At 30.5% G+C, this 112572-nt stretch overlaps 20 protein-coding genes and 1 long non-coding RNA gene across 41 annotated transcripts; 6 read left to right on the top strand and 15 right to left on the bottom strand.

Annotated features, from left to right (window-relative positions):
• Nucleotides 1–1516: 1516 nt before the first annotated feature.
• Nucleotides 1517–8020, bottom strand: LOC139090828 (retinaldehyde-binding protein 1-like). 2 transcript variants are annotated; one of them, XM_070640662.1, is made up of 4 exons: nt 7789–8020; nt 3768–3918; nt 3446–3710; nt 1517–2733 (listed from the first exon to the last, which is right to left on the bottom strand). In XM_070640662.1, exons 2-4 carry the CDS (start codon nt 3892–3894, stop codon nt 2232–2234), a joined length of 894 nt encoding a protein of 297 aa, XP_070496763.1. In that variant the 5' UTR covers nt 3895–3918; nt 7789–8020; the 3' UTR covers nt 1517–2231. The 2 variants fall into 2 exon arrangements, with proteins under 2 accessions (XP_070496763.1, XP_070496762.1); XM_070640661.1 differs by lacking the exon at nt 7789–8020 and adding an exon at nt 5653–5743.
• Nucleotides 8021–10876: 2856 nt separating this feature from the next.
• On the bottom strand, nt 10877–29781 carry Slob (Slowpoke binding protein). The gene is made up of 13 exons (XM_070640613.1): nt 29156–29781; nt 25689–25766; nt 25512–25588; nt 21640–21899; nt 20742–20846; nt 19535–19690; nt 16464–16674; nt 16165–16401; nt 15873–16054; nt 14745–14946; nt 14556–14678; nt 14224–14357; nt 10877–12945 (listed from the first exon to the last, which is right to left on the bottom strand). The coding sequence occupies exons 3-13, from the start codon at nt 25515–25517 to the stop codon at nt 11250–11252; spliced, it is 3312 nt and encodes a 1103-aa protein (XP_070496714.1). The 5' UTR covers nt 25518–25588; nt 25689–25766; nt 29156–29781; the 3' UTR covers nt 10877–11249.
• On the top strand, nt 13205–13943 carry LOC139090791 (uncharacterized). Its single transcript, XR_011544452.1, has 2 exons — nt 13205–13642; nt 13752–13943. It is a non-coding gene; the product is annotated as an uncharacterized lncRNA (long non-coding RNA).
• Nucleotides 29782–30558: 777 nt separating the features above from the next.
• LOC139090696 (synaptic vesicle glycoprotein 2B-like) lies at nt 30559–33088 on the bottom strand. Its single transcript, XM_070640496.1, has 8 exons — nt 32769–33088; nt 32474–32636; nt 32302–32423; nt 31944–32244; nt 31396–31651; nt 31211–31334; nt 30992–31151; nt 30559–30721 (listed from the first exon to the last, which is right to left on the bottom strand). Exons 1-8 carry the CDS (start codon nt 33052–33054, stop codon nt 30559–30561), a joined length of 1575 nt encoding a protein of 524 aa, XP_070496597.1. The 5' UTR covers nt 33055–33088.
• Nucleotides 33089–34780: 1692 nt separating this feature from the next.
• Nucleotides 34781–41588, bottom strand: LOC139090695 (uncharacterized). Its single transcript, XM_070640495.1, has 17 exons — nt 41537–41588; nt 41419–41469; nt 41187–41348; nt 40947–41109; nt 40693–40814; nt 40246–40537; nt 39928–40186; nt 39738–39861; nt 39403–39562; nt 38814–38964; nt 37064–37253; nt 36362–36524; nt 36177–36298; nt 35552–36114; nt 35373–35496; nt 35147–35306; nt 34781–35079 (listed from the first exon to the last, which is right to left on the bottom strand). The coding sequence occupies exons 1-17, from the start codon at nt 41586–41588 to the stop codon at nt 34908–34910; spliced, it is 3030 nt and encodes a 1009-aa protein (XP_070496596.1). The 3' UTR covers nt 34781–34907.
• A 1873-nt stretch (nt 41589–43461) lies between these two features.
• TpnC25D (Troponin C at 25D) lies at nt 43462–45917 on the bottom strand. The gene is made up of 4 exons (XM_070640602.1): nt 45759–45917; nt 44063–44313; nt 43803–43993; nt 43462–43737 (listed from the first exon to the last, which is right to left on the bottom strand). The coding sequence occupies exons 1-4, from the start codon at nt 45759–45761 to the stop codon at nt 43730–43732; spliced, it is 453 nt and encodes a 150-aa protein (XP_070496703.1). The 5' UTR covers nt 45762–45917; the 3' UTR covers nt 43462–43729.
• A 6264-nt stretch (nt 45918–52181) lies between these two features.
• jet (F-box and leucine rich repeat protein jetlag) lies at nt 52182–53322 on the bottom strand. Its single transcript, XM_070640283.1, has 2 exons — nt 53166–53322; nt 52182–53084 (listed from the first exon to the last, which is right to left on the bottom strand). Exons 1-2 carry the CDS (start codon nt 53223–53225, stop codon nt 52287–52289), a joined length of 858 nt encoding a protein of 285 aa, XP_070496384.1. The 5' UTR covers nt 53226–53322; the 3' UTR covers nt 52182–52286.
• Nucleotides 53323–53334: 12 nt separating this feature from the next.
• On the bottom strand, nt 53335–56481 carry LOC139090543 (uncharacterized). Of its 2 annotated transcripts, none has more exons than XM_070640279.1 (4): nt 56111–56481; nt 55364–56056; nt 55052–55303; nt 53335–54989 (listed from the first exon to the last, which is right to left on the bottom strand). In XM_070640279.1, the coding sequence occupies exons 1-4, from the start codon at nt 56433–56435 to the stop codon at nt 53437–53439; spliced, it is 2823 nt and encodes a 940-aa protein (XP_070496380.1). In that variant the 5' UTR covers nt 56436–56481; the 3' UTR covers nt 53335–53436. The 2 variants fall into 2 exon arrangements, with proteins under 2 accessions (XP_070496380.1, XP_070496381.1); XM_070640280.1 differs by having other exon boundaries at nt 55364–56043; nt 56111–56204.
• Nucleotides 56482–56806: 325 nt separating this feature from the next.
• VhaPPA1-1 (Vacuolar H[+] ATPase PPA1 subunit 1) lies at nt 56807–57727 on the top strand. The gene has a single exon (XM_070640284.1). The coding sequence runs from the start codon at nt 56941–56943 to the stop codon at nt 57565–57567; it is 627 nt and encodes a 208-aa protein (XP_070496385.1). The 5' UTR covers nt 56807–56940; the 3' UTR covers nt 57568–57727.
• Nucleotides 57728–58041: 314 nt separating this feature from the next.
• Mon1 (vacuolar fusion protein MON1 homolog) lies at nt 58042–59846 on the bottom strand. Its single transcript, XM_070640282.1, has 3 exons — nt 59291–59846; nt 58501–59231; nt 58042–58441 (listed from the first exon to the last, which is right to left on the bottom strand). Exons 1-3 carry the CDS (start codon nt 59779–59781, stop codon nt 58182–58184), a joined length of 1482 nt encoding a protein of 493 aa, XP_070496383.1. The 5' UTR covers nt 59782–59846; the 3' UTR covers nt 58042–58181.
• A 223-nt stretch (nt 59847–60069) lies between these two features.
• Nucleotides 60070–61661, bottom strand: LOC139090627 (nuclear receptor coactivator 5-like). Its single transcript, XM_070640412.1, has 5 exons — nt 61351–61661; nt 61121–61266; nt 60946–61054; nt 60713–60890; nt 60070–60653 (listed from the first exon to the last, which is right to left on the bottom strand). The coding sequence occupies exons 1-5, from the start codon at nt 61533–61535 to the stop codon at nt 60108–60110; spliced, it is 1164 nt and encodes a 387-aa protein (XP_070496513.1). The 5' UTR covers nt 61536–61661; the 3' UTR covers nt 60070–60107.
• Nucleotides 61662–61909: 248 nt separating this feature from the next.
• On the top strand, nt 61910–64057 carry Ttc30 (tetratricopeptide repeat domain 30). Its single transcript, XM_070640401.1, has one exon. It carries the CDS (start codon nt 61922–61924, stop codon nt 63866–63868), a length of 1947 nt encoding a protein of 648 aa, XP_070496502.1. The 5' UTR covers nt 61910–61921; the 3' UTR covers nt 63869–64057.
• On the bottom strand, nt 63871–66330 carry LOC139090620 (longitudinals lacking protein-like). The gene is made up of 4 exons (XM_070640403.1): nt 66213–66330; nt 65408–65548; nt 65171–65334; nt 63871–65114 (listed from the first exon to the last, which is right to left on the bottom strand). The coding sequence occupies exons 2-4, from the start codon at nt 65501–65503 to the stop codon at nt 64991–64993; spliced, it is 384 nt and encodes a 127-aa protein (XP_070496504.1). The 5' UTR covers nt 65504–65548; nt 66213–66330; the 3' UTR covers nt 63871–64990.
• A 139-nt stretch (nt 66331–66469) lies between these two features.
• On the top strand, nt 66470–73293 carry Fak (protein tyrosine kinase 2 Fak). Of its 3 annotated transcripts, none has more exons than XM_070640369.1 (12): nt 66470–66563; nt 66923–67254; nt 67322–68722; nt 68795–68927; nt 68991–69089; nt 69157–69274; nt 69343–69400; nt 69459–69667; nt 69725–71188; nt 71503–72005; nt 72066–72176; nt 72241–73293. In XM_070640369.1, exons 2-12 carry the CDS (start codon nt 66972–66974, stop codon nt 72620–72622), a joined length of 4761 nt encoding a protein of 1586 aa, XP_070496470.1. In that variant the 5' UTR covers nt 66470–66563; nt 66923–66971; the 3' UTR covers nt 72623–73293. The 3 variants fall into 3 exon arrangements, with proteins under 3 accessions (XP_070496470.1, XP_070496469.1, XP_070496471.1); XM_070640368.1 differs by having other exon boundaries at nt 69459–69663; nt 69721–71188; nt 72241–73291; XM_070640370.1 differs by having other exon boundaries at nt 69459–69663; nt 69721–70018; nt 72241–73284.
• A 690-nt stretch (nt 73294–73983) lies between these two features.
• LOC139090594 (alpha-amylase-like) lies at nt 73984–75982 on the top strand. Its single transcript, XM_070640358.1, has 4 exons — nt 73984–74344; nt 74408–74462; nt 74523–74806; nt 74868–75982. The coding sequence occupies exons 1-4, from the start codon at nt 74026–74028 to the stop codon at nt 75776–75778; spliced, it is 1569 nt and encodes a 522-aa protein (XP_070496459.1). The 5' UTR covers nt 73984–74025; the 3' UTR covers nt 75779–75982.
• A 689-nt stretch (nt 75983–76671) lies between these two features.
• On the bottom strand, nt 76672–80191 carry LOC139090724 (probable serine/threonine-protein kinase kinX). Of its 2 annotated transcripts, XM_070640526.1 has the most exons (9): nt 80037–80191; nt 79081–79887; nt 78896–79021; nt 78643–78750; nt 78549–78585; nt 78417–78487; nt 78241–78312; nt 78149–78168; nt 76672–78086 (listed from the first exon to the last, which is right to left on the bottom strand). In XM_070640526.1, exons 2-9 carry the CDS (start codon nt 79771–79773, stop codon nt 76826–76828), a joined length of 2388 nt encoding a protein of 795 aa, XP_070496627.1. In that variant the 5' UTR covers nt 79774–79887; nt 80037–80191; the 3' UTR covers nt 76672–76825. The 2 variants fall into 2 exon arrangements, with proteins under 2 accessions (XP_070496627.1, XP_070496626.1); XM_070640525.1 differs by having other exon boundaries at nt 79081–80191.
• Nucleotides 80192–81232: 1041 nt separating this feature from the next.
• LOC139090606 (uncharacterized) lies at nt 81233–86543 on the bottom strand. Of its 4 annotated transcripts, none has more exons than XM_070640377.1 (8): nt 86133–86543; nt 84228–84577; nt 84050–84149; nt 83905–83992; nt 83606–83840; nt 83208–83542; nt 82825–83152; nt 81233–82683 (listed from the first exon to the last, which is right to left on the bottom strand). In XM_070640377.1, exons 2-8 carry the CDS (start codon nt 84450–84452, stop codon nt 82459–82461), a joined length of 1536 nt encoding a protein of 511 aa, XP_070496478.1. In that variant the 5' UTR covers nt 84453–84577; nt 86133–86543; the 3' UTR covers nt 81233–82458. The 4 variants fall into 4 exon arrangements, with proteins under 4 accessions (XP_070496478.1, XP_070496480.1, XP_070496479.1 ...); XM_070640379.1 differs by having other exon boundaries at nt 83905–83944; XM_070640378.1 differs by having other exon boundaries at nt 84050–84131.
• A 796-nt stretch (nt 86544–87339) lies between these two features.
• On the top strand, nt 87340–90841 carry LOC139090741 (cytochrome P450 CYP12A2-like). The gene is made up of 7 exons (XM_070640546.1): nt 87340–87616; nt 88559–88595; nt 88661–88873; nt 89276–89537; nt 89595–89710; nt 89773–89923; nt 89991–90841. Exons 1-7 carry the CDS (start codon nt 87439–87441, stop codon nt 90552–90554), a joined length of 1521 nt encoding a protein of 506 aa, XP_070496647.1. The 5' UTR covers nt 87340–87438; the 3' UTR covers nt 90555–90841.
• A 107-nt stretch (nt 90842–90948) lies between these two features.
• Nucleotides 90949–95643, bottom strand: LOC139090740 (uncharacterized). Of its 2 annotated transcripts, none has more exons than XM_070640544.1 (7): nt 95435–95643; nt 93748–94131; nt 92722–93043; nt 92496–92662; nt 92209–92430; nt 91910–92147; nt 90949–91851 (listed from the first exon to the last, which is right to left on the bottom strand). In XM_070640544.1, exons 2-7 carry the CDS (start codon nt 93971–93973, stop codon nt 91164–91166), a joined length of 1863 nt encoding a protein of 620 aa, XP_070496645.1. In that variant the 5' UTR covers nt 93974–94131; nt 95435–95643; the 3' UTR covers nt 90949–91163. The 2 variants fall into 2 exon arrangements, with proteins under 2 accessions (XP_070496645.1, XP_070496646.1); XM_070640545.1 differs by having other exon boundaries at nt 93748–94122.
• Nucleotides 95644–96535: 892 nt separating this feature from the next.
• On the bottom strand, nt 96536–101375 carry Axs (Abnormal X segregation). Of its 12 annotated transcripts, none has more exons than XM_070640572.1 (11): nt 100834–101374; nt 100503–100630; nt 100182–100324; nt 99690–100007; nt 98702–99354; nt 98458–98646; nt 98142–98303; nt 97841–97974; nt 97418–97592; nt 97287–97328; nt 96536–96665 (listed from the first exon to the last, which is right to left on the bottom strand). In XM_070640572.1, the coding sequence occupies exons 1-10, from the start codon at nt 101041–101043 to the stop codon at nt 97308–97310; spliced, it is 2133 nt and encodes a 710-aa protein (XP_070496673.1). In that variant the 5' UTR covers nt 101044–101374; the 3' UTR covers nt 96536–96665; nt 97287–97307. The 12 variants fall into 12 exon arrangements, with proteins under 12 accessions (XP_070496673.1, XP_070496667.1, XP_070496668.1 ...); XM_070640566.1 differs by having other exon boundaries at nt 97287–97323; XM_070640564.1 differs by lacking the exon at nt 96536–96665 and adding an exon at nt 96795–97204 and having other exon boundaries at nt 97287–97323; nt 100834–101375.
• Nucleotides 101376–104064: 2689 nt separating this feature from the next.
• Nucleotides 104065–105504, bottom strand: LOC139090749 (chromo domain-containing protein cec-1-like). Its single transcript, XM_070640554.1, has 3 exons — nt 105347–105504; nt 105188–105280; nt 104065–105129 (listed from the first exon to the last, which is right to left on the bottom strand). Exons 1-3 carry the CDS (start codon nt 105429–105431, stop codon nt 104183–104185), a joined length of 1125 nt encoding a protein of 374 aa, XP_070496655.1. The 5' UTR covers nt 105432–105504; the 3' UTR covers nt 104065–104182.
• Between the last annotated feature and the right edge of the window lie 7068 nt (nt 105505–112572).

Below are 112572 nucleotides of genomic sequence, written 5' to 3'. Positions count from 1 at the left end.
TATGGTTGTAATAAACATATGATAAAATGAATGTTACTCACTAAGATATATAGTTCCGAAATTATTTATATCTCATTTAAATATGTGACAGGTTTTTTTAAAAACACTATTTTTGTACAATAACAATGCATTAATATATTTTAAGAGTTCAAGCAGCAGCTTTTCTCACATATTAATAACGTTTTGCTTTCTTCCAACTCTGCACAGTTTCATGGTCCAGGGTATACCAATGCAATGTTCCTAGCCACGATTTGTGTGTCGCGAATACACAAACCGAGTTCATGTGTCTAGAAACAGCGAAAAAGCACTTGATTCCGATTAGAATTTCCGTGATATCAAAACCGGGTCGTTAGAGTGTTTTGCCGACACTCAAACCACTGCTGCTTTTTTGCTGCCTGTGAAAATGACACGGCCTAATACTGAAAAATAAAATTGAGTGACACTTTTTATGAATGTTCCTCCCTTTATTTGATATTACTAATTTTTGGCATGCTTTAATGATTAAGTGGTTTTTTCTCCTTTGTATGATTACTGTAAAAATATTTCAAGTGCCTGATCTTACATTTTTATTCAATAATTAGTGGGAATTTTAATTTAAAATTGGAGTTTTGAATTTAGATTCGATATTGCTTTAATTTAATTTTTACGGTAAAATTAATCGTGTCCAGAATAAATTACAGTAAATTGGACGATAAATATTGTGAACCATGTCCTGACTTAGATTATGCCTGAAGCTAATTATCTCTTTCCTTGTGCATTACTGTCTCTATCAATAGTCTCTTTACAATACTTCCTATGTACTTCATTTGTGTCACTCGGGTTAACTATAGAATGGGACAGAACATTATTTGTAAATATGCAAATTTACTGATTGCATTATAAAGCTTCATGCTTGATAATATTATTTGTGCTCATTATAATGTATTTTGTGTTCATTTAGAAAACGGTCAATGAGATTTATTTTAATAATTTCATTTACGGACGAATCCATATTTCAATTTACATCATACAATTCAACTGTGGGTGATGCACATATGAAATTAAAAGATCCTTCAGTTACATTATTTAATTCTATTCTAAAGGAGAGCTATTTAGAGAATATATAAATTATATTCAATGTTCCTCATTAAGATTTTACTGTCTAGAATTTAAGCACGCAACATGTTGCTGAAGAACATTTAATTGAATTTGATTTTACCCCTTTTAACAAGTCAAACTGATTTTTAAGTGCAAGGCTTGCAGACATTGAAAACTTGTTGTGTTATCATTGATTGCTTCCATTAAGACAAAGATAGGAAAAATACATCGTGATGTTAATTGATAAGCCCAAGCTGCATAAATGAAGAATGATGAAGGAAGCCTTAAAAGCTTCGTGGCGGAACCTTCTTTATTTGTGTCGCTCGGAAAGACATTTGCAGTTGCTGTGAATTACTTGAAGGACACAAAAAATGGTAAACGAAAGGAAAAAAAAAGCTTACGGAATAACATGCAATAATCAATTAAGGCACAGATTAAATTAAATTTTAAGCGCTTTTTTTGCGCCTTTTATTTATTCTAAATATACAGAACATTTTTAATGCAGAAAAGTTTTAGATTCCAAAGACGTTTGGACAATTAGGATATATACAATTTTAATTGCTTCTTTGAGTAATTGATAGAAAAATTAAATTAGCTAAATAATTACAGATTAGTATAAAAAATGAAGCTTAGTTTCTTTTAAAGCATATAAAATTCACAAACGGATTAAAAATTAAAAATTGATCAAAAATTAAAATCATAGAAATGTTAAACAAGTTTGGGGTCGTTCACATAATACGTAAAGTGAAAAATCTATTTTTTAACACCCCTTAGCAACCAAATCTTCGAACGACCCCTTAAAAATTCTTTTTAAAGACTTAATAGCAAAAAAATTAAAAAAAAATCTTGGAAACTGATTTCATCACAACCAAAAATTCTGCCTACTTTACTAATAAAAACTTGAAATAATAACTTAAATAATCATGAGTGTCATAAATGAAGAGGACTCCGCAACGCTTTTAAGACTCCGCTAAACCTCATGTATTAACACCAAATAGAAGCCGTTTCTGTTTGGCGTTCATATGGATGCCAAAAACCAGACGGCTCCATTTGTTATTAATAAAAGAGGCTTAGCTGATCCATAGAAGCTCCGTGACTTAACCTTCTTTATTTGTGTCGCTCGGGAATCCAAATTCATTTCCTCAAAATCATAATTAATCAATTTCTAATTTTCTAAAACTTCCAACATTTTCTGATGAGTTCTTAAAACCAGGCACTTTGTTCCAATCAATTACGCGAGCTTTAATTTCTTCTAATTTTGGACGTACATTTTTGAAATATTTTTCAAAATATTCCTTATGTTCTGCTTCGGAATGTACTCCTCCATACTCTTTTGGTAATAATGTTGGATCAAAATAGTTTTTCAAATCGTCCATGTCTCTAGCAATTGTAATGCGTTTCTTTAGCTTATCATTTAATCTTGAGCGTGCTGCTTCCAATAAAAATAATGCAAATGGTGGTAGATTGACAACGTAAAGTTTCTTATGTCGTCCAACAGAACTTTTTTTAATGCAATCAGCAAAGTCAATAATATCAGTGACTGAGAACATGCTGGTTTGTTTCATTGTCATTCCTTCGTGATCAATAATCGTTGCTGTACCAGCAATTTGTGTTTCTTCTTGTTCCAATAATGCTGTTGATACTACAGCTGATAGTCTGAAGACAAAAAGTAAAAAGACAATTAATAACTAAATAACAAATAACATGACATGCCAATTTTCAAAATCATTTTCAGTCATATGCTTGACGCATGAATTGATGTTATTAAATGTTTGCAAAATGCATGCGTATTGCCAATAACAATCAACATATTTATGAAATTATTCATCAGTCATTGTTTATTCTTTACATAAAAATATCCAATGCATAATGATGACCATCACTTTTGTTTATTCCACGAAAGATGAATCCATTCAATAAAAACATTATGATTCAGCAGTTAGCAAAAATGCTAAGTAATAATGACAAAAAGTATTTGTAACGTATGTTAATTAAGTTGTAAAATCTTTTTATAATACAGATGGAATATTTAATATTTTCAAAAATCTATTAGAGCACATTGCGTAAATTTTTGACAGCAAAATAAAGGCTGATTCTCAAATGATAGAAAACTGAATTTTTAGACTGGAATCCTTGGGGGTCGTTCACTTATTACGTCACAGAATATGTAATATGGTAAGGCATGATTCGGTATGGTATGGTATAGTTTCGCGACTGGTATAGTACAGTGGTAGACCTTGTATGGAAAAGTGGTATGCCTGAACCGTACCAATGGCGAGAAATTGGCATCACATTCACATCCTTCGCCCACCCTTGAACGTAATTAGTGAACGGCTCCCTTTCAAAATTGCAATTTAATTTTTCTCACCTGATTGCATCAGCAGATGTAAATCGATCTGGATCAAGTCTACTTAACTGGATGAAAATTATTTTTCTACCTTCCTCATCACGGTCTCGCAATGGATAGATGTATCCATTTTGGTATAAGTCCATCATTTTATCAAAATCTTTATCTTGTATGTCGAACCATTTTGCATATTTTTTCTGAGCAAGGTTGTAGTTTTCAAATGACTGAAAAGCCAAATCCATCGAGTATTTTTTTGTGCGTAAAAATTGAAGAAGGAAAGTGTCATCTGGAAGTTACAAAATATAAGGTTTAAAACATTTTAAAAGCTCAAGAACTTGCTTACCTTGTCTTATTTCTTTAATATATGGATGCTTTCTAATCCATTCGCGAAAGTGTTCTAAAGCCTGTTTCTTTCTACTTTCGTCTTCTCGTAATTCCTTTCTAGCTTTTAATATGAATTTTTCATCCATGCTGGTTAAATATTTTAATCCACGCTAATCAATAAAATATGAAGGCAAAAAAACGTGATCAATTAGTAAGGAACAGACCTGAGATATCTACGCATTTTAAATTTTATCAATGTTGATGCTCATAAATGTTTTAAACTTGTTTATTAAATTGCGTTGCTTATTTAGTTTGGACTTCCGGTTGTATTCTTTATGCTTATTAAAATTAAATAATCCAAATTAAGTAATCGAAGGAAGCCCACAGATACCTAATTGAATGTATCTTTAATTGAAGGAACTAATTATCTATTAAGTGTATAATTGAAATAAATTATGAAGAACCTTCTTAAAACCGTAAGTCACATGAAGGATGTTAAAGTTGTCGAAAATCCGGCTTTATGCAAGCTAAATCTTAAATTCCAAACAGACTGCTTTTAGATACCGTAGTGATATTTCTGTGTCATAAAAGCATGTTCTTTGCCTGCTAATGAAATCTATCCTCAAGTCAGAGTCAAGTCTGACTGGCGCCAGGTGCTTTCCGGGAAGTGCTTGACCTAAGTCAATTATTATTTCTTTTTCTTTACTAATTCATACGTCACTTTCTGGAATCGGGAGTTCCAGTTGAATAAATTTTAAATATTTTATTCCATATCCATTCTATTCGCTTAATATATGCATCTTTGAATTGAAGGTCAACATCTTCGTAATAAAAACAAAGTGATTCAAAAAGCACACGCTGATTAAGGATTCCGATTTTTAGAGATGATTAAAAAAACATAAATTTAATATAAATTTGCATATTTAAAAACAATAATGTGTATAGCACAAAAATATGCTGTTATGTAAAATTCAGACAATTTTTTGGACTAATAAGACTGGAAAAATTTAATTTTTTAAATGAAAATCTTCTGATCTCGAGCGAGCTAATAGTATTTGGGAGCTTTATGGCCGGCAAACGATGGTAGCCTAGATTTTGCAAAGCCTTTAAAACTCCATTGCGAAGTCTTCTTCATTTGTGTCGTTGAAAATTTAACTTCAACCTTAAGCTCCCTAAACATAATTTCAACATTTTCTGAATAAAATTTCACGAGAAAGTTTTACGTCACCAAATATATTTCCGCATCATTTCTAAAATGTAAATTTTTTCTCGATTAATGCAAATTTCCTCTACATATTTGCTGATCGTCTTGCATTTTTGTCTGTTTTTTGCTCTGTTAGCTTATCTAATGTGATTTCTTTTTGTTTTTTGAGTATTTCATAATCTAAATTTTTTAACCAAAAGTTATAATTTTTAGCATTTTGCTAATTATTATTCAGTCTTAATACGCATTTGTCGATTTGATAGACAATAGTAATAAATATGACAATGAATCATCTTCACAATATGAATCATACAAGGAAATTACTTTCGATTTTCCTAAATTTCAATTAATTTTTAAGCACTATTTGATGAATATTTGTCCAGTGGTGGATAACCTTTTATTTTTACGGCACACCTTGGTGGAAATCCTCGACAGAAGCCGTATATCGCAAACGTTTCATGATATTATTAAAAATATTTGGTGATACACTAATGAGCCGTGACCCACAGGTTGCCCACGTCTGATCTTTTGAATTACTGCAGATTTAAGAGACTGCAAAAAGATCATTAAACTTGTATTTTTCCTTTATTTAATTCACCACAGTACTTTAGTAAATAAGATAATATTTCCGCAATTGAAGCACTAATGATCAACAGTTTATTAAGTCTCAAGTTTCTGTAAATGATGCTTGTGGACTTACATTTTGAATTATCAATATAAGTATGAACGGGTTATAAAAAACTATAAAATATTCCGATTACAATTTTTGCGACTTGTCTTTTACACAGCTGATCACAGACTAGCTATGAAATATAAAATGATTAGAAGAGGTATGGTTTTTGAAGAAGAGCAACAAACGGTAAGCTCACGTGGGAACACTAAAAGCAGACGTTCCAAAAACTTGTTTTGCTTGAAGGCTTTTTGCACTGTAGCCATAGCGTGCCGATAATGAATTCTTTACATTTTACATCTATTTTACATTTGTTCTAACAGAACTAGATTTCCGTTCAAACATCGAAAGTGTTTGACATAATGTGATAATGGTGAAATACCAGACTTCTTCGGTTTCGTGACTTAAATATATTTTTAATCCATGAGATGATGGCGCATGCACAAAAAATGACATTTTAAGATTTGTAATAACAAAAAAGCTATTAGATGATGCAAAATAGTCGCCTAACTTTCTCTTTCCGAACAGGATTGAAAACAGTTTTAAAATAGATTTTTGCTTTTTCATTTTAAAATCACGACTGCATTTATAGATGGTGTTGTTCTTGACTTGCTATCGTTTTAGTGCTCAAGAAACTGATCATGTCATTTGAAAAATATAAAATATTTTTGTGATCTTGAGCATGCTCACCTGGTGCTCACCTCAAAACGCGTTATGCAAAATGGCATTTTAAATATTATCATGTATGTAATTCCTACATATTTGAGCATTTGGTTTGATGAGCACATTTGAATTCAAGTTTCTGAAATGATGTAAACATTTAATTTTAACAATCTGGGTTGAAGGTTGATTTTATTTTGCGACCTGAGCACAACTCTCTAATGTGGTTTAAACCTTAACATTGAATCTCAAGTTTCAGCGTGCTCATTGCTCTTTGCTCAAGAGCACATCTGAGCACAACGAGGAAATGATTTATATTATACCTGAGTGATGCGCAAACTTTTTTCACAGCACATCCTTGGTGAGTGGAAATGTAGAAAATTATCCACCTGGTTGTAAAAAACACAACATTTAAGGATACATTAATGGTTAAGGCTTGTATAGCAACGAAGAACTAACTTTGAGACAAACAGGATTTATTACAAATACATTTTCTAATACTACTAATATTATAGAACATCCTCTCTACTTCCTAAGGAAATTAATTAATTTTTTTTAAATTTTGTATTCCTGGGGCCATGGAGTCTTGAACTCAGTCTTTGCACTGGGAATCCTTAATGGTAAGCCTCGACGGATGCCGTATGTATTTTACATATTTGATTTGGTATAATCTTGAATTAATTTCCATGAAAATTCAAGGGTTAAGGTTGATTTTATTTTGGAAGCAAATGATTCATGCTCTTTAAAATTTCCAATGCGCAAAAAGCACACCTTGGTGGTAAGCAGGGTTGTGCCGCAGCACATAGGTTAATGGTAAGCGCGCCACTGTACTAAACTCTTTCCATAAAAATTTAATTATTTTTCGTATTTGAAATTTGACCTAACAACAGTAAGATAAATATGAAGAAGCATGCATATATGGTTCAGTTATCCATAAATTTCATTGTAAACAGTTTTCGCGAAATCTCTATTTTAAGTTATATCCACACGGATTTTTCCACTTTTTATTATAAATTTGCATTTCCAAAAATCGAGTTTCTCAAAACTGACCTTGGCTATAAGAAGTAATCAAGAAGATCTTCAGTTTTTAAACTCTTAACGGAATATGTTAATCATTTAAAATAATATTGACTAAAAATGCAGATCCACGCGAACGTGCAAAACCAGAAATATAATAATATACTCATTGCAAGACTAAGCTTCGTTAGACAATTTAATATTCCAAATTATTGTTAAGTACTTTGGCATTCAAGTCACATCTTAGTTCTCTTTTCAGTATGTTTGTCAAATTATTGTAAATAGAAAAAGTCAAACAATAGCTGTTGTATATTGTTAAAAAACATAATGTGCTAAATCCTTTCTTGTTTAATTGATTTTAATGGTGATAATTAGCTTTTATCATCATCCATTCCAACATAACTATGATGACAATATTACATGTGAATCTCATTACATTTTAAAGGAAAAAAAAATTATATCACTAATGACTACATACTTCATACTCACAAATTAATATGCTACAATCAAATTGCTGTTGATGTACTGTAATAGCCGATCGTTATGTAAAGCTTATTAAATACAGTCACTCAAAATTCCCGCTTACGTTTTGTGTCGAAATGTTTTGTACTTTTTTATTCAACACGTGATGTTTATTCCTTTCTTAATTTTTTAATCGTCAACCACGTGAAGAGAAGATCAAGAGTAAATGTAACTCCACCTATGCTGGATCAACACTTACGTGCAACTGCAATGAAAGCGTTGGATTGAAGGAACGGAACTATAGAAAAAAAAACTGAAGAAAGTTTCAAGGTTGCGACATACAAAATGATTCGATCGGTAAATGAGCACGAATATGTGCAATAAACCTATAAAAAAGTTAGTGCTCCAAGAAAACATGAGATTCTCTCTTAAAAATTTAATCTTATCTCAGGACGGAATAAAGAGAGAACAATATTATCGAGAGAGAAATTATCTCATTTAGTAAATGCACATTCAAGACACATATTCGAAAAAATATGCACCGTTATGGATTTTAGTGAAATTAATTATACACTTAAACAGCGATTTCCTTTTGATGGTCGTTCACTTGTTCATAAGGGACCGTTCACTTATTACGTAACGCAAAAAAATCGTCGAACTGATTCGATTTTTGCAGGGCAGAGAGTCCTTACACTCTAAAGACCCGGGCTCGATCCCAAAGAGAATCAAATCGGATTCGGATGCTTTTTCATTCTAGTCATGCCAACTCGATTTGTGTATTTCCAACACGCTAGGTCTCAATACATTGGCATACCCTTGATCATGCAACTGTGGAGAGTTGGAGATTTTTGTTGTATACTGTTGCTTTATTTGTTTTTTGCTTGATATGTTTCTTTCCATTATTTTTAGAATAGGGAGAATACCACGAGAAGATGTGCACTTGACATTCGGTCAGCTATGTAGTCAGACATCGGTTGCTCCAATTCCCAATATGTATTTTGGTCATTAAGTCTAGTTTAAATTGCTGCAAAACATCAAAGAAATCTCATGAGCTTGAATTTTGTAACAAAATCTCGAAAACTGTCAGTAATAAAAATCGAATTAGTAAATTTCATTAAAATATTTATTCAACATCATATCAATATGATGATTGAAATACAGAAAAAAAATCTGCGTGTGTATAAAAAAGTTAATTATTTTTTAAACAATAAAAATGATGATTTTTCGCAACCATCTGAAAAGAAAATAAATGAAATTAAAATTGAATTAAAACAATGGAAAATTTATTTTTAAAGTCTTTTGTTTATTTAAATGTCTCATGCTTTATTTTTCAAGAAGTAAGCATCACTGGTAGAAGTCTTTAACGAAATACTAGCTAAGTTTTTGATTGAACTTGGTAATAGTTTTTTAATTTATTTTTTTGTATGATTTAAATTTGCGAAAAAACATTTTTTTTATATTTTCAACAAAACTTTATTGGATTTGAACATTTTCATATAATTCATCAATAAAAACATGTCAATTGGACCCGAAATAAATTATTCTGCTTAATTAAATCTTAGTCTGTACAGTATTGATCGCAAGTGTTGTCATTCTTCATTTATACAATGCAAAACTCAACACCTTACAAATGAAATATGGGGAGAAAATTTCATTAAATTAATTCCAGCATTGCATTCTCCTTTTATTTTTATTTCTGTGTTATATAGGACGGTTTAATGGATGAAAACATATGCTCAAAATTAGATTACCCTGTGTTTATCAATATCATTTATTTTTTATAGTTTGCGGTCATAAATATTTTTTTATTGTAGATCAGTGGTGGAAAACTTGTGTTCCGTGGCACATCTTGGTAAGCCTCGACCGAAACCTAATACGGAATAGGGTTCATGACAGTTCTAATGTGCCGCGGCACACAGGTTGCCCACCACTATCATAGATCAACCGTAAGATGAATCGACAATGAAGCGTTATTGGAAAATGGAAAACTGAACAATTGTGAAGTTTGAAGTTATTACATCATTCTTAGACTTATGCTTAGTATTTTTCATTAATGATTCTCACTTACCAGTTATTTGCATTGTAAAGAACCTTATTTTTATTTTATTACATATTAAAATTCTAATTTTTTATAAGTTAAAGCGAGAAAATATATCATTTTTAAATCTAAAGCTTTAAACTTTATTTATGGTATTTCAAATAGGGAAAATTTACGTTTTTACACTATCACAAAATTAAATCACAAAGCTAAATTTTTGCTCTTCGTTTTCTTATTTGAAGGAAAAAATTATGATAGAAATTTTATATTCAATTATTATAAAGGTCTACTTCTAATTGGTTTTATGGAACATTAAAATCTAATTCAATTTTTTTTACATCTCGCAGATGAATTTTTATATTATTTAGGATACATTTGATTGAATAATTTATCACAAATTTAGTGAAATGAATTTTAAATAAATAAAAATTTGAAAGACCATTTGATCAACTCAATTGAACGAATTAACACTCACGAAAAAGACTTTTAAATCTTTAAAAGAAATTAAATTTAAAAAATTCAATTTACAAAATTTTAAAGTTCAAAATTCGAATTTTAAAATTTCAAATTCGATTTTCAAAATTTCAAAAATATTAAAATTCGAAATTAAAAATTTCAAAATTCAATCTTCAAATTTAAAAATTCAATCTTTAAAATTTAAAAACTCAATTTTTAAAATTCAAAAATTCTATCTTAAAAAGTTAAAAGTTCGATCTTTGAAAAATGAATCTTCGATTTTCAAAGTTTGAAAGTTCAATTTTTACAATTTCATGAGTGTATATTTCAAAACTTAATATGAATGAACATCTAAAATCAATGCAATAGGGATTTAAACACAAACAAAAGTTGTAAATTTATATTAACTTTATGAAAAAGTCAAAAATTTTCAACAAAACAAAAAAAAATTACTTTATAAAAAAAAAAGTTTTCTTATCGTTAAGCTTTCTAAAATGTCAGAACAATTAAAAAGCTTTTAGCAATGTATTATTTCATCTTTAATAGAATCATTCTCGGATGTTGTTATTATTATTGCTACTTTAAAAGGTAATAAAGCAATCTTTTTTATTTTCATCCATCTATTATTAAAAAGTTTTACGAATTTTCTTTTATTTATGATTTTATCGATCTTTAAGATTTTTAGCTTTGACTTTCTGTTTTTATTATCATTCTAAATTATTATTATTATTATTATAGTTTTTTAATTTACTTATTTGAAGGCGATTGGGGATTAGATTGTTTAAGGATATAGAGCTTTTAGTAATGTAAAGACACTATCTAGGAAGGTTCTCTAATTTCTTACAACATTATGACTAGTATGTTTTATGAATGTATCTAAGAACTTTAATTTTATTAGGACAAAGGATAATTTTTAAAGCAATTAAAAAAAGGTAAATTTTTCAGAATTATCACAATAATAATTATTATCTCTAATGTATATATCAAAAGAATATTACTCAGGATCAGTAGATGAAGTCATCGAGAGGAGTTCTATGCCATCTAGCAGCGGTGTTTTCTCCTCACCATTGCATGTAGAATTCGAATTATCTTCAGAGTCAAAGCTTTTAACGAATCTCTTAAAGTCTTCTTCATGTGATGATGTTTTGAGCAATGATTCGGTCAAGCTACTACATTCCTCATCACTATTACACTCGTCATTTGTTGTAGATGTAATCGTTGTGTTATCAATATTTGATTCATCATCATTTGACGAGCATGACTGTGATAATTGTTTAGCAGAACTCTTACCAATATCGGACAGAGTGTCTAGCTCGATGATTGCATTTTGCTTGAATTTTGCTAATGAGAAAAATAATCGATCAGAACGCATTCGTCTCGATGACTGAGTAGTTGTTGCTGGTGATGAAACGTCAAGTGATAAACTAAGACTTGATTCTTCATTAAGTTGAGAACTATTCATGGTATCATTATTATCATCTTCTTCATATTCATCGTCATTCTTCTGGTTTTCTATCATTTCGTAAATTGACTCGTTTGACTTTATCGTAAGATTATTTTTATTGCATTTTAAAAAGCTATCTTTCCAAAGTGTACTCCTTTCTTTTCCTGTCATTGTTGATGTAAAATGCTGTGATTTTATTGGTGATGTATTTGCACTTTTTATAACTTTGTATTTTTCACTATCACATGATAAAGATGTTGTTGCTATTATAGGCGTAAATGCTGATTCAATTCGTTGCTCTTCTTCAAATGATCTAAATTGTTTTTTATTGACTTGGTTCTTTAAATGATGATGCGATGCTGTCATATCCTCAAATGACGATACTCGATATTTTTGAGAGAATACCTCTTGAGTCGTTGCACATTTACGTATTGGCGATGAAGTGTAAATATAATTTCCAGTCGAATGATCATTAACGATTAATTTCGGTGGATCTAAATAGATACATGTCTCTTTAATATTAGTCCCATGTAATGGATTCATATGATGATGGGATATTGATGATGGTCCAGGAACATTGAGATCATTAAGTGATTGTGTAAAATTATCAAAAGGATGGCACGGAGAAGAACATGCTGAGCTATTCGAATCAATAAATTTAAAACTACTACTACCGCATACTGTACACAAACTATTTCCATCATGAAGATGATGATGGTGCATCTTAGCATCATCTTCAACCCCTTCATCTATTGGTGATGATACGGACTGAAAACTACTCAATTTAAAGCTAGATGCTCGTGATAATTCACCATCTGTCATGCTACCGAATGCAGAATCTTGTGATGGATTACTGCAACCAATCTTGATGCCACGCATTGAATATTCAGTTCGACGAGTCTTTGTGGTCTTATATGCAGATGATGGATCTAATGATGAAGAAGATTGATTACATTGCGTTTGGCTTGATTGTTTTTGCAATACATTCTGCTGTTGCTGCGATGAAATAGATGATACTGATGACGATGTTATTCCTTCCTCAAAGCTACTTATCCTTATAACAGTACCCTTTTCATCAATCGACAACTGATGCTTGTGAGAGGTACTTGTGATGTTAGATGATGACGATATCGATGGTTCACCATTATCACAATAATGAATAGGAGATATTTGAGTGCTTAATGTTGTTACAACAATCTCATCGAGATTATGATCTGATTCACTCATAGTTAAGTCTTCATCTCTTCTGTGTCGATGTATTTTTTTTGTTCATTAATATTCACAATTGATAATGACAGGAAGAACGAGAGAATAAAAAGAACGAGAAAAAAGAGAACGTTAGAAGCTCATAAGAACAGATCTTTATCAGAATTATAGCATAAGGGGGAATGAGAGGCTTTAGAAACTAAGTACAAGGTTATTCAAAGCACAATTCTTTTACTGTGCATATATTTTGGTAATACTTTTTTAAAAGTTAAATAAAATGCAGGGTTCGTCCAAAAACCGCAGGCTTTATGACATAAAATGTAGGCCTGCAACCTTGAGCGACCCATCAGGTACAGCCGAAAACTGCAGGCCAGTGCATCTAAATTGCAGAAAATGCAGGACTGCAGTTTTTGATCGAACCCTTATTAAAAGTTAGGAATTAAAATATGTAGCATAGAATGCGCTCTCATTAAAAATACAATGGTGAATATTCAATTACATCTAAGTTTCAAGCAATGTCAGTAGCAATATTCGTTAAAGCTATAAATCTGAGATAATAAAGGCTTTATAAGCTTCATTATCTTACCTCAACTTTAAAGCGACATTGAGAGTGACAGAAAAAAGAGAGGTAGGAATGAAAAGAGTCGAAAAAAAACTAACAATTCACACTCCTGTGCTCGTATTCATGATATATGTATAAAAGAATATATTAAATTCTCAGTAAGACACTCATGCAGGTAGGTAGTCCCAGTTGATGTTAACATAAATCATAAATGAGTTAGTGAATATGCCAAATTAAACATATATAATATTTTTTCAAACATGTTTTCTTTATATATCTTATAGAAAAATAAGGAACTGCGATTATATAATAAAATACATTGATTCATCATGCAAAACGGAAGCTGTGTCCATAGTGATCATACGAGTCTGCAAAACGTGAAGGTGAGGAATGGAAGTTATGTAAACTATAAAATAAATAAAATTTATAATAATTTAATTAATTATGAATAAAAAAGTTCATGCTATTGACTTTAATTTTAAGGTTATGTCCTTATATTAGGAATAGTCAAAAATCTCTATTTTAAGACACAATTAAAGATTTGTCTCAATTTGAACTGTTAATCATGATCTGATTAATGTTAAATGAAAACGGAAATTATATTAGTAACTGCCACATGGAACATAAGCAAAAAATCACTTAAGGAACAAAAGAAGCATTATTTGCATACGGCAAACTTTGCAAAAAAAGAACTTTATTCTCATTCATAAAACTTTTTATGCAAATAAAAGTTGGCTTAATTGCCATTACTCTTACCCATGACGATGTGGTGTAGATGGGGGCGTGCATGGACTACTGCCTTCAGAAAATGAACCTTGCATAGTTGAATGACGTTTTCTAACTGCATTAAGCAGACTCATAGTAGAATTGCTCATGCTGTGTTTAAATGACTGTAAAAGTAGTAAAATATAAACATGAATAATTTTTGTGAAATTAATAAAAACATGTAGAGCATTAAATATTTGTGATAACTTCCCGGGCGACAACTTGAACTCTGTTGACTGCCAAGTGTCGCTCGATCATTTATCATCAGTTCTCCTCAAGAACTATTTTGAAAGCCAACAATAAAAGAAATTTCTAAAACTTACAGGCACAAATATTCCTCGCATTTCACGTAAATCTATATTGCGGAACAAGTCGCAAAGCACTAACTCCTCCAGAGATGGATAGTTACCAGATGAATCAAATATCATTTGCATAATTTCAACCACCTTTAAGGAATTGAACATTTTTAATTTATTAATACTAAGGACTTCTGAAAATCCAAGTCAATATACCTGTGGATATCGCTCAAGATCAATCTGTAGATGTGAACGTGTTGGTGATGATTCCGGCAATTCATAACCAGCACACATTTCAAATAACAAATGTCCAAAGCAGATTACGTCAATGCTTTCAATTTCGGTGGACGAACGAGACCAAAGCACGGAATTTACGCGTGAACTCAATCCTAATAAATTATTTTCCAAGCCTGATAATCTAAAGTGATTGAATGGATGAAGAAAACAAGAAAAATTTTGTGATTTAGAAACTAGTAGATTAATGTTGATTCCATTGAGGATAAAAAGTTACAGACCGCATATTTTTCATTTTTGATAAACTCATAAAATCTCTGAATTAAGTTTCAAATTACTGTCATTTGGACGAATTATGGAAAGGATATGGCACGATTTTTCAAAAAAGATAGACATCCTACTTGTGTTTTGTTTTCGTAAATGGATATGCTTGTGTATGTAAAACTGACGAGTAAGGAAAATTTAGGTATTTATATACAAAAAAGTATATCGCGTGATTTTCATCAATTACAAACAGAAAAAACAGCTCCGTCATTTTTATTTAGATTTTTATACTAGGGGCTGTTTACTTATTACGGAACGTGGAAAAATTGGTTATTTGATACCTCACCACCTCAGTCCCTTAGACGCATTAAAATTTTAGACTCTTTTAACGCGTCCTTAACTAAATCTTAGCCTTAAGAGCGTTACGTAATTTATGAATGGCCCCATACAATGAAAATAAATTCAACTGTTCGTCTGTTGTAAATGAAATCAAATAGGAGTATTTGAAAGCTCATCCAATTCCTCTTCCACTCCCATATCCGCTAAATACATTATTTTATAATAAAAGAGAGAGTGAGATAGAGACAAGATTTTCATTTGCCTTTTGTAGACTTTTACATAATGGTAATTGAGACGTCTAATAAATTGAGTATTGATTGATGATGAAATTTTATTCAGTATTGATATTTTTTTCTCAGGGATCAATAGCTCTTGTATTGTTGTCGAGAGAATGTTTTTGAAGCTTCTTCAATCTTTCATTTATTCATTCACTCATTCATTATTCATTTTTTTATCAATCATCAGCAATTTGCATGGACTTTGTTGATGAAAGCTCTCATTAATTACCTTGCAACACCATTTTGTAGTATAACGTTTCCACTATGTAAATGTCCATGTGATGGTATGCCACGATCTCGAAGAAAGAGTAATGCCTCCAATATTTGACGACCTAATCTTTGTACTTGTGATATCGGCAAGCCGCCTGATTTTTTCGTATATTTTCTATTATATGGCTCGTTCCATTGACTCTATACGTAAACATTGTAAAGAAGAAAAACAGTAATAACCATAAATATTGTATCATAAAAATATCTGATGGAAAAATCTCACATAAGGGATATGTGAAATGTGAACTTACTTTGTAAATGAGATCCTTGAGACTACCACGTGGATTAAATGGCGTAACTAAACATGCATAATGATGTAATTTGGTATCATAAAATCCTAAATCTAATATTGGATATATGTATGGATGTTGAAGTGATCCAAGAAGCTCCATGAGAACACCTTGTGGACATTCTGATGTTGGCAGTTCCTCTAAGGCAACACAATTGGAAGGTAAGGGAAGTAATGTCATTAACCGATCTGTCTTAATCTGAAATAAAAATTTCATCAAAATTTTGATCAAAAATGTCATTTGAATTTTGCAATCCGTACCGTACTATCGTTGAGCAAAAACCAATGCTTGTTAGAACGTGAGCCAATATCATCCAAATGGGCAATAGCTTCGTAACGACCACCTGAGCTTATTAACCATTCTGTACATGCTGTAAATGCTCTGTCTCGTGCTGCACGCTCTCTTGGACTTCGATCTGTCGCTCCGATTCCACTATCCAGTATCGCGGAATATTGATACTTTATATTGCTCCTATAAATGTCATACCGTAAAATAAAATAACATTTTAAATGAATTCTGCATCAACAAATTGCTGAAAGGGTTAAAGAGCGACAAATGCAATAATATAGAGCAAGCAAATAATTCATGCAATTATTTACTAAGCATGCACATGTAAATGTAAATGAATGTAATAATTTGAGGGTGATTAATTTTCCAAGGTTTCCCCTAAAATTTCTTTCCTTTAAATTGCTTAAAAATTATCTTGACTAAACCTAAGCATTAAATTAAAACATGCACAGGCTATAACACTAAAGCATTCATTAATGTGCATCATAAGCATACCTTTTATGTTTACAAATGTACAATAGCAACCAAATTTTCAAGCAACTAGTCCCAAACAATCAGAAAAACCAAACATACATTCTACATTAGTATTATGAGAAGCATGCATCATAAAAGCGGTAAAGAGTTTACGTAAAGCATAAAAAATGAATAAGAAAAGAATATGTGAACGTAACAAAAGGTTATGAAAATAGAACGAAAAATGTTCATAAAGCAACTTTTCATTTGTGGCATGCAAAAGCAAAAGAAAGAAAAGAGATTGAAAAATTTATAAAAAAAAAAATTCAACAGTTTTGTATTTTTATTCCCAAAACTTTTTATATCGATTTTTTTTTGTTTAGGCCTTAAAAATGCCTTTCAATTTATTTTTCAACACATCGTATAATAAATGAATGTTTATATCTATATATTTTTAGATAAAAGAGAAAAAAATCCATGAAATAGTAGTTTCCATTTCATTCCCCGTCTTGTCTCAAAAAACTTCTTCTTTTGGATGCCATACAGTTTACGATCTACGACCCATAATAAAGAAAAGAAGCTTTTCAAGTGCTTTCTTCTGTAAGTTTTACTATTCGTCGAATACTTTTATTTCTTCTTTTAAATGTAGAATTGTTGTGAAAGACATAAAAATTGCTATAAATTACCAAGGGGTCGTTCATTTTTTACGTAACGCTCTTAAGGGGAGGAGTTGGTCAAGATTTTATTACACTTCAAGCAATCAAAACTTTTATCCATGGATATTCTATTACGGAGTGAGAAAGAAGAGTCCAAAAGTTAATTTTTCACGTTACGTAATATGTGAACGGTCCCCAAGTAATATAGTGGCTATTGAACTTCATTTTTGCTTTTACTTGATTTTGGCATTGTTATTGAACTTTGAAGTGAATAGTAAACTTATTCAGTATTAACAAGCATAGCTGTTAATTTTAATAAATTAGAGATACATATTGTGAATATATTCAGTGCTTGATATGACTCTATCAGCCTTAACGAAAATAAAAATAAATTTGTTTTATCATTGACATAATTTTGTAGATTTATATTTTTTATGAATAACTAGTTCCATAATTCTATTCTATACATATTTTTAGTTTCAAGTTTAAAATGTCAGACGAGAGGCACGCATAGCAACAAACAAATATTTTTAGAGTTTCACCCTTTAATAAACAAAACAAAATGGTTTTCAAAATGTCATGTTTTCTATTTTTGAGTCACAATATTTTACTCGTTATGTAATAGATCACAACCTTCATTATTGAAATTTATATGAAATGTCATACGTTCATTAGTCTAAATGTGGAGTGGTGTATCCAACTCAGATTAAAATGAAGGAAGTCAATTTTTTGAATCTAAATTACAGAAACTAAAACTACAATTTAAAGAAAACTATTAAAAATGGAAGTTGAAGAATGTAGAATCCGAGCGACACAAATGAAGAAAGCTCCGCAGCAGAGCTTTTAAGGCTCCGCTAAACCTCTTTTACTCAAATACCAGATGGCAGCCATATAGAGGCAGCTTCCTTTATAAGTTTATAAAAGAGGTTTAGGTGATCCGGAGAAGCTCCCTGGAAGAGCCTTCTTCATTTGTGTCGCTCGGGGAAGAAAAATAAAGTTGCATTTTATTTTTAATTAATTCAGACAGTCTCAGAAAAAATTAATATTCAAAGGAACTAAAATCATGCAACATAATGTTTCTGAAGTATTTATGCGTGAAAAAAATTATAATCTGGATCACGTCTAGCTAGTTGTAGAAAACTGTTCAAATAATTAATTTTATGAATTTTTCATTTTTACAGATCGTTAACCTGATTACAGAATTATCAATAAAGCTTTATTAAAAAAATGACAACATGTACATATTTATAAGATGCTTGTCATGATGACAATTTATATATATAACGATGACTGATGATATTCGTCATTTTAGATAGCTTTGTTGATGAAAAATATGTAAAGAAAATAAAAATTTTAAATAAAGAGTAACAAAAATGATATGAGGCGGAATAGTAGATAGAAATATGCTACATAAGTAAAGAACAGGTCGTTAACACTCAGAATTAATACTGAAAATTTTAAGGATCAAAAATATTATAAATACAGGAAGGAATATCTTACAAAAATCATCATGAGTCCCAACATTATTGTGTAAATTGTTTGGGGATTTATGAGGATTTCTGAGAAAATTTACTTCCTTTCTAAGAATATTCTTTAAATTTTAAAATTTACAATAAACATCCTGAATGTAAACGCCTTTGGTAAACATTTTATAAGATGGATAAGTAATAGAAGACGAAGAATAAGTTATGTTTCTAGCATTCATTATTGATAGAAATATTATATCTAAATGTTAGTAATGTCACTATAGATGACTCTTATTTTTATCTAGGTTTATAGCAATAGTTCAAAATAATATTATAGATGAAAGGTTTCTTTGTATTATTTCAATGAAACATTACAACAAGATGCATATACAGTAAATAAACTATACATTAATAACAATTAATGCAATGAGAAGGAGGAAAAAAATTAATGAAATGCTTTTTCACAACCTCGTTGGTGAATCACTATCCCTATTCAATCCATTGTCTTGTGTACTCAAGCTTCTATTGAATAAAAGTTTTGCCAACGATTTAGTGCTAACAAGTGGTGATTTTTCTGAATGTTCCGATTCTGAATTATCTTGTTCAGAACTTACAGAACGACCTCTGCAATTAATTTAAAATTTCAATAATCAGAATCAATTTCATTGGATATAAACTTTTGAGTTGTTCACTTAAGAATGAATCAATGAATTCGTTTCAAGATTACAAAAGAGTACATAGCGTGAAACATCATCACGAAACTTGATGTGTATTCATAAGATAAAAATATAAGACGACCTAATGGCTGACGACATCCAATTGTGTTTCTTTGCAAATGTAATCACTGTTGTTTGTTAATTCAATAATATGCAGAACAACAGAGATAAAAGCAATAAGAAAGAAGGTTTGGGTAGACAGTATTCTATATAAAAATGCTGAAAATTCCTATGTATTAAAGTTATGGCGAATAAAGAAAAGAGAATTTAGTTTCATTAGCTGGAAAAACTGTGCTTTTTCAAGCTTTTTCTACAAATCTTGCATAAAAATTCAATATATCCCTAACAGACAATGAGCATATTCATGAGGATGCTCATTGTCTGATCGGGTATGTAACACTAATAATGATGAATCATTAGCAGGCAAAGAGCATCCTTTCAAGAGTAGATTAAGCTGAGAGCACGCTCACGAGCATGCTTAACTAGTAGAGCTACCTCTTGAAAGAATGCTCATTGCCTGTTATGCTGATGAATTTAGTTATATTTCTATAATATTGCAGAACGTATGTGATGTTATGTACATAGATTTTCTTTCAATATTGTTGAGTTAGTTTCCAACAATTCTCATCTATATCGAGCTCAACTTGAGCCCAACTGATGTTACATTGTAAAACACTAAGGAAAATCAATCTGAACGATGGGTAGCTCATCAGGAGGTTTTTCGAAGTAATTTATTTTGTGTAAAAAAAAATTATGTCCGATTTATGAAAATATATCTTAAATGAACAACATCTTATGTAAACTTTTGTAATCTTCCATCACCAAACGACTCCAATTTCATTCAATCAATGAACGAAGATAAAATGAATGAGAGTATGATTAAAAATATTGAAAGAGAAGAATATATTCTTCGGAAAGTATCTAGGTATATGGACAAGTAGATGGAAAAAATTATTTACCTAAATAAATGCCTTTTATTAGCTGCTGTAGCCGTACGTGTTTCGAACTCAGTTTGTGATTGTGTACGTCGTACGTTCTTTCGTTTCTTCTTGCGATACGAAGATCTGAGGTTCATATGAAAGGAGCAAAAAAGTATATTTTTGGCACCCACACAAAACATCAACAATTTCATAACGCGCGCGTGTATAATGGCATGTAATAGCCCATCATGTTCAATGGTATATCATAAATAAATACAAGAATATTTTTCATGAAAATTTATTAGTATTGTTGTAAGAAAATAGAGAGATTATTATATAATGGAATGGAAAGGCTGTATAAAGCCCATGAAGAAATTGAGAGGAAGAAGAAAAGTTGGGAAAACTTCTGTTAATTTCCACTTATGATTTTCTTTGCACAACATGTGGAAACACAAATCAAAACAACAACATGAAGAACATTATAGCATAAGAATATATGTTAGATGCATGAGATTTCCTTCCGTTTTTCCTTTTTTTCATACGTTACTATACTTCCTTGATTCAGACTAAATATTTACCAGAGGAAATTCATTCACATACAAAGTGAGAAACGTTAATATTCTAGCACATTATATCGTTATCATGCTACCAAGAAAAATGCTATACATCCGAACCTTAACATTTGACATTGTAATTTGTGTGTGCGCGATGGTTGTACACATATATAAATGATTATTATATAAGACATCGAGACATGGGGGAAATTAAAGAAATGTAAGGTCGGAAATGTTAAGCAAAATTGAAAAGTAATCATCGCACGTATTATGTTGTTGCGTATCTAAATCACTTCATTTAACTTTTCAGAAATATCCCTAAGCTTTATCCACCAATTCCTTCAGTTGAGATAAAAATAGATGATAAAAATTGACAGTCATACCTCGTTCTTTCCTGATAAAATCGATCATGACCCGTAGTTTCTGGTTCTTTTTTCTCATCAATATCATTATGACGACGTTGCATATGAGAATACATTTGAAACATTTTAAATTGCTTCTTTACATTTGCAACTTCGCAAACTCGAACGATAATTTTTCGACTGCTTTTCAGTACAGAATTAATGGTTTTATTAACAAATACAGAGACCACACGTTGTGGTACTGATTGTGATTGTTGTTGATGTGGTTGATTTTTCGTTTCCTGATTATTTTGCATTCGATTTCCAAAATTTTAAGAAAGTAAAAAATAAAAGCAATTTTTGAATACTTCAATGACTAAATTAGACATGATAAGACATAGAAATAATAATTTTGCTCAAATTCTATGAAATCCTTGTTAAGTAAATACATACCCGAATAGAACAAACTTTGATAAGTCGACCTTTTGTCTAGTAATTAACTTGACATTTTGTAGCAACTTTTACAAATGTCAAGTTTATTACTAGACATAGAGTCGACAAATCGCACCTTGTTTCACTCGGGATAATACGTTTTGTAAAATCTATCGATTTTCAACCATTTCGCAACTTTCCGACAATGGAAATTTTATTACAGAAACCTTAAAAATAGTCACGTGGTATTCATGTTAAATAATTTGAGCTTAGCATAAACCTAATTTGTTGAATCAAAATAATTAAAACTTATAGAGTTCTTTCATAATCAATGAACTACATATTATTCGGATTATTAAATGACTTTATATTTTATTAGTTTTGTCATAAATAAAACTTGTACATCCTGCCATTCTTGAATGATATTTGATATACGATAAAATTCATATAAAGACAAGACATCAAAAATTGATAGATGTAGAACGGATTGTTCTTTCAAAAAATGACTAGTTCAAATGAAGTTTCGGAAATTGATTCACGAAATCGTCAAATGTCTTTACTTTGTTTGATTAGTTTGTGACTCATCATAAAGATTAAAACATCAATTTCAGTACAAAATAATCGATATGGATTTTCTATTTCATTATGTTCCTTTCTTTATAAGAAATTTTCGATTTCATTGATTTTTATTAGCACATTGCTCAGCACTCATTGTATGTACATAAAACCTCAAAACATTTCCTTTATTTCACTCAACTCAATCAATTTTTCAACCTTCACAAATTGATCGGCTGTTGTTCTCTTTTCAATTTTCCTACAGATTTTACTTATTTTTCCATGCCAAACTCAGCATATGATTAAGAACTTGCAACATTGTTTGCAATATTACGTGGAAATTTGCTTCTTAATTAAATTAAAAAGTATATTTTTTCGTCATAATTCAAGTGAAATTTCAAGTTGGTTTTTTGTCCAAATTTGAAAGGATTGACTGTCCAAAATGTAAATTGTAATCCACGAAACTTGATTAACGTTATTTACTCACTCCTAAAACACCAATTTTGTAATCCTTAATTATTCAATTTATATTCAAAAAATTAGATCTTTTCACTTCAAATGCACAAACTAAACTGAATGGAAAATATGAAAATATGCTAGAACTTGACAAGCAGTATAATTAAAATTGAACAGTAAAAATGAAACGTGAACCTGTCGAAGGGAAAGCAATGAATGTGAAAATTATTGTATCGATGACTTTCTTTTTTGAATTCCTGATTACGTTACAATTTGAAGGTATTGGATGTGCGTGTTCTTAAACTTCACTAAAATCATAACTATTTGATGAGTTACGTAAGAATTAAAAATTAGAAAATAAAACACAATATCAGCTACCATTTTGTAATTTAAAACTTCTATTTCTGAACTTTAGAAGTATTAGGTAAAATTGTATACGTGCGTAGGATTACATCAGTAAGAAGAATTTTTAAAACAGCAATGGTAGGCTTATTTTTGTGGCAGAAATAAATCTTTTGTTATTCATGTATCTGATTTAAAAAATAATCCTTCATAAAGAGTTAAAATTAAATGTTAAAGGTAATTTATTAACGCTAAAAGCGAAACGTAAGCATTAAAAATTACTGTGAAGTTTTTCATATTCTACTTATAATATTCTAGAATAGTTGCCTACCAAGCAGGGTGGGAAGATTTTAATTTAATATCTATGGAGGTTTATATGTGTTTATTAAATTTCAGGAAATCCTTAAGTGAATCATAATTCTTCTAAATACATTTCCCTAATGCACACCTAACTGTATTGTCTAGTCAATAACTGGACTCATGGTCGACCTATGACAAATTCTACGAGACGTTCCTCAGAAAATGTCATCAGTCTTGTTCATCATGGCACAACTGCATATTGTAAACTTTTTTGTTTTCTACTCGAAAAGGAAACGTAAAGTCAGCATAGATAGAAAAGGATTTTTCACATAAATCTTTTGGTGTTCATATTTACATAAGGAATATGTTAGTCAACATGTTTGCAGTAAAATTATTTGCTATCGAAGTCTAGATTCTGGTTTAAAAACAATCAGTTTTCGAGTCTTTTTTATTAATACATTTTCTATTATTTGAAAACACATAAATTTTATTTCCATCATGAGTCTATTCAACTAGAATAGCATTGGCATTTAATGAAAATAACAGAAACGGCAACGCAAACTTATTGTACTTTTTGTTTGTAAAGAGAAACGAAAAACAAACTCACTTTCTATCTCAAGTAAATAATATTAAGCATGTGTATATGCAAATATATACCAGATGTTCATATAGTAAATTTTGATAAATAAAAGTCAAAATATCCATAGGGGTTGTTCACTGATTACGTAGCGCTCTTAAAGGGGTGGTTTTTGCTTCAATCAAAAAAAAAAGTTTTTCGCGTTACGTAATAAGTGAACCGTCCCATATTAAGAATGCAAAAAGCTCTCATTTCAAAAGCTCAAAATGTTATTAATACGTAAAAAAATTTGAATATTATCAAATTATAGTGAAAAAAGGAGTGCACTTCTGATTTTCAAGGAATTATTTCTAAATAAGTCTATCCTCAAAAAAATTTCTGGCTACGCCCCTCGAATTTATTTAGTCATATACTCATTTTATACCAGTGGTGGACAACCAGTGCTCTGCTTGAATGAATAGTTCGGTTTTACTACCATTTGAACGTTTATTTGAATATTGACAGTTAAAGAATACAAAATTATCCACATTTAGATTTAAATCATCATTCTAGTTACTAATCCTTACTAAAGAATAATTTTTCAGAAATGAATACAAATTCCCACGGAGGTTCTTGATATCTAAACCAGTTTTATGTAAAATTCACTAGGTGTCTTAAGTCTTATATTTAATGTCTATTTGTTAGCAAAAAAATTATCAAAATTAACAAAAAATGTTTCAATAAATTTCTAGTTCAACCAAAACATACATTTAGGCATATCATGTAAGTAAGATTTTTTTGAAGTTTGAAATTTTTTGATCAAAATTTTTAATTTCTTCGAGGATTTCAACTAGTTGCCACATTGAAATGTAACTAGATCATTACTCATAAACCAGCGACCCGATACGTATTTCAATTCCCATTTTTAAGCAAAAGCTTTTGTTTGAGTTTGTAACGAATAATTTTGAAATAAAGTTAAAAAATTGACAATCAAAAATAATTTTAAGCATCAAATATAAATCTTTCTTTACGAATTTTTACTCCACTCTGTGCAATCACATCAAAAATTGAGTATAATTGAGAACTATAATTCATAAAAAATTCAAATTAAAATGTTTTATTTCAATAATTAATTTTAGGAAATTAAAAGGAAAGACCGATATGTGTAATCAAAAATAACTTTTTTCATTTGCAGCGAAGCTATAAATTGAAATTTGCGGGGAGTGAGCAAAAAAATAGGTTAATAAAAATACAAATGAATTTTCAACCCTACCTGCATTTTCGTATCCAGTATGTTATGACTGCCAAACCGCCCAAAGCAATCAATCCGAGAGAGCACCAAAAAGTAGTCTGTTGAGAATGAAAAAAGCATGAATTTTTAATCGAAATTAAACGTAACAAAAAAATTATTCAAATGGAAATTAAATTTTTTTTGGAATTTTATACTCACAAGCCAAAAATGATGTGTTGTACTTTTAGGATCAACTTTCATTTCATTAAGTTCATGGATTTTTTCAATGCATTATTTCTGAAAAAAGTAAAATAATTAATTTAGAACAATTATGGAGGCAACAGAGGGAGGAGATCATCTTTGTTCTCTGGAAAATATGGACTAACAATAGCGACACAAATGAAAAAGGCTGCACCACGGAGTTTTAAAGGCTTTATTGACACCAAAAAGAAGTCGCTTATTTTAGCTACGGACATTTGTGAGGCCATTCTCTATTTGTGTAGCTCACACTAATTAGAATTTTTCAATTTTTCAGCCCTCATCCCTTCCAAAAGTTCTGTCTGTCACTATCTCAGATACAAAGTTTTAAATTATTCATTATTGAAGATATTTAGATCATCTAGAAGGCAACTCTAATTTTTGTATGATAAATTGACATCTATACAATATAAATCAAGATAACGGAAAGCATTTATAATTAAATGCCGGAACTGTCATAATTTTGACACAATTAGCAACATAATAAATTCATAAATCATTTTTTAACTGCATTCATCATTCATATAGAGCTTACTTGCCCGAGCAACACAAATGAAGAAGTCTCCATTACAGGAGCTATTAGGACTAAGTTAAAGCTTCATATGACTGCCAAATTAAGGCGGCCTTCTTTATTTGTGTCTCTCGGGTAATTATTACCAAATTAAATCATCCTACATGTAGATGCCATATGGCAGTTCGGGTTGTAAATTTCTACCCTAGTTTTAATACGTAATTAAAGAATAAGTCAAGACATTCAGATTGTTTTCCCGAAAATCTACCCCCATTGTGAAAGTTTCTTGTTCACGTTTTTGTGTTCGTTTCTAACAGTTTCAGATAATGGAAAAATTGTTAAATCAATATTGGAATAGAAATAAATTGACATAAATAAGGTCATTGAACATTAAATAAAGTGGAAGAAAATTGTTTTCTTCATGTTAACACTTTAATTATCGTAAAATCACAATTTGCACATACGTATAAGCATACAAAGGCAAATAAATGTTTGTGTATGTTTTATGATTTTATATTTCACATTTTGTCCATACATATGGAACTAATTAGATTCTTCCGTAAATGAAAAGCAATCATAATGTCTGAAACAAAAGCTTGGGTGGACGAAGAGTTAATGAGGAACTGGAAAAGGTCCAACAAATAAAACCGCAGCTAAAATATAGAATCAAAAGGAAAAAATTCATTTTGATAATAAAGTTATGAGGCGATGACATAAAGCAAGCAGATAATGCGGATGTTTCAGAACAAAAAAAGTGTGGGAAAATGAAAGTTTAATTTATGGATGGGAGCATCATAATGAGCACACATGTGTGAACTTGAGATTTTTGCAGTTTTTGTGAAACTTCATTCAGCAACTTAGCTGCTGCTATTCTGTTTGCTTTGTAAAACTTTATTGTTTTAGTACTTTTCCACGAATAAGAAGAAATATACTCAGCGAATCAGTAGAGTAGGAGTGGAGTTTAAGTTCATTATTTGTGTAACATGCTTGTTTTATTGAAATTTAAAGAGTACCTGCTTGGATTTTTGATTGTTTTATTAGGATCTTTATGCTTAGTCCTGGCAATGGGAAATGAGCGGCACAAGGCGTTGATCCACATTTTTCACGATTCCCAACACGTTGTGCTTTTCGGGTTTTTAAAAGAAATTTGTAACAGATCTAAGAAAGATCCTAAAATAGCATTTAAATGCTCTCAATATTTGATTATCTTCCGAGAAAATTCTAAGTCTAACTCTGACGTCATATACATATTTTAAGGACATGTGCATATTATATTGTTTTGTATGTATATAGATGTCGTGAGATTGTGTTTTCACATAACTGGAAGGAGTTAAAAAAATCATTTACATAATATTATATGTAGATGTTTCAAGCTTTAGAAATTTCACCCTTCGCAATTCCAAAATAACTTTCTCTTTAAAAAAAGAATTAAATTGTTCACATACACGAAAACATAAACTCACATAAGAGCAACAAAGCCATTTATGAGTAGTCGATTAATGTGAAAACAGGAAAGAATAAATTTTTGCTTTGAATAAGTCGTAACCTGCCCACGGTTGTTGTATGTTAGCATTCTAGAATTTTTAATTAAGCAAAGCTAAAGGCGTAGGTTTTACGAAGGATATGAAAATCTGAATTCAATCGATGCCTTACATGCTCAAGGTAGATTAAACATACTAATCTGATAAAGAAAATTTATGATAAAATGATGCAGTATAATTGCAGATTTATTTATTGTTTTAAGTCAACAATTGGGCTTTTGTTTGAACATCCAGAGGTAACATTTCTACCGCATGTCATAATTTAACGATCTCAAAACTAATGTTTTCGTGAAAACATGCAGATCATAATCTAGAAAAGACTCAAGACAATTTTATGAGAATGCCAAACAAATTGTTATATTAAAAGCAGAATTGTTCACACTTTTTTGTCTTGCCATTAACACATTTTACAAGGGTTTGGTCAAAAACCTCAGGTTTTCATTTCCTGCATTTTAGATGGGAATGCCTGCAATTTTTGGCTGCAACTTATAATTCACTCAAAGATGCAGAATGTAGGATTCGCATTTCACATAATAAAATCTACAAATCCTATTCCGAGCGACACAAATAAAAAAGGTTCTGCCACGAATTAATACTAACTTTATTAATTTAACTTTTATTAATCCTAAATGTTAGCCGCCTCTATCAGTTACATTAGATTTTGATAAAAAAGCTTTACAAAACTTTAAAAGTTCAGTGGTGGAGATATCTTCATTTGTGGGGTCGTTCATTTATTACGATCAATTTTTGGGGGCATGTAGAAGTCTACGATTTTGTAACAGCTCAAACAAAAGACGTAAAGTAATAAATGAACAGCCAAAGTCGTCCGGAGCAATTTTTAATAAGTTTTTAAACCTTTGCCAAAAAATATCCAAAATAAAATTTTTATGACTTTTGAGTTTTTATGATGATTTGAAATATTCGCAAGCTTAAAAATGCAAGCCCAGAGCTAAACATTGAGAGCACTCCAGAGATGCTATCGCTAAAAATGTCTGCATAAAGAAATAGTCTGTCGTGATAAAGGGATAGACACTTTACTGACAGCTAATTTGAGCATTAATGACTGCCTTGTAAGTTTATGGAAACAGCATTAAATATGCTAGACAAATATAATTAAAACTGAAAAAGGATATAAATTTTCCATACAAAAACTTACAAAATTAATTAAAAAGAGATTTGAAAATTATGGTTAAAGTGCCTGAAGAGAATATTCTCAAAGTTTCCATTACAACAAATGCGTGCTTTTAACCGAGTTCCACATAAATTTTGTATTTTCTTCTTCCACTCCCTCTATGACCTATTTTTACTTTCAATATTACATTTATTTTCCCAAAGAAAAGTTTTATTATATTTTTAACAAATTTTGGAGACCATACCTAGTCATTTTTTGAATCCAGTAAACTTTTTATATATAATATCCTTGTTTTGTTATTGTGAATCTTTTATTGTTGGTCTTAAATCTTGTTGAAGGCAAAAAAATATTCCTTTTGTGTCAATCGGCTTTATTTATATTATCTGTAGAAGCGCACTGTTCATTTTTCTTTAATACTTTATAGTATTATATATTTTTATGCTTTAAATCCACATGGATGTATACTTTTTTAATATACACACTATTATGAGCACAGAATTATGGAAAACAGGAAGCGAAAAATTCCTTTTTCTCACAAATTACACTTTTTTTTCTTTATTTCCTCTTCTTTTTTTCCTTTATACTTTTTTTCAGGAGACGATTATTCCCATATACATAGACTTTTTTTCATTTACAGCTAAAATAATTGAGGAAATGTGGAAAATTTGCAAAAAGCAACACACTTGACATTCACAACGAGCACCTCATTAACACAATAATATCAATTATCCGTAATTTTCCGTCTATTAATTCTCGAATATATCTTATATGAATCCTATAATTCCTTATTTTTTCACTAATTAAAGACAAATCTTAATTTTTTTCATCCTTTGTACACTAAAAATGAAAAAAACTTAAGGCAAATAATATTTTTGCGTCTGATTCAAACGATAGCTTTCCATTGAGTGTATTAAAATTTCCCAAAAATGTACATCTAATGTGAAAATTTTCTTCTCACAGCATGAAAAACTTTTCCAATCTCTCTCGATTTCTCTCAATAATTTTTTTGTGATATCAAACTGTTCTCTTCTCTTCGTTCCAAAATTGAGTATAAAAATGCTTGCTTTTTGATGTTATTTTTTGTGATAAGCGAGTAAACTACAAACTTTATTTTTTATTCAGGAATTGAATGAAAGTTGTGCTTATTACTCATTCTTTCATTCATGACATACATTCCAGTGAAATGTATATATTTTATGTACGTAGTGGATGACGTTTACATGCACGACTAATGGAGAAGAAAATAACAGAGATGAGATGAATCCGAGAATTATTCGTTTAATAAACGAAATCGAAACGTTTATGCGTAGCTTAAAATTTTCAAAGGTAAAAATAACATTTAATACTTTAGAAATGCCGATAGAATGGAAGTAGGAGTTCTCGCATGAGATGAAAAATTTAGAGCAATGGAAACTGTAAAGCTAGTCTCTCAAAATTTATTCCAAAATCACACAAAACATTTTCATCTATTCCTCAATTCACAGCTTGTCTGCATATTATTTACAGATTCAAAAGTGCAGTAAACAAGTAGCAAAGTAGGTCATACTTGTTAGAAGTAGTACTAATAATTTTTGATACTTTTTTCTTAAATTTTCTTTATTTTACATCAAATTTAAAATTAAACTTAGGTATATAAAGCTTAGGTATTTATGTTGGTAACATTAAAGATAGAATAAAACAAAATAGAGTAATGACAGGTAATGCATGATATGCTAGTTCGCAATCATGATCCAATAGATATCCAATAAAACTTGATGATGTCGCTGTTCCGACTCGACTGAATATCATCATGATGCATATGACAGTTGATCTGAGGATTTTAATAGATTTTCAATTAAATTTAATATGTTAAGACAGTGGTGGACAACTTGTGTGCCACGGCACACTTTTGCAAATGCCATGAAACGTATGTCATGTATGCTTTCAGTTAAGGCTTACATATCATACTTTATGTGTCGTGTAAAACAGAATGTTGTCCACCACTGCTTTGAGAGGTTGTTAACATTTGAGATGGAAATGATCTCAAAGTAAATTTTGTGCATAACCTTTTGTCATTAATGCTTGATGATAATTTACTTACATTTGTTTGGTGGGAAAAATGTCACAAGCAACACCACTAATTATGGCGCTATTTATTCCGGAAAGCATTACAAATGAACAAATTAATACTATCATAAAATATTGTGATTCTGAAAAATTGAGAAGAGCTCCAGAAAGGCATGATGTGAAAAGTGTAATGCCTGTTTAAATGAAAATTAAATTAGACACACTGCATCTTTAAGAACTAATGTTTTCTTACCGATTATATATTTCCTTCTTTTTGGTTTCATAAATAATGATGTAGCTATGTATGCAATTGTAAAAGCCAGTCCGAGAAACATTGAATCAATGAATACACTGGGATTTATGGTTTCATCACAGCTCTGTTAAATTTGATAAAAAATTATATATATGCATACATCACTTAATATATTAAATACTTACACGATCAGCAAATTTAGTAACATTTAAGTTAATACTACTGTCACTGTTGAAAATATCACAAATTTTAAAGCTGTCCATTGGATTGACTTCATAAGTGTTTGCAATTTTGTTGAGTATATCGGGAAGAAATAAAGCTAATCCACCGGCAATACAAAAAATTCCATACTGAAGACAACAGCAAATCACGAAATACAGCAAGTATGGTGGTTTAAGTAATGGCAATGTTTGTTCCTTCATTGACAATAATATTTTCTTACTGTAAAAATAATGAAAATTGGGAATATAATTATCTTATGATCCCAACCATGACATATTTATATACTTTTTTCAAATTAATTTACATCAGTGGTGGGCAACCTTTATTTTTCGCGGCACATCATAGTGATAAGCCTCGATCAAAACCGCACGCGACATCAAGTTCATGACATTTCCATGAAGACATAGATGTGCCGCGGCACACAAGTTGCCCACCACTGATTTATATGTTGAATTTGCAAAATCATTATTCCATGACGTCAATAAATCATTTTAATAGGCATGATACTTACATTCCTGTATACTTTTTAAACTCAATGTCATCATCACTTTCTTCGCTTTGTAAATCATCTATGTCAAATTTTTTAGATTCTCCTAAATTTTTTATGTGAATCCATTTCACAATTTCTAAAGCCTCTTCCTTACGATTATGAAGCAGTAAAAATTTTGGACTTTCGGGCAATCGAAAGAGCCATAAAATGCCAATGATTCCAGGCAGTGTAAAAATTACAAGCAAAATTCTCCATGGTGCAAAATCTACAAAATCTATTAAATCTAATTTCCAGTTGTATGATAGAATCACAGAAGCAGTAACTAGAGGAAAAAAGCACAATTAAAATGTATTTTCGTAATTGTTAATTAAGCACTTACAAGGCATTATTATCAGTGAAAGACCAACGGAAACACTAGCCCAACTGATAAGTATTGCTCGATGTTTCATGATACAAAATTCACCAATATAAGTGTAAATAACTCCTGAATATCCTGCAACGCTATAAACAAAACTATTAGACTTAATTCACGAGTACATCGAGTCACTTACAATAATCCAGAAAAGAATCGGCACAGTAAAAATAATTTAAAGTCACTGACGAAGGCACCAAGACAGGTAAAAATACTTGATCCAAGGACTGACCAAAAAATAATTGTACGTCGACCCATTAATCCTGCCATAATTCCCCAGCCATAGCTTGGAATGATCATCGCTATCAGAAAAATATTTTTTTGTAATGAACGGCACAAAACAGCAGGCCTAGCCTACTAAATTAATCTTAGAAAACTTAGGCTTGCAGCTTTTTGCCGAACCTTTAGTTTTCTTAATTCTTTTCATCACTTACCAACAAATATTATTCCCGACAGTAATCCTTTATCACTTTGACTAAGATTCATATCACATTGTGCCACTGGAATAATGAATGAGATTCCCATTGTTTCATTCATAACATTCAATAAAATTAAGAATGATGCAAGCAAAAGTTCAATTTGAACCCTGCCAAAGCCAATAGATTTAAGTGCATCTTCATATGCTATAATTTTTTTCTCTTTAAATTTTTCACATTTCACTTCAATTGTACTTATTTTGTCAATACTCATTGCAATATGTTTATCACAGTTTGGTGGCATTTTAACATTAATTTCACTCAGCACTTTATCAACAGAACCTTCATTCTAAACTGCTTTACTACATCGACTGATTTTTGTTAATGATTATTTTCTCTATATATAACATACGTAAAAATAATAATACATCATTCCATTATATTATTATCTTTCACTGTCTAACTATTGATATTATAAACGTAAAGTGTTCCAGATTTTTTCAAAAGCTTTATACCGCTTTATACTATGTGGAAGTAATAAAAATGGATTTTCAGACCATTCATCCGGAAATGAGAAAGAAAAACTCAATTAGTTGGTCATTAAGAGCCATTGCTCCTAGTATTCAGGGCTGTAAACGTGTTTTTTCTCTAATAATGAAATTTGATTCGAACTGAATCTCGGGTAATTATTATTTTTGTGCACGTGTAGTGTTTGTGACAGATTTATCTGAGATTTGTCTCTAATTTTGACTAAACAATGTCTATAATAGATTTGTTCGTAGTCCCCTGCTTGTATCGTCATTATTGATAAAGTGTTGCATGTGTTTTTTTAATTTTCAAATATTTTACTCCCGAATGTCATACTGTCCAAAACGTTTACGGTCGCTAGTTACTATCCGAGCGACACAAATAAAGAAGGTTCTACCACGGAACTTTAAAGGCTCCGCTAAAGCTCTTTAACACCAAATGAACGTAACCCACCCACCCAGGTGTTAATAAAATCGGTTTTGTGGAACTTGTCTCTTAGCTTATATTTAAGGATGAAGTCTCGATAGGCTAACGCACACTGTATTATCCCTTGCCTCGTTTGACTCTGCTCCACCATGTGATCGCAATCAATCTGTACGGCCAGCAAAGTAAGTAAGTAGCAGAGCTTTTAAACTTCCATGGCAAACCATTTTACTTGTGCCGCTCGGGTTATTCCCTTGCCCAGTTATAGAAAAATACTCCCAAATAACATAATACATTTAAAGCAAAATCAAACATGTAATTTTACTGGGAAACAATTATGGGATGATAAAATTTTTAACATTTGTTCGGACGTCAACTCGTAAACGTCACATTCATAAATGATAATTGTTACCTTCAGTTTTCATTAATTGTTGTACTTATTTGATAAGATTTATCTTATGATTTTCTTTAATTTAAATGCATGTACTGCAATGTGAAAATCTTTCAATTCGATATAGTCACAATCTAAAGATTGACACTTAAAAATTGTATATCAACAGATGATATTCAGCATTTCACACCTCATTAAAGTTTTCGCAATTCGGGGAAGTACCTTGAAAATTTTTGAGAGCTGTGAAGTTTTCATAAACAAAACAAAAATGAGAGAGTAAGGGGTCGTTCACTTATAACGATATAAGGGGAAAGGGGTTACCCTATTTATGAATACGCCCCTTGATAAGACAGAAAATATTTCTGTAACAAGTGAGGTCGGGGGCAAGTCGAGGGTTGGGAGGGGTGTCTTAATATTTGCGTACTGTAACAAGTGAGTGAAAACATTTCAAATGATTAATTTTCTTTAAGAATGTCTGAAACAGTTGTTCTTGATATAAAAGTCAAAGGTAAGATTAATTACCTAAGAAGAGACAATACCTTGATACAATAAAAAGATCAAAACTTTTGTAGTTTTAGTCGTTCTAGTCTTGAAATCTGACATTTTTCATTTTTAGCATTAAGTAAAAGCACATGCTATAAATTGACTCAAAAAAATCATCCTGAAAGCTATGCAATAAATAACACAGTTTATTTTAGAAATTATCTTACTGTTATTCAATATTTATTTAAAATTATCACCCAATTTAAGAACCTTAATTTACTACCGATATAATATTTACATGCTTAATTTTTTGTAAAAAAATCTAAAGCTAATCATTTCTTTGGTCTTGGTAATACAAATGCAACAATGCAACATAAAACACAAATACCCGAAAATGAATAAAATGTGCCATTACAACTCTTCTCTAGAGCCACTCCAAGAATATTTGTTGATACTGTTGTTCCTAACCGTCCAAACATCATTGCGCAACATATTGCCATTGATCTGTTCCATAAAAAATAATATCAGTAAATCTTATTTCATATTATTCACGTATTATAAAATAAAGTACCTTAAAAATGTTGGAAAAATGTCAACAGCAGCACTATTCACTACAGGCACATTAACACCAGTAAAAAATACAAAGATGGTAAAGCATGCAACAATTGCAGTAGTGGATGTAAGAAAAGTAAGAACTATTCCGGAAATTGCTGCTACTGTATAGTTGAATACTAATTTAAAATAAAATTAAAAATTAAGCAATTAATCTTCAGATTATTTAATTTAAAAATAATTACCCAGAATGTGAGTTCTGTTGTAAGGTTTGATGATGATTGAAAGTACAATGAATCCTATCAGATATCCAATTCCGACAAAAATTGATTGAACGTAAATACTCAAATCGACATTGTCGATGCAAACCTATTAAATATTATGATTACAATATAATCAGAATTTATACATAAATCATACTCACGGATTCCTCTAGTGTGGTATTATTTGAATTGTAAAATATTTCTTTTGGAATATCATAGATGTCACATACACGAATGTTGTTATTTCCAAGTGCATTTCGCGCAATAGCTAATTTATTTAAAATATCTGGCATGAAAAGTGCAATTCCACCGGAAACAGCAAATATTCCCATGTGCAAGCAACAGCACGTAAGAAAGTATTTTGCATGCGGTGGTTTGAATAATGTCCACGTTTGATCATAAACTGACATGAAAAATGCTTTTAATCCCGTTTCATTTCTTTGTGCAATTTCACTAGCTTCTGATTCCAATTTGTAAACATCAAAGTCATGATCATCACTCATTCCTTTATTTGTTCGATAGATCCACTTGATAATGTCAAGTGCTTCCTCATCTTTTCTAACTGATAGTAAATATTTAGGGCTTTCCTTCAAAAACAAGAGTAGTACTCCACCCGCAATGCCAAAAATAGAGTACAATAAAATTAACAATCTCCATGGACGGAATAGATATCCTTCATAAAGTTCGTATTTCCATTCATACGATAATATCCAATATGCGAGCACTAGAAATATTATAAAATCTTATAAACTATATTCTTATTGTCACAATTAATAGATTTTTTACATGGCATAACCGTTGATGAGAATCCTACAGCCGTTGTTACCCATGATAATATAGATGCTCTGTATCTGCTGATAGTGAATTCTCCTAAATATGCATACATTATTGCCGAGTACCCTGCCACACTAAATTTAAAATTTTATATTCTATACTTTATTATATTAAGTTATAAATTCAAGATTATTTACCAGAAGCCGGAAAGAAATCTTAAAGTTAGAAATATTGTAAAATCTTTCATAAAAACTGATAAGAATGTTGATGTCGTCGATCCTAATAATGTCCATAAAACAACAGCTCTTCGTCCCTTTGTATCTGCTAAGTATCCGAATAGATGACTTGATGACATTACACCTATAAAAATTTCAAACCATATTTTATCATATTTAATTAAGTTGTTTGTTGATTTTTTTGTGCAAATATGAAATAAAAGTGTGCAAAAAGACAAGTCATGCAAATAAATAAGACAATAATATTGTGATAAAATATTAGATGCAGTGGCTCGGTAGCGTAGATGTTTATGCTTCAGTTACTATATACTGCAATATTGGGTTTCGGGATTTAACACAGGAAACAATTTAATCATCGCCTTTTTAAAGGTTAAGTTTGAGTATGGAGATGTGGCGAACTGACATAAAACTGACATTAGCTTAATCATGCATATATCGTGCAGCTTTTAATCAATAAAACCAAGATAGAGGAATTTTTTTAAAGGGGTTTGGGCAGGTCTCGTAAATATTTTGGAAGGTATTGGAATTTCTTTCTCCGAAAAACACTAGCAAATTGAGTCTCTGATTTCACCTCTGATTTCATTAATTAAAAAATGGATATAGCCATCAAGTATTTAATAATATTATTTGCATAACACGATTAAGTAAATAAATAAGACTAACCTAAAAATGTCATTCCTGATAAGAGTCCTTTATCGCTTGTTGTTAAATTTAAATCGCAAACTGCTGCTGGTATTACAAATGATATTCCCATGGTTTCAGCAAGTGTGTTTGCAAGAATCAGGAATGTAGCAAATAATACAAGTATTTGCACTTTTCCAAATCCTAAATTACGTTTGGAAATTAAAAGAGCCTTAAAAAATTATAAATTCCTCAAAATAGCACATTAACACACCAATTTCTTCAATAGCATCTTCACATGAAACAATCCTTTTAGGTTTCTTTTGAGGATCGAAGGAGATTTCTGTGAAATTAATCTCATATATATTTGGCACCATATTTATGATCCACAAGTGGTCTGTCTACGTAGAAGTGAAAATCAAAACTGAAATAATTTTTAACATAGATTTTAAATTTCTTTCCACTGAACTATATTCTACGAGATGAATAATATGAATCACGAAGAGACAATTTTTGAGAGTAGTTAATCTGACAATGCCTTCACAGGTTATACACAATCAAATGTCTTATCAAAAGTTTTTAATTGTTTTCTTATCATACAGACTAATTTTTGCAGTTGTAATTGATGCAAACAACAATATTAGTGACTTGGTGGTTTTACCTGAAGTACTTATAAAGGTTTATTATTAAACACTCCGCTTTAATCGTTTATAGCACAGTTATAATTTCAAGTAATTGAAATTGCATTAAAATGCCAAATTTCGTTACTCGAAAAAAATTAGTGAAAGAAATTTTGGATAAATTATATCACATACTTTTTTAATTATGTATATCTGATTTAATCTTACAATTTTACTTATAACATATTCTTATAACATAAGTTCGACATTATCTTATCATTTTTATATAAATATAAATTCTTAATCTATTAATAATAATTCTAAATGTATGATTCATCAAGAGTCAGACACTCCAAAAGTATTGTGCAATACGTATGAAATATTGTACAATACTTACCCGAATGATACGATGTGAAAAATTTACTTTTTTGAATATAAAATAGGTCGAAAATTGCCATCACAGTGTTGTCAAGACATTTCGCGTATTGCCGTTGTAGCGTCAACTCATAGAGTGGGCTCGAGAAGTTATCTCAAGGACGAGTAGCACTCTTCATGATATACATTATAAAAGTAAACCGCGCAAGCGCCAGACAGCACAGTTTTTAGTTAAGTTTAGCATTTGTCAACAAAACCACGTTACTACTCACTTTACACAGCAATAAAGTTTAATTTTCTCTTGTTTATCAAAAAACTATACAGTTTTATAGTTTTACATTATTTGCAGAGCCCTTAAATTCCCGGTGACGTAGTAGTCTCATTGTGTGTCTTAGCAACCTCATTGTGATGTACGGGTTATTTTATTCAAATTTAAGGAAATCAACGTAAAAAATCGAATTTTCCAAGATTTTTCACCAAATTTTAAGATAATTTAGGTGAAAAATTGCGACTTCTTATAAAATATTAATGTAATTCAGTGGTTAACAACCTGCATGGCACGAACATTTTATGAAACTATATGTCACGTGTGTATTCGGTCGATGCTTACCATCAAAATGTGCCGCGAAAAATAAATGTTTATCCACCACTGATAAAAGTATTGCACAATACATTGAATTATCTGACTTTTCTGATTCATACAGAATGCAAATAGACGTCTATAGACATAACATGAACTCTAGTGCTAAGATCATCTTGTCAAGGAGCTAAAGTTTTTTTTCTTATCGATTTGTCACAATAAAAGAAATTACGCAACTTATCAGCACCACAGTTGCACAGCCATAATAAGTTTCATAACAATATGAATTAATTGTATGTCCAATAATGTTTGATGATATAGTGCTTCCAAGTCGTCCAAATAGCAATGAGACACTTACAGCCATTGATCTGAAAATATGAATCATGATGAATTACTCATTACAAAGGTTTTTTAAAAGATTAAATTAACGCAAATTCGATGATCCGTATTTAGAAAAAAATAAGAATTCGTGACAATGATAAGGAATACTTCCTAAGAAAGAAATAGTGCTCGCAGATGTTTCTTCTAAACAAAAAATTTCTATTATTAGAGTTTGTAGTTATCAGTTTTCTTATAATCATTCTCGAAAAATGAAAATTACTAGAACAAAACCCCATCAAGCAAGGTGAGAGATAATAAATTAACTACTCGTGCTTCTGTTTGGGATTTATATAGTAACTGTAGATTTAATAATTAGATGATAAGAAAGACAGATAGACAAATGAGCAAAATTATATAATAATAATTGAAGTAAATAAAGAAGCATAATTTAAAAACAATTAATAAGTCTTTTCATGATTAATTACCGTAAATATGTTGGAAATATATCACAAGCGACACCATTAATTAATGATACGTTTACGCAAGACAACATCAAAAACATGCAAAAGCAGCCAATAATGAGGTAATGGGAAGTGAGAAAAGGTAGAATAAATCCCGCAATACTTGATAAGAATAATGTTGAAGCTGTTAAACAAGCAGAGATTTAATTAATGGCAAATACATGACATAACCAAATTTCCCAGGCTGAGAAAGCAGGCAGTCTCGACGTATTTGTATGGATACCGCAGGATTATCGCCAAGTTTCTCAGTCTGGCAAATTTCATTATCAGTATGACATCTTTCCATATTTTAAGCATACCTATTATGTATCTTCGTGTGTTTGGTTTGATAAATATAGCTACTACCAAAAATCCTATAAAGTAAGTTCCTCCCAAAATCAAAATATCTGTATAGACACTTGGATTAACGTTATCATCACATAACTACAATTAATAGAAATAGACATTTGCATATTTGAATATATAATCAGTATAAAAGTAATTAAGTACCTCATTTATAGCTGTTGTGTTTCTGGAAACTTCTAAATGATTTGAGTTATAATGCACAGCATCACAAACATAGTAGTCGAGAGGTGTTTCATTCCTTAATCTTTTCAGTTTGTTGAGAATATCTGGCAAAAATAATGCTAATCCACCACATACACAAAAAATACCGAACTGGATGAAGCAACATGCGACGAAATAAATTAGGTATGGTGGCTTCAGCAAAGGAACTGTTTGATTTTTTAATGATGTTAATATAGATTCTCTGGAATAATATCAATTTTAATTACACGTGTACCTTGATAATTTAGTGATATCACTTACATTCCCTTTAGGCAATTTCCATTTCCTTGAGTTTCAGGTTTAAGTTTCAATATGTCAAAATCCACCTTAGTTCCATGATTCATTCTATATATCCATTTGACTATATTAAGAGCCTCCTCATTTCGATTAACAGAAAGAAGAAACTTTGGACTTTCAGGTAAGTGATAAATCCACAATCCAGCAATTATACCAGGAACTGAATAGATGAACAATACTAATCTCCATGGTCGAAACTCATATCCCTGGTATATTATAAAATGCCACTTGTACGGTAGAATTAGTAACGCTATGACTAAAATAGATTTTTTTTAGAAATATTATTCAATTCCAGAGCTTGACGTCGACTCGAATTTTGTTTAGAAAAATTGACTTGTGTAGACTCGACTCCATACAAATTTCAAGTCGATTTCGAGCTCTGTTCTATTGTTTTAACGTTTGAACACTTACGAGGCATTAGCATCGTTGACAGCCCCACTGCAATACCAATCCAACTTATTACAGCTGCTCTATACTTATTAACGTTAAACTCTCCAACGTAAGCATACATCACACCTGAATATCCACCAGCACTAACAATTATTACACAACAAATTAATACAAATTACGCGCAATATTTAGTCTATAAAATTATTCAAGATCTAATAATTAAGATACTTAATATTTTAATTAAGTCTAGTAATAAAATAGACGAGGAAACTCACAAAATTCCAGTTAGAAATCGCATGAACAAAAAAATCCAAAAATTCTTCACAAAAACTGTGAAGGCAGTTGATAAAGTAGAGAACAAAAGTGTCCACATAATCACAAATCTTCGTCCTTTTGTGTCTCCTAAATATCCCCAAACATAACTTGATAACATCATGCCTGTAACAAAACGAAAGCAGTGTATATTGGCGTCGAAGCATTAAAAATAATTTATGGACAAAAAGTTCAAATTTTACCGAAGAAAGGCATCGATGATAAAAGTCCTTTAGTACTTTCGTTCAATTGTAAATCACATTCTGCAGCTGGGATTAAGTTGGATATGCCCATAGTTTCGCTAAAAACGTTTATCAGCACAAACATAACTGCTACTATGGCTTCAATTTGAACACGACCAAATCCTTTATACATTGATTAATTATCATTAACTTCTTTATATTTCAGGAACACAAAAATGATTCTTATGCCTACCAATTTCTTCTAAAGCATCTTCATATGATATTGTTCGATTTTTTTCACCATCTATTAATCCAAGAATACAACACTTAGTTAAATTATTTTCAAATTAAACTTTTTGTATACTTTCCACTGTTTTCTTTCGGTTTACCAGATTCTGTATCAAAATTGCACACTTTACTCATTTTGTTGATCTTACTTCATTAAGCTTCAGAAACTAACTGATGCGGCAAAAAGTAAAGCAATACTCAATTTACTCTCCTGAGAATATAGTTAAGTTATTCTAAGCTGTTTGGCTCTATTGTATGTTGATAAGTCAATAAATACATGCACTACATCCGAGGTACTTCCATATGTTTTAATTTTATTTCCTGAGTAAAGATTTTTACACATTTTTAATTATTTTATGCTCATTAAATTTTGACCTAGAGATAGAAATTCCATATTAAATGGCCCGAAAGTTGTACGCTCATTTTAGAGTTGAGTAGTAAATTTGCAGCAATTTACAAAGTATCTAGTTCAAGTTTTGTTCAGGGTTCTGTTCTAAAACATCAAAAAATATTGAAAATTAATTCTAATATCGATACCGAGTAAGACAGACTTTTAGTAATGACATACATATCATGGCAATGGTTCCACAAATGTCAAGTTAGTAATTATATTTAAGGTCGACTAATCGAAGTCTGTCCTTTTCGAATTATGCTCGGTCTGGTGCCAGATTCAACAAAATTTGAGCTCAAGAAAGATCCACGCCGACTTGTGTCGAGTTTGCCATTTTGTCTATGCAATGTGCTTTCCGGGTAATTACTGTCTGCTTTGCGTGTTAAAAGTGTTAAAAATGCTTTAAATTATCATTTCATTATCATTTCATCTAATGTAGTTCGTATAGGTCGTTCACTTATTATGCAACGTATTTAAGGGGGGAGTCTTAAATGTTGTGATAATTTACATTTAGAAAAAGTAACAAGTGGGGAAGGAAGAAGATCTAAAAAGTCGTTTACCGCTTGACGTAAAAAGGGTTTAAAAAATGCGCAAAAAATTTCGCCACCTTAAAAATCAAATACCTACTTAAATACAGATAGTAATGTGAGTTCACTACATCAACTATGTGTTCATAAAATTTTGCTGACTCAATAGCGACATAAATCATCTATCAGCATTTGGAAAACGTCCAAAAATGAAATTGTCTAAGATATGATTTGTAATGAACCATAAAAAAATCATTTTCGCTTTGGATTATGCTTAATATCCAAAAGTAAGTTCATTTTAGTCACTACCATAATTAACTTCTAATGAAAATTTACAGCTGAATTAACAATTGGAATGAAAATGAAATATAATGATGTTGAACTTCCTCTGCAACGATGGTGGATAATTGACGTTATGTTTATGTAATAATACGACAGTTGCCAGAATTTTGTCATTTACATAAAATATTAGGAATGTCTGCATAAGAAATTTCTAGGCTTTGAAACAATTTCATTCCGAGTTGACAGCTTGACATGACGTCTAGATTAGTGGCGGATAACCTTTTATTTTTCACGACTTACCTTGGTGATTAGCCTCAACTGAAATGGCATACGGTTTAAGCTAGTGTGCCGCGGCATACATGTTGCTCACTACTAGTCTAGATTATAACTAGATCTACGGTCAACTAATGACATTTTCTCCGGAATGTTCCATAAAATATGTCATTAGTCAATCGTAGGTCTAGTTATTAACCAGACATTATGTCAAGTTGTCCATTAAGGAAATATATCAATTATAATTAGGAAGGATTGTCAAAAAAATTAAAAAAAGAAGAGGATTTGCAATTAAGTTATGTCACAATAAATTAAATGCTGGTTCAATTTATCAAAAAATAATTTAATTAATTTTATTTATTACATATTTGTTATCTCATATAAATTAATCCTATTGTAACACAGCTTATCGAGCAAATCCATCAATATGTTATTTTTCCTTATCTCTTTATCAAAATTAAAATTATCAGATCATTAAAACTTAACTTTTATCACTTAGAAATTATAACATTTTAAAAACAATAATTGAAACATATTTACAGTAATTAAGGCATTAAACTTTATTGACTTGAATTCACAAATGAAAGCCCTTATTCTTATGCTTTTACAGATCAGATATACAAGTGACCTCGGCAAAAATATAAAAGAATCCAATGAAAATTAACGTTTTCTTAGCTTACATTCCCAAAAATTATATATTGAGAAGCATGCGTTCAACTGGCAGTTAAACGATTTGATAAAAATAAAAGTAATAAAGAGTTGTGTACTGATTTAACAGGCAGGCATAAGTTAGAAATGTTGATTTAATCACCTGAAATTAAAGAAAGAAATAAAAATTAAAATTAAGGAACAAATATTAGTTTTCCTAAAACTCACCAGTCATCATCTCCATAAATTCATCGAAATCAACTGTACCAGATCCATCAGTATCAATTTCAGCAATGATACCATCTAAATCAGTCGATGTGAGCTTATCATCAAGAGCACCAAGAATTTCCTTAAGTGTGGATGTTGTAATATAACCGTTACCCTCACGATCATAAAGACGGAAAGCTTCTTTTAATTCTCTGATTAATAGGAAAAATTAAGGAATAGAATTATAGATTCTAACTCTGAAATAAATCAAGTAAACTTACTGTTGCATAGCTTCATCATCTTCTTCTTCAAGGAAATGGGAGGCAATATTACAGAATCCATCAAAGTTAACTTTTCCAACATTCTCTGGATCTTCCTCATCGATCAGTGCCTGAAGTTCACCTTCATCAAACAATTGACCCATAGTATTTAAAATTGTACTAATTTTAATTGTTTCGATGAAGCCTGACTTTGTTGTATCGAACATTTGGAAAGCTTTACGCATAATTTGCATCTTTTGATCATCGTCATCCTGTTTGAAAATAAATTAATTAATTTAGGTTCCTTGTTTTTTTTTTTGGAAAAATTGTGCTTAATTCTTTCTCGAGCTATTAAGGTTTTCATGTCTTAATTACTCCTCACATTTATATTTTCTTTGAACTCCAAAAATATTACTTTTCTTAAATTTATTTTCGACTGAATTATCAGATTAATTAATCATCACTAACCTAGTAGTAATGGATATCCGACAATTAAAAAAGAAGATTAATAAACAAATAATTAAATCCTACACAGATCTTGATCTCCTACTTGATTATAAAATATTGTAGCAGATATTTTTTTATGTTAATATCTTAATCCAGTTGTGGACAACCTGTTAGCCGCGGTATACTAGTGTGCCGCCAAACATTTTTGGAAATGCCATAAACCATATCCCGTGTGTGGTTTTAGTCGAGGCTTTCTATTAAGATATGCCACGTATAATAAAAGGTTGCCCACCGCTGTTTTAATCCAACAAATCATCATGCTTGATTCGAAAGGGTTGAAATTTATGGCTTGCGGCATCATTTCCTCACTTATTCAATTTAAGATCTTTTTTACGCTACACTTAATTTAATCGTTTAATGGAAAAATGAAGATAAACATTCTTGATGAGAAATCAATATAATCGAATGATTTACTATGGAAATTTTTTTAATAACTTTTAATTTTGTTTTACGTTAAAAAATGTGAGCTAAAGAGTTAAATAAGGTATTTTTAGACGGCAAAAGAATAAATGGAAAGAAACTGATGATAGAGATAGCAATGCACTTGATATTGGAAATTGGCAAATGGAAACCAGCGAAAGAGTCAAGTTCAGGCGCCATCTGAAGTAGGTCATAGATCGAAATTGATCGTTACTGCCACCAAAGTAAATAAGTGAGTCTAAAACTATTAAATTATTTTTCAAAATCAGTGGTGGACAACCTGTGTGTCACCAATTTTAAAAATGCTATTAACCGTATGCCGCGAGCTGTTTCAGTCGTGCCCTAGTATCAAATGGGCCGGGAAAAATAAAAGGTTGACCACAACTGCTTTAAATTATTAATAAATTCCATAATCTCTGCGTTTTTAAATTATTCCAAAATTCTAGTCCATTATGTAATGATAGAAAATGATTTGAATTTTTCTCACTTATTTATTAAAACTAATTTAAATAAATTTGAATAAATTAGAATATATTCTAGTTTATATGCACTATTTCAATATTTAGAATAATTTCATCATTCACATTTTGTATTAAAATATTCAATAATTATTTTAAAAAATTCAAAAATCATTTTAAATTTTAAGTCACAAATTTAAGTTGAATTGATAGACTAGATTTCAATCTACACATCTTCACAATTTAATATTTTCATAAATTTTTGGAGTCCAAAAATAATTTTTTAAAGCACAATTTTCCATAATTTTAACAAAATTAATTTATTTTTTTACCATTTTGGCTTATTTTTTTGCAAATATTCTATTAACAATTAAAAAGAATTAATACTAGCGCACTGCTTTCAGTTCTTTCTTGAACTCCGAATGTCACCGACAATGATTAGACACTAAAAGGACGGATCTCTTAATATAACATTTTATAGACAAGAAAATCTTTTAGCTCTTGCTTTCCATGTATAAAAAAACCATCGTCGGATTGTATCGTATTGATATTCTCACACAAAAGCATATTTTTTTCAAGAATTAAACAGTAGTAAAATGTAAGCGAACGAGAGAAAAATAAGCTAAAAGAAGAACATTTTCTTTATAAATTTTTCTCGTTTTTAAGAGCAATTATAAAAATTCAGAAATTTGCTGTGTTTTGATGCTTTAAATAAAAAATATTCTCATTCTTTGTGGTTGTAACGTACGCGTTCGGAGAAGAAAGAAAGAAAATGTGGAGATGTGGTATACATAGACACACTGTCAAGATCGAAAGGCACTTAATTTTCCATAAAATTGGCGATTAATTAAAAACAGAGAGATTCACTCGATTACATCATGCAATTTTTACTCTCATAAATCTGAAGAGGCTGTGATGATGATTTAATTTTCAATAGGACTGCTAATTAACATGCTATTGTATCTAATATCATCAATTGGATGAAAATTGGCAGATCAGTTCAAGCAAAAAATTTTGATTTTTTCCGATTTTTCCCATGAAAATTCCTCATTGAATTTTTCTTTTTTCACTTCTTGTTAGGAAACAGAAATAGCTGAAAATATGAAAAAATATTGTCGAAGATTATTACATTAAAAATAGATACTAGAAATACATCTATCATAACTCAATGAACTATATAGAGTCGAAACGAAAATATCGTGGGTTTTAAAAAAATAATCTACAGGTTTTCTCAACATGTTGCATTAAGCGCATTCTTGTGTTTATACTATTCTTGCTACACATTTGCGTGTTAATCAACATTTGCTTTCAATTTCATGACATTGGGTTACTTCAAGATTGACGCATATTCTACTACTCGATTGTTTGTCGCTGCGAAGACATCTTGGTATACTGTCTAGTTATTAAATAAACCTAAAGTCGACTATTCACAAATTTTACGGGACGTTCCAATTTAGTCTAGTTGTCATGTCATAATTTCAAGTCCACTGAGGGTCGATTTTCATCCTAGTTTTAGGCAGATCATTTACAAAATGAATACTTAGCGCTTAATAGAAACTAGGTGTGAACCTAGAAACTTTATTAATTCATGAAACCAGAGTGGGCATAGCTAGTTAATGTCCATCAGTAATCAAACATCAACAATTCCAAGTCATTTCATTTGTCAAGCTTTAATTGACAGTGGAACTAGTTTTTGACAGAACAGAATAAATATTTAGTTACATGGAATAGAATGGCAGTAACTAGCTTCAAACAGGCGAGTAAATGACAAACCTTGACTGAATTTCCACGCAAGAAAAATGATGAAAATGTATAAATTTCCCCGAGGAAAACCTGAAAAATTTTCTTAACTTGTCTCAATTTTTATTTTGATGTGATGATCATTAAAAGATACATATCTCAAAAAATAATCATATTCTGACACCCATAGAGCATTTTGGCTTGTTATTATTTAACACCTCTCTTTTTCTGTTTTTAAAAAAATGTCTCAGTGTAAAAGTGCCTGTTGGGAAATGTTTATAGTCAATTATATTTCTCGTAGCAAAATATCGGTGGAAAATTACTTTCTGAAAATTTACACAAAATATGACATCAGCTCCGTTGTATGCTTCATTTATCGAAAATATATTTTGCTTGAATTTATACTTTTATTTTGCATTGGAATTTAAATAAGAAGAATAGAGTTCCTTTTGAAGAGTTGTGAGGAGTAAAGTAATGTAATCAAAACATTATGGATTCACGATCGAATTTACACATGCTTTATATTACTCAGCGTATAGTATGGTTTTAATTTTTGATTAGCATTTTTATACATGTAGGTAAATCTTAATGAAACTTATTTAAAGATTTATAGTGAGTGGGTTTGATAAGTTACTAGAAAATTCTTCCTAGTTGCCATTTGAATTTGAACCTGATTATGGCCGATGGAAACAAGATTTTTAACACAACCCGATGACAGCAAGATTACATCCAAGTGAAAATTTTTATGGCAATTAACTTAAAAATGAATCTTTGGACCCCACACAGCAGCCTATTGACTGCCATGAATAATTTGTGTCGATTGGGATGTTATGAATTTCTAGGGCTCTGGCAAGAACTGCAGGTCTGCATTTCCTGTCATTTAGATGGCCTGTAGCATTCAGCTGTACCTTTTTGATCGTCCGAAGCTGCTAGCTTGCGATTTTTGTCTACAGTTCTGTAGTTTTGGACGAACCTTATAAATTTGACTTTGAAACATTAAGTTTTAATTTGATTAAGTATTTTTCAGACTTTTTTGTGTCATAGCACACCTTGGTGGTATACCTCAACAGAAACCGCAAATTAGTATACCGCGGCACTAAGTTTAGACAACACTGATTTAATTAATTGATGGTGAAAATTAGATTTTTGAAAAGTTCACTCATCTGAGCTGTCATTTAATCTTTATTATATTTTATTAAAGTAATTAAAGCTACAGAAATTTTGAATTAATTAATGCCCTGATTAATGCAAATAGTCAACCTAATTATTCTTTTTATTCAATAAAAATAAATAAATTAGTGTTATATATTTTTCCGATGTCGAAATACTTTTCTTCCAGTTAATTTCGAATCATCTACTGCTTTTATATTTAAACCATATTTTTTCTGATTTTTAAGCAGCTAGAAAGAAAAGTGTGCTCTCCGTAGAGAGAAGATATTATTGAGATTTTCACGTGTGAAATTTGCTTTTTAATAAAAATCGTGACGCTTAATCGACTATGAATATGTTGAGATGTATGGAGTGAGATAAAAATGGACCGTGAGGAGTTAATCAAATTTTTTATAGTCTTATGAAATGAATTTATATTTATTGCTATACATTTATACACCTTTTGAATGGTTTGTATTCTTGGAAATGTTGTCCTGAGAAAAATAGTTACGCCTGAGTATTAATGTTTACAATTTTATTAAAAACATATGACTTAGACAATCCGTATAAAAATGGGACTTGGTAAATTTGATAAATTTGATGGCTTCCCGTCGGCCCATCACAGCCTGTTCATGTTAAATCGTTTTACGATGTCATCAATCCTAAAGAGTTATTATATTTTAGAAATGCTGTATTAACCAGAACCTTATTCGACTCCATCATCTCACTATATGGTTTAGATTGACGACCTCCATCGCGATAAGGTGTGGGTACTTTATGATGGAGAAAAGCTCAGTAGCTTTCAAAATATTGTCAATTATATCTCTAAATTGCCTTGAATATAATTATTGATATCAAATAAACTAATTTAAGTAATAAAATAAGCCTCAAAAAAGCAAATTTTACGTAGGTACTTTAATTGCTTAAAAAAGCATACAGTCACTCTTTTAAATAATTATTTTTATTGCATTAAAATTTTTTTATTTCTTAATAAATTTCGCAGTCAATTTAATTTCCCCAACAGATGTAGAGTTTGCACACATTTTTCATACTATTCATTTTACAGATTTACGATTCCAATGTTTTTATTTTTATTTGACGCCACGCGTTAGCGGTAATTAATTCTTAAGCTTTTTATTTTGATTTAGATTTTCTATCGAGAAGAAAAGTTTGTTCAAAATGCGATAATTTATTGTTGTAAATCCCAAAAGATCATGTAGTTATTTTCGCAAAATATGTATCATAGTCATCATTTACGGTGACGATTATTTGCGTACGAGCGGAAATCGTTACATCATTCATCTAGAAACTAATTTATCTTTGAGCTTTCATGCATACCCGAACGACACATGTTTTGCCACATGGCGGTGTGGAACGTCAAAGGCAAAAGGAGTGCTGGCGGAAAGAAAATCACTTGGCGTACAACCGTAGGGAAGGAGGCAGAGCAACAACACAAGAAAATAGCTGAAGTAGTTGTTTTAGTCAAGTTTAGCACAGTGGATCAACAGAATGACCAAATGGCCACATGACATCCAAGTGGCAATTCTTTTAACAGTTTAGAAGAAAACTGCCTCTTGGATGCCATATTACAACCAATTGGCTGTCATAATTAGGGTGATCAGAGGATTTTTGCAAAATATCGGACCATTTTGAGACTTTGAGGTCGGAACACAAAAGTGCAGCAGTGTCTCGGCAAAAATTCAACAGATGGTCTTCTCAGTCATGAATAATTTGTTCCGATCGGGATGAGAAAGTCCGGACATTAGAATAAAGAAACTAGATCACAAGAAGTCTGTTGATGAAAATATGCCCCTTTTGTGTGGGATTGCAATAATAACAAGATCAAAAGTAGGTAGTATGGAAGGTTGCTCTTAGATGTAGCACATCATAGGACATTATCCACTCAAAATTCACGAAAGAAAATTGTGAAAATTTTTACTTTTTAATTTGTTTTAATGTCATAACACACGCATTTATTTATTAATACATACAGTCTACCAAATTAATTGGAAAATGTCGTATGAGAGAATAAGAGCGAAATCGACTATAAACAGTGGAATTATGTATAGCAAGGAATTTAATTTTGTTCACACTTATTTTGCAATGTCATAAAATTTGTATCGTAATTGAAGAAAAAAGATAATTAAAAATTGAAATGTATGCTTCATAATTCACTTTATATATAGTGCCTTGAATTGTAGAGGAATATTTTAAATTTCATCTCATTTTGCCTCTTTATTAAAACTAATTAATTTCAATTTTGCTCAGTTTTTCTTTCCTCTTTACAAATTTTAATGAATGATCATATTGAATATAAGCAATATCATTTATTAATTCATGCTACATTTCCCTAGCATTTTTGTAAAGAGGCTTGCTATATGCTTGGATTTTTAGAAGATTGTAACAAGTTCTCTCAAGATGTATAGATGCGCTCATACAAAGTGGGCAACCTTTTTTTGTGTCACACTTTGGTGGTAAGTCTCGATTGAAACCACGCACGACATACAGTTCATGACATTTCAAAATATTTTTGCGGTACACTTTTGCGTACTAGGTGTGAACTAGGTTGTTCACTCTCAACATTAGACTCAAAAATTTCGAAGAATACCTGGTCAGCATAGATTAAAATTTTCAATTAATAATGACTCTAATTTTAGTTCAAGCAAATGAAGGTATATCGTATTCAGGAAATGGGATTGGGGCTTTGGTTTGTCCACTTTTGGAAAAATTCTTCAATTTGCTTGGATTTTTCATCCCTGCTATCTAAAGAATGCGAAATGCTATTGGTGCTATTGGGCCATTAAAATGCACTTAACAATTATCTGTTGAATTTATTAGTTGTCAAATTTGCATATAAAATGATGAGAGCAATAAGTATAAAGAGAATCCTACAAGATTTAAAAATACTTAAAACCACCTCACTTGGCTTAATGTTTTCTCAAAGATAATTTTTAGCTCATCACAAACTGTTATAAAAAAATATTTCCATGTCATACTCTGCATGACGTCTCTGAAAAACCACGAGACAGTAGATTACTCTCTCTATTTTGTATTTTCTTAAAATTAGCTACTTTGTGAAAAAAAAAATATTTTTAAGATTAATGACCAATCGATTATATACTCACTTGACATGTTAAAATTCCATTTTTCAATGCCAGAAATTTTTTGTTATTTTTTGACAAAATGTCTAAAAATATCTAAAGAATTTTGAGTTATGAAATAGTCGGGAAATGAATTTCTTTTGTTGACTGCCGAAAATAAATTAAATGTGATAAAAAATAATTTTTCTTCGTATTTTACTACCTAATTTTAAATTAATTGCTCATTTCAAACTTCTACGACTTCAGATACACTTAACGAAGCTCTAAGATGCATGGAAAATTTTCATTTTTATTCACGAAGAAAAACAAAAGTTGGATGTAATAACATGGGGAAACATGTGACTTTACAAGATTCATAAAATTTTACAAAAGCACCAACAAAACAAAATAAAAATAATGAAACTGACACGTGACTTTCATTTCTAACAACGATGAGACCAGATGTGTACTTAGGCCGCATATATCTTCCATAATTTCAGCTATGGAGAGGGGTTTATTTACTTTACTTACTTCGCTGGTCGTACAGATCAGCTGTGATCCATGGCCTCTCTCAGTTGGCGTCTAAAACTGGCTCTACCGATAGCTGCCCTTTGCCCATTTCCAATACCAAATTGCAAGAATTTTTCCGTCAAAAAATCCCAAAATGTCCATAAATTTTCCCGCTACACCCCTGTTGTACATAGGCACACCTCTTAACTTAACATCCACTAATATATACATAAATTAGTTTGTGATGAAATAAATACTGTTTATTAACATATAATATTGCAATGATCCAATATAAAATATCTTATAACTTTATTACCAAAAATTTAACATAAATAAATTAATTCACATTCTATAAAACCTTTCAGTCAGACATCGATAAAACTACACTTGCAAATAAAAAACATTTAATCTTCTCCTTGCATAATCAAAATTATTAATAAATGCATTTGTAGCATTTCTTGGAACATCCACATGGATGTTGCGATTTCTCAATAAGTCCAAACTTCTGTCTGTTACTTTTAGACATCCACGGACGGAAAGAGTCTCTAATTTCTTGCAATTTAATGAAAGGGCACCAACACCTCTATCTGTGATTTCTGGGCATCTAAATAGATTTAAATGAATGATTTCTGTCTGGTACTTTGATATTGTAAACAGGATATTGTCATTAACACTATTGATGGATGCTAAGGACAGAATTTTAAGTTTAAAGAACTTTTGAAGAAGTAGCAATAAACACCGTTCACTTATCATAGTACATCCACTAAGATCCAATTCTTCAATATCTGAATGATGAAATATTAATGTCTCAAAAGATCCAATTGTAAGCCAGTAGCAATTTGACAAAATTAATTTCTTCAACTTTTTACAATGAATAATAATTGGATGAAGAGAGAGCTCTGTAATATGTTCGCAATAGCTTAAATTGATGCTCTCAAGTGTTTCTGAATTATTTTGTAAAATCGGAACTAGAAGGTCATTTGTCATCCATTGGCATTTGCTGATATTAAGAATTTGAAGGTGTTTACATCGTTCTTTAAGAACTTTAAAAGCATCAACAGCTCTTTCATCTTGTCCAGCAAAATTGATCTGTTTAATTACAGCTAATTCATGGTCGATATAGTCATGCAAAGTTACATTTACACATCGTAAGTTGAAATAATCTTCAAGACTGAGAAACTGTAAAAATAAAGAAAATGTTAATTATTAGTATTTTAATTAGTATTTACAGACTTTCAAGCTAAAGAATTGACAACTTACTTTTTGAATTTCACAAAATGTATCCGAATACACTAAATCTAATAAATTTAATTGAGCCATTATTTCTCATAGCTTGAGAAAATATTTTGATAATGCTAATCTTTACGAATTTACAAAATCATCTGGAATTTATAAACAACGTAAATAACACAAAGCTTTTACTTCTACACGTCAATAATACCCAGTAGGTATTAACATTTATTGGGGGATATTCTAAGTGCACTTTTTTAAAAATCTTAAAAAATAATATAACTGATTAATAATTTAACTTTTAATTCCATAAATCTAGTTCATCATCCAAAGCCTTTAAATATTCTTCTCTCGACATCGGAGTCGAAGTTGTCTTTTGATCAGACATCTTCTGGGTTGAAGTTCCCGCTAGTTGATTGTTCAATGCTAACAAGTTTTCACTTATAGCAGACAATGGATTTTCATCAGCCTTTTCTTTCTCTTTCTGGGATTCATTCTTCTGAGATTTTTGTGATGTATATTCAAAATTCTTCAATCGACCGAGAAATCCTAATGATGTTGATTTCTTTTGTGTTTCTGTGCCAATTTTCGGTGGTATGCTTTTTGATGAATGTGGCAAGTCCTTTAGCATTTCATCCATTAAAAAGTCTTCATCTTCGTCGAGCTTCTTTGCTTCATCCTTTTCTTGCTTTGAATGCACATTTTCTTTTGATTCCGATTTTTCGATTGGAATTGTAGGCTTTTGAAAAACATTTGATGGATCTTTGTTGTTATCAATTGCAGAGCTAGAACCAGCCATGTGACCATTTTGAGTGCTCATGTTGTCTTGGATAACTTTAAAATTATCAAGGCTTTCATTCGATTCTTCATTTAGTAGAAAATCTTCCATGTGTTGAATTGAAAGTGTATCTGATGATAACTGTTGCATCTTTGGACTGTCCGGGAAAGCAGTTTTCAATTTTTTGGCACTTTCTTCTAACTCATCATCACTGTTGGTAAATAAATCTTCAATACTAGTTAATCCAAAAGATTTTCTCAAAATCTCTGGGATATCTTCATCGACATTTTCTGTTAGATTTTCACTGTATTTAGTGTCATTGGATCGTCTTTTAAGTGCACCAGTCTTATTGAAAAGTTTCTTCTTATCTTGTGCATCCTCTCTAATCGTTGAATTTAGTTGCACTGGATATCCTGTATCATTTGAAGTTTCACTCTGTTCTTGATCAAAAACTTCTTTAAGATGGCTTAGCTGTAGTGTATCAAAAATATGTTCAATACATTGTGGTGATGGACCCATTGGAAGCTCAGACAGAATTAAATTTTGTTGCTCAACTAAATCTCCAAAAGACCAAGAATTTTCCGTTAGCCAAATAATAGTGAGTGCATCAATCAATTTTGTCTTGTTTCGAAGCATTAATTTTGCATGTCCCACTGTAAGCCTTTCTAAACTTTTAAGCAATCTCATCGTCTTTCTTGATTCATCTACTTCTTGACAAGCATTACAAAATCGATAGTAATTAACAAGTAATTTGTATACATCAGCAGTAAGTTCACATGATACATTCTTAGCTACAAGAACATGTGACTGGATTCTCTCTAAACTCCATTCAGTAATAATTTCTTTATATGCTGTCTTGGATTCATTAATAATACTGTCGATTATGTTGTTATCGAATTCTTGATCTTCTGGTTTTTCAAGAAAAAATACAAAATCAAACCTCGATATAAGCGAAGGTTCAATATTAAATGCTGAATTTTTAAGATTTCTATTTTTTGCTTCTGCCATTTGTTCGGATTTATGATTCATGCTTCCTATAATACTGCATCTCGTGTTCACTTCGACCTTTAAACTCGCTGAAAGTTTAAAATAACATTAATGTAGTGCTTATTTAAAACATTTCGTATTAATAAGTTACCTTGCATAAATGAAAATTTCTGATGCTCCATGACATCGTGAAGTGCACCTCGATTTCTAGTTGACAGTAAATTAAACTCATCTATACAACAAATTCCTTGATTGGCTAAAACTAAAGCACCAGCTTCAACATGCGTTTCCTTGTCTTCTTTATAACTTGATGCTGTCAAACCAGCTAAAGTACAAGCCGATCCTACACATTTTATTGCTCGATAACTGATTTTCGATGCGGCTTTGATTAATTGGGATTTTCCTGTTTTGAAAATAAAATAATTTAAACTAAACGTAAGCTACAATAAGTTTTAAAGCTTACCCAATCCTGGAAGTCCAATGAAAAGGATATGACTGATATCCCTATTTGTTAAACGTTCTAATCTTTGTGCTTTACGATGCTTAGATCTTCCTCCAGTACACAAGACAATTAAAAGGGCTAATTTTAGAATGAAGCAGTTATTGAGTTCAGGAGCAACACCTTTCAACATTTCATCTCGTGCTTCCAACTCATTGTCGTTATTTCGTTTTTTATCCGCTATCCATGCAATATAAGCAGATTCTTTTTCATTAGAAATCAACGACTGCTTCCATTCGAAAGCCTTTGAAATTTTAATTGCCCGTATAACATATTTCTTAATTTCTTTTGTATTGGGATCAGTTCTTGTCTCAAAAGTTCCCAAAACATACACTGTGTCACCAATTTTACACGAATCCACGAGTTTTCCTTCCACTTCTACTGCATAATACCGATATTTTGGAGTGAATTTATCAAGTTCCTGAACTTTAAACACTTGAAAATCAATTGTATTTTCTAATGGTGGCACTTCTTCTTGTTTTTTTGTGTATACCAACTTTCCATCACAATCTTCTTTAATTATACACTTTCTAGAGCACAAAAATGTATAATCGTACAAACGATCAGCTTTTATCATAGTTGTTTGTCGACATTTTATGCACCTTACTTCTCGCAAAAGCTCTAATTTCCTGGGCGTCGATGATCTAAAAACATATCCTTTAAAATAGTTATAGTTCAGTTGATAATAAATAAGTCAATTATTTTGTTTACCTTTAAATTCAACAAGTTGGAACAGCTCGGAAGTAAGTTTTGGCCATTCAACTCTTTCAGGATGATTAAAAAAATCATATTCTATTTCTATATTTTGATTGGTAAGTTGAATTTTTTCAGCTTGAACCAATTTTGAAATCTGATTAAGGGCAACTTTCTTCCACTTTATAATCTCGTCATCAAAGTTGTGTTTAATTTGATTGTATAGTTTTTCATTCACTTTCATTAAGTTTGTCAAGTCAAAAGTTATAGAAATTAAGAACTTTTTGGCATTAAGAGCATCTAATATCTCTTGTTTGTGGAATTTTGTAAGATATTCTTCCATGTTAACACTGTAACACTTTATATTTTAATTAAATTTCATTCACTAAAATGCTTTGTTTACTTTTGAAAATTTCCCGGCAATTTTCAAATGTTTTCAAAAAATTCAAAATTAAAATTCGCTTAGTAGGCGATTTTTCAGGAAATGTCTTATAAAAACATTAACTATGATTCTTAACTGATGTAACGATCTACGTTAATATCATCAAGCATTTTACCTGTATATTAAATGATGCTTAATTTGTGAAAAACTGAAAAGAAAAATCAGTAAATGAGTAACGTATAAAATAAATTTGAATAGAGTTTTCCCCACAAAAGTACAGTAGGAACTCGAAATAACGGACACTTTTTCATACATTTTCAAAATTTATACAGTAAGAAGCTCTTACTGTACTGTCATGTGATTATTGACAAATTGTGAAAATCTTGTCAAAAAAAACTAAAGTAGTGAAAAATTAAATTTTCCTCTTTTATTAAGTGCTAGGAGAATCCACATTCCAGAAATCACGATGCGCTACACATTAGCATATACTTTTACGGGAACACTTTCATCGTTAATTTCACTTTGGATCCTTTATCACGTATTAACTGGACAAGGTGAAAGAATATCTGTTGGATGGTTCCTTGAAGAAACTAGCCCATATATGTGGGCATGCTTAGGAATTGGATTCTCTGTTGCATTGTCAGTTGTTGGAGCTGCTATGGGAATTCATACAACTGGAGTTTCAATCATTGGCGGTGGAGTTAAAGCACCCAGAATTAAGACGAAAAATTTAATTTCTGTCATCTTCTGTGAAGCTGTTGCCATCTATGGACTCATTACTGCCATTGTTTTGTCCGGAGGACTTGAACCATTCACGGCTAATATTGCAGCAGTCAATGAATCAGTTAGAGGAACAAACTGGATGGCTGGATATGTCATGTTTGGAGCAGGTCTCGCAGTTGGTTTAGTCAATTTATTCTGTGGATTGGCTGTCGGTATTGTCGGATCAGGTGCTGCTTTAGCTGACGCTGCAAATTCAAATCTTTTCGTCAAGATTCTTATCGTCGAAATCTTTGGATCCGCTATTGGTCTCTTTGGACTCATCGTCGGAATTTATATGACGAGCAAAGTCAAGATGGGAGACAAGGAATAAGAAGGGAAAGTGAGAAGTTTAAGAGAAGCTGTATAAATTATAGTAATTATCGATGACTTAATTCATCAAATCAATGTGTTGTTGTGAAGAATATGCATAACTTTTGTGTAAAATTAAAAAAGAATTAAATCATATGGTGAGACGAAAAAAATATCTGAAATCACAAGACCTTTTAAATATCAGTATGTACGTTATTCTACACGTTTATTCCAAAGGATAGATAATGATGAATGAAATTCCTTCAACATTTGTAAATTTTATAATTTTCGTTTGATTTATTATAATTTCTTTAGATAATTCTTCATCATTCAATGCTAGTTTATCACATCATTCATTTATTATGTAATAAATAAATTAATCAGAGAAAGGATAAAAACAATTGATTGTTCTATATGCGATCCATTAATATTAAAATAAACAATTATACATACTTATTATGCTTTAGTGAAAACATGTAATGATACAAAAATAAAATCAAGATTACGAACAAGTTAATAAGTTTTTATTCCTGTTAATTAAAGTATTTTTTTTTATCTCAACGACTCGTCATCTGTGTTAAAATTCAACGAGTTATCGCGACTCGAGAGGAGCCTAAAATAACTCGTTACCCGCTCCTAGAAAATATGTGTGCCTGTCATAAACAACTTGTCTTCTTCCTTTCGAATCCATTTGAGTAGCTTATTGACCTGTGCTATTATTACTGATTTTTTATCAACAAGAGGCTCAAATGTGGCATATAATTCGTAATTTGCTGTCACCCACGCTAGTTGAATTTCATGTTGATGCATTTCATAAATTAATTTTAGTGGTCGTGATGTTCGATGAATTCTATTATGTAGATCATAGTACATTGCTTCCAGTCTCTCAAATTGATCTGAAATAATTCGAATTATAAGCACCAAATCTTGATAAATTTTGTGACTTAAATATTACCTAAATTATTACTGTATGGTGCCGTAATCTCAGAACACAATAGTTGGGTATTCTTTTTGTTCTTGTAGAAAAAGTGTCGAATTTCAGGCACTGCAACATCAGTTTTAAGCTTGATTCCTTTATCTCTTATTCCAGCATTTATTGCTTCCATACAATTTCCTCGTCTAAGTTTTTCTGTAATGTTCTTTTTGGCATTTGAGAGAATAGGAAAAGATTCTGGATCAACGGTCATAAGAAGTAGACATGCTTCACAATCATCAGAAATGTATGATATATGAGCATAAAGTGCACCATTAGAATCAAATTTAGGTAAGCAAATTGGCAACCAGTTTTCAGCAGACTTGAAACTTTCTGAGCAATCGATTACGTTAAATATAAGCCTCAAATCGTCTGTATGCATGTAATAATTTTTCATTCTAACTAAAGTGATGAGCTTATTATTGGCGAGGAGGACAGCAAATACAAGATTTTTAATTTTAGTGCAATTTGACTGAATGGTTGCTGTGATTGAATCGCGAATACTTGATTCCATTGGTAATATTCGTACAGAATGTGTAAGTGACACAAAGGAACTATTACATATCCGTGTACGCTTCTCATTTCTAAGTAAATGATCAACCCATCTCTCAGATCCTGCGACTAATTTCCTCAAATCGTAATTATTTCGTTTCTCATAAACGCTTTTCATATGACTCAGAGTAACAATAAAAATTATTTGATTATATACGTCCCTAAAAAAGAGAGAAGTCATTTAGCAATATTGATAAGAGAGATAAAAGCTATGTATTACATTAGTTGATTATAAATTTGCTGTTCACTCCTATTGGATTTGTTGACTCCAACTAATATCAAAGGACTTTTAACTAGGAATACAAATTTAGTATTTTTTGCTGTTATCGATCGTATGCAGTCATCGTCCGTCTGAACGACACTAACTAAAGCTTGCAGAAGCCCAAAAAGTGTGTTCAATTTTTCTTCATCTCCATTCAAATTATAGATTGGTTTTCCTGCCGTGCTCAATATAAAGACATGACATTTTTGATTTATCCATTCCGAGTCATGTAAATAGTCATATTCATCAACATCAACAAAGTTCAGAGAATTAGAACTAGCTGGATCACTATGAATTTCATGTTTTTGTTCCTGATTTTCTTCTAATTTGTTTTGTCTGATACTCTCAATATTATTTTCATTGAAATTAATCTCACTGAGTGCATCAACTAATGCACAGTCATCTTGTCTAGAATCTTCTTCATCCGAAAAATTGCTTATGTCACTCATTACGTTCTAAAAATTTAATTAAATTTGATTTTCTTCTAAAATATTTTTTTTTATTTTTTTGTAATCTCAATTATGTCGAGAGAAAAAAAACAACACTTGACAGAATACGATAGTACCTGACTATTAATCGAAAATGAGAAATTCCAATATAGCTCATGTGCTTTTCATTCGACTTTGAACTCTGGATGTTATTGCCTTTTAAAATAGAACTCAAAAAGTAAATATTACACCATCCCATTTAATTGTTATCTGGAATATACTATTAAGTCATGAATAAAATACTTTAAATCTGGTTAAAAATACAAAAATCTCTTTATTTTTTAATCTTATTTTCTTCCCAATAGTGCACTCAATGCTGACTTTACTTTTTCATCTTTTAAAACTTTTTGCTTCAAATCATCTTTGTCTGATTGTGTCAATTTTGTCTTCTTTTCAACATTCTGTGCAATCTTTTCGGTTATTGTTTTATTCTTGAGCATTCCAAGAATCTTTTTCTGTAATTCGCTTGCTCTATCTTGAGCAAAGCTCGTGAATGTGGTGGATGAAGATGCTGCTGAAGTCGTTGCTGTGTTTGTAGTATTTGCTGCAGGCGTTGTATCCATATTATTACTTTCATGTGCATCTTCTCCGATTTCGGCAATGACTTGTGCTTCTTTTCTCTGTGACAAATATTTAATAATGTGTTCATACTGAAGGACTGTTAATGACCGATTCTCAAACAAATTTTTTAAAAGTGTAGAAATAGCTTCTGGGTGTTGATAACTTCTATTTGGAGAGATTCCCTTTGTCTTATTAACAAAATCTTTGTATATGAAGCGAATTGCGTCGTCAGTTGGCATGTTTCTGTGTTCTGTGGCATCACCGTATAAGATCTAAAAGAATTTACAAAAATTAAGAAATCACCAACATTAAGTGCTATCGGTATGCTTACAGTAAGTGTTAAACTTTTACGTTCAGCATTAATTGGAGTTATCAGAATTCCATACAAGCATCCACGAGATTGAATGTTACCCAAAACTTTGTTCATCGGAATCTGATCATTCGGAAACATTAGGTCAACATGCATTCCAAGCATTTTTAACTGTTTTTCAACTTCCTCAGCATACGGCCTAATATAATTAAATTATGAACAAATTATTTAAAAATTATGTGATGAAATCATACCTTAAAGACCTAGAAAGAACTATAATCTCACAATGATTAATGTCAGAATCCATAGTGGGTGCCATTATAGAGTTGTTGCCATAATATTCATTAGCATCGGAGAAGTATTCTATAAATAAAACATAGTTTTAGTAACATCGATAACAAAAAGTATAACAATATATAACATATGTACTTTTATTCATTGGCTCATCGTCAGGAATGTCTTTTATATCATTCATCGGAAGTTTATGTTTTTGGCTCTTCATTTCAGCGGCTTTGACCATAATCTTTTGATTTCCCATAAAACTACCATTCTCATTCTCAATCGCGGCTTGTGCACTAAAGTATAACATCCAGATAAATGTGTATTAGTTTAATGATTCATCAAATTAGTAACATACGAAATTAATGCTATTTATTTACCTGCTTGATTGATCAAACTGAATAAATGCAAATGTTGGAGATGTTCTTAAAATACCAACTATTTTTCCGTAAACAGCAAATTTGATATCCAATAGTTCTGATGTTATTCCTTCATTGATATGTCCAACATAAATTCTATTTGCTATTTTGGTCGGATCTCTTAAATTCACAGATTCCATGATCATTAATTATTTGGAAATAATCCACAAGATTATTAACACTCGAATGCTTTGTATATCGTGACTTAATTAGTGTCCAAATAAAGTAAAATTAAAGTTTTACACACATTTACGATTAAGATAACAACAGAACTCCTAATACATTTTTAAAATTTAAAATTCCGTTACGATTTTAAGCATTATGAATCATAAATAACTAAGTTATAACGTTGTTATATCCCAATGAATCAAAATTAAAAATACCGTTCTATAATTCTTTCTCGGCAAAGACTACTTTTTCTTCAAATGAATGAAATTTACATGGAAACATACATGTTGGTAACTAATAGCAACCTGTGAAGTAAACTAATGAAAAATTTTACAGTCGCAGTTTAATTGAAAATCGGCAAAATATGATGCTTAATAAAGGACCAATTCGTGATTCTGAGTATACAAAGACAATTTATTTGATGATAAAAGAAGGCCAGTACAATGGAGTCATAAATATTCTCAATTCTATCCACGAAGCATCAACTACTCGTGGCGGCTTATCGTTGTTAGGCCATTGCTACTATCAGTCTCAAGATTTCATCGAGGCATCTAATGCATACGAAATGCTCTGTGACATGTGTCCAGAAGTGCCTGAATATAAACTTTATTACGCTCAATCTCTTTATCAGTCAGGACTATTTGAAGAAGCTTTAAAAGTTTCAAATATGGTCGATGTTGAGCATTTAAAAGATAAAGTCATGCAGCTACAAAGCGCAATTTATTTTAGCAATGAAGACTATTCGGCATCTCAATCAATTTTGTTGCAGAGACAAGCAGGAACTGCTCAGACTCTAAATGATGAAGGATGCTTACTATATCAAGCAAATCTCTATGATGAAGCAATTCAACGTTTTTTCTCGAGTTTACAGACTGGATTTAATCCATTGACAGCTTACAATTCTGCACTGTGTCATTATCGTAAAAAGGAGTATTCTCAAGCATTAAACATGATTGGTGAAATTATTGAACGTGGAATTCGAAATTTTCCAGAATTAGGGATTGGAGCACAAGTTGAGGAAGGAGGCGCTAGAAGTGTTGGAAATCCACCAACATTATCATTAAGCGGTATTGTTCAAGCATTAAATTTAAAAGCTGCAATTGAGTATCAAGAAGGAAATATTGAAGGTGCGAAAGAAGCATTAATGGATTTACCACCAAGAAGTGAGCCTGAATTAGATCCAGTAACTTTACATAATATGGCATTAACTGGCGATCACATGAATGGAAACATTAAACTAAGACGATTGGCATTCCTCCTTGAACTTGGTCCAATTTGTCCACTTGAAACATTCTCAAATCTATTAATTTTGTGCTGTAAACATGAAATGTTTGATACGGCTGCTGACATTTTGGCTGAACATGCTCAAATGACTTACAAATATTTGTCATCATTTTTGTACGATTTGCTTGATGCAATAATCACATCACAAACATCTTTGGAAGAAGCTGAGAAGAAACTAAGTGTCCTGTCCAACAATCTTGCTACACGCTTACGAACATTGTCTGCAAAAGTTCAAGAATGTCGAATGGCTTCAGATCAAAATGCACTAAGAAATGCTTTGAGAGAATATGAAGAAGTATTACATGAATATGAACCAGTTGCAATGACACGAGCATGGATTTATTGGCGTGAAAATGATTTTACTAGTGCAGAACGAGAGTTTCGAGCAAGTTCCGAATTTTGTAGTGAAACTACAAACTGGAGATTAAATGCTGCTCATGTCTTATTTATGAGAGGCGATAAATACAAAGAAGCAGCTGCTTTTTATGAGCCAATAGTTCGGCAAAGCTATGAAGATATTTTATCAGTCCATGCAATAGTTTTAGCAAATCTTTGTGTATCTTATATCATGACATCGCAAAATGAGCAAGCAGAGGAACTGATGCGAAGAGTTGAACGAGCTGAAGAAAGAAAGGGAAATGGTGATGGACAATGCCTTCATCTCTGTATTATTAATTTAGTAATTGGAACACTTTATTGTGCAAAAGGAAATTATGAATTTGGACTTTCACGCATTGCACATGCATTAATGGTCGTTGAAGGAGAATCAAGTACAAGATTATGTGCTGATACATGGTTGCACGTTAAAAGATGTGTTCTTGGATTATTATGTGGTTTAGCTAAACAAACGATTGTTTTACCGTCACTAGCTATTCAAGATACTATAAATTTCTTACATGCTTGTGAAATTTATGGATTAACAGCTCCTTCTGTTTTACGCGACGAAGATTCCGAAGATGTTCCGACAATCGGCATTGAAGCTCGCAAATTGCGCTACCTGTTGATGAAAATTATGGAATATGAATAAGATTCCAATTTTAAAAATATTTAATCATTTTTATTTATTTTGCCTATCTCACTTAAAATGATCCATTGTTTCTTAATTGTTCAGCTTAATTCTCGAGCTTATCATGCGTATAATGTGTGTATTTTTTATGTCATTTAATTTCATTCCATCAATAAAAATTGAATTTAACTTTCATTTTTTTTCATCTTATTTTCGTATAATTTTTTCATATTTTTGAAATCATTTTTTAAAAACATACAAATTTTTTTCTCTAATTAATGTGTGAAATAAAATAAAATTAAAAATAAAAGTATTAAGAAATAAAGATTGCAAGATCTTTAAAATTATAGGATTTCTTTTCTGTCAATAAAATTTCTGTTTTAGTTATTTTTTATCTGAAAATATTTAATTTATGAAAAATGAAAATGTGCTTATTATTTGGTGACTTTGGCATAAAAACAGTTTTTGAATTTTTTTAAAAGGGAAATTAATTAGTTTGTGCAGCTGAGAGATAAACTTTCGGTAACAAAAGAAGTAGAAAAAAAATTTAAAAGTAATTTGAACCTAATTATTTAATTAGTCTGAATCATCAATCTTTTACAAATTGTCCCATTTACTAATAATTATTATTCTATATCTTTTTTTTTTTTTTGAATCGACACCTCATGATAACGTTTAGAGTAGTTAGTAAAATTTAAAAAATAAGAAAAAGTGAAATTAGAATAGTACTTTATAATAGATAATTCATTCTAAAAGGACAAAAATAGAAGGGGGATCTCGGGGGCACTATGTGATTAAAGAAAGACAAACTAAAGGAAGAACTACTATAATAATCTTAAAAACGTCTCATTATATTTAGAATGTATGATAAAAAGAAATTAACTATATTCTTTATCCGTTATTGTAATATATCGTCATATAAAATAAAACTATTATGATGAAAAAAAAAGTAATTTGTCAAAAGGAGAACTGAATTTTAGAAAACACAAATGTTTTACGAATGTCGTCAATTTGTTTTTTGAAATTAAATTTTTTAAGAAAATAATCCGAAAAGTATTAATAAAAAAAAAGTTTATAAAATGAAGAGCGTTTCTAATGAGATTTTAATATCTTATAGCTCGGAGGGATATGATTATTAGCTTATCAACCCTCTCGTTTGTTTGAAAACGGTGATTGGGTTTCTGCTAGGCCTTTAACTTTTAATCTATCAGCTGTTTTCAAGAACGAAGGTAATTGTTCCTGTGAGACATTAACTTCTCCTGCATACCTGTAAATAGAAAATAAATTAAATATTTTGAAATTTAATCATAAAGTTAAACTTACATGAATTCTAAAATAGCTTGCAAGTGATTAAATGAGACATCCTTCAAAATGATGATTGGATGCTTCGAGGGATTTTCCTCAAGTAAAGTCTTGAAATATGGACTACAGGCTGAAAGAACCATCTTATGTGCCTTGCAGGTTTGTCCATCACATGCTAATGTTACCTAAAAATTATGAATGATGAAAGAAAATATGTGATAAAATGGAATATGGCACTTTTCACAATATAATGCTTACATCGGTAAAACTCTTTTCGTCACGCAAGTGTTTGAATGATGAAACCATATTGTTTTGAAAATCATTCCATTTCAAGAAAAATTGCTGCTCGCCCATCTTTCTGTATGTTGCTTCAATGCCCGTTTTTGATTTGCAGAAAAACTGTATAAGATATAACAATAAAAGTAAATGGAATGAAAATAAAGAATGTGATGAGACCGAACAAAAAGAGATGTACTAAACATGAATGGAAAGAAAAATGGGTCAAATTTAGTTTTTCTTTTTTGCATCGTATGCTTGCTAATATTTTTTTAAAAGTCAACAAATTGAGCATTTATGCTGTAAGCTCATAACAATCGAGCCATTTAAAGTTTTAATGAACTCTACTGGATTATACAAGAAATAAAATCGCAGAGTTAAATAAAAGGTTTTTTTAAATTTCTTTCTTGCAGCATTGCCCTTCAATTCTATCAAATTTCACACACTAAAAACTGATGATGAAAAATGTATATTTTCTAATGCATACAATAAATGAAATGCGAAAGAAGAAGAAATAGAGACAAGGAAAAGTGAAAGATAATTTTTAAAAAAATATATTACAAACATTTAGAAACAAATGTATTGATTGGATCATTGAAACATCATTAAATTGTATGCATCACTTCATTTAATATGTGAATTTCATGTTTTTAACTCACTAAATATTGCGAAATATATAAAAATTGTACGAGTTGGTGAAAAACATGAAAACAAACTTTCTTTTATAATTTTCACAAAAAATCGAGCGTTTTATGAATAAATTTTGACATAACATTGTAATACTTACCTTTATCGCTAATTTCACAGTATTTTGGACTGATAAATGCTATTAATATATCGAAAATATCCACAAAATTATAAATAACGAATGGAGTCTCTTTACAAGTTAAATACAATAATTGAAGGTTAACATATTTTCAGCCCCTTCTTTTAAGACTCAATTTGAAAATAATGTAACGTGTTTTTATTTTTAAAAGTAATGAGCAAGCAACATAATATTTTTTCAACATTAGTCACGTCACTTATAAATTTTTTTTCGCTTTCGGGGAGTTGATTTTTTCAAGAGAAAAATAAAAAATAATTAAAGAAAAATATTATTCCATTATTAAATGAAAGGATGAAAATTAGGAAATAAATTGTAAGTGAATAATTGTTAAAAGTATTTATGGAAGTTTACATGATAAGTTTATTGTGCAATAGATATATTACGAAAGTGCTAAAAGAGGAATAAGTGGAGAAAAAAAATTATTAATTTGATGAAGCTCAAAAAAATCATATTTCCTCTATATCGACTTTATTCCACAACGGTTCATTTACATTATTTCCTTATCAGTAACATAACTTATTTTCTATTCTCTCTCTTTTACATCATTATATTATTACTACAATTTATACATTTTCCATTCCAGAACTTCCATTTTTTTCTTCGCAAGAAGTAAATTTTGTAATAGGAAATCAAAAAAAAATTATTTACATCTTATTTTCTCGTTTATGTAGAAAGCAGTAAAATCTTCAAAGTGGATTTCAATTGGAACCAATTAAGATTATGGATGAATTGAGTGTTAATCGAGGTTTTTCACCACATTTTAGTCCATCAAGAAATCTTATTGCCAATAATGAAAATCAATCACAAAAGTCACTTTACATACATTTACCAAATCATGGATTTCGAATGGTCCGTGTAGATGAATCCAACAGCGATGTCAGACAAATTATCAACAATCTTGTGGGCTCTATGACATGTGTCGTTGGTGTTAAGCCATTTACCCAATATTACGCACTGAGATTACGACACATTGTATCTAAAGAAATTTTATGGTTGCCATTAAGTAAGTTAAATTAATTAATGAAAATATTTGTCAATGAATGTCATTAATGTATTTAATTAATTTTTAGCAACTCCAACTCGTCAAGTTATCGATTACATTTCAAATGAATCTTGCTCCAATATAAATTGTCCAAACTATGCAAGATCATCACCCTCAGTGTGTGACAAAAATCAGCATGAAGCGAAAGAAAACGTACCTTTAGGCAATTCAAATTGTGTTTGGAAAATTGAACTGCGAGTGCGATATATTCCAAAAAGTCTCAATGAATTTCTCGAAAGTGATAAAATAAGCATAAACTACTTCTTCAATCAAGTCAAGGATGATTTTGTTCAATCGAATATTTCAAACATTGAACAAGATTTAGCTGTACAATTATGTTGTCTGGCAATCAGGCACTATTATAAGGATGCAAGATCATCAAATGACAGAAAGCATCATCTGGACTATATTGAAAAAGAAATGGGCTTCTCAAATTTTCTTCCTAAAGCTGTCATTGATAATATTAAGCTTAAAAACTTGAAAAAACTAGTTCAGAATCAATATAAAAAAATTTATCAGCTATCGGATACTGATTATATTTTAAAATACTTTGAGTTGCTTGCTACCGTTTTTGATTATGATCACGAGAAATTTGTTGTGACGTTAGGACAATGGAATATTGGAATTGATTTGATTATTGGATATAATCTGGGAATCTCTTATCTTACTCATTCGCAAGCTAAACCGACAAAAGTGACAGATTTTGAAAATATCATATCATTGAAAACGAGCATTTTACCAAATCTTCAACAATCGTCAATTTCAAGTAGCACGACTAGCGGAAAAGGCCTACATACCAGCAAGTCTAATGATTCAAATATATCACAAGCAAGCAACTCAACAATTTGTGGCTGTAATAATATAAAATCACAATTACGTATTCAAGTCGATGGAAACAGTGAAGATTTAGCCATAACATGTAATGGTGTCAATACAGCAGACGGTATTGCGGAACTTATTGATGGTTACTGTAAAATTTTTAATGATAACAACATTAGCTTGTGGGATAAATCAAAGACGCCTATCAACAGTAATTCTTTAGAAAAGAAGTCAACTTTGAATCAGTTCTTAATCGATAATGGTTGCACCGAATTTGAAGAAACTCAGGACTATAATGTTAATCTGCGAAAAATCCTTCTCAGTGAAGATTATTCAGAACTTCATGGAGTTTTACCAGATGTGGAAGAAGAAGGAGATTATTCAACGCCAACAGCGAGAAATTATGAACTAACGAGAAATCAAATTCAATTGAATGACATTATTGGTCTTGGTCAATTTGGTGATGTTTATGTAGGGACATGTCAAATTCTTAGATCTGCCAATAAGAAAGATTCAGCAAATGTTCGCGAAGACATAATTCCAGTTGCAGTCAAAACTTGTAAACCAGATGCTGATTTAAAGACATCAGAAAAGTTTCTTGAGGAAGCATGTAATATTAATCATACTTAATTTAATTTATTCCGTTAAACATTAAATCGGTATTTATTTCTTCTCAATATAGATGTAATGCAAAAGTTTGAACACCCACATATTATAAGGCTTATTGGAATTTGTAGCGACTCGCCTATATGGATTGTTATGGAACTTGCAAGGCTTGGTGAATTACGTGCATATTTGAAAGAAAATATCTCCAAGTAATTTGTTTTCAATGATATATGGTATTTCCTTATAATCTGTTTGCACATTTCCTTATATAGATTAAAACTTGGCACATTGCTTCTGTACTCTTATCAACTGTCTACTGCACTTAGTTATTTAGAATCTAAAAAATTTGTGCATCGAGATATTGCTGCAAGGTAAATTGCTACTTACATAACTTTAACATATTCATATGGATTCATATCTTTAAATTATTTTTTTTAGAAACGTTCTAGTCTCTTCACCCACTTGTATAAAACTTGCTGATTTTGGTTTAAGTCGTTGGGTTGAGGATCAGTCATATTATACTTCAAGTAAAGGTCTTTTACCAATTAAGTGGATGGTATGTTTAATGAACAATTATTTAAACTTTAAAAATTATATGTAATTAAATTTAATACCGTAATGTAGGCACCAGAAAGTATAAATTTCCGACGATTTACAACCGCTAGTGATGTGTGGATGTTTGGTAAGAAAGCTGAACAAATTTTATTTGTAAGCTCATAATGATTAAATTGTTGTTTTAGCTGTTTGTACGTGGGAAATATTGATGTATGGCGTAAAACCATTTCAAGGAATAAAGAATAGCGAGGTAATAGGAAAATTGGAGAATGGTGAACGATTGGCACTTCCTCCAAACTGTCCACCTCGACTTTATTCTCTTATGTCTCAATGTTGGAGCTATGAACCAGCTAAACGTCCTGACTTTAAAAATATTAAGGAAATTATGAAGTACGTAAATTTACCAATAATTGGAATTTTCGATTAATTTTTTTTATTCTTTGTTAGGGAGATTCTTCTGGAAGAAAAAGTCAGTGATTCAGAGACAATGAAGCGAGAAAATAGAAGAATTGCTGCTATGTCTTGGGGAAATGGTTCAGATGATGCACCACCAAAACCAGCGAGACCAATGACTGACTCTACATCAAAACTTTTTCAGTTATCAACTATTGAAGATCGTAATGAGAACGAGACTAATCCTCAAATGACATATATTGTAGCACAGAATCCTTTAATTTTGGCTCAATTAATGCGCGAAAATGAGAAGCGTGGATTTAATCCATCATCTTACACTACTCCTGCTTCGGTATTTAACGTTCTTGGCGTAGAATTTGATGAGAAAACTACTGAAAATAAACCATCTGAAGAGTTTCCTTTGCGAACCGTTCAAATATCTGCAAATGAACTAAATCCATTAAAAAATGATTCGATTGATATCCTTGAACAATCCCCATCCCTCCAACAAATTAATAATCCCGATCCCCTAATTGAAATTTCTAATGAAATTGTTACTTATTCATCTACAACAGCTGGCTTGCCACCACAAATTCCTGTATCAGATAACTCTAAAACGCGAAGCTTGGAAAGAAATACTAATCAAACAGAGGTACCATCAGTTTTTGCTAGAATAAGCTCTTTGGAAAGACGTCAACAAGTACAAGATAATTTGAAAACTAATCAACAAAGATCTCAATCTCTTATTCGGCAATTTAGTGGCATACAACAGCAACCTGATGCGCAAAATTTACGTTCGGCTAGTTTAGAGCGAAATCAACATGTTCCATATAACTTTAAAGCTACTTATTCAAATAGCTTTGAGAAATTTCAAAATCCTCCACCAACTCATACTAAGACTATGAAGCCTATGAAAGGGGGAAGTTTAGAAAGGTCGCAAGCAATAATCATGAATGATTTGATGCGTAAATATTATGATCAGAAAGCAATTGCAGATGCCCAGAAGCCAAGAAGTGGTGGAAGTCTTGAAAGAAATTCACAATATCAACAATTTTTAATATTGCAAAAACAACAGCTTCAACAACAATTGCATGCACAACAACAGCAAGTTCAAGCTCAGAAACAAGCTCAATTACAACAGCAACAATTCCAACAAGAAGAGTTGATTGAAGAAAATATTTATGATTTTGGTGGGGTTCATGTAAAATCTTGTGCTACGATTGCTTTGAAAAAGAGCATCGAACGTGGAATGATTCCTCCGACAGCATTTAGAACCTTCGAAACTCCTCAAAATTCTAATCCTTCTTCAGGCCCATCATCACTTGAAATTAACCGTCCATTAACACCACAACAAAGTTTCAAGCAGCCTTGCCCTAGTATTGCAAGTCGCATGATGATCTTCCAACAAGGTGCAAGTCAGCAAATACGACCGCCTCAACATCAAAATCCCCTCATGTCCCAAAAACCCTTTCCTCAAAATCCTAACTTTTATATTCCACCTATGCAACCGGAGCCAGTGCAGGTTCGATTTCTATTTTTTTTAAAAGGAATTTGCAATTCGTTTTGGTTTTTTTATGTTTTGTTCCTTTAAGTAGAACATTATTTATTGTTTATTATCGACAGTAATAGATTTCAATGATGATTTCTTATTTTTGTATATACGTGATTTACATCTGTATGATTTTGATATGATCACATGTATTTGAGTAATCTTTTGTGTTTATTTTCAGTAGTGTACTTTTAATTAAGTTTTTATCCTTATTTTTTCTAGCATGACTGTATCCTTTAGTTATTTAAATATATTATATTAATGATTTTTATATTCCATTCTAATAGCAACATCATCATGTAAACAAAGATCTCCAGAACTTTATTGAAACACGTATGAAAAAGCAGCAAGAAGAGAGTGAGAGTGATGCAAAGTGGTTGCGACAACAAGAAGACAATATTAAGAAAAGATTAAGCATTTCATCTCTTACTGAGACATCTATTGATAGTATCAATCCAGCATCTGTTCCACCTCCAAAACCCTCCACATCTGATCGTACTCCATTAAGTCCAAAGCAAACTATGCAGCAAATATCACCAGTAACGTCTTGTCTGACATCTCCACAGGATACAATGAGTAATGCTGAACCGAAATTATTGGATAGGCAAAATGATCCAATTTACAAATGTACAACTAATGTTGTACGAGCAGTGATGACTCTAAGTAGTGGTGTCGAAAAATCGAATATGAGTGAATATCTTGATTTAGTGAAAGATGTTGGATTGGAATTAAGATCACTTTTGGGAACTGTTGATCAAATTTCATCACAATTCCCACCTCAAACTCATAGGTAAAATTTGAATTTTTTTGTGCCTTATTAGAATTAAAATTATCATTTGTTTGTAAACAGGGAAGTTGAAATGGCACATAAAGTATTATCAAAAGACATGAAAGATCTTGTGGCATCTATGCATAGAGCGATTCAATATTGCGATACGACATTAGACGTCGAATGTAGAAAGTAAGTTTTAATTTTAAAAAATAATTAATATCGTTATTTAATACCAAACTTTTGTACACAACAGGAATATGCTATCAGCTGCACATATTCTCGCTATGGATACGAAAAATCTTCTGGACGTTTGCGATTCCATTCGTGCACGACATCCAGATATTATATACCAAATAACGGAACCAAAAAGTTCTCCTGTTGCCGAACTGTCACAGTTCCAACAATCACCACAGAAAAAACCAGTTCAACAGCAAGATCTTCCTGAAGATTTTTATGAAAATGTTGTAAAGCAGGAAAAAGCAGAAGTAACTGAGCAAATTTATTGCAATCAAATTTTACCACATACTGATATTGGAATATATGATAATAGTAGCATAATACAAGAGCAACAGCTAAGAATAGTTGAAGAGCCACTTATGTCGCCTAGTGCTTCAAACGGCGTTGAGGCAAAATGAGATTAGCCAAAAAAAACTTTTAAAACTTATTCTATAAATTTTTCTCTATAAAAACTATTTTTTGACATCTAAAATGAAATGATGTCAAGTATTTAGTAAAAGTAAATATCAGCTCTAAAATTGAATGAAAAGCAGCGTTAGTCATAAATAAAATAGATGTTAAATCTACATCAGCTTCCTATGAGCTTTGTTCCATGATCGCTTCTTATAAACTATTTTAATAACTACCGAATTTTTCAACAAAAAAAAAAGTTATAGATTTACTATAATGACTATCAGCGGTTAATGGAAAATCCATCCTGATAAACATTTTATGGTTTTTTATCACTGGTTACATAGCAACTTTTCTACCTTCATTAAGAATAATCTTTAATCCTAAAACCTCCATTGATCGCACAAATAGATTTTTCTGCGTTAATTTTTTTCTTCTGAAAGACAATTTTTTTATGTTTTTATACGAAATGAAATTATTGAGCTGTATCCTAATCCAAATGTAATAATAATAATAATCATAAAAGTGCATATTTAATACATTTACATAATTAAATTATAATGTTGATATGAAAAAAGCAAAAGTTTTGAGATAAATGAAAGAAATTTGCATTGATATTTAAATAACGATTTTTGCTATTCAACTTACTTAGTCAGACTTATTGATTTGTTTTTTTTTTTTAATTTTCCTTCCTAAGTGTCCATATAATTATATAATTTATTTCCTTATTCAACTTAAAAGTTTAAAATAAAATATTATGAATAAAAATCATTTTTTTAAAAAATAAAGAAAATATTTCTTAGTTCCTGTAAATTCTAGAGTTTTTGGGAGTGAACTTCTTGTAGGTAGATAAATGAATAATCCCATACAGAACTAATTCTAACTAGTTCACTTATCAGATCTGTTTCTTAAAATAGAATTTCAATTTGTACATCTAATACAGTGGTGAGCAACCTTTTATTTTTCACGGCACACCTTGATGGTAGGAATCGACCAAAATCGCACGTTGCGTTCGGTTCAAGGCATTTCCAAAAATGTTTGGCGGCACACTAATGTGTCGCGGCACAAAGGTTGCCCACCACTAATATAATACTACTGTAAACTGACATTTTTGAATGTAAACAATACACAATGCAGCATATGCATATGCCCATCCTCTTTGTCACTTGTTTATTACACATATACACAAGCGAGCCCATTTTTCCATAACTTTTCTGTTTTTGTTTTGATCATCATATGAGTCAGCCTTATGTACATCATGAATTTTGTTATCAGTTTGAGTTGTTTATTTACATGAATCCAAATATTTTCTCTGAGATTCGTATTCGTTTTGTTCTTTTAATCTAGAGAGCACTTGCTTGTTCCATTCAGTTTAAATTTGACATTCAATCAAATCGGAAGCAAAAATAGAATGTTAAGAACGATACAGTTACTTTTAGGAGCGTTTTGTTGTAGTCAGTATTTTGATCCGCGTACAGAAAACCAAATCAAGGATGATGGAATCCTTAAAAGAACTCTTGTAGATCCTCATTTTGAAAAGGGTCATAGTGGAATTGTCCAATTGTTTGAGTGGAAATGGCTAGATATAGCTAAAGAATGTGAGGAGTTTCTTGGTCCCAAAAAGTTTGGAGGAGTGCAAATAAGTCCACCCAATGAGTACGTCATAATTGATGGACGTCCATGGTTTGAAAGGTATCAACCTATAAGCTACAAGATCGCTACCAGATCAGGTAGTTCTTCATGTTGTTGTGCATTTCAAAGTGATTTTTCTAAGAATTCCAATATTTTTTAAGGCGACAGAAAAGACTTTCTTGAAATGACCAAAAGATGCAATGCAGTTGGTGTCAGGTAACAATTTTTGTTCTATTTCATTGCAAAATAATGATTATATTTTGTAAAATAATTTAGAATATATGCAGATGTGGTTATTAATCATATGGCTGCAGATCAAGTGAATATTACTGCTATTGGAACAGGTGGATCTACCGCAGTACCGTCTACTAGAAATTATTCCGCAATTCCATTTAATGTTACAAATTTTCATCCACCTTGTGCTGTAAACAACTACAATGATGCCTATAATGTCAGAAATTGTGAATTGGTTGGACTGCATGACTTAAATCAAACCGAGGAAGATACACGAGTTAAAATTGTTAACTATTTCAACGACTTAATTGATCTTGGTGTTGCAGGTACATAATCACATTAAGAATATTAATGGCCTTTTATGTAAAAAATGTCTATTTTCGGTAGGCTTCAGAGTTGATGCTTCCAAGCACATGTATCCAACAGATTTAGAGGTGATCTTCAATCGAGTAAAATACTTAAACACGACATTTGGATTTAAGCCAAAGTCAGATCCATTCGTTTATCAAGAAGTCATTGATACAGGAAACGAAGCAATCAGTAAATATGAATATATATTTGCATGCGTAACTGAATTCCGTTATTCGTCTGAGCTTGGAAGATCATTTAGTGGCGGAGATGATTTGAAATGGTTGATAGGATTTGGCGAGAAGTGGTCTCTTTTACCATCACATTTTGCTGTCGTATTTATTGACAATCATGACAATCAACGATCTTCGGGAAGTGGAATACTTTCGTATAAAATGAGAAAAAATTATATTATGGCACAATCATTTTCACTAGCTCACCCATACGGAATTAAGAGAATAATGAGTTCATTTGCATTTGACGATAACAGTCAGGGGCCGCCTCACGATGAGAATTTCAATATTTTATCACCAGGCATTGACTCTACTGGAAATTGTACAAATGGTTGGGTTTGCGAACATCGATGGCGTTCTATTGCATCTATGGTACAGTTCATGAATGTCGTTGACGGTGAACCAGTTACATCTTGGTGGGATAATGGCAAAAACCAGATTGCATTCTCACGTGGTTCCAAAGGATTTATTGTATTCAATTTGGACAATGAAGACATCGATTTTAGATCGATAAGCACAACATTAGAACCAGGAACGTATTGTGATATTATAACTGGAGAAAAAATAGCAGAAGATGAATGCTCTGGTAAAAAAATAGAAGTACAATCCGATGGAATAATACTTATAAATATGTCAAAAAATGATCCAAATGGAGTATTAGCTCTACACATTGAACAAAGAGTAGAAATGAAGCATCACAAAAGTTTCCTAATATAAATATTTGTAAACCTGAATTTTTAACTCCATATTTCAATGAATTCTTTGTGAACGTGATAAATAGAACGAAAACATGACAAAAAGGCTAATATTTGCTACACATGAATAATTATGTTTAGGTCAATTCTAAAACTATTCAATAAGAAAATATTTGTAAGAAAAAAATCAACACATGTAATAAATAGCTAATCCTTGAAAAAAGAACATACGTTTGATATTTTAGAGGGTTCACTAAGGGATCATTTACTTAGTCCATTAAAGAGTAAAGAACTATTTTAAAAAGTAAGCAATGGAGTTCTTGGTATTCGCACTGAACGTAGTAAGTGAACGACCCTTAGTTGTCAAATTAGTGGTTCTATTGGTTCTCCCCATGAGCAGGTAACGCACAAAAATTCTAAAACCAATACACATATCCGCAACACAACGCTATGTTTGAAATCATTTAATGATGCCATTGAAAATTAACTCGACTCCATGCACAATTCGAGTCGACTTCGATCTCTGGGTAAAACTGCTTCAGAATTACTGTTAAACTGACAGAAAAAGTATAATTCCGAATTACGGATGCGATAGGACTCGAACCAACGCTCTACGATTTCCGGTTGCATGCTCCTACCACTGAGCTATTGTGGATCATTCTACTATACGACAAAGAGTCATATACATTATGCACTTTCTGTATCCCTCTTACTACTGAACTCCCAATGATAAATTGTTGAAAGGACATTACTGGAATCCAATTCTAACAACAACTTTTCATCATCAATAAATAAAGATATTCAATTTAAATAAATTTATTGTTTTATAAATGAGAGATGTAAATGACAACTTCACACTCAATTTATTAGTTTTATATCAACATATAAGATAACTCAATTACTATTTATGCTCTTAATTAAATTTAAACAATTATTTCAACAAATAACAAGATTTGATTAAATATTAAACAAATAACAAGAAACGTTAACAAGATCATCAATTAGGAGCGAAAACAATATTTACAGCCTTTAATGTATGGTGGGAGATATCGAACTACATTTTTTTAAATTACTGCTGGGGCATGCCAAAGCTTGGTTGGAAAACATTAGGATTTACCATAGCTTGTGACTGTTGAAATTGTTGGGGAATCTGTTGATTAGGATATTGAATTTGATACTGAGGCTCTGATGCTTGTGCAAATTGCTGTTGAGGATGAACTTGTGGACTATATGCAATTTGTTGCTGTTGAATTGGATGAATTTCTTGTTGTGGCGTCTGTGCCTGATAATAATTTTGTGGTGTTACGACCTGATGTACATATTGAGGATTTGGATATGCACTAAATGTTTCATATTGTGTACTAGCTTCAGTTACATGATCGTCAACAGGTTTTAAAGTTTGTGAAGGGAAATTGTGGTGGATAACGTAGGACCCGGGACCATTTTGATTTTGTGCATGTGGCAATTGATGAGAATTTTGGCTGTTTTGCTTTTGATGATTGTGATTATTATTAAAGTTGGTATTCAATGTAAAGCCACTTGGTGGTTGAGGAGTATCGAATGGGATCTTATGTAAATTTTTGGGAATTGCTACGACTGCAAATTGTGGTTGATGTGATTGTTGCTGTTGATTTTGTTGATTCTGCTGTTGTTGTTGCTGGGCTTTAGCTTGTTGATTTAAATTATTCAATTGCTGTTGAATAATATTGTTATGGGCAGAATTTCTTTGTGGATGATTATTTTGCTGTTGTTGCTGAGGATGGTTTTGTTGTTGCTGTTGATGATGATTTTGTTGTTGTTGTTGATGATGACTATTCAGATTTTGATGGTGTTGATGGCTATTCTGATTTTTTAATTCCTGATTTTGGCGATTTTGTTGCTTATGATGTTGCTCATGCTGCTGTTGTTGTTGCCTATGATGCTGCTGTTGTTGTTGTTGTTGCAACAACTGTTGTTGCTGATGATTTTTATTTCCTTTAAGATTTATATTTCTTCTGTATTCATCATCTTGTGGATTATTATTTTCGGAATTGTGTTTATTTTTCTTTTTTATATTTTCATAATTTTTTGATCCTGCAAAAAATGAATCATCAAGATTAAAATTGCCTGGGAAGCCACTGAACTGATCTCCGATTGAATTTTGTTGATTGTAATGATGAGATTTTATTGGCGGAGCTGGGATAAAGACAGGAACCTTAACTTCTTTAATTTTTTCAACTGGTACAGCGACTTTCACTGGATATGGAGTTGGGACTTTAATATATTTTTCCACAATTTTTTCAACTGGATAGGGTTTTGGGACTTCAATTTCTTTCACTACTGGGATGTGCCTAGAGTTTGGAAAAACATATGATTAAACATATTGTATTTCTTAAAGTCTATAATTACTTACACTGGGACTTCTACAGGAACCTATTGAGAAAACCATAAAGCTTTAAGAAAAATCCATCAATTAAATATTTAATGACTAGGAATATAACTCGCCTTTCTTTCTACAATTTTTTCTACGGGAACTTTAACTATTTTTTCTATGTGGACGGGATAGGGAACTTGCACCTGTGTGTAAAGATTTTGGAATTCGCTGCAGATGTTAATTTTAATTTTTTCTTTCATGCACCAATTATTATTAATTAAATTTTACCGTATGCTTGGTTTTTTACCTTCTTTTCTACTGGATATGGTGTTGGAACCTTAATGAATTTTTCAACAATCTTCTCCACTGGATAGGGCTCTATAATTCATTGTGATGTATTAAATAAAAGTTTAATTTCATATTTGTGTTATGGACTTACCTGGAACTTTGACATATTCTTTAACTGCGTACGGTACCTTTAGGAAAAATGTAATTTTCAATGGTATTAAAAACAGACATTAGTTAAAGCTTACCTTCTTCTCAATATATTTCTCAACTGGGTAAGGTTGAGGAACATGGACGATTTTCTCAACAATTTTCTCTACTGGTATATGAACTGGTACTTTGATTTCATACGGAACCTATAAAAAATTAGCATACGTGTTTTATGGAATAATCGGTAATTATTCACTTCTGTTTAAGGCATAGCTTGTTATTATTTTTTATTGTCTATTAAGTTGCTCATTATGAATGGTTTAATGAATTGATTATCGGAAGTGATCCTACCTTCTTTTCAACAAACTTTTGAATTTCTACAGGAACTTTGACAATTTTCTCAACAAGCTTTTCTACTGGATAAGGCTTTGGTACGTGAACGATTTTTTCAACAATTTTTTCAACTGGAACCTCAACCTATTTGGTACAAAAATCATATTTAGATCACATATTCAAACATCAATAGAGTTTCTTACCTTGAATGGCACCTTTTTTTCGACAGGCACGTGGACAATTTTTTCAACTTCAACCTTGTATGGAACCTTCTTTTCGACAACCTTTTCTACGATTTTCTCTACTGGTACATGAACGATTTTTTCGACTGGAAATGGTTCCTTCTTAACAACAGTTTTGACATGATTATGATGATGGTGGTGGTGATGATGCTTAATTTTGATTTTTTCTTTTATGACCTCTTGATGAATACTTGATTCCGTTTCTGAATCTATTGGACTTGCAGTTTGACGACTTGGATTAGATCCTGAAGGCTGATTGTCACTGGATTTTTTAGTGTCAGTGTATTCAATATTCCTAATATTATCAGCTTTAGTTGTCAATTCTGGTGTTTTTCGTGTCTGTGTTTCAATTTCTTCAGTCTTTTCTGGTTTATTAGTTGTAGTCGTCGTAGTTGTAGATCTTTTAGATTGTTTAGATGGACGTTGTTGATGAGTATTTTCTTCCTTTTTATTTAGATAAATATGAACAGTTTTTCCATTTTTAGGTGACATTCTTTTAACTTTTGGTCTCACTTGCCAGTTTCTATCTTGAGCTGGTGTTTGATTATTTTCATCTAAAGCATAATTAACACTTTCACGTTCATATTCATCTGGCCTTTGTTCATAAAATTTCATTCGTTTAACTTTTTGTACACCATTAATTTTAACTGGCATTTGATCTTGCTCATAATCAATATGTCTTACACTTTCACCTTCATATTCATTTGGTTCTTCTCTATATCCACTAGATAGTGTAATCAGTGATATTAACACTAGCACTGTCTCTATCTGCATTGTAAAATTTTTAATTTTTTTTCTTGTTAAATTCAACGTCCACAAAACTCATTGACTTACCTGAAAAAGTATCATAATTGAACTAATATTTACTGTATGTGTCTATCTTATCCTAATTTCAAACGTTTTCTGATTATAATTACCTAAAATGCACTTTTATTTATAGTAGTTCCCACACACTATGTTTTTCTGCAGAAAGAAATGAAGTGATTAGCAGAAAGGAAAAGGAGGGAGGTTTTGTATTTTTTGAAGTTAAACGCAACAAATAAAGTAATATTTGAATGAGAAATTTTAGAAACATAAAATGCATTCCACAACAATAATCATAATTGATTTCGTGCATGAAAGCAGTAAGCAAACATAACTATCTATTTAATTCAAACAAGTCACCAAAAATGATATTAGTTTCAACTAACAAAATTGTGTTTTGTATCAAACATGCTATTTTTTAAGGGTTCAACTAAAATTTCAAGTCTACTTACAAAAACCCAGAACAGCAGCCTTGGCCGAACTGCATATAAAATAAAGTCCTAAAGTGAAGGAAATGGAGACCTGTGGATCTGAACCGAGCCTAACTATTTTTTAAATGTTTAAAATCATAAAGGATAATTTACTGTCATCAAGGAAGGAATAGGTTCCTTTAGAAGGATTGTTGTGATAATAAAACTGCTGAAAAAAATTTTAAAGCATGGCATACATTTTAATACATTTCTCAGTATAACATCAAAACATTTCTCAGCTTAGTACCCGAGCAGCACACCGTATTTGCTAGGGTACCGTTTCGTCGTCCTATTAACGGTAAGACGCAAAGTTCCCCTGACGGCTAATTTCGACTCATTTTTAAGACGAAAAGTGCGGTTCACCGCATTGTTCAGCTCGGGGTATATTTCCAATGGAAGAAAATCTCTGAAATATTTTCACTTAATCAAATTTCGCGAACTCATTCATCCATATTTTCAGTTGATTGATTGAAATACCATAACTTAAAATTTTCAGGCAAATAATTAAATTTTTTTTTTTTATTTTTTATTTCATAATCGGCAATTTTGTATGAGCATTGAACTTGATTTTGATGTATTTTCTCGTGTTGTACTTAAGCTAAAAGAAAAAACTATGATCTAATAGAGGCTATACGGTATGCATTTACATGCTTATCATGCCTTCATGCATCGATTGTGACGATTATGTTGTATTATGCATGTGAAGAATATTTGAAGCCGCGATAATTTAAATGTATTTTTTAATTGCATGAATCAATGAAAGTAAAATGCAAAGAAGCAATCCACTTCCTCCTGAAAGCAAAATTTAGCTAAAAATAAAAGTTTTATGATCATAAAAATTTGATTTGTTTTTCTTACAGTTTCCTGGTTATTTTATTTTTATAAATTGTATACATTTTAATATGTCTGATTAATTCATTCAATTTCCTGAGCTTATTACTCAAAGCTCCATGGAATTCAAACAATAGGATTCAAATATAAAACTTGAAAATGTTGACTTTAGTTTTATAGATTTTTTAGGGTCAGTTTCTAAACAAAATTTCAAAATAAAAATTAAATACAAATAAGTAAATCCAAAAAAAAAATCTTAAAATTGATTAAGATATGCAAAATTTTTAAATCATTTCTTGTCGTCAAATTCCCAAATTTTAATATATACAAAATATCAATAAATTTTTAAAAGTTTTAAATTTTCAAATAATATTTTAATAAAATCAGTTGCCATTCCAAAAAATTTAAAATGAGTAAGTGATGTGCAAATTCCTTTCATTTACTCTCTTTCAGAGTTGACAAAAATCGGGTTTTGTCACTTGTCAGATCACCTTCCCTAGGTGACCTCTTCCGCCGATCGCACCTTCCGCTGATTGCCTTATTCCATCAATGGTCCTGAGGAAGATGTCAATCTACGGAAGGAGCCATTAGGAGAAGAAGCCACCTGCGGAAGCAGTGATTTGTAGGCCTTATCCCGATTATTTCTCCCTGCATGCCAACTCTGCTCCATTATTATCCAAAAAGATACACAAATTTATAATAAATTCTCATAATATTCTTATATTTCCATTTCAGTTTCAAAATTATCAATCTTCTTAGCATAAAAAATTGTAAAACATTTTTTTCATAACAACAATGTATGTATTTGCTCATATGAGGTGACTAAACTTACACTAAACTCAAAACAAATTTCTATAAAAGCTTTATATTATTGAGTGCATGGAGTACATTTTTATTAAGTTACAATTATAACATGTGAAATAAATATGTTCAATTACAAGCAGCATTAAATGGTTAATTATTTTATTAATTTTAAAAATTGTGCTTGTAATTGTAAAGTAAATCCATTATCTATTTTTCGCAATTGTTTGTTTCGTTTTTTCATTTTTTTCGTTTTGTTTAAATTTCACTAAGCAAATAAAAAATTAAGTATAAGTTTTTAAATAGGTATGTTTGAAAAAAAGAATAAATAAATAATAAAAAGAAGTCAAGAGAACAAGAAAAACAGACCAAAACAAAATATTCATGACATTTATTGTTCATCACACATAACAAGCATTCGTAAAATGATAATTTACTTTGATGACGGGTAATAGTAGAGAACAGTGTTACATGGCAATTGCCATTTTGAAGCTTGTAATTCAATTAACTGCAATAATGTTCGACGAACAGCAGGTTGAGATGCTGAAGAGTTTAAGAATGCATCACGGACATTTATGAATAATGTTTCCAATTGTTGTGGGATTTGAGTTTCGAGATCTTTTCCAATACATGTCAAAACGAAGAATAGGCATTCAATCTATAAGCAAATTAATTTACGATCATGTTTAATTGTAGGCAGAAAAAAGGATAGCTCGAAGCAGACTCGGATTTTGTATGGAAAAGTCGACTCCACCTCAAATTCAAGTCGACTTCGAGCTCTAGTAGAAATGCTATATACCTCGGATAATGATCGAACTGGTGATTTAACGCAATCTTCACAACATTTACCAAGCAATGTCAATAGAACTAATGGCGGTGAAATGCCGTCACACTGTGTTCTCAATTGCAATTGGCGTCGTTTAAGCTGACAAAACATTTCCGTGAGAAATGCCATGAAAGCTGTAAATCGTGGTCGTGATGGATTCTTTGAGTTCGGAATTGCTCCAAGAACTTTGTCACGTTCTTGATAGTATTGACGACATAGATTTAAGAGAGCTTCGAGGAAAGTTTCCTTTTGTTCTTTTGATATAATTGAAATGCACAAGCGTGAAATTGGAAGGGAATATCTACAATAAAAAATACATAAACATAAAATTCAAAAATATTGACGTCAAATCATACCTTCGTCCTTCTATGGCACGATTCATGCAATGAGTTGCTAATTCCATCAAGCATCTTGCATTTAATTGATTGGGATCATCAGAAGCACTACTTATCATTGACATTATTTCGGGAGAAAATGGTCCTATATCTTCCACACTTAATCCTAATCCCAAACTAGCGATACCTCTTGTAAGAGCATCAGCAGATGACATAGACTTAGATCTTTGGAGTGGAAGTGGTTTCAACATATTATTTATTATTGCATTATTAGTACTGTTGCCATTGGAAACAGGTGGCTGATATGATTGATGAATTATTGGTTCTGGTGCAAATTTTACTCTTGGAGAAGATTGCTAAAATAGTTTAAAAAGATTAATAAGCTTCAGAAGGGACCAGCATCGAAAAAATTGTTTTACATGTAAAATATTCCCAGAAGATGGCGAATTGACTAAAGGCATGTGAGATGCTTGATGAATAATCCCACTATTCATTTGCAATTGATGTGTTCCTCCAAGAAGAAGACGTTGTTGCTGAATTTGCTGCATAACTTGACGATTATGCTGTGCGATTTGCATCTGCATATTTCCACTTGATTTGGAGTGTTGAATAGAGTTGAGATTATTTGATGAATTATATAGTGGCAATGAAGATCTAAGGTACAAAATTAGTCATGTGTTAAAAGAACAATAAGAATTATTTAGACTGTATTGTGTACCTGTTGTTACCCATGTTAGATTGCATTCCCATTGTAAATTCTTGTGCGTGAACATTAAGTTTATTTTGTGGAATATCCATTCGGATATCTGTAATGAAAAACAAACCATTCATATGGTATTCACTTTTTGTTTAAAAAAAATTACTTGGTGGTCTGTATATTTCCAGGGCTGGTTTCATTCTAATCTGCTGCTGTTGAAAGCCCATACTACGACGTTTATTCATGTTCTGAAAAATGTTGTAGTTCTATTTAATTAAATAAAACATGATGTTATAATTTATAAGAATTATTAGGATACATTAAGTATAATTATCAAAACTTACTTGTGGATTTGAAGCTCTAATAAAGCTTCTTTCTCGTGATATACCAGCCGGTGTTACATGATTATTTAGAACAGCACTAGGTAAATCTGGCATCTTAACTGACTTTTTTAATTCATTTGGATTTGTCATATTTGTTATCGAAGTTTGTTGCAATGATAATGACATGTCAATGGCACTTGAATTCAATGGAGCTTCGATTTGTTCCTTATTACTATTTTCAGACATATTTGTTGATATTTAAATGGCACAGCACTTTTTTTTAGAATTGAAATTCTTTTTCAATTTAAAAGATTTTTTTTATCACAAGAAATTTTACACAAAATATTTGTTTAACTTGTGAAATTGAGATTCTGCGTGTAAAGCATGAAATAAAATAATTAGTAATTTTGTTATTAATTCATTTTAAATTCTTAATTGCACAGTTCAAAGTCGAATCGAATTTTGAATAGAAAAGTCGACTCAAGTCAACTCGACTGTACATAAAACGGGAGTCGACGTTGAGATATGCTTAACAGAAAATGGATCTTAAGAAAAATTGATTCATACACGATCGGCAGCAATCATTTATTGCAACCAACTGACTGCCATATGATACCCAATTGGCAATTTTCATGTTTACTGCCATACAAATAATATTCATGTGACCGGCATCTGTCAACCATGAAAAACTTATGCCGATTGGGATAATCGCAAAACTGTCATATGTCGAATCTTAGATTTACTAAAGCCCACTAAAACTTATAACTTCAATGTCACAATAGTAAAATCACAATACAAAAATAAATATTTTACTATAATTCAGCTTCTCCGCAACGTGCGTGGGCTTTGCAAATTAAATAAACATCACAAAAATATTGTTTTATCTCATGATTATTTATTTAAGTCTACACAGAGATATATGTAGTTTCTTAATTTATTTTCATTAGCATTGAATTAATAGGAAGTACACAGATGTCATCTAATCGCGAATGTACACATTTTTTTGCAGATTATTAATTTCTTAATTTCATTCAAAAATGAGTAAATTGCATGAAAATGTTTAAGTTATTAAAAAACAATATTCATTGAAGCATGTTATGAATATTATTTCCATTTAACAGTCGAAGAAGTGTTTTGAATTTTAATGTTGTCTTCATGGACATAGACATTCATGGATGATTCATATTGCATTTTATAATAAGTGTCAATAGTTTCTTACAGAACTCGAAATTGACTTAAATCCACTCGATTCCATATAAAATTCGAGTCGGCTTCGAGCTCTAGTTTGATAGAGAGTTTGTGTATTGCAATAGTATTTAGCACATTTATGTCACTTTTCACTAGTTTAAATCATTTCTGATACATCATTCGATGAAAATCTATTAAGATGTCATAGTTATTTTTGTAATGTTTCATTAATTAATCATGAATCATCAGAGAAGTAAACACATTTGTTAGAATTTGCAGCATCTTTAGTATTACGGCTGAGAAGAAAATTCTCTCTTTAGACTCTATTTTATTGTAATTCATGAATCATAAGTGATGATATGAAAATTCAAAAAATTGATTCATGAAAAAAGTAAAATCGTGCATGCAAAATTTTAAGAAGAGATCTAAGAGAGTAAACATATGAGTCTTATAAATATGTGTACACTATAAGTATCGTATATATCCGATACCACTACTTCTCTGCTTGTGGATTTACTATTTTTAGCACCGCGGGCACTGCGATTAAAACACATTTTATCGTTGTGTGTGAGTGAGAATGTGATCATTGCGACTTTTCAGATTGAAGAAAAATTTTCATAATTTTTTGTGGTATTTTGTCTCAAATTTGCTTGAGCATTATGATGCGTTTATGCATTTATATACACAATTAATAAGAATCAAATGATAATTTAACCATTACTTTAATAAACATTTTACCTTTTAGTATAAAAGCAGACAAATAACTACCGTAATGTATTATAATAAATTCAACACTCCCACACGATAATAATTTAGATATTTATTTTTACAAAGATATTGGGACGATGTAAAAACTGATTTCATTAAAGCAAATTGTTTTACTTAAAAGTTAAAGTTAATAACTATTAGGTAACTGCAACAACATATTTTAATTTCTTCACTGTTTCAATTATCACGTTAAATGTCGTTCACATTTTTTTAAAAAATATTTTCAAGGCAAAGATTTTTAAAAACTAAAATTTTTTTATGTTCGATAGCAGAAATTATGAGAAAAATAATTAATTAACAAAATTAAAATTAATAAGGGAGGAAGAAAAAAATTCTTTCTCTTTTTTTCAGTATTTTTCTTTCCGTTTCGTATAGTCGGATTTCTTTCGAGTAACTGAGATGCATAGCAGAGGAGCTTTTCTTAAACGAACATGCGACGATATTTTTTTTTCAAAAATTCTCAATTTGATTCTTTTCTCTTTCTCTCGGATTTAAACACATTTTTTCATATGTACACATGAGCAACAAATGTGATTGTGTGACTTTGTGCAATGACTAATCAAGCAAAAATTGTATGATGAGAATGTAAATATTTAGTATTGAATGATACATTCAACTCAGAACAAATTTGTCAAAATTATAACTTATTTTGAAAATCTTAATATTTAATTGTTATAACAAACACTTAATTGCAAAGATTTGTTAGGCAGCATGTTGCCGTTTAACTATTCATACTATTGTGCCGATTATGAGACATAACAGAGGAATTGAGAAAGTCAAAGTCAAACTCTGAAGTTGACCAAATGTCAAGTGTATACCTGATGACCAAGCACTGTGTTATGATATGTATTTGAAAGAATAATTCTTCTTGAATTTCTAGTCAGATCATTCTGGTAATGTCGGGCCAAACCTGTAAATTAAGGATAATAATATATCATAGCTTTGAAATTGAAATTCGCTTACAACTTTCCGACGTAGTCCTCAATAGAGAGTATTTTTGTATCAGTATGTAGATCTGATATCCTTTCATATCTTGTTTTGTTGAGAACAATTCTCAAGAATTTGTAAAATATTGCAGCCGTTATTTTTCAATAAAGTTGTAAATGTCAATCAATTAAAGAAAATAGAGCTTATGTATATTTGTAAGTTATTTTAATATTATCACACATCAAAACTATTCTAGTGTTTTGTATTTAGCTTTTTGCGAACAGATATTTTCATCAGTCTGCTTTTAAAAATCAGTAGAGAAGGAAGTGTAAAATTGTTCTGTGTAAATATGAATCCGATTTGTAAACAATGTAATCGAATTTCTTTCGTGAATTTTTTGAGAAATACATCAACATTGTCAATAAAAAATTTCGCGGTATCTCAAAATGAATCAAAAAGTATTAAAAAGTTTAGTGACATTCCGCATATAAAGCGTTCGGAATTAATTTTGAGATTTCTTCCCAAAGGTTTGATATTTAATTTATCTCTTAAATTGTTTATTTATGATTTAGGTCAGTGGTGTTCAACCTGTATGCCGCTACACTCTAAAATTGTGCGCAAATTGTGCAAATTGTTTTGAAAAGCCGTCCGTTTTTATTTATAAAGTTTGTAACACAAAACATTTAAGGTCATTCCTAGTCACGTTTGTATATTTTACAAGATTTTTCTAGCAAAACAAATCTAATCTTTTTGACATACATATTTTGATAACGAATTCGGAAGTTCTATTTTTATATCACGTAAAATGTGAATGACTTCTACTGAGTTGTATTTTTAGAAATATTAACGAAAATTCCTGAATGTATTGTGTCCGTCTTCAAGTTTAGGCCACTATACGGAAGTAAATCACGGTTAACCCAATCATTGGGAAAATATTCGAATATGTGATATTGAGAAGACCATATCTATGCTAATAACATTAAACATCAAAACAAGTTTGATTATGTAGAAGTCGCAATTTTTTCATGCGTAGACCTTAGCAAAACATATGATCGTATCAATCACGAAATATTGTTTATGAAACTTAAGAAGTTAAAAATAAGCACAAGGTTTCTAAATCTATCAATGTCATCTTTAAATAATAGAAACCAAGTCACTAGGACAGGAGACAGATAAGATTCATTCTTAATAATCATTATTGGCACTCCGCAAAGTGGTGTTTAGTCAGGTTCTGTTTTTAATCTACTTTAATACCTTATTTAATATTCAATTATCTGTCAATCTTTTTATTTATTGTGATGATATATCGATTGATAATCATGGATCCACAGCTTCAAAAAAAAAATCACAGAAAATAATTTAAACTTAATTAGTGATTGGCTTGATACACAAGTTTTACTGTTTCAGAATCAAATACGATAAAATGTATTGATATTTGATGTAAATTATTGTAATATTATTACTTCCAGGAAAATACTATGGCTTAGGATTAAATGAATTGCATAGGTAGCGATACTAAGAATCAATAAATAAATTGACATAAGAAATTAAATATTATTTAACAATTTCAGAGCGATTAATGAAGAGTTTGGAAATATAGTTAGAATGCCATCCTTATTTGGGAAACCCGAAATGATTTTTTCTTACAACGATACTGATAATGAAACACTTTTACGGAATGAAAGCTCAAAACCGTACAGATATTCATTTGAGCCATTGAAATATTTTAGAGAGAAAATACGACCTGATGTTTACGGGGGAGAATATGGCAGCATGGCTTCTGAGTAAGACTTTTTAATTGTTTAAATCAGGGAGAAGATTACTTAGCCAACTTGACTATACGCCAAAAATTTCATATCCGTGGCGTGAAATTTTACGTCATTTTACGCCAGCGTCGTCTTTTGATTTTAATAAATTGTTTTTTTCAATATTGAAATGACTTGGATCTTTCTGGATCTTGCTTTGATGTTGACGAAGTGAATTTGTGACACTTCCACGAACTAAAAACAAGATCCAGTAATGTCAAAGTCACTTAAACGAACTAAAAACAATATCCAGTAACGTCAAAGCATCGGTTCACGGTGACGACGTGAAATGGAATATACGTTTCACGCTAAGTAATCTTCTCCCTGGTTTAAATACAATCAATAATAAGGAAAAATTTACCGTACAATTTATATTCAAAGGCATGGCGATAGATGGTATAAAATTAGAACACTCGTTAATCCAATAATGCTACAACCAAAAATGGTTCAAAGATATACAGAATCGATAAATCATATCACATCCGATTTTATTGATTACATCCTAAAAAGAGATTTAAACAAACAAATATCAAATCGAGATTTAAATCTATGGAGTTTGGAAAGCATCGCTAATATAACTTTAGACAGGCGTCTTGGACTTTTTAACGACACGAATAGTGAAGCTGCAGTGAAAATGATAGATGTAAATATAGACTAATGTTTTGAATTCCTGTTTTAAATCTTTCTTTTTATATCATAGCTTATTAGAAGATTTTTCATCATGTGTGCAGACTTTGAAGTTTCTCCATCAATATGGAAATATTATCATACAAAAGCTTTTAAAGAATATATGAAAGTTAACAATGACTTGCTAAAGTAAAGTAAATTTTTTATTAATTTTGAATATCCTAATGCAATAAATAATTTATATCCAACAGTATTGTAATGAACTATATAGAAGAAACAATAGAGCAGACGCGAGATAATCAAGGAGATAATGCAAATGGAATATTGCAGCAACTATTGAAGATTGATAAAAATGTTGCAATCATTATGGCAGTGGATTCGATGACAGCTGGTGTTGATACTGTACGTATAAAATACCTGATTTAAAAATATTTAAATCAATAAATTATTGAATATTTTTCATCAACAGACTGCATCTGCGATCACCGGTATACTTTATTGTCTTGCAAAAAATCCCGAAAAGCAAGAAAAGCTCCGAGAAGAAATCTTAAGAGAATTTACAACTCCTGAATTAAATGTTAAATCATTCGCAAATCTTCCATATTTGAGAGCATGCATCAAAGAAGGAATGCGTTTCTACCCACCTGTTTCAGGAACATCACGAAAAACAGATTTTGACTTAGTATTTTCTAATTATTTTATTCCCAAAGGAACCTATGTTATTACTTGGCCACAGCTTTTTTACCGTCGAGAAAACATTTTTCCACAGTCAAGTGAATATTTGCCTGAACGATGGACAAGAGAACAAAAATGTACACATTTAAATCAATCGACGAAATTTCATTTCTTACCCTTTGGACATGGTGTACGTTCGTGTGTTGGAAGAAGATTTGCAAACTTAGAAATGGAAGTATTCCTGATTAATTTCTTAAGACGCTTTAAAATTGAATGGAATGAAGATGACTTACAGATTCAAAGTACTTTCGTAAATATTCCTACTGGAAATGTAAAATTTACACTGAAAAAATTGTAAATAGTTGTTATTGGAGGTGTCGATTATTTGGGTTTTCAGGACATGCACAAATCCCAATGCCCTAATCCTAAGATTTCCCGAAGTCTCGGTCTCTACCTGGGAAGTCTCGTTCTCAGCATCGTAAACCCTTACCAAATCTCAAGACTCTCAAATACTTGTATAAATACAAAATATACCCTAAATTCCTACAACAAGCCCAAAATCCTAAATACTTGGGATATGTTTTCGACACCCCTAGTTGTGATTGATTAATAAAATAATATCCATGTTATATACAATATAGTGAATTTCAAGAGATTTTTATTTCAATTATTACATCAAACCTCAACATAACAGTTAATTAATTTCTAATATTTTACATATACAGTTCTTTAAAACTTTTATTTTACATCCATCATATAATAATAGTTTGATCAAATATTTTAGAGTTAATAATTTTAAAGTTGTTGAAAGAATTAATAAAATAAAGTAAATCCGAATATCGATCTCTTATTAATTATAATTTTAACCAGTCTCTCAAAATTATCCATTACAATGATATTTCAGATTTGTGTCCTTTCATAACATTTATTGAGAATATTTATAGAATCACATATTAGAAACGTTACTCTACTTTTTTGGTGGTGAAGAAATTAATCGTGATGGAAGTGCTTTAGGTGTAATAAAAACATCAGCATTTGAAAAATCTTCGACTTCTTCTGAAAATTCTGAGAATACGCTAGGAACAAACTCAACATCTGCTCTTGTTGTAAGTAAGGCCTGTAAAACTGAATGATGATCAGGCGTTGTTGGCTCTCGGTTTGTTTTTGTTGTTAATTTCTCTTCTTGTTCCATTAAATTTGGCATTTCAGTAGTGTAAAAATCTTCAGATGAATCGCTATCTTCTCGATCTCTTGAAGTTGTTGTGCTTAATTTAATATCTTTTTCAATCATTTCATCAGATCTACAGTCTAAAATGTCATCGATATAATACATTGTACCCAAATTGTAAACAAAAACTTCTGACTCGACAATTTTAGAACAATTAACAAATACACTAGAATCTGATGAATTCCTATTGATTTTCAATGTTTTTCCACCAACAGTCTCGAATACTGCATCATTTACAAGATCACGATCGTATAGACGTCCTTTTACGAAATGATTCAACATCATGTTAACAAATTTCTTTGATGACAGAGTAGCGTCTGTTAATTGATCAAAGCCATACTTTTCAAATGCATCATCGAATGGGACGAAGAATGTGTAATTGGATCCAACTATTGATAATGCAATTGCTTCAGCGAGATGAAAGAATCTAAAACAACAATTCGAAATGAGTAAAATATAAAGAATCGAGAAAGTCTTCATTGTACCTTGTAATTTGTGTGAAGCGATTGTCTCTTTCGAGGGCAAGAAAAGCATGTGATAAGAATTGAGATCCAAACCAAGGAAAAGCTAATAATGGAGGTGTCTCTTTGTCCTTATTTTGTTGATGCAATTTGGATACTTTAGAGTCTGTCATGAAAAGTACTTCCGATATTATATAAACATCATTTCCATTAGCTAAAGTTGCGTTAGATATAATCGACACATTGTTGACAGTCGGTATTGCTGTTTAAGATTAATTAGAAATTAAGTAAATAAGTCAAATTTTCAAGCAATTGAAGCTTACGTTGATTATTGAAAACCACAATTTCTCCGCCAAGAGTTTTCATTTTATGTTCCTTATCAATTGTCTTTAAATTGAACTGTTGTTTTTGAGGAATAACATGATTTCTCATAATATCTTCCGTGAATTCAGGAACGCTGAATGGATAAAATCCCCAATCGATTGGATGCCATCTTTGGAATGCAGAGTCTGATGGAACCAGAATTATGTAACTGATTGAAGTGTCTATAATGGTAAGGAATATATACTTGAATTTGTAAAGAATTTTTATGATGTTGAATTTTTATTACCTTCCAAAATTTGTGAAAGATTGCTGTTTGATAAGAAATGTTGAAAAACTTTCGTACCAGACTTCATTGTTGACAAATAGTTTTGTAATAATCCAATTTTATTGGCTTTAGCTGATACCTCAGTTTTGTTGACATCTTTTTGCACAAGCTTTTGCGGTTCATTATAGCTGTGAATGATTTTTGTTTACAATTCTCTGCATAATTTAATATTCACTGTTAGTATTACCTGTTATGTTCTTGAATGTTCCTCTTTGCAAAATTATTTTTTTGGTCATTTAAATATCCATCGATTTCAACAAATGAAATTAATTTTGCTGTAAAACTATTGAACTTAAGTACATTTGCATCATTGACTGTCCATTTGTCAGGCGTTAGACTTTTTATTTCAATAGTCTTATGATTCATATTTCCATAGAGTTCTCCATTTTTTAGTGCCTTAATTTGTACACCAGGTATTATGTGCTCGAATACGAAATGCTGTAAACTTGACTTTTCTATACTTTGAATGTCAAAATTCATATTCGGAATGATGATTGTAAACGGTGCATCTGTATCGCAAAAATAAAAAGTTAAATTTTATTAGGAAGGGGGTTTTTAAAGCTATTTGGTATTGTTTATGAAAAAAGCACCTATAATTACAATGTCGGGATTATCTGATTTAACATTAGACGTGATAATATTCAAATTATGCAATCAAATTGATATTTACTTCCAAAAAGAAATGGAAATTTGTTGATTGAATCATTGTTAATTTTTTTAAGGCATGCTTCCCAACTTTCATATCGCACTGTGAACTGATCGTATTTAAAATCGATGCCTAAAATGCATTTTTAGAGGGTTTTGATCCAAAGTTTTGGTTCAGAGCTTGTTGGTCACATCTGGAAGGCTTTCGATGATTGCAGTTGAGTTCTAGCAACATTTAATATTGCTAGCTAATGAATATTAATGCATTATTATTGCACAACCAACAGTTATATAGATTGAATAAATTGAATTGGAACAGGAATAATTCTAAAATGCAAATGAATTGAGGTTCCTAATTTATCTCATTTGTTCCGATTATATTTGAATATTTGAAAATTGCGCTATACATATTTTATTAATGACATCGAAATGTGTCACTCACACTGCATTGTAAATAAAAACGCGTAAAGAATGTAAAATGAATAAAATAGTGATTCACGGTCAGGAATTTCAAGTGAACAAAAAAAAATTCCAGCGAATGTCATACAACACATATTGAAGTACTTACCATTTACAAATTTATATCCATCAACTTCTAAATCATTCAGTAGATGAAGAAATTTTTGACGATTTCCATCGATATTATCCTTGATGAGATGCTTCACATCTGGCAGTAATTTCTTATTCAGAACCTCACTATTTATTAATCTCTTTTCATTATTTCTTTGAACTTCACTTGATATTGAAATGTCAATTAAAACCAAAAATAGAAGTGCTATCAATCGTTGTCGCATTTTTACGTCTATTTCACTTGATTCTCTCCGCACGACAAAAATGTGTCTTTCTTTCTTCTGATTTTGTTCTCTTGCTCTCTGTTATTTATGTTTATTATCAAATCAGTTTCAATTGCTCGTTCAGATCATGCTTTGCATTAAAATTGCCACTAAAATCGCTATAAATCATTTAAATTGTTTAATATAAGCACGTGAATTGCAATAAAGGTCATTGAAACTGTCATTTTTAACTTATGTCGATGCCTTTTTTAATTAATTTTTCAACTTTGAACATTCAGTTTTAATGCGTAATCAGCTAGAATGAATTTTGTATTGAAATTGTCAACAATATTTAAAAATCCTCAGTTATGTTTTGTTTCCTTAACGGTTTCATCATTCCGACTACATATTTTTTTTTGTCATGACTTGTTATACAATTCATTAATGAGATGAACATTGTATATCATTAAGAACGCAAATTACTAACCACATGAGGACACCACACCTTCATTACATGTGATATATATTTAGTCCAGTTTTAATAATTTAATCATAACACACCTGTTCGGTGTTGCCTCTAACTACGTCATATTATAGGCTTATACTTTTTAATTATTAAATTAATGAAGGAAAATCTTGAATTCTTTTTCTTTAGATTTATAAATCCAAAAATTTTGAGCATCACTAGCGCCTTGAGTGCTCTTTCAAAAAGTAATCATCCCATTGCTCTGGTTATAGCAAATTTCTTTAATATTTGATATTAATGTTTATTCAAGAAGAATATTCAAGAGGAAATAAAAAGATAACAGGAGATTCACTCGATTGGGGTCAAGAATTAAAGATCTCATTTCTGCAATAAATCATATGTGATTTAAATTTATAATTTTTGCGCTTTTATGTAGAAACATTCGTTCTCCACCTTCCATATTTTTTCATATGTACTCATGACAACGGGAACGATTGTAAGAAATTGAGTATGAATTATGAATGTCTCATTATCCAATCAACAATCATGAATATAACAAATAGCACAATATGAAGCGATGAAATTTTGAACATTTTGAATGATGTTACTTAAATGACCTCCTTGAGAAAATTTAAAATTATTGACTTCTTCCTTCTTTTGGTATGAGAAATAAAATTCAGTTCTTAATTTAATTATTCAAAAATTCCTAAAATGTTCAACTTTAAAAAAATGCGAATCATCCCATAAAAAAGATCAGATTATTTCTTGTTTTGTCTTTTCATGACTTTTGTTGCAATTCACTTCAATCAATTTCAATTTATGAGACACATTTTAATAATTTAAATTGTCTGTGAAATTTAATGTTGTTGGGTCTTAATGTTCTTGAATGAAATTTTGATTAAAAGGACACTCCAGAATTATCGAGAACTTAATATTTTTTTGTATAAAAACTTATTCTTCAACTTTAAAAATCACAGATATCATTTTAAAAAATTCAGTGAAACTCTTAAAATTACATTTTATATCTCCTTTAATCAGTAACAGATTATTAACTTCTAATCACTTTATTTTCTGACTTTTCACTCTGAGCAGTTTTGCACAACTGAACCGATTGTGCCGTAAACAGATACTAGTTTGCTTATAAACTTTTTCGTAGCAGCCTCTTTTATTATATTCTCTTTCCTCTCTTCGATCGTTGTCAGTACATATGTTATTCACAATTCACAATGCTGTTGAAGTTAATATATTATCCTGTGTATCAATAATGATTGTGATAATTAAATTATTAGAAAAATGCGAAGAAATTTTTATGCATTTTAATAACTTGAGGAATGTTTTACAAAATATACAGTTTAAAATAGATTACTTATGAAGAAATTTTATGTTTTATTCATCAGTTATCGCACATTAGAAATGAATCTATAATGAGTCACATTGAGAAATATGTGTAAATAAATAAACTAGACATTAGACAGACATCTAAATATCTTTGAAAAAAATGAGTGAGACTGAGGCAGTTTCATAATAATGAATATCATTTTCGCTTATAAAATATCACTCGCGTGTGTGAATGAAGCCTAGTCTTGGCACATTATCTATGAAGATAGAATATTTTAAGAATGTCAAACTTAATAACTTAATGGCTTATTATGAAAAGGGAATGAAAATACATTTTCTTTATATCAACAACATTTAATAATTTATAAAGTCACTCTTTTACATGAAAAATTTAATTATTGGAACTTTTTATTTCTTCAAAACGATTTCCATGACAAACAGCGGAACATCACAAATAAATATCAAGAAAAAGAAATTAATTTTACTTTTTATTTCTTTAGAACACTAATTAACACTTGTTCTGCACAGGAACTGATGATCATACACTGCACTAGAAAAATTTAGAGTAGAGCTAGAAAAACCGGAATAAAATATTTTTATTTATCAAAAAGTTGTACTTGAAAATGCATTCCTGATAGAACGAAAGAACGTACAACAACAAACATGCGGTGTTTGTATGGCAACTTTGTTTTGGAACTGTTTCTAGAATGTTTTACGCATGCTACATAAAAACATGAATGTAATGAGGAAAATGCTAAAAAAATAGTAAAATTTCTCAATTTTCTAGTTTTTGGTAATTTTCTATTTATTTAAATAATTTATCTAACTAATTTTTGGTACATGGAAAATTTATTTTGGATGAAAGCTTTTAAATCTTCGGAAAAGGACATTTTTGGTTCGTTGTACTGACTGAAAATGACAAAGAAAATAAATATTTCTAATTCTGTAGACATTTGGCAGTTGAAAGCAAAAAAGCTCAATTCAAAAACGCAAAAGCTCATTCAAAAAATTCAATGCCGTTGAAATCAAACATGAAAATCTTTAATGTAAACTTTTATTGAAAATAATTTATAAATGTATATTTTCAAAAAAACTAACAAAAGCAATCTTTTTATGGCTTCATAATGAATTAAAATTTAAAATAGTTGAAAGAATTCACTTGACCCTTCCATGGTCCAATCAAAAATTCTCTTAATATGCTGTCATAAGGCATATTTTATTATGTTTGTGCAAACTTTGAGGGAATTGATGCAATGGAGAATAATGCAAGCAAATTTATATACATAAAAGCTGACTAACTGGAATAACATTTTTTTGGCATCGGATGGGCAGCATATTTAGTCCTATAAAAATGTACAATACATATGGGAGACGTTTTAATGAACTTTTCCTGAGTGTGTGTATGTGTGTGCATGATAAACATGTTTTACAGCGTGCGATAAAAAAATCTATATGCAAAAAAGGCAACAAAAAAATAAGCTAAAAAAGCTTGTATGACAACACCATATTAATACTGTTGAGCCCACTCACAAATTTTTTTTAAACCTTTGGTTAGTGTTTTTTGGAACTACTCTAAAAATATAATATATTTCGGTTAAAAAAACATATAAAACCACAGTTAATAAAATTTGACATATAATAATGGTTGGTTTATAGATTACCTCACGTTTGAGTGCTTGTTTTGATTCATAATCATTACGTGCTAGTGCTATTCTAACCCAACTCGGACGATCAGGTATAGCTTTATGTATAATCCATGCTAACAGTAACAGGAAATGTTCTAATGCCACAATAATAATAAGTTTTAGTTCCGTTGACATTCCATCAGTTATCTCCCTAAATTCAATAGTCGGGAATTTTTCGTCCATTTCGAAACATTGATTTATTTATTTTATTTTATGTTTAGTTCAATAAAATTTATTAATTGAAAATAAAATAAAGGAAAGAGAGGAAAAAAAATGAGGAATCAATCAATTATTCAGAAAATATATTTATGCTTCTACAGTTTCACTTGTGTTATGATGCGGTCTGTATGCAAATATTTTTTTTATATGTTTCACATGTACACATTTTAATTCACTTACCTCACTTGCGGTGATAAATAGAGAATGCCACAATTGCTCATGATTGATAGGCATGCGAGTACTTCGAATGCGAGTTGCCAAGCACCAGTATTCTTTGCTCGCCTTGCAAACGGACGCCTAAAGGTCTTGCATAGCTTATTTTATAATAAAATAGGGGAGAAGAGATTGAAATAGTTATACACGATGTTGTAAATTTTCCCTGCTCTACTTCACATCAGTGAGCTTTCTATCCATTTCCTATTTTTTAGCTTCCTCAAGTGAATAAGAGTGTCATAAATTTAATTATTAACATTTATTTTACCTTGTAAGCGTCAAGTCGGATTTCGAAAAAGTTATTGAATAATGCCCAGAATGCAGCGAATGGAGCTACTGAGGAAAAAAGTACTACATAGCCAAATTGGATGTACAGCTCTAAATAATCGTCATAGGTATTGTATTCATCTTTTGCACTCTCGCGTATATTCTATTTTTAAGGGAAAAAATACATCATATTTAATTTTTTTTTTAAAAAAGCTCTATAGTTCCACATAATTTTAATATTTTTTTTCGAATTTGATGAAAAATTTTGATTACCAATTATGCCAGCATTTTATGAAATATAATGATTTGTTTCATACCTGTTTGATTCTCGGATCATCATCATCCAATTGTTGAATATTTAAATCATCGTACACTTCTGTCAGTCTTTTAGTATCAATTTCGTTGTCATCGTTATGTTTATTAAATATTCCACCATCACAACAAAACCATAGCACATATTTTTGCTTTAATTTTGGAAGCAGAAATTCTTGGGCATTTTGTACGAACTGAAAATGATGGTTTATCAGAAATTTAATAAAATTCCATTGAAAATAAATTTACCTGCAGAATAAGCATTTGTGTCATGAGTTGATTTTGAAGCATTTTCATATCTTGTTTAACAAATGCAATATAAAATAGACAAAAGAAATTGTTGACGAATTCTAGGACAATCAATTTGTTTACACGATGTCGTTCGTATTGATTTTGGGTACGATGATTTTCCTTAACGGTCAAATAAGTTGCAAAGCGATCGTAGAAAACAGTCAAAATAGCAACAAAGATTGATTGAAAGATAGATGGTATCATAGTGATGTACGATTCATATCCAAATTTTTCAATCAAATAATCCTCAACCCAAAACTGAGAGATTGTCATGAAAGCAGCTCCACCAATGCACAATAAAATTACAGGCACAGATATTAAATAAACTTGAGTCATTGTTTTCCATTGCGGGTATTGTGGCGTCAGTTTTCCTGTGATAGGATCACGTCCTAATTTACCATAATAATCTGGTCGTGGCAACTCAATTGTTGCTAACGATAATGTGCCCCATCTATATGCCATTGCTGAGCATTTTCTTTTCCATATTTCGAGAAAAACTGTCATCCACACGACATAAAAGCAACAAAAATATGGCGTAGTTTCACCATCCCCAAAAAGAAATTGAACAATACCTAGGATTGTTGGTATCACTAATGCGGAAGTATAGAAACCTGTGAATGCCGAAAAAAATATAGAAAGAAAATTCAATCATCGTTAGTGGTGTGACACGTATGACAACTTTTCATTTTACATTTTTCACATATATATCATCTCCTTAAATCTCCCTCTATTTTATCTTTTACCAAAAAAATAAAAATCCGAATCAAATTTTTTATCTGCATATTTGATGAAATGATAATGAATATTATGCATTTGGGATGATATATTTCTAAATTCGGAAAAATATTTGATTGAAAATTTGATTAAAGGAAGCAACTTGACGTCAAGTAAAGTCAAATAAGATGTGTTAATGCCTGGAGCGCACAATAAATCGTTTTGAACTTACCAACAAATGAAAAATAGAATCCGATCGCATCTCCAAAATATTTTCGAATTTTTTCAATTGGTTGATTGTGAAACATTTTCCTTAAATTCCACCATTCTGTACCTAAGCGTTTCATAAATTCTTTGTCATGTAACGTAAACATGCTGACAATCAATTCTTCAGACATTGCAGCGTGAATGATTGATTGTCCATGGTAAAGTGAAACAGCTGCATATCCTGGTAATTGTCGCTCATCTGCTTGCGCCTTGATATTTTCCAATGCATATTTTATCACAAATTGCTTATCTGCTGGTGTCAAAATGTCAACCATTGTCATGTCTACAGAATAGATAGAGAAAAAAAAAATCAACTATATGGATATATAGAAATAGTGAGAAGCGAAAAGGAGTGAATAAACATTCCCAGCAAAGCACGTAGATAGCTGAGATGCTGAAAGTTTTATTTTGCTAACATTTTTAAACGCTTCATGAAGATATGTGCACATATACATACTATCGAATAAAAAATCGTCGAGACATCCAATATTGAAATTTCTCATTCCGTTGCGGGTTGGTTTAGTGAAGCCAATTTCATCAGCAAGATCCAAAAGGCGTAGCTTTGTAGCTGATATGTGTATAATCAAACCTTTTTCCTTGCTAGTTTATCAGATTTGTTGATTGATTGAGGTAGCAGAAATGGATTTAAGAAGAAAAACAGTAATGTTAAATTATTGATTAAAACTAAAGTCTACTTCTGCAAACGGACTTCAAATGCCCTGCCTGACCAGAATTGTTTTAAATTCATTAATTTTTTGTAAGCAAGTATAAAATTTACCTCTGGCAAGGCTCTCGTCGAATCAACAATTGGGCACCTCCATCTGATTTTCTCATCCTTATTTTGTCAATAATCCAGTGAAGGGCATCTCTTTTGATATTTTTATCAAATTCTATCACCATATATGACTTGAATTAGAAATCAAAAAGGAGAAACAGATATACAATATAAATAAAACATGTGACGGAGGAAAAAAATCAGCACTGAAGCTCCCAGTAAAATGGTGAAATTCAATTTGAAACGTGTTTGGGCATAGTATGTGTTTTCTTACTTATATCCTCATTCAACTAGCAAAATGAAATGTAATCAGCTGCAATTTTTCTCTATTTACCTCAAATGAACCAGCACTTTCATCATCCTCGCTCTGTGTGCCACTCTGATCGTGGGCTGATGGTCGTCTCTTGTGTAATAAATTATCATCCGGAAAAAGGAATTCTTTACTATCTCGTCGTTGTTTCTCTTGATCCATAAAATTGAGTAAATTTATTTGAGATTTTCTCTGTTCCATTGACGGTATCATTGATTTGCTACTATTGTGCATCTTTCATATATTCTCAGTAATTTTATTTTTTACTCTGTTTATCGGAAAAGTTTCATGCTAAATTGTACCTTATTGATGTTTGCGTCTCTGTTACTCTTAGTATCACAAATTATCAAGAGAGAATTACTTTTTTTGCCAGATTCCTTGAATTTTGTGAATATTTTTATTCTTTTTATAGAAAGATATTTTCATCTCATCCAGAAATGAGTATCAGTGAAAATTGTTTTAAATCTATACTTGCGATTACTTTAATACATATCAGTTTAATGTTTAATAGAACTCCTTAATCTCTTGATTAACGATTTATCAGTAATGAGTGATTTGAAAACTGCAATATTTTTCAAAGAAAAAAAAAGAACAATTAGAAATAGGGTTAGATTACAAACGACGTAAAAGTGCTATTTAACGAATTATCATATAGTTTATTTCTGATTTTGACTTATAAAAGGAATTCCAATCTTTAGTCGATCCTTTAAAATTATTAATAATTCAGCTATCTTGACAAATTTAGTAAACTAATCCAGAGCAAAACATCATGACAATGACATTGTTAAATCATTCGTCACAACAATATTTTCGAAAATTAATGACGGTCATTAAACTGTCGCCACGACGTAGTGACAAATGCTTTTAAAACGTCATCATTATGATTTGTCACTCAGGTCAACTTTAGTTATTGATCTCAATTTGTCACTAAAAGGTAGACGATTTCAGGTGTAAGAAAATGTAGGTATCTAAATGCCATAATTTCGAAAACTTAACTGGATAATTTACATACTTTCATGAAACCGGTCGACAGTTTCAGATAAACGTATTAAAAGAATGACTCCAAAAAAGGGGAGTTATAAAAACTATTTAGTAGAAGATTTTGTACTTTATTTGTGAACGACCACAAAATTTTGACGAGCGATAAAAGTGTTTCGACAATCAAAAGAAAATAATCAAAGCTCAATTTTTGTATTAAGTGGCATACATGTATAATATGAGTATTTATCTACAAATAATTTTGCGGTTCTCTTTGGGAACGCTTATCTCAAATGTTGTTAATCATAATGCTTGATAACTTAACTGTACAGAAGCAATGTGTTAAAATATCCCAAATTGACACAATTTTTTATAGCAGTCAAATGGCATCCAATTGACAATTTACTGGAACATGAACGCCAATTGACTACCGTGTATATAATTTGTATAGATCGGGTATGTAAAATAGATTGTCAACAAATCCATGCTTTTGAATTTATTAATTGATCACGTGATACACATCGCTCTATAAAAATGTGAAAACAAACTTGAAGCCATTATATATGAGTCACTTAAATACACAGTCTGGCAAAAGATTTCTGATACAGTTAAATACATAATTTAATTTAAATTTTTTTAGAAATGCAGAACGAAATTTGATTTATCAAATAAAACTGTCATAAAAATTCACAAAAATTTAATTGAGTGATTCAAGAAAAAAACATGTTAGTCACACAATGTAATATTGAGAAAACAAATTGACCGACTACTGAGCGAGAAAATTTAAAACTGAGAGACACAAAATTAACACTTTAGTGTTTCGTGCGCTTAATGTGTAGCTTATACGTCATCAAATAACAATTTTTTTCTTGTTCTAAAAATAATTTCGCAGGCATTTCATTTTAATTTGATTGTTCAAGAAATTGTACAAAATGTTAAATTAGCACTTGCACTAATTACTAAATTAGCAATTTAAATATTTACACTACTTCCAAATTATATCTTTTTCCCGAAATGTTTGAATTTTTTATTTAAAACTTTTTCTTCGACAACCTTTAGTCTCGACGAAAACTTATAGCTAAATGAAATTTGAAGTTTTTTTTCTTCTCATTTCTCTTTGACTAATCTTCTCAGAGACTTCGACGTAATCATTTGAGTAGATTTTCAATTAAACACATGATCAGCGACAGTTTTTTTCTCAGGAGAGCGTTTGGTACATTTTCATAAACAAAAACTAGCTTTTTGTTACATCACATGTAATTGAGATGATGTAAGAGTCAATAGACAGCTTTAAATGTTTTCTCATTATTTGTAAGAAAGCTTTAAATGAATCTTTCAAAGCTCTATGTTGAAAAAGTTTACTTCAATAAATTTATTTAATGAACATATCGATTTCTCAAAATTTCAAACTTTTTATAGTGGATTTGAGATGTTTGATAAAATATAGTGTTACTAGTAAAATAAGAGCAACATTGCTAACTAACTAGTAGTAGTAAAAAATTTCATATCATAAATAAATTAAACGAAAGAAAAAAATACGAAATTAATTTAAAAATTTCTTCCAAGAACTTATATAGTTGCTTAAAAAACTTATTCATTTAAAATTTATAATGTAAAAAATTTTAAATTGCATAAATCGGAAGCAAAAAATTGCTTGAAAAGGTATCATACATTTTATATTTTGTACATAAATAAAGTTTCAAAAATTTCTTTTTTGCTTTGACCATCGAAAATTGAAGATAAACTTCTAATAGATATAATCAACAGTTTGTTATATTCTCACCGTAATATGATCCATAGCTGATAAAATCAAAACATTCACGACAGGTACTTTAATAATATTTAAATAAATATGTAAAGCAGTTTTTAAAACTAGTTCCAAAAGCTTTTCACTTTTTTTACACGTTCTGAATATAATCATGCAAAAAAAAGGTTTTATATATTTTTTTAAAAAGTTGGAAGTGCAAGCTTGAAAACTTTTTTTCCATACCGATAGTTTGCATGATTTCTCTTTTTCATACAATCGATAATGATGAAATCATTTGAGAATGGAAGCTATAGAACAAGTTTTTACGAAATGCTTTTATTCCTCATATCTGCTTCGTGATTTTTAAGTGGTTTTTGGTACTTTAGAGAATTAATGATTTTTACTCGGATTTTTTTTTTATGAAATGGTATGTTGCAAAATGAAGGAAAAATTTAAAGCTTAATTTATCTACATTCATATAACTTGCATGTAACAACTGAAGGGTATATTGTTTTACAGTAGTTCATTTATTGTTTCTTCTCAAATGATTTAATGTTATAAATTCTCTTCTTCATATTATTCAAAAATTACTTGAGTATTTAATTCAAAAAAATGTGTGATAAAAATAAATTTAATGAAATTAACAAATTATTTAGTCCATGTCATATTCTTCTCATAATAGTCAATAAGTCCTTGCGGGAATCTTTCACGTACTGTTTTATGTGGAAGACGGCGAATGTTATTGTTATTAAATTTAAGAAGGCAATACAACTGATTATCAACATCAGTAAAGCCAATTACACGTTCCAAAATAAGTTTATTGTTGGGCTTATTATTCTTATCAATACGCTTAACTTTAGGTACATCACGATGAATCTTCTTATCCTTTCCATCTTTTTCAGGTTTATATCCAGATGGACCAGGTTTGCACATATCAGCTTTACTTTTCGAGGATTCTTTCTTTTCCTTGTCATTTGAATATTCCTTGCGTTCACTTGTTTTTGATGAATGGTGTTTCTTTTCATAAGAATCATTTCGATCCTTACTTCCTGATGAGTGATGCTTTTTCTCGTGATTTTCCTTCCGATCCTTATTTTCAGACGAATGATGCTTTTTGTCCTTCTTCTCAGACGAATGTTTTTTTTCGTGAGATTCCTTTTGATCTTTCTTTTCGGATGAATGATGCTTTTTTTCCTTATTTTCATCACTTCGTTCTTTATTTCCTGATGAGTGATGCTTCTTGCTGTGAGATTCCTTGCGATCTTTACTTTCGGACGAATGGTGCTTTTTATCTTTCTTTTCAAAAAAGTCCAATAGCTTCTTACTTTCAGAAGTATGAAGCTTATGTTCATTCTTAATGTACGAATCAGAACAATCATTCTTTTTGCTGCCGTGAGAATCCGTTTGTTCCTTATTTTCTGAAGAGCTTTTCTTTTCATCACAAAATTCACCAGCACTTTGTTTATCATTCAAGGTAGCTTCTTTTTCCGGTTCAACAAAAACATCATTTACACATTTTTCACTTGGTTCGTCATTCAAAGGAACCATAAGTTCATCTTCAGAGTCATCATGATCATAAATTTCTTGTTTAACAGCTGAAAAAAGAATTAAAATTAGAAAGAAAAAAATTTGGATTTTTATTCAAAAACTTACGATTAATACCGTAGTATTTAGCTTCAAATATCTTAATTAACGTTTTATCCAAGTTTTCAGCTGGTTCCCATGTGTTATCACTCTCGGTATAACCTGAATAAATAAATGAAAATTAATTTTTCAAACACATTTTTTTCGATAATTATTTTATGTGCTTACCTTCCCATTTAATATAATAATACGGTTTATCCTTAATCACTTTACGATCGAGGATCTTTTCAACGTAATAAATTTCATCATCCATGATTAAAAGATCACTTAATTAATTAATTAAACAATTTAATTCTTCCACGTTCTTCTCAATATAACAAAATGGAGATTTTTTCTTTTGGTAGATTTGATTTGATCTACATGAGTTCTACAATTATTTTTAAATTTGAAATATACGTTAAATTTTTAATGAATTTATTTCAAAAGAATTGAATTGAATTAAATCTATCATTAAAGCTTAAGAGAAAATTTACATTTAAAAGTACCCATTTTGATTTTTAATAGACAATTTGCGATAAGAATTGAAGCTATTGTGTGTGGATGTTCCTTCATATTTAATTCATTTCTTGTTTTATCTTAGACATGCTTATTGCTAATTTTTTTTTTGTTGCATAAAATATTCATGAAGCGTATTGTGTTTCATGTCGTCTTTCTCTGCCTCATAGCATATAATGAAAGCACTCACATATAATGTAGAATGTGAAAATTAAGAAACTTGTTGTGTATGTAGAACTCTTCATACTTTATTGCTGTACTGTCTAGAACGGCTGCATTCTTCTTACTTCAACTAGCTTCATTACAATAACACGATATAAACAATTTTCATCAAGTATGATACTGTCGATGTTATCCATGTTTCAGCATAAGACTTTATACATGAATAAAATTAATGAGAATTTAAGGTAGGTGTATTAGGAAATTTAATGCGAAAAATTTCATTTTGTGTCGAGTCTTACATACCAATTCATGTGTTCATGATTGTTATTTATGAAATATTTCTATGTAAAATTCTGTCATATTCTCAAAACCTTCCATATGTTATCAACTTGAAAGTCTGAGATGTAAAATATTAAATCTTTCTTGTTTGTCCTTTTTTAACAAAATTTATGAAAAGGTGATTTAATTATTCAATCACATGACATTGAAGGATTCAAGTTTATGATTAAAGTAGGGCTCGTTGATATGCGCACATTCTGTGCAATATGTGCGCATTTTATGTATGAAATACTTGCATAAAATGTGCGCATATTGTATGAAATACTTGCATAAAATGTGCGCATATTGTATGAAATACTTGCATAAAATGTGCGCATATTGCATGCATATTGTGTATTTTTTGCAAGTATTGCATACAAGTGCTAGAATTTCATGTCAATTGTGTACAATACTTTAATATCATGCGCTTAAAGTCATATTTCAATATTATTGATTAAAAATTTTTTGATTCAGCAGCTTTTGAATACGAAATATCAAAATTCATTAAAATAATTTTATTTTAGCACCATTAATGGCTAATAAAATAAGCTATAAAATTTTGACATAAAGAAAATGAAAATAAATACAGATAGGAATTGAAATTTGACATCAGCATTTAAAAAGTAGGAAATTTAACATAAAAAGGGCTTTTGGCAATTTTATTCAATCATCGTTCAGCATTTTTTATGTTTATGTGCTTGCGTTTTTATTTTATGTGTCAATTTTTTTTTGGCTTATTTTTCATTGTGTTCTTTTATGCTTAAACGACTGAGTTAAATCGATGACCCAACAAGATCACTAATCACTGCGACCCTCCAATAAGTTTTCTGAGATTTCAAAAATCTGTCTACCTTGTTGTTATATAATCCTGCTTTATTTCTTGTTAAAAAGAAGTTATGTATGACTGTAAATGAATAGCTTTTGAAAAATGACCATTTGAAATTTTAAGAACCACAAATCCATTTGTATGAGCTTTTCTTTGAGGTCTAAAAGCTATTTCCGCAAAAGTGAACTTCATACAGAAATAATCTGAGTACATAATGGTTTCTACATTTTAATTCCTTTCAGTAGAAATCTTAATAGCAAGAAGCACTTTAACTTTTTAAACTTTTTTTTTTCACTTTTCAAATGAATTTGTTTTCAAGCGAACCGCAAGTACATGAAAAAGTTTTCAAAATGTTCTTCTTCAAAGCGATTAATAGATAAGTAAAGAAGCCTTCAGAAAAATCTCTGCACTCACTTTGTTGGAACTAAATAAGTTAAATGCGGATGCTTCCTACTCATTTAATTTATTAAATTTTTAAATTGAATTTTAAAGACACTAATTCAACTTTAGAATTCGACTGTCTGTGCTTCAAAATTAATTAACAAGCGTACCTGATAATTGCTGTTTCAAACTAAAATTTAATTTTCTTGAAATTTAGTCTACTTATTAAAGTATGCTACAAATGATTTTGCTTAAGCTGTTACAAAACCGCCCCTACTTCATTGAGGACCGTACATATATTACGGTACAGAATAACGAACTTTTTTCAAAAATGGACAGAAGAATTCTCAAAATTTCCATTGTTTTAATCCATTGTTCCATCCTCGCTCCCTCCTCCCTGACCGTTATTAGTTAACGACCCCCTAGTGAATCGTTAGGGTTACATACCTCGTTCTACATTAATTAATATAGACCTCATGAACCAGTAATGTTTTATAATACAAATATATAAAGCAACAAACATTAGCTGAAGGGAAAATATAACTTGCATTAACGGGAATGTATAAGATGTAGTTTTAATTACATTAATTTCAGGAGTTAAAATGAAGCAAATTAATCAGACAAGATGAAAGTAAAAAAAAAAAAGAAAAATCTCATCGCATGATAGTGTAATTAAGTATTTATACAGAAATCTGTTATGTAAAAAAAGCAAGCTATGCATACATTTTTGTGTAAATTACTCACACTCAGTGTGCGAGATTTCATTACATACATTAATCTGTCAGAAATGTTTATTATTTTTGACCTGATGCCTATTAGGATTTATAGTAAATAATTAGTTCAGGAAGAGTAATTTAGGCATTAGAACTTATTGTTTAGATAAATTGGGATAAATAAAGTTTTAGAAAATATTAAAATGTTATTCATATGGAATTTGTGGCTACATGACCGAATGTAGACATTATGATTGCTACACATTAGCCCTATAATGCTTTGGCAAGATGAAATGGTTCATTTTAAGTATTACAAGATTTATCAATTAAGGATTGCAGGCATACAGTCATTATACAAAAAAGGCTAAAAGATTCTCAGATGTTTACCCGTATAAACGATAAACATAATCATTATCATTATATTATCATTAGCCTTTACAGCTCCATTATATTAAACTTTATCCATTCTCTTCTCTTTGTGCTGAAAAAGAGCTTTAACTTCACTTTCATTTTATTGATTGAATTTCTATGAGATTCGAGAATAATTTTTCCATTTTCTAATCCTGGGTTATGGTGATGATGATGATTTGATCTTTAACATAAACAACTTCTTAGATACATACCGAGAGAATAAGAATGTTTATTAGATGGAAAGTCAGGTAAATATTTATATCTCATAGATAGCTCTATCGTTTTATTTTCTGACAAATTTATATGAAACATACATAGAACGTTTACATAAAACAAATGGAAGATAAAGAAAAAGGTGCTTTCTATTTTCTATATGTGAGAAAATTTACCAATATAAATAGCATAAAGGAAAATAAATCTGATAGCTTGCGGGATATGTTGAAAAATCGTGATATTATCATATTCACACCAAATTTTCAATTTGGTAAATAATTTTAGTTACTATGTAAGTAATCATTATTTATCACATTTATTTGATGAATCTATTATTTTGTTCAAGTGGTTTTTTTAATTCTTACTTTCTGAACAGTTTTCTGATCTATGTATGGTGTGAATATTCCATGAAGCGTGATCCGCTTCATTACTAGTTGTGTTTATGAAATTTATTCGATATCTTGGATTTTCCTCATCTTCGTTTGTATTTGATTTATTCACTTACTTATTTCTAGTGCAATTTCCAAACTTCAGCTTCATAGCTATAATTCAGTAGTTCAAAGTGATTTGCAATGTATTTTCTAGGGTTCGACAAGTATGCGCATGTTGTTTGCAAAAATTTCGTCCAAGTTTTTAATTGTCGAACCTTATATTCTTCCAGGATTCATCGCTTGCACGCAATATGCGCTCATTTTATACAAGTATTTCATACAAGTGCTAGAACTCATATTGTACAATGTGAAAATATCGCCGAATCCTTAACTTAACTTAATATACTTAATTTCGGTAAGTATGCAAACTTTGTTGATAAATTTATAGTAATCTAAATATTTAATTGAGTTCGAATAAATCAAATTACATACAAAATTAATTTCAGATGTAAAGGTTGGAAGCAAAGCGAGTTGTTTGTCATTTTTTTCTCTGAAGCAGGATTATTTATATTTTAAACCGAAATTCCCAAACATCACACAAATTTAATTGGATGTTTTATCTATGGAAGCTTTTTATTCCAATTACTCATTGATTAACAAATCGAATTAGTTATGCAATGAAAAATTATAAAGTTAATTAAGCATCAGCTCTGTGATTTTAAGCTAAAATCGATACATATTCCAATTATTCCATTTCCTGTTAAATATTGGGATCATCGTGGTTACTGACAGAATTAAGCTAATTTTGGAATTAGCAATAATTATTACCTAGTCTAAAAAAAATTGCGGTATTTAAATATTCAAATCCTATTCATGCTTAATTGAAATTTCTAATGAAAATAATAGTAGGCATTTACGTATCATTTAAAGTTCTCACTAAATGCAATGATAAAGAACTAAACATTGTCATAAATGACGACATAACTAGTTTTCTTATTCCATGTCTCCCTTAATACTCTTAAATTTTTATTTACCCTCATTCAAAAGAAGGCAATCATTACTTATAAGAAATAAGATTTAATATAAAAGGGGTTAATGTTTCAATGCGCTTCCAATTGGAATATTCAATGCTAAATCCTTATTGTATTTATTTTTTTTTCTCTTCGAGTTAGAATGATTTATTGCGACTTCTTTAGTTTCATTTCTCATCTTCTTTATTATCGCTGTCTTTTATTCACTTTTACTGAAGCATTTCTCTCAGTTTGAGTTTTTCCATTGAGTCAGAAAAAAAATGAAAAATAGAGAGAAAATTATGGTTTTTGTCTGTTAGTTGAATATGTTTAAAAAAAGGGTTGAGATTTCTCAAAACGCAAAAGTTTGATGCAATACATAATGGTAATGAGATACGTTAGAGTATAAAATGAAATGTATATTTTTCCACCATATAAAAACCTGAATAGAATAGAATATTAATGAAAATACCTGTCTTTAAAGAGATGAAAAAATATGTTTTATGGGTTAAAATATTATTCCTGCATATATGTAGACATAGTATTAAAGTGAGTCGTAGTGTCGACATAGTCGTTAATGGAATGGTTTAATACACATTTTTTGCAGGAGGACTCAGCACAAGAAATTCTTCAATTCCTTTTACTAAGACCTTTCGTTGCATTATATCTAGTTGAAACGCGGCTCAATACCCCCGATATTGATTAGACTCACAAGCACGCTCATTTAAATGAGTATGCTTATTGTTTGTTAGAGCCTCTTTGTAAGCTACAGCCAATAATGTCATAAAAGAATTGGTTCCTGATCCCAATATAAACTTTTTATAATCACTCTGTTACTAAGACCTTTCGATTGCTCCTTTATAATTTTATCGAATTCTAACAGATCAAGCAATTAAATTATTTAAATGCTCAATGGGGTTAATTTATTGCCAAAATATAAAAGCAATTAAAGAATGAAATTGATTTTGTACTTTGTTGTTACATAAAAATTTTCTTTTTATTTCAGTTATTCTTTATTCACTAGGCAAATAACAAGTATTTTCAAACTGTCTGAAAAGCTGAAAGACATTAAACGAGGCAATAAGGAAAAGGGGGCAATTAACAATTCTAATCGCATTACTTGATTGTCCATTCAAATTGATTTGCTTTTACGGTACTCTCAATAGATTGGAGTTTTGGAAGCACGCGCGCTACATAAATTAATTGCCTCGGCTTAATTTGAAACACAAAGAAAAAAAAATTATTCAATTTATTTTCTTATTGATTTCGCAGTACGTTTTTCCTTTTAAAATCTTTAAACTAATTAATTTTCATTAGATATGCGATAAAAGTTGCGAAAAATGGAGAATATTAGTGAGTTTGATAAAGATAATGAACAGAGATTCAGACTGTTTTTAAGTTAGATCAAAAGATATTTAGGGAACGAACTGAAATTACGTAACGTTTAGTATAAAGAGCTAGAGAAAAGATACACTTTTGCACATGATATTGGAAAAACGGAAGTCATCGGTAGAGTCAGCTTTAGGATCCATCTGAAAGAAGTTATGCATCACAATTGATCTGTTGTATAAGCAAAATAACTAATTACTGGAAAGAATTAAAGTTTAATACTTTTAAATGTAAAAATTTTTTAAATTTAAAGTTTTTCAGATTCAAAAAAGTAAAACTTGGAATTGAAAAGTTCATAGTCTAAAAACTGCTAAAAACCTTTAAATTAATTACGTTTAAGAAACTTCAAAATAAATTTAATTTAAAATTTCAAATAAAATTCGCTTAAATAAATTAAATTAAATTTGAAAAGAATTCTCGTTGCAAAAACCAGTGACAATAAATGGTTGCGAAAATGTATATACAGCCATCAGTGTCTTGACAAATTATCTAGAATGAACAGCAACAACAACAAGAATTTACAACAAATAAACAAACTGAAGTGACATGCATGTAAGCATCAGAAGCATTAACAAAACAACGCTGTGTTTTAAATGTCTTATAAATATAGAAAATGATTCATTGCTTTTTTTTCATTGTTCACATCAGTCGACAACTCGACAGTGTCATATAATGGATAAAGTGATGAATGGATGCCTTTTTAAGAAAAAGAAAGATTCTAGCAAGAAGAAGTATTTGAAATTCTAAAGTAGAGTACTGTGCTTGACAAATGAGTGATATTTAATTTATGGACATGATAAGAGTTGCAATTTACATCATCAATGAAAGTATCCTAACTTGTTTCAAAGAAATATTTCACAGGTCTGCACGTTTATCTGCATAATTTCTTGAACGAGATTTTTACATTCATGACATCAAATCATGTTAGAATAGTTTCTTTATATTTTCTTATTCAACTATTCATACATTGTGAGTCATGCACGGGATACAAAAGGACGCGCGTTGAAAATAAAATTATCAGAAGAAGTAACAATAAAAGGAGAATAAGAAAATAAAGCAGAACATGATGAAAATAAAGGTTACCAAAACGAGTTTCATGAAACTA

Source organism: Chironomus tepperi, unplaced genomic scaffold, assembly GCF_022539635.2.
Source record: "Chironomus tepperi strain 1889 unplaced genomic scaffold, CSIRO-AGI_Ctep_v1 contig_219, whole genome shotgun sequence".
NCBI lineage: Eukaryota > Metazoa > Arthropoda > Insecta > Diptera > Chironomidae > Chironomus > Chironomus tepperi.
This window is presented reverse-complemented; position numbering and strand designations above follow the sequence as displayed.

What these genes read in the sequence shown, in the direction of transcription:
- LOC139090620 (XM_070640403.1), bottom strand. Translation starts at nt 65,503, where the DNA reads ATGGGCGAGCAGCAATTTTTCTTGAAATGGAATGATTTTCAAAACAAT. An exon ending in ACGAAAAGAGTTTTACCGAT is followed by an intron (nt 65,335 to 65,407) that starts GTAAGCATTATA and finishes CATAATTTTTAG; the next exon opens with GTAACATTAGCATGTGATGG. An exon ending in CAAGCTATTTTAGAATTCAT is followed by an intron (nt 65,115 to 65,170) that starts GTAAGTTTAACT and finishes TTCTATTTACAG; the next exon opens with GTATGCAGGAGAAGTTAATG.
- LOC139090741 (XM_070640546.1), top strand. Translation starts at nt 87,439, where the DNA reads ATGAATCCGATTTGTAAACAATGTAATCGAATTTCTTTCGTGAATTTT. An exon ending in TTTGAGATTTCTTCCCAAAG is followed by an intron (nt 87,617 to 88,558) that starts GTTTGATATTTA and finishes TATTACTTCCAG; the next exon opens with GAAAATACTATGGCTTAGGA. An exon ending in CTGCAGTGAAAATGATAGAT is followed by an intron (nt 89,538 to 89,594) that starts GTAAATATAGAC and finishes TTTATATCATAG; the next exon opens with CTTATTAGAAGATTTTTCAT.
- LOC139090749 (XM_070640554.1), bottom strand. Translation starts at nt 105,431, where the DNA reads ATGGATGATGAAATTTATTACGTTGAAAAGATCCTCGATCGTAAAGTG. An exon ending in TTATTATATTAAATGGGAAG is followed by an intron (nt 105,281 to 105,346) that starts GTAAGCACATAA and finishes TTATTTATTCAG; the next exon opens with GTTATACCGAGAGTGATAAC. An exon ending in TAAATACTACGGTATTAATC is followed by an intron (nt 105,130 to 105,187) that starts GTAAGTTTTTGA and finishes TTCTTTTTTCAG; the next exon opens with CTGTTAAACAAGAAATTTAT.
- LOC139090740 (XM_070640544.1), bottom strand. Translation starts at nt 93,973, where the DNA reads ATGCGACAACGATTGATAGCACTTCTATTTTTGGTTTTAATTGACATT. An exon ending in TGGATATAAATTTGTAAATG is followed by an intron (nt 93,044 to 93,747) that starts GTAAGTACTTCA and finishes TTTGCGATACAG; the next exon opens with ATGCACCGTTTACAATCATC. An exon ending in CGCTTCACACAAATTACAAG is followed by an intron (nt 91,852 to 91,909) that starts GTACAATGAAGA and finishes TTGTTGTTTTAG; the next exon opens with ATTCTTTCATCTCGCTGAAG.
- LOC139090543 (XM_070640279.1), bottom strand. Translation starts at nt 56,435, where the DNA reads ATGGAAGAATATCTTACAAAATTCCACAAACAAGAGATATTAGATGCT. An exon ending in CCAACTTGTTGAATTTAAAG is followed by an intron (nt 56,057 to 56,110) that starts GTAAACAAAATA and finishes ACTATTTTAAAG; the next exon opens with GATATGTTTTTAGATCATCG. An exon ending in CATTGGACTTCCAGGATTGG is followed by an intron (nt 55,304 to 55,363) that starts GTAAGCTTTAAA and finishes TTTTCAAAACAG; the next exon opens with GAAAATCCCAATTAATCAAA.
- LOC139090696 (XM_070640496.1), bottom strand. Translation starts at nt 33,054, where the DNA reads ATGCCACCAAACTGTGATAAACATATTGCAATGAGTATTGACAAAATA. An exon ending in CGATTCTTTTCTGGATTATT is followed by an intron (nt 32,424 to 32,473) that starts GTAAGTGACTCG and finishes TTTTGTTTATAG; the next exon opens with CGTTGCAGGATATTCAGGAG. An exon ending in ATTTTTCCCACCAAACAAAT is followed by an intron (nt 30,722 to 30,991) that starts GTAAGTAAATTA and finishes TAAAATCCTCAG; the next exon opens with ATCAACTGTCATATGCATCA.
- jet (XM_070640283.1), bottom strand. Translation starts at nt 53,225, where the DNA reads ATGGCTCAATTAAATTTATTAGATTTAGTGTATTCGGATACATTTTGT. An exon ending in CATTTTGTGAAATTCAAAAA is followed by an intron (nt 53,085 to 53,165) that starts GTAAGTTGTCAA and finishes TTATTTTTACAG; the next exon opens with TTTCTCAGTCTTGAAGATTA.
- LOC139090606 (XM_070640377.1), bottom strand. Translation starts at nt 84,452, where the DNA reads ATGTCTGAAAATAGTAATAAGGAACAAATCGAAGCTCCATTGAATTCA. An exon ending in TTAGAGCTTCAAATCCACAA is followed by an intron (nt 84,150 to 84,227) that starts GTAAGTTTTGAT and finishes TTAATTAAATAG; the next exon opens with AACTACAACATTTTTCAGAA. An exon ending in GGAAATATACAGACCACCAA is followed by an intron (nt 83,993 to 84,049) that starts GTAATTTTTTTT and finishes TTTTCATTACAG; the next exon opens with ATATCCGAATGGATATTCCA.
- LOC139090695 (XM_070640495.1), bottom strand. Translation starts at nt 41,588, where the DNA reads ATGAGTAAAGTGTGCAATTTTGATACAGAATCTGGTAAACCGAAAGAA. An exon ending in GGAAATTGCCTAAAGGGAAT is followed by an intron (nt 40,187 to 40,245) that starts GTAAGTGATATC and finishes ATATTATTCCAG; the next exon opens with AGAATCTATATTAACATCAT. An exon ending in ATATTTCCAACATATTTACG is followed by an intron (nt 38,965 to 39,402) that starts GTAATTAATCAT and finishes TCATATTTTCAG; the next exon opens with ATCAATGGCTGTAAGTGTCT.
- Slob (XM_070640613.1), bottom strand. An exon ending in AATAAAAGGCATTTATTTAG is followed by an intron (nt 19,691 to 20,741) that starts GTAAATAATTTT and finishes AATTAATTGCAG; the next exon opens with AGGTCGTTCTGTAAGTTCTG. An exon ending in TCAAGGATCTCATTTACAAA is followed by an intron (nt 16,055 to 16,164) that starts GTAAGTTCACAT and finishes GTTTACGTATAG; the next exon opens with AGTCAATGGAACGAGCCATA.
- TpnC25D (XM_070640602.1), bottom strand. An exon ending in GATGATGAAGCTATGCAACA is followed by an intron (nt 43,994 to 44,062) that starts GTAAGTTTACTT and finishes CCTATTAATCAG; the next exon opens with AGAATTAAAAGAAGCTTTCC.
- LOC139090724 (XM_070640525.1), bottom strand. Translation starts at nt 79,893, where the DNA reads ATGCAGATAGAGACAGTGCTAGTGTTAATATCACTGATTACACTATCT. An exon ending in AAAAAAAGGTGCCATTCAAG is followed by an intron (nt 79,022 to 79,080) that starts GTAAGAAACTCT and finishes TGTACCAAATAG; the next exon opens with GTTGAGGTTCCAGTTGAAAA. An exon ending in AGAATATGTCAAAGTTCCAG is followed by an intron (nt 78,488 to 78,548) that starts GTAAGTCCATAA and finishes AATGAATTATAG; the next exon opens with AGCCCTATCCAGTGGAGAAG.
- Fak (XM_070640369.1), top strand. Translation starts at nt 66,972, where the DNA reads ATGGATGAATTGAGTGTTAATCGAGGTTTTTCACCACATTTTAGTCCA. An exon ending in TAGTGATGTGTGGATGTTTG is followed by an intron (nt 69,401 to 69,458) that starts GTAAGAAAGCTG and finishes TTGTTGTTTTAG; the next exon opens with CTGTTTGTACGTGGGAAATA. An exon ending in TTCCCACCTCAAACTCATAG is followed by an intron (nt 72,006 to 72,065) that starts GTAAAATTTGAA and finishes GTTTGTAAACAG; the next exon opens with GGAAGTTGAAATGGCACATA.
- Ttc30 (XM_070640401.1), top strand. Translation starts at nt 61,922, where the DNA reads ATGATGCTTAATAAAGGACCAATTCGTGATTCTGAGTATACAAAGACA.
- LOC139090828 (XM_070640662.1), bottom strand. Translation starts at nt 3,894, where the DNA reads ATGGATGAAAAATTCATATTAAAAGCTAGAAAGGAATTACGAGAAGAC. An exon ending in TATTAAAGAAATAAGACAAG is followed by an intron (nt 3,711 to 3,767) that starts GTAAGCAAGTTC and finishes TGTAACTTCCAG; the next exon opens with ATGACACTTTCCTTCTTCAA. An exon ending in ACATCTGCTGATGCAATCAG is followed by an intron (nt 2,734 to 3,445) that starts GTGAGAAAAATT and finishes TTTTGTCTTCAG; the next exon opens with ACTATCAGCTGTAGTATCAA.
- VhaPPA1-1 (XM_070640284.1), top strand. Translation starts at nt 56,941, where the DNA reads ATGCGCTACACATTAGCATATACTTTTACGGGAACACTTTCATCGTTA.
- LOC139090594 (XM_070640358.1), top strand. Translation starts at nt 74,026, where the DNA reads ATGTTAAGAACGATACAGTTACTTTTAGGAGCGTTTTGTTGTAGTCAG. An exon ending in CAAGATCGCTACCAGATCAG is followed by an intron (nt 74,345 to 74,407) that starts GTAGTTCTTCAT and finishes ATATTTTTTAAG; the next exon opens with GCGACAGAAAAGACTTTCTT. An exon ending in TGCAATGCAGTTGGTGTCAG is followed by an intron (nt 74,463 to 74,522) that starts GTAACAATTTTT and finishes AAAATAATTTAG; the next exon opens with AATATATGCAGATGTGGTTA.
- Mon1 (XM_070640282.1), bottom strand. Translation starts at nt 59,781, where the DNA reads ATGAGTGACATAAGCAATTTTTCGGATGAAGAAGATTCTAGACAAGAT. An exon ending in CAAATTTATAATCAACTAAT is followed by an intron (nt 59,232 to 59,290) that starts GTAATACATAGC and finishes TCTCTTTTTTAG; the next exon opens with GGACGTATATAATCAAATAA. An exon ending in ACCATACAGTAATAATTTAG is followed by an intron (nt 58,442 to 58,500) that starts GTAATATTTAAG and finishes GAATTATTTCAG; the next exon opens with ATCAATTTGAGAGACTGGAA.
- Axs (XM_070640564.1), bottom strand. Translation starts at nt 101,043, where the DNA reads ATGCACAATAGTAGCAAATCAATGATACCGTCAATGGAACAGAGAAAA. An exon ending in AAAGTGCTGGTTCATTTGAG is followed by an intron (nt 100,631 to 100,833) that starts GTAAATAGAGAA and finishes TTCTAATTCAAG; the next exon opens with TCATATATGGTGATAGAATT. An exon ending in CACAAATGCTTATTCTGCAG is followed by an intron (nt 98,647 to 98,701) that starts GTAAATTTATTT and finishes CATCATTTTCAG; the next exon opens with TTCGTACAAAATGCCCAAGA.
- LOC139090627 (XM_070640412.1), bottom strand. Translation starts at nt 61,535, where the DNA reads ATGATCATGGAATCTGTGAATTTAAGAGATCCGACCAAAATAGCAAAT. An exon ending in CAGTTTGATCAATCAAGCAG is followed by an intron (nt 61,267 to 61,350) that starts GTAAATAAATAG and finishes GTTATACTTTAG; the next exon opens with TGCACAAGCCGCGATTGAGA. An exon ending in GTTCTTTCTAGGTCTTTAAG is followed by an intron (nt 60,891 to 60,945) that starts GTATGATTTCAT and finishes TAATTATATTAG; the next exon opens with GCCGTATGCTGAGGAAGTTG.